Source organism: Rhea pennata, chromosome 15 (genome assembly GCF_028389875.1).
Source record: "Rhea pennata isolate bPtePen1 chromosome 15, bPtePen1.pri, whole genome shotgun sequence".
NCBI classification, from domain to species: Eukaryota; Metazoa; Chordata; class Aves; order Rheiformes; family Rheidae; genus Rhea; species Rhea pennata.
Genome location: NC_084677.1, coordinates 19,208,444 through 19,349,229, shown reverse-complemented (window position 1 = coordinate 19,349,229; position 140,786 = coordinate 19,208,444). Strand labels below are relative to the sequence as shown.

The 140,786-nt window shown below is 54.5% G+C and overlaps 3 protein-coding genes across 3 annotated transcripts; 2 read left to right on the top strand and 1 right to left on the bottom strand.

Moving 5' to 3' along the window:
• Positions 1 to 48,851: 48,851 nt before the first annotated feature.
• On the top strand, positions 48,852 to 59,551 carry HS3ST2 (heparan sulfate-glucosamine 3-sulfotransferase 2). Its single transcript, XM_062588313.1, has 2 exons — positions 48,852 to 49,321; positions 58,461 to 59,551. The coding sequence occupies exons 1-2, from the start codon at positions 48,852 to 48,854 to the stop codon at positions 59,077 to 59,079; spliced, it is 1,089 nt and encodes a 362-aa protein (XP_062444297.1). The 3' UTR covers positions 59,080 to 59,551.
• A 25,793-nt stretch (positions 59,552 to 85,344) lies between these two features.
• USP31 (ubiquitin specific peptidase 31) lies at positions 85,345 to 125,876 on the bottom strand. The gene is made up of 19 exons (XM_062588486.1): positions 125,274 to 125,876; positions 109,244 to 109,381; positions 108,677 to 108,765; positions 107,385 to 107,477; positions 105,975 to 106,110; positions 105,349 to 105,493; positions 104,289 to 104,472; positions 103,420 to 103,531; positions 102,690 to 102,784; positions 102,397 to 102,474; positions 101,691 to 101,820; positions 99,917 to 100,036; positions 98,884 to 99,109; positions 97,589 to 97,747; positions 96,717 to 96,869; positions 94,109 to 95,661; positions 86,544 to 87,374; positions 85,958 to 86,167; positions 85,345 to 85,639 (listed from the first exon to the last, which is right to left on the bottom strand). The coding sequence occupies exons 1-16, from the start codon at positions 125,874 to 125,876 to the stop codon at positions 94,124 to 94,126; spliced, it is 3,999 nt and encodes a 1,332-aa protein (XP_062444470.1). The 3' UTR covers positions 85,345 to 85,639; positions 85,958 to 86,167; positions 86,544 to 87,374; positions 94,109 to 94,123.
• A 3,248-nt stretch (positions 125,877 to 129,124) lies between these two features.
• SCNN1G (sodium channel epithelial 1 subunit gamma) lies at positions 129,125 to 140,388 on the top strand. The gene is made up of 12 exons (XM_062588182.1): positions 129,125 to 129,449; positions 130,512 to 130,806; positions 131,249 to 131,442; positions 132,405 to 132,508; positions 132,973 to 133,136; positions 136,090 to 136,188; positions 137,418 to 137,535; positions 138,059 to 138,137; positions 138,221 to 138,278; positions 138,797 to 138,858; positions 139,060 to 139,135; positions 139,573 to 140,388. Exons 1-12 carry the CDS (start codon positions 129,133 to 129,135, stop codon positions 139,960 to 139,962), a joined length of 1,956 nt encoding a protein of 651 aa, XP_062444166.1. The 5' UTR covers positions 129,125 to 129,132; the 3' UTR covers positions 139,963 to 140,388.
• The last annotated feature ends 398 nt before the right edge of the window (positions 140,389 to 140,786 follow it).

Genomic DNA, 140,786 nt, shown 5'->3' with positions numbered 1-140,786 from the left:
GCATGTGCGGATGCATGGCAGCATGCTGCAGCATGGGGCAGCACAGGGTGGCACGCTCCAACGCAAGGCGGCACACTCCAACACAGGCGGCATGCTCCGATGCAGGGTGGCACGCTCCAGTGCAAAGTGACACGCTCCAATGTGGGGCAGCATGCTCCGATGCAAGGCAACATGCTCTGATCCAGGGTAGCATGCTCTGATGCAGGGCAGCACGCTCCAGTGCAAGGCAGCATGCTCCAGGCTGCAAGTGGTGGGACACGGATCAGCTTTGCAGTTCCCGAGTCTGCACAGTTAATGCAGCTGAAAAAAATCTCTTTACTAGCAGACAATAAACACACCGCTCACCACCATTCAGCTCACCAGCCACAGCCTTTTCTTCCCCAGGAGAAGAGGATGAAAAGTTCATGGAGTGAATTTCTCAGCTGGAAGAGCAGCAAAAACAAACACAACTTGAACTCTCGCAGCAGGTGCACCGTTGCCTGCTGCTCAGGAATCGAACAGGCAAGGAGGCACGCGGCTGTCTTAAACACGGCAGCCCCTGCGCAGCAGCAAGCCGTGGCACCGGGAGAGCGGCACTGCCCGGGCCAAGGAGCAGCCACGGCCCCGCAGGCGGAGAGCTCGGCCAGCCCCGCAGGAGCAGGGGCTCCTGGAGCAGACCCAGAGCGTCTGCCCCAGCCACCGCAAAGCCCTTCCTGAGCATGCAGACATCCATCCAGCTGCAGCACCCCTTCCAGCGCCCAGGAGTGGCGATGGTGGGGACAGGGCACAGGAACGGGAATGGTGGGGACAGGGCACAGGAACAGTGATGATGGGGGCAGGGCTCTCCCTGCGGCTGGGGAGTCCTGCTGGGGCTGGGGAACAAGCTCCCTGAAGTGGGTGCACAGGGCCGCACTGGGGCTTTGCAGGGGGACAGGGGTTGCCTCCCCACATCTTGCAGGTACTGCCACCGTTTCATCTTGGGTGAGGGAACTGACCCTGATCACTGGGGTTTGAGAGCTTCTATCCATCTCTCGGGGGATTTTAAGGAGCATCTTTCACCACGGTAATAAAGTGCTGCACAAAATTAAAGAGTACCAAAGCCCAGAACAGAAAGTTGCTTTTCTTTCTGTTCCTTCAGGCAGAGGAGATAAAAGGAGATGTAATTGCTACCCAGCTTTGCTCTGTGTGAGTATATTGCACCCATATACCCAGGCAGTGTGACAGGAGCTTAGACTCCAGCACACTCAATCACTCCAGCGCAGCAGCGGCATGCAGCTGCACAGCGAATGATCCTGCTCCAGCCCCGGGAAGCGCAGCAGCAGCATTTCTGCCTACAGAGGACCCTGGCAGCACACGGCTCTTCTCTGGGACACAACAGCTCGTGGGTGCCCGGACGAGGGCCGTGCAATGCCGGTGCTGCGGCTGGACCACACGCCTCCTGCTGCTCCCAGCACCGCAGCTCTCTGCTGTCGCTCACCCTCCAGGCTTTGCAGCTTTCCACTGGTAGAAAAAGTTATTCAGAGGGAGTCGTGGGTTCAGACACCTTCCACATCCAATGTACTTAGCACACCCCTTACAGCCCGCGCTCTGCAGACTCCAGTAGCACCTCTGGCTCCCTGCAGCCCAAGACCACCCCCAGGCCCTGTGCTGGGCATCCTGCACGCTCCTCACCTGCACCTAGCACACCTCTGCACTGAGCTCGGGGCCACCTGGGCCAAGCTCTGACCAAGCTCTGCCTCTCCCGTGGTACCAGCTGGGATTGCCTGGGCAAGAGAAGACTGAGGGGGGATCTTATCAATGTGTACAAGTACCTGAAGGGAGGGTGTCAAGGGGACGGGGACAAACTCTTTTCAATTGTCCCATGTGACAGGACAAGAGGCCATGGGCAGAAATTGAACCACAGGAAGTTCTGCCTGACCATGAGGGGGAATTTCTTCACTGAGAGAGTGACAGAGCCCTGGCACAGGTTGCCCAGAGAGGTCGTGGAGTCTCCTTCTCTGGAGATCATCAAGGCCCGCCTGGATGCAACCCTGTCTAGCATGCTCTAGGTGACCCTGCTGAGCGGGGGTTTGGACTAGATGATCTCCAGAGGTCCCTTCCAACCTGACTGATTCTATGATTTCAGCTTTGTGCTGGCAGCAAGACTGCTCTCCTGCCTTGCTGGAGGCCATCACGTGGGTACAGCAAGGAGGGGTTCACGCAGAGCTGGCCAGGCACAGCTCCGCACCACAGACAGCAGCTCTCAGGAGACACGGGCCTCTCTGACACCCAGGTGGCCCCGAGGTTTCCGGAGCTGGAGCCAAGGCGGGTGCGTGGGCTGCAGCCTTGGGCAGTGCCTGCGCATGCAGCGCCTCAGCCACTCCTTGCAGCAGCTTTCTGGGGACCCCTAAAACCTGCATCTTCACTTCCCATGCATTTTCCAGACCCATGAGCTTGCTTTCTACAAAACAGCCACATGTTTCTCTGTGTAAGACAGAAACCCATCAAACTAACAGAACCAGTGATCTTGGCACTTCAGAGCAACCTGCCATTGCCCTAGGGTTTAGCAGAGGACAGTTTACTGCTGTATTTCTTTTCCCTTTCTCAAAGAAATCACTAACCAGACTGGATGGCAGTGCAGCTAAAGCCCAGCTTAATGCTGCTTTGCTCATTACTGCAGAAGGTGCAAGAAAAGGTCTGTTGCTTTGAAATCTCTTCAGAGACTCTCTGGGGGGCTGATGAGCAGAAGCTCAAGGTGCACAGTACTAGCTTAGAGAAAGGGTCTGATGATTAGGGAAACCTGCTGTTACCACCACATTAGCTCACATACGAGGACTTCCCCAGGTGAGCCACATGAAGAGCTTGGGCAGGAGGCTATAAAAGGGAACTGGAGTAAAGGCTCTTGTTTTGATAGGAAAGAATTTGTGAAAGGGAGAGATATGGCTTTGTCTTTTTTGGCTGGACTTTCTCCAGAGCAGCAGGGCTTTGATTCAAAGCATTTTATTAAGAGGATACAAGCTTTCCTTCTCTAAGTCTCTATCTTATTTTTTTCCAACTGTGGAGAGATGGGTTGCTGCTGTGCTCTATACTTGCATTGCTCAGGTAAGGGACTGTGCATTTAGGCCTGCTGGCTGCCTTCTCCTGTATCTGGGGTGGTGGTAAGGCTTTGCTGTGTCTCCCTCTGTGCATCCCCTTGGATGGTGCAGCTCTCCTGTGTGATGGGGCTCAGCAGTAGGGAACCTGAGTACAAGACCTCTGTGAGGTTGCAGATGTACTTTGGGGCTCTCTGTCTTCATGGTGCCTGCCCTCGTTCCCTCTCTTTGGTCTTCACCCGGGGGCTGCTATGAGCTGTGGCAGCCTCTCCTGCAGAGGGGCTGGGTGCTGGCTGCATGACTTGGCTCTGAAATGAGCCAGCAGAAAAGTCCAGAGAGCCACAGCTGAGCACAGTGAGAGGGTCCCTGCAGATCAAGGGCTGGGGGCAATCAAGCAGCATGGCAAAGCTGTTGCAGCAAGCAAAGCTGTTAGGTTTGCTCAAGCGCTCTTTAACCTGTGAAGACAGGTGGGTAGGATGTGTCCACGCTCTGATGCAAGCTGCCCACAAGTGAAGTGACTCGCTGCCGGCTGCCCAGAGGGTAGCAGAGCAACGAGCCTGTGTCCGGCCCTCGCCTCGCCCCACAGCTAAGGCCGCTCCTCGGCTGCGCCCCCGCCACGGCGCAGACCCCCGTCGCGGCCCGGGGCCGCCTGCCGGGCGGGCGGCTCGTTGCAGCGAGCAGCGGGTCTGCTCGCGGCGAGCCGTTGTGCGGGCAGAGAGCACACTCTGCTGCGCGACCGCCGCACGGCAGCCGCGGCCGGGCCGGGCGAGGGGCGGACCTGGCGGAGCCCCGAGGGGCGCCCGGCGGCGGGGCAGCGCTCGCCGCCCGGCCCCGGGAGCCGCTCCGGGCCCGGCGCGTCGCCGCGGGGTCTCCGCAGACCCCCGCTCAGAGCGGTCCCGAATGCGCCCGGCCGAGCGGGGTTATCCCGTAACGGGCTTCCCCGGAGCCCGCGACGGGGCGGCCCGCGGCTGGGAGGGCGGGCAGGCCGGCGTTGGGGGGGGGGGGGGCGCAGAGCCCTGAGCAGCCCCCCAGGCCTCCGCAGCGGCGGCCGCCGGCCGCGGGAGCCGCGGGAGAGGCCCCGCTGCGACGGGCGAAGCGCCGCAGCCCGGCCGGGGCTGGGCCTGGGCTTCCACCAGCCCGCGGCGAGGCGCGGCTGCCCCGGCGCTGCTGCCGCGCACCGCCCGCGGCCAGGGCGGGCTCGGCTGTCCAGCCTCTGTGTGTATATACGTGTATATCTATATGTGCATCTATACAGGCACGTAACGGCAGCGCCCCAGCCTTGCTCCGCCACTGGCAGCGGGGACGGCGGCGGAGGCTCGGGGCACCGCCGCTCGCCGCCTCGTCGGCCGTCCGAGCCCCTCGCCGGGGCGCCAGGCCTGCGCCGGGCCGCGGCGCCCTGCGCGGAGCTGCCACCGGGCGGCAGTGGCGGCCCGCGGCGCCGCGCGAGCCCGCGCTCCCTGCGCGGCCCGGGGGGAGCGCGCAGCGCGGGCGGGGCCGCTGCGGCCTCGCAGGACCCTGCTGGGGGGGGGAGATCGGGCGGGGACCTGGCCCCCCGGGTGCGCCCAGCCCCCTGCGGTGCCGGCTGGGGTCCCCCCGGGTGCAGACCTGGCCCCCCGGGTGCGCCCAGCCCCCTGCGGTGCCGGCTGGGGTCCCCCCGGGTGCAGACCTGGCCCCCGGGTGCGCCCAGCCCCCTGCGGTGCCGGCTGGGGTCCCCCCGGGTGCAGACCTGCCCCCCCCAGGTACATCCAGCCCCCTGCAGTGCCAGCTGCCCCCCCCCCCCCCGGGTGCAGACCTGGCCCCCGGGTGCGCCCAGCCCCCTGCGGTGCCAGCTGGGGTCTCCCCAGGTGCAGACCTGGCCCCCCAGGTCCATCTAGGCCCCTGGGTGCAGACCTGGCTCCCCTGGTGCAGGCCAGGCCTGTGTTTGCTGAGCAGTCAGTGGGGCGGAGGGGTTTGCAGCGAGAACAGCCGCCTTGCGGGGGGCCTGTCTGTTTGCCTGTTTACCTGCCGCAGGGACAGGGAGAAGGTCAGAAGGGGCCTGTGCGGAGCAGGGCGAGGGACATCCCTGGGCAGTGCAAGGCTCTGCACGGGCTGAGGCAGTGGGGTGGGAGGGTGAGGGGAGCGGTCCTGTGTCACCTGTTGGGGTGCTCTCTGCCCCACACGTGCACATGTCCTGCACCCTGACGTTTCCTCCTGGCTCGGAGCCCAAGGGTGTGTACACCAGCCTCCAGCTGCTTGTGGCCATCAGAGCAGCGCTATTCCCCGGGCGCAGGGACGGCCTGAGGTGTCGGAGCTCCCGGCACAGTCCCCGCCTGGCATCGCCCTCTGCGTTGGCTGAGTGTCCTCGGGGTGGCTTCCAGGCACAGGCAGCCCTGGCTGGTTACTGGGCAGCTGCAAGCTGCTTGGGCCAAGATTGATGGTGGTGCTGGCCCGAAGCTGCTGTGTGATGGGGGCTGCCAATAGGAGCGATCGCTGAGGTCTTCATGTGTATTAATGAATGATCCATCATGCGCTGTGGTGGCAGCAAGCAGTCAGGAGGGATCATTTATTTAAACTTCATTATTGCTGCCAATACTCAGAGTTTCTGCTTCGTATTGAACTGGAGAATAAAGTGCAAATGCCCTTCCTTTGTTTCAGGCTCTGACTGTAATGGCCCAGATGAGTTAAACTGACAGAAATCCTTTGGGGCTGCCTCTGCATGGTGCCTGGACCCAGGCAGCAGCACGAGGCCACCCCAGCACCCTGCGGTGCCGGGACTGTGCCCGTGCTTGTGCTGGGAAGGTCGCACCTTGGCTCGCTCTTGGTTTATCTGCTGCTACAGACGAATGCCCAGAAAAAGCTCCACTCTTGGCTTCCCTGTGCCTGCATGGCACTTCCAAGGATGCCGTGCTGCCATCTCCGTGCTAGGGGAGGATGCGTCCACAGGAGCATCACCCCGGGGAGCCAAGCGCTCCCTTGGGGTGTCTCCTGTCTGTGCTGTGCAGAGCAGGCAGCACCAGCTCGCAGCAGGTAGGATGTCTTGTGCTAGGGCACAACCGGCAGATCTGCTGGTTCCCAGCTCAATCCTTCAGAGCATTTCTGAGAGATTGCTAGAAGCCAATTCTTCCTGGTTGGCCTTGTGCTGTAGAGCTGAATGCGCGCACAAGGAAATGGAAATAATTTTCTCCAGATTAGGAAATCGAAATCTCCAGTTAATCAAATTTTATGCAGCATATTACTTTTCCTATGAAAAACCCATTTAAAAATCAATCTTGCTTGAACGGTAACAAAAAACATGGCTGCAGCTGCTATTATCTCTGACACTTTTAACATCTATTTGTCACTAATTGCATTAATGTCATATTGTTATTCCACTGGACTGGGAAAGGGTGTAGCAGCATGATTGCATCCATATATTTTTCATCCCACTGGAGGCCTTTTATGTTGATGCCCGTTGTGTTCCTGGTGATCATTGCATTGCCATTTTAATATTGGATCAGGACAGATGTAGTAATTGTTATCTCCAAATCACTCCATGGTGCAGTTGGAGCAGTTCGTTGTGCTCAGTTGTGTCAGCAGTGGGAAAGTTTGTGCAACAGCAGCTCTTCCTGCCCGGTGGCAATCTTGCAAATGTTGCCTGGCTGAGCCCTGGGTGTCACAGCTGGCTTTGGAGGACTCTGGGCCATGGTGTCTTTGGCAGGGAGGAGAGGCACAGCTCCAGGCAGCGTCCTCCCTCCTGGGCGGTGTGCAGTGCCAGAGCCCTGCTGTGCTGTGGAGGTGCCTTGGGGACCCTGCCAGGACTCCAGGAAGCACACCCAGGCTGTCCCGTTCCATCCAGAAAAGGGAAGGGGGTGTCTCTGCTCGCCCACCTTCAGAGCCAGGTCATCTCCAGGATGCGCAGAAGGGGCTGGGGTACAGTGCTCCCGTCCTGAAGCCTGGGAGGGGGATTCCTGCACTCTCAGTGCCTGCATCCCATGCAAAACTTCCAGTCTTGCAGCAGCAAAGTGTTACCCCTTGTCATTTATTCTGTATTTTGATCAGTTAATGCTTAAAATATAGCTTTCATTCTTCTCTCAAAGATTTCTGAAGGCCTCACTGAGGAAGAATTATTTTATAATCAATAACTGTTAGCATCATGTTAGGTCCATAATTCACACTAAAACATTTTGGTCCATCAATCATCAAGTTAAAACATTCATTGGTCAAACTGCTGAAATACTGCGTGCTGCCTTTGCGGCCAAAGCAGGCGAGAGACGTGCCAGCCTCCCCAGGCCCTGCTTCCCACCAGCAGCCTGCAGGAAAGGAATAAACCTTTGGCACCTGGCTGCTGCGTTACGGAAGCAGCTGCCCGCAGCAGAGGGTATGAATTCCCAAGGTGAAGGTGAGCTCTTGGTTTCTCTGATGGTGCTTTGGCTGCTCTCAGTGCCCATGGGACACCTCCCAGCAGATCCCAGTCCCCTCGGATACATTCCTTTTGCCTCATTAACTCAGATACCTTCTCAGACGTTTGACCTGTGTGACTGTGAACATGGTGTGGTTGAGTTTCAGTAGTACATCAGCAGCAGTGGGTTTTGTTTGTTTGTTTGTTTGTTTGTTTTTTAGTGTCTGATCAGAAAAGCCATGGGCAGCTCCAGCATGAACAAGTTGGCTCCCCATGACCATGCATGTTTGGAAATTGATGTAACCTGTGTTAATATTCTTGCTTGGAAACATTTGGTTGGCACGTGCTTTGCAAAGAGCCAGCACAAAAGACTTGCACAAAAAACACAAGCCTGAAGCTCACTAGCTCGCTGCCTCCTGCCTCTGAGAGCAATGAACCGTCCCTAGAAGCTCTGGGATCTTGGGGACGTCTGCCAAGGATCACAGCTTTCACAAGGTGGTATTTCACAGTGAAATTGGAACATTTGCAACATTACAGCTGAATGAGTTGAAAAAAATTTTTTTAAGAAAAACCTTCCCACTTAAGATCTGACAGATGCTCTGAAAATGTTTTGGCCTGCTGGAGCCCTGCAAGGCGCAGGATAGCATCTTCCATGACCCCTGTTCTTTCCTGGGGCCAGAGAGAGTGGCTGTCACTTCTGAAAGGCAGGCAAGGCTGGCTTGGTGACAGTAGGCAGTGTTGTTTTCTTTGTTAAATTTGGTCCTGTGCCCAGATACTTTAGCAGCAGAAGCAAAACTGCAGCAGCAAATATACCAAAAAATAAAATCAATTAGAAAAGTCTGTAATAAGGAGATTTTTGCACCAAAGCTAGGCAGTTGTCACTGCATTTCCAAACCTGAGAATAAGTGATGCATTTTTGCAGCCATTCAGCAAAACCACCTGGGTCAAGTTCTCTCCTTGAATGGTAGAGCTGAATTTGTCGCCCTAATTTTCACACTACTTAAAATCCTTTTGTTGGCCTCCTCTTGAAAATTTCTTGCTCACATCTATTTACCTCTTCCAGCTGCCCTAAAACTTTCCTTCAAACTTTACAACCTATAACTATCACAGTTTGTTCCGGTTTGGATGGAGAAGGATTTGTTTGCTGTGAAGCACTGTTTCCATCTGATGTTTCGTAGTTGCAAAACCACGCTCGGGCATCAGGCACCCGTTCCTTATCCGCTGGGCTCCTGCTGGTCCTGTGGCATTTTTCGGGCCTTCCGCTCTCATCCCCTTCATGCTATTGCAGTAGCACATGCAGGATGTGCTCTGGGTCCAGGGCAAAGGCTGCCAGGCCCAGTGTCCTGCGCTGGCAGGACCTCAAGCATTAATAAAACAGTGCTTGTGCCTCGTGTAGTTTGTGCCCAGAGGATGCTCTTCTGCACCGTCCTGTGGTCCCTTGTGGCTTGCAGGTGCAAGGCTCTGCTTTTCCCTCTTCGGCGCTACCCAGATCAGGGAGTTTTGCTTTTCCTTCCTTGTCCTTCCTTTCAGCCTCACTGGGGCAGCCCCCCAGGCCTATAAAGCTCTGGGAGGGCTCTGCAGCCGCGCGTTCCCGGGGCTGCCAGCCCCGCGGGCTCCACGTCTCAGCACCTTTATTCTGAACGCCACCCCTTTAAATCTCACCTCGTCCGAAAGCGCAAGGGACCAGCAAAGAACACAACTCACGTTGGTTCCTGGCCACCCGGGACCCTGGCCGAGATGTGCCGCTTTCTGAAGTCACCTGCGGGAGGCTTCGGATGAAATAATTCCGGGCTGCAGAATTCTGTATCCGTCCGTCAATCCCCTCGCTTGCGTTTCCTCCTCGCTTCCAAAGCCGCTGGAGCCTAACACCGCCAGCGGGGCTGCCCGCCGCCAGGCACCCGAACCCTCTCCCGCGCGGGCGGCGGGGGCCACGCGCTACTCGCCGGCGCCCAGAGCGCGCTGAGCGGCCCGCGGTGCAGCCGGTGTGCCCGGCCCCGCGCGGCGGCCGGGGGACGTCCCGGCGCGGGGAAGGCGGCTTCCCTCGAGAGCGGTGGGAGGGAAGAGGCGCGAGGGGCTGCGGCGGCTCCGCGGGCCCCTTAGGGAGGCTCGGCGCCGAGCTCGCGGTCACCGCTGTCGGACGCGCTCTGCCTGGGAGCTGCGGTGTCTTTGTTGCTGGTGAAGGTCAGAGCACGGCGAGAGCGGAGCCGTACCCGGGGCAGGACGCGACTCTCCCTCCGCGGCAAAACCAGACAGAACTGTCGCGAGGGGGGTTCTGAGCCTGCACGAGCGCATCAGCAAAAGGTGGTTTTTTTCTTTAATATTTGCCAGTTTGCATTTTATCATATGTTTGGGGCTTTCCTCTGAAAAATAACTCTTACGTTCAGCTCCAAGCTGCTTTTCACCAAAAACAAAAGTACGCAAAGCTCTGGGAGCTCTGGCAGGTACGACGTGCGCGTCGCCGGCCGGCCGCACAGACGTGTGACAGCCGCGGGCCTGCGGGCTGCTGATTGCAGAGGAGCCACGTTGGCGATCACCAGCTGGGCTTCTGGCTCTAAGTGCGACTCAGGAAAGAAACATTTTCTTCACTGTCGCCTTCAGAACAGCTGACAAGTTCTGTGCTTTGTAACATTGCTTGAGGAAATGCAAAAACCTAACGGAGCGAAAGAGACGCTGCAGTCGAGGTCAGGGTTGCGCCTCGGAAATAATCTCTGCTTCATCAGGGCAGCCGGGGGGCTCGGCCAGTGCCCGGCGCGCCGCCGGCCGGAGCGGGGCTGCGGCGGCTCTCGCGGAGCGGCCGGGGCTGCGGCGCGGCCGCCAGCTGCGCTGCTGGCCGCAGGCGCGGTGCACGCCGACCGCCGCTGCTCCGCGGAACGAGCGAGGCCGCGGAGAAGGCGGTGGTGCCGAGCGGTCGTGTCCCGGCTGACGGGCACGGGGAGCCCCCATCCGCGCCCCGTCCGACGGCACCGAGCCCCCGCGGAGCCGGGCAGGAGCTCTGCGCAGGAGCTCTGCGCAGCAGCGGCGGCAGCCCGGCTCCCGCGAGGAGACGCGGTCGGCGGGCCGAGCCTCCGCGAGGAGCCAGCGTGATCCTCCCGTAATCGCGTCCTCCAGGTGCGGTTTGGAAAAGGGCCCGAGGGTGAGACCCCAGGCAGGGCTGCAGCCCCGGGTAAGGGGCCGGCGGCAGCGAGCACGCCGCGGGACGTGGTGCTCCGCGGTGCTGTGCGGCGGCCGGGCCAGGCTGGGGTCCTGCTCTTCACGGACGTGTCGCGTTGGTCCTTAGGTGGCTGCAGCGACCCACAGCTAACGTCCCTGTCCCCGTGGGAGACGGTCTTTCTCTTGGGTATTCAGTAATACATGACGGAGTCGCTTGCTTTCGCGTGCCCCAAGTCCTCAGGGCACCTACAAGTGTAGCTAAAAGCCTCAACTTAGCATGACGGCCTCAGTCCCCAAAACATTCTCAGCTTTCTCTGATGACTCTCAATTTACTGCGTTAGAGACGGCAATGCTCAGAGGAGCAGATTTCTTTAAACAAGGAAATCGCTGTACACAGCTCTTGCACCGAGCTTCTCTTTCAACATATACCCAAAGGCTGTATGTTTATTTTCCTAGATAAGTCAGCTACTGAAAAACGAGCTTTCTAAGTTCACCTGAATTACTCTAGATTGATACTTAAAGAGAACATTAACCTCTGACACCTGGGGCAACAGGAGCCTGCTTTGTGCGTTCAGCAGCACAGGTGTTGGTGACAAGGGTGTAACTATACAAACATGGTCTATTTTTAACCAAATTAAAAGCTGGTACAATTTCAAATCCACATCCTAGTCCCTTGTCACCTTTGATTTTTCACTAGCTTTTTTTTTTTTTTTTTTTTTTTTTTTTTTTTTTTTTCCCTGCATGTTAAATGCAAAAAATCCCTCTCTTTTTGCCTGTTTCTCCCCCGGTGGATTTTCAATGAGACTCCACGTATAGGAGGAAGAGAAGAGACGAGAATGAGGAAATCGTTATTTAGCCCAAATCAGAAACCTGTGACTGACACTTTCATTAAGAGGAATTGATTAACTCTGAGTGATGGTGCTTGTTGCTCTTCCTGGCGGCTCGTGGGGCTGGGCGCTGCAGCAGCCCTCCTCCGCGGAGGGGCCTGTTTGCAAGGCTCGGATAATTGGGTCATGTTCTCCAGGCTGTTCAGCTGACATTTTCATGATTCACAGGTACCTTGGGAGAAAACAAAGCGCGGCTCCAAACAAAACACGGGCTGCTCCATCGTGCGGAGGTGGGAGGGTGGGGATGCGGATGTGGATGCGAAGCATTGCCTGCCAGAGCAGGCTGGGATGAACAGTATCTGCTGGGCACCCTCAGCAAGAGGGACGTTTTGCTGGAGTTTTAATTAAATGAAGTTGGCAGCTTGTTTCAAGTGCAGTAATCTTCATTTCATAGGGCGCTCTGCAATAGCGTCTGCTTTTAGAAAGTTAATGTTGTGTGAAACATCTGTAATTACAAGGAACAGGGCCAATGTGTCCATTCCTCATGACATTACAGGGTGCAGACAGAGATAGTCAAGGATGTGATTTCAATTAACGCAGTTCGTTAGGGAGGCGGCATGAGCGCGGCTGCCCCCGTGGACCTACTGGCCCCGGAGCTCGCTGGGCTCGTGGAACGGCCTCCGCCGCTCGGCAGCGCCGCCTCCTTCCCGCCTGGGCGGGCTGACGAGGGCGGCCGGGGCCGCGGCGCGGGGACGCGGGGCGGGCGCCGCGCCGGGGCCTGCATCACGCTGCCCGGTGCTGGAGCGCAATCGCAGCTACGTTTGTGCTCGAGCCCGGCGGCTGCGAGGGGCTGGGTCCCACCGCAGGGCTCGCACGTGGTCCCCCCGGGAAACCTCTGCTGAGCTACTTTTCCCTTGCACCCGAGTCCTTGGGTCCAGCCGCAACCGCGTGCGGCTGAGAGCAGCACCTTGGCGTCGCGCAGCCGCGTGCGGCTCCGTTGCGATGCGTCGGGATGGCTTAGGGCGGGCGTCCGCGCCCGGGAACGTTGCTTCCCGGGAGCCCCCCGGCCGGACGCGGCTTCCTGTGCCCCGCGGGCGGCAGCCGGGCGGGCGGCTGCAGCCGTCTCCGCCGCGAGCCGCCCGGGCGCTGCAGCCCTTCGCGGGTGCCGGGGCCGCGCGTGCCGGCGTCCGCCCCTCCGCACGAGCCCGTCGCCCCTCCTGCTTCGCTTCCCAACCGCAGCGGCTGCCGCGACCCACGAGTTTGGCAGCGAGCGGGCGGTGTGAGCCGCTGGGAAAAGCATTTTGTGAAGAGAGGTCTTCTGGCTTTCGAAGCTACCTCTGCAATTTAGCTGTTGAGTCTCTCCAAAGTTTGGCGCTGCCTGAACCCTGTGTGATAAATATAGCACCTGCGCCCCGCTGCTGGTGATAAAAGATTGCTGATGACCTTTCTGAATGAAATCTTAGAGTGTGTGGGATAAATGTGGAAAAGGTCACAAACGGAAACTTTTATTGTGTGGTAAAGTCCAATGTCATTCCTAATCAGCTCACAGACGCCTGGGCTGCTGCGCAAGCGCGCGCGCCGCCCCGTCCCGCTCCTCCCCGGGGGCGCGGGGAGGCGGCCGGAGGCGCGCGCACCCAAACGCGCCCGGCCGAGCTCGGGGGGCACTACCGTCGTCGCTTCGTACGGTTTGCGCCAACGTGAAGTGGTTGCAACGTCGGTGTCGGGGAAAGCGGGACGGGGACGAGGCGCGGCGCGCCGGCACGTTCGTTAGGTGCCGGCACGTTCGTTAGGTGCCACCGCACTTTGGAGACGCGTTCGTGCCGTGTCACAGGAGACGGGCCCAGCGCAGCCCCTGGTGAGGTCTGCGATCTCTCCTCTACAAAATGCAAGTGCTTGGTAGTGTTCTGGCAATAAAAGCATTACGTGGAAATTTATGCAAAAGAGGAGAAGATCAGGAACCCTCCCCGGGTGCCTTGTCCCCCGATGCAGCCAGTAAGCGTAAGCTGCAGGTGCAGCCGGGTGTTCTCGGCGCTCGCTGCAGGGACCCGTGAAGTGGGCTGACTCGCTAGCTTGTGTGCAAACATCTATTTGTGCCCCTGCAAACCCTTCTCTACCGCCTCAAGCCGGGGAGGGAAGGAGAAGGGCGTCTGTGTGTGAGCAAGCTGCAGAAAGGCTTGGTAGTATTCACGCTAATTCCTTGCTACACTGTGGATTGATACTATAACTGTGCTTAAAACTGCTTTAATGTTCACTTCAGTGTTGCAAACAACCGTTATAGTTGCAAGAAAAGCAAAAAGCATTTTGTTTTCAGAGACTCATTAATTGCAGCTGGGAGCCAACGTGCCTGTGAGAGGAATTCACACCATCTCTCCTGTCTCGCAGTTTTCTTCTGGCTGCATTTCACAACTGTTTCTAACAATTTGAGTTTACTTTGTATGAATGTTTTAAGAAAAAGTGTAATTGAAATTCTCTCCTCAATGCTAGGGGAAGATGACTCATACATCACTGTTATTTTCTGTATAATAAACAAGATGGAAAGGTAGGGTTGGAGGAGCCGGACTTAACAAATAGCTGAAGCTCTTTGCATTCAAAGAGAAATGACATTAACATTTAAATCCCAAACAGCCCTGCTAAGATTACAATTCCAGTCAGTGTAAAGGGCCCAGACAGCCGGGAGCAATGGTGCAAATACTTGTTTGCATTTATCTTTTGCAATAAATATTTCTGGTCGTGTGCATGAAAAATTATGTAATTTTCTGGGTTTCAAAATTTTTGGTTTTTCAACACATACCTCAGCAGTCTGCTGAGTCTGGGTCTTTCTGTAATGGGTGTAGGAAGCTAGAAGCAAGCTGTGGCCACGGCTCTTCCAGCAGAATTCCCGCTCGGCCTCCGGCAGGCCGAACCCCAGAGGGGAGCGGGACGTGGCGGGGCAGCAGCAGCCCCGCGAGGCGCCGGCGCTGGCCGTCCCGCCGGCCCTTTCCTCGCCCCCTCCCGCCGGGAATGCCAAGCAGTCACGTACTTCACCGAGCCGGGAAAAGAGAAAATATGTGGCGCCTTTCAGCAAAATTGACTTCCAAGTAAATAATGAGTGGAGTCACGATTATTTATTAAACAAAGCAATTTTTAATAGCCATATTTTAGGCTTCAAGTCTCTCGCTGCTAGTGCTGGGGAATCAGGGCGCTGTGCGACCGGTGATGGATGTTTCCTCCTGTCGGTAATCACATGTAAATAAGTGACTGGGTTCCCTCCTCCGGCTCCTCCGAAGCGGAGGTGTAATTCCCGGCAAGCAGTGCCGTGCCGTGCCGTGCCGGGCGGCAGGCAGGCGCGTGTGCCGGGCTCCGGCGCTCCCCGGCCCGGGGCGGGCGCTCGTGGTCCCGGGGCCGCCGGGACCCGCTCTCTTCCCGCGCGGGACCTCGCTTCTGAAAACCAAACTTCCCGCTGCCCAGCGCCGTAACGGGAGCGGGAAGGCTCCGGCGGCAGCTCCCGGCGCCCTCGGGACGGATGCGCGCGCGGGGCGCTGCCGGCGCTCGCTGCGCCGTCCCGGCTCCCGCCGTGCTCGCGGCCCCGTGCTCCGGCAGCCTCCCGGGGCTGCTCGCTCTCGCCCGCCGCCGCGGAGCTGCGCCTGGGAGAGGAGGAATCACGGAAAACAAATCGGTTTCCCTCCACACTTCCCTCTTTTGCTAAAAGCCCCAGAGTAATAATCTGAGTGGCATTGTTTAGCCAATTACTAATTTACTAGGAATTAACTTTAATGCATTAATAAATGTTGTCATTTTCCTGACAAATTATCATAATAATGCATTTTAATGGGCTGCAGGAGTCAGGAGAATAGTAGGAAATAAATATATTTTAGTATTACTTATTCAGTACATCTGTACCTAATTATATTTGCAGAATAATTACACTGCCACCGCTTCCCCGAACTGCATTCGTGCCAGCAGCAGGCCCGCGGTAAATCCCCGCCAGGCCGAGAAGGGCCCCTCCGCGGCCGTGGTCACGGCGTTCCATCGCCCGCCGCGGTCCGGCCGGGCGCCCGCCAGCGCCGCGGTTTAGTTACCTCCTCGCGGGAGAGACCAATTCGGGAGGCGGATGGCGGAGCAGGCCCCCCGCGCGCAGCAGCGGCGGCGGCCCTCGCCGGCCCCGGGGCTGTGCCGAGGGCAGACGGCGGGGCCGCGGGCACCGCGTTGGTGCCGGCAGCCCGGGTCAGGGCGCAGGGGCCTCCAGGCCGCCTCCAGGCTGCTTCCAGGCCGCCTCCAGGCGCGGAGCGCGGTCCGCCGCGCCGCCGCAAAGGTCAGCGCCGAGGCTCACCGTGGCACGGCTCCATCCTGCCGCCCTGCATGGGCTCTGAAGGGTCCTGGACGGCAGCAACAAACCACAATTATGCGAGACCTTTCGGTCATAACACATTTATTCAGAGCTCGTGCATAAATATTAATGTCCCTGAAGATTTTGAACAATTATTTGGCACAAGCAGAGCAAATATTTAAATAAAATCTGACTGCTGTGCCTTGCAAGCAGCCAGGGCGGTTCCGCACGCAGCAGCGCCTCTGGCGAAGCTGGTCCCCGCGCTGGCGTTTCTGACGGCCCGAAGTTCGCTGCGGCACGTGGGGCTCGCGGCTCGCCGAACGCTGCCCGCGCCTCTCCCCTTTCCAAGGTGACTTGTCTTAAGCGTGCGCGGCGCTGCACACGGGGGCAGCCCGGGACGGGCCTGGCGCTGGCCGAGGGGGCACAGGACCTGGATGGGGACAGGACAGGGATGGGACCGGGATGGGGACCTGCTCCTGCTCCCGGCAGAGCCCCGGCAGAGGCGACGCGGAGCCGCCCGAGGTGCAAGCAGATCCCCACGGAGGCAGGATTGCAGCCACCTCGGCCTCGTGTTAGTTCGACCCGATGCGGCGAACGCTGTTATTACCGCAGATGCCGGTGCTATTAGTAATAACTGGCCACTAATTTTAGCACCCTTTTCCCCTTGTTATCACCATCTCTCCAAAGGCGATACACCTGCCGCGGGAAGGCCAATTTATCTGCACTAACGCACAGTGACATATTTGCTGTCATCAGACAGCTTTAAAGGTTATAAAATTATAACCGGTTCCTCCTGGCATTGATAAAGTACGAGTGCTTCAGCCAAATCGCCGTTCCCCTGGTTAGCAATGCTCCGGTCGCCCTGCAGAGAACGCGCGGCCCGCGGGAGCTGCAGCCGTCCTCGCCGCTGGCCTGCGGGCTTGGGCGCCTTGGCTCGAAGGGGGGCACGGGGCAGGGGCAGGGGCAGGGGCCGCCCCTCGGCGCCGGGAACGCGCCGTGGCGGAGCCCCCGCGGCCGGTCCCCGAGGCAGCCCCGCGTGGCCGCTGCCCGCCGGGGGCTGGGCCGCCGCCGCTGCGGCAGGCGCTCGGGGCTCCGACCCCGCTCCCCGCCGGCCCGGGGCGGCAGCGTGCTTACACCCCCTCTCCAGTGTTTTTCTGCAAAGGTGGTTCAAAAATCTCCGTTTTGTTTCACAGAAGAATGAAAATGGATCCCCCAGGCGTGAGTGGCGAACCCCGGCCGGGCTGCACGCTCAGAGGAGGCGCCTCCTCCTCCTCCTCCTCCTCCTCCTCCCCCCTGGAGAGAGCAGCTCTCCGTCCTGATGCCCCAGCGAGGCCTGGAGCTGCTCCGAAATCCAGCTGCTTTGCTATTTCTGCACTGCTTGCAGTGGTGCTCTACAGACCTGAAAGAAAGGGCAATAATTCATCCGCTGGTGCAGCCGCTGTGTGATCTGTCCTCGTGGCAGGGAGATGAGCTCTTTGCTCTAGGAAATGCAGAGACATCGTGGATTCTGCCTCTTTTCTGATCAGGCTGCGCACTAATGACACGATCGATGCTCATTGATTGTTTAAAGCCATAATATCAGGATGCTATCAGCCAAAGTGGCAATTGCACAGAGACCCAGCGTCTCTGGCAATCACAGTGCCAAGCAGAGATAACAAGTGGCCCCGTTCAGCAGTGATGGAACAACTGCTAAGTGCGCGCTGCTCAGGCGGACGTGCCGCCGCCTTCCGCGTGGGCGGATGAGCGGTGCCGCTCTCTGGGCAAGGCTGGGGGACGATCAGGCTCCTGCTCCGCCAGCGTCCCAGCGCGAGCTGCCGTTGCACCGAAGCAGCGAGTGTCATTCAGAGGTCTGTCTGTGCCAGCTGAAAGAAAAGGAATGTTTTCTGCCTTGAGGCTTATGAGGATTCTCCAGGTGGACTTGAGAGTGCTCCGCAGTCTCCTCTTGACGGGGTGTTGGTAGTGTTTGGCTCTTACCCCCAGTTACAAAAGATGGGTGAGGTTTTAAAGCAGGTTTGTGGGACGTGCGTGGACAGTCTGCATCTCCACCGCGCCTGCTCCCCTCCCAGACTCGCAGGAGGTCGCTGCGCCCCTCTGCCATCGGTCCAACAGGCACCGGCCTTGCAGCTGGCCTTGCTCTCAAGGAGCAGGACCACACGCTTCCTTCTTTCAGCCTTCCCTTCAAGGCCCTGGTCTGCTCTTCTTGTGCGCTGATCTCAGCCAGCGTTCAGCAAACAAGGGTACCAGATGCACGCAGGAAAGGGCCTGTTTTGCAAATATTCTGGGCATACCTAAAGCTTAAGCAAAATTGGATCAAGAAGAACAAAATAGTCATAGATGTAACAGTACATAGATGTAAGAGGGGAAAAGTAGCAAATTTCAGTGATTCTCTGCTAAAATGTGATGATTCAGGGCTACACATGTTGGCACCAATATGTCTAAAATAAAAATAATTGCAGACCTTTAAAATAAAGCAATCTCTTCAGATGAGGAACAATTATATATTTCAAAGCAGGTGCACATGTCCTTACACCTAGTAATTATCAATTACAGAAGATGCCTACTTTGTTATCCTAACAGGATCTCCAGTTACCTTTTAAGGGCTAATTGCAGTGCATTTAATTCAGAAATCAAACACTAATGGTTTTGACCTTTATGCTTATTTCTGAGGGGTGATAACACTTCGAAAGCCACACAACACTGATCTGCCCGTTTTTTGCAGCGCACTTCCCACCGTTTAACGCCCCGCAGCCCCGCGGGGAGAAGCCAGCCGCTATCTCCGGTGCGCCGCCGCCGCATCCCGCTGCTCCGGGGCGGAGGCCGAGCCGGTCGGAGGGAGCGCGCGGAGGGAAGGGCGGCAAGCGCCGTCCCGGAGTAACTGCAGGTACATTCGCGGGGCGCACGCCCCGGGCCTTGGTCCGCCCCGGCGCCGTACGCGTGCATCGGGTGTCCAGCTCGGCTCTCCGGATGCACGAAGCATTTTCCACCCTGGCTTCAACCCTGGCTTCCAGTCTGATCTCACGGAAATACAGAGCAGCGAAGGTCGCTTCCAACTCCAGGTTATTTACAATGGAGTTTGTAAATGTCCCTGCAGACTTCTTCAGTCAAGCAGGGGTGGAGAGAGGCTGGAGGAAAGCTTTCCATTGCACTTTGTCATAACCCTGCAGTGGGCTTTGTTCGTAAGTACTTTTCTTGTCACCATGCGATTTTTAAAAATCACCTTTTAAATCACTCTGAAAAGCATCCATTGAAGTCTGGTCAAGTAACAGCTTTGGGGAACAGAACTGCGCACGGTGCCGTGAAAGCTGTAAACAGAGCTGAGTGAATCATTGATTTATTGTATTTCAGCACTTTGTCTATGCATTAAACTTTGGCAGGCATCTCATGACGGCCCTCCAAAGCGTTCGCTCCTGTGCAGTATATTCCAGTCTCTTCATCTCATTTAAATGTTGAGAGAGCGATTTCAGGGCGTTCAAGCCAGGGATGGGCAGAGGCCGCCAGTGAAAGACGAGCGTCTCCCAGCCCTCCTGCAGCCGGGGCAGAGCAGCCACGCCGGGACCCTCGCGGGCTGCGCCCCGCGGGAGCTGGCCCCGCTCCCCGCATCCCCCTGCCCCTCGGCCCCATGCCCCTCGGCCCCACATGTCCCCACGCCTCCCCGTGCCCCTCGGCTCCGTGCGTCCCGGCGAGCCACGGGCCGGGGGCGGCGGGGTCCCCGAGGAGCTCGCCCCGGCCGGCAGAGCCGAGCGGCAGCTCCTGGGATTAGTGCGGCCGCCGCAGGTCGCACGTTAGCAGTTGCCTCCCCAAACAGTTTCACGGGAGTCGCTGTTATTGCATCTCTGCGTGTCTCAGCGAGTGAAGCGTCCTCATCTGTTCCTTCTTCAAAGCAGATTTGATCTCCACATTCAATAAGCATATGTCCTAGCTAAATCCTTTTTTTAAAGACCCTGTTTTCCTCTCTGTCTTTGAGCAAGATGATTCTCTCTTGCCTAATTAAAAGCCTCATTTCCATTAGGAACCTTTGAATTATGCTGGATTTTCTGCTTGAGGTTTCCTGCAGCAGGCACCGAGGCGGGCGCCCGGGCGGCGGGCTGGGCTGCCCCATAGGCTCGCAGCTCTCCTGCCACCAGGAGCGACCCGGGCAGCGCCGAGCCCCGGGCAGCGCCGAGCCCCGGGCAGCACTGCATGTCCGGGCCGCGCCGAGCCCTGGGCAGCCCCGAGCCCCGGGCAGCACTGCATGTCCGGGCAGCACTGCATGTCCGGGCAGCGCCGAGCCCCAGGCAGCCCCGAGCCCCGGGCAGCACTGCATGTCCGGGCAGCGCCGAGCCCTGGGCAGCCCCGAGCCCCGGGCAGCACTGCATGTCCGGGCAGCACTGCATGTCCGGGCAGCGCCGAGCCCCAGGCAGCCCCGAGCCCCGGGCAGCACTGCATGTCCGGGCCGCGCCGAGCCCTGGGCAGCCCCGAGCCCCGGGCAGCACTGCATGTCCGGGCAGCACTGCATGTCCGGGCAGCGCCGAGCCCCAGGCAGCCCCGAGCCCCGGGCAGCACTGCATGTCCGGGCAGCGCCGAGCCCTGGGCAGCGCCATGTGTCCGGGCAGCGCCGAGCCCCGGGCAGCACCACATGTCCCAGCGGCACCGAGCCCTGGGCAGCGCCGCGTGTCCCAGTGGCGCCGAGCAGGCGCCGAGCCCCAGGCAGCGCCAAGCCCCGGGCAGTCCCTGCCGTGGGAAGAGGCGCAGCGCGTGCACAGAGCACTGCAAGGACGAGGATGGGAGGGGAAGGGAAGGGAGGAACTCCCGGCCCCTTGGCAGGGGAGAGCCAGATCCAGGCTCAGGGAAACCGAAAACCAGAGAAACGTTAAATGTAAGCGTGCCAGGAACGCCCAGGGTAACTGGGTTTCAGCACCACCTGTTCTCGTTGTAAATGAGCTGGACGCTCTCCTCTACTCCCAGTGCAAATCGTCCTCGGTGCCGGCCGACGGCGAAACCCTGTGCGTTCTGCCCAGCGCTCAGCCCTCCCTCTGGAGTCCGTGTTTGCTCCCTTCCCCTCTCCCGGTCTGCATTGCATTTGGGAGTGTTAATATTTAATTGGTGGGTTTTGCTATTTTTGTCTCCTGGTGTGTTGCCGCAGTTGCGGGCTGGAGGTCAGCAGCCTGTCGGAGCGGGAGAGCGGCTGATAGCGGTTCATCAGGCTTTTTGTAATTTATTTGTTATTGCTGTTTCACCAGCCGCTTCCCAGGCTCCTTGGCTGTCTGGCCCCTGTTATTTACAGGCATCCCTCCTCCTCCCATCGCGCCGCGATCGCGGCGGCAGGGTGGCCGCGGGCGACACCGACGGCTCGCCGGCACCGCGCCGGCGGCGGGGAGCGCTGCCGAGCCCCTTCCCTCGCACCTTGCGGGCACGCGCCGCCTGTTGTCCAGGCAAAGGTTTCCATGACACTAAATAAAGTGAAATATGATTTTGCACAGCTGGAGCCTTCGATGCCAGTTAGGGACGAGAAACGTACGCCGGGCAGGGACTGGCGCGCAGCAAATTGCAGGGGCTCGGATCTGCGACGCCAACAGCCGGAAAAGTACCGATTTTTAGCTGGCTCAACCAGATGTCTATGTTCAAAATCGTGTGTTGCTTGTGTGTCTTGCGTGAGGTGCCTCTGCCTGGAGCAAGGACGTTGCTCGAGCGAGGCTGTGCGGCACAGGAGCGCTGCAGGGGCCGTGGCCGGGGCGGCGCGGGGGCGGCCGGGGCGGCACAGCAGGCGCAGCTCGCCCCGCTTCCACGTGCCGCCTCCCCGCTCCCGGGCGCGCTGAGCCCCGGCTGCGCTCCCGGGTTAGCCGGCACGGCTTGCTAACAGCAGCGCCGTTAAGATCAGCTCCTTGCGTGTGCGCATCCCTGCAGTTGGCTGCGGGACTGCTGCTTGTATAGGGATTTTATTTAAATACCTTTAAGGTGCAACTTCCGATGGGATCGTCTCTGTGAAGCTTGCAGGGGAGCTTTACAGATTTTAACAGGTTTAATTAAATGTTATAGGATATCAAGTATACTATGTTAATTAGTGTTAATTTGGAAACTGTCTGAATTGTAGGGACTCGGTAAGAAATAATTAAAATCCATTCTCATTCTTTGTTGCCTACAGAACACGCGCTGCTCTTCCGGCCCTCGTTCCGTTAGAAGCAAAGGGCACGTCTGGGCCCAGCGTGCACCGCCCGCGTGGGGACGAGATCGGTGGGCAAAACCCCGCTCAGAGGAAACGTCGGAATAAAACCGGCACAGGTGCTGCCGTGTTTTGCGTTAAGATCTAGCTGCTTAATTAGGCAGCTGAAAAGCAGCTTTCTGCAGTTGTAGCTCAGCTGATCCCCCCGGCTCAGAAAGGCGCCCTGGCTGCCGCAGAAAAACGATGCGATGAATAGAAAAATGCCCAGGTAAGGGCGTGCGGCGGGGTGCGCGCAGGGCGCCTGGCCGGCGGGCGCTGCGTCCGCGCCGGCTGCCCGCCCAGCGCCTGCGACGGGCGATCGCGCAGGCGGCGGCGCAAATTAGCCGTGAAATTGGGAGCCGGAGAGGAGCTTTGAAATGAAGAATTTAGGGGGGAGTTTGTAAAATGTTTAAAAGGCAGAAATAGCACAAAGCCGCAGCTTTAATTATTGCAGTTTTAATCAGTGAAACAGGTTATTTTTTTTTTTCCCCCAGACCCTGATCCCAAAGGTAATTGGAATTGTGAGCGGAGCGTGATTAGCGTGCGAGCTGCGGAATTGGGAAGCGAGGCAACGCGGCCGGATCCGGCTGCGCGGCCGAGCGGGGGCCGCAGCGGGGACGGGCCGCGGCTGCGCCCGGGGGGGTCCCCGTGCCCCTTCCCCGCCGCCGCCGCCCCCGGAGCGGGGCCGAGTCGAGGCCGCGGAGCAGCGCTGCCGGCGGCCGCTCCTACCTCCCCGCGCAGCGTCCTGCGGGACGTCGGAGGAGCGGCTCCGTTCTCGGAAAAGCCGCGCGGGAGTCGTCCGGTGGCAACGCAGGAATGCGCCCGCGCCCGGTCGCGTCCAGGTAATCGGGAGTAAATAACCGCTCTGACCCTTAAAGCGGGTGGCGTCGTACTCCCAGTACACGACAGAAACAAAATCCAGATTTTCGTTCGTGTTCCACACGCATAGTGAAAATGAACCTTAGTCTCCAGCAATTCTGAGCCTAATGAAAAACAAATGAGGTTTTAAATCAACGCCCAAATGCAGAACTCCGCCGCCGCCGGCTGCTGCTGCAGGACAGACACGATTTCCAGGGCTTCTCACTGAATCTGAGCAAGTTTATTAGATTTTGAGTGAGGCAGTTGCCAAAACGCCCCCGCCGGGAACAAAACGGGGAGGGAGAGGCAGGGGTGCCGGGGGCGGGCTCCTGCGGGCTCCGCGCGCCCGGAGTCTCGGTGGCCGAGGTTTGTGCTGCGCTGCTGCATGTCGCTCGTCCGGTCCAGAGTCCCCGGCCTCGCCGGGTCCCTGCTCTTGCCGGGCTCCCTCTTGCGCCGCCCTTAAATCACGTCTGGGCACGACATAATTCTCCCACGTGCCCGGCGAGTCCCAGTTACTCGATCAGTTCAGATTCCATAAAAATGTAAATAATCAAAGCCCTTCTGCTGTTATTTATAACAGTTTGCTCCAGGCTGTAATTTATGTATTAATTTCAGCTGCGAGTTTCTGAAGGGAGGGGAAAAGAGAAGATTAACATCGGGGCGTGCGCCCACCTCCATGCCCGCGGCGCCCCGCGCTGCCGGGGCTCCGGGCAGCCCGGTGCGGGGCCGGGGCCGGCGGCGGTGGAGGGGCTGCGCGTGCCGCGTCCCTGCCACGTCCCTTGCGGCGGCGGTGGCAGGACCTGCAGCTCCTCAGCCCGAGCTATTAGCTATCTGTTAAGTGCCGTATCTGATCCAGACACGGCGTTGTATGCATCTCTCTGCGAGTAAGCCCCTGCTTGACACAGCTGGTGATTGCTTTTTTAAAACCATGCAGGGAGGATCAGTTCCTTCACCCACTGATAAGGTATCAGGTGACAGAGGGATCAGCATCCACCACATAAATCTGCAACTAATCCTTCGGAATCAATATTTTTCATTAAGAACCTGTGAGAGTTGGGCCATTATAGGGAAAAATCTGTTTAGGTTGACACCTTGATGAAGTTATTCAGTTCAGGGGCTTAAGTCATTGAGAGGTAATAAAGAGCAAAGAGCACAGAAGGATCGAGGTCCCAGTTATGAGAGCTTGCACCGGGAATAGGGGCTTTATTGCAGTGAGAAATTATCATGCTGAATTATTGTGGAATTATGAAAACTTTAAAGGGTTGGCAGCACTGCCCAGATGTTCCCGCAAGCTGAGGGTGCCCAGATGTTCCCGCAGGCTGAAGGTGCTCAGATGTTCCTCCAGGCTGAAGGCGCTGCCCAGATGTTTTGATGCTCTTGAGCACGAAGTGCCCTCTCTCGCCACGTGTTTCTCCCCCGAGCGCGCCCATGGGGCCGCTTGCAGGCCCGCTGTGCGCAGGCTCCCGTTGTCCACTCGGAGGACCCGGCTGCCAGCCCAGAAGCTGCCTGTGCTGCCGAAACGGCTCCTGCCAGCCCGGGCGCTGTGCCGGGACGCGTTTCGCTCTGGGCTGTGGGTGCAGGACTCCCTGGGCCCGCGGAGTCCCCCAGGCCGGGCTTCCCGTGCGTGTCTTTGGGAAGAAAAGAGCGATTTCCAAGGAAGCCGCGCGAGCGCAGCCGCCGGGGACGCGCCTTTCCAGGCGAACGCCCCTCCCGGCGCGGCACGAGGCGCCCCTCGGCCCTGGGTGAACTCGGAGGGAGCCGGTGCACGCGAGCACGACCGCAGCGCGAGGCGGGACCTGCCCTGACGCGCGGGGTGCCGCGGGCTTCGCGGCAGACGGTGCTCGCCGCGGTGCCGCCGGCCGCGTGCCGCCCTCCGAGCGCCGGCTTCTGTAACTGAGGAAGTCGAGCTTCTCCTGAAGTTTTCTTTATAGGTTAACCAAGGTTAATCGTATGAGCTGCAAATGAAAATGCCTGGCCCATAAATCCCCAAGCCTCATTAAAGAGGATTAAATGATACGACTACTTTGTAAATCCTAAAATTTCCATGCAAACCTCTCAAACAATAACATGAGAAACCTCTGACCCGCTCGGTCTCTGCCGACCCTCGCGCTGCCGCCGGGAAGGAGGAGGAAGCGCGGCGCCGGCCCCGCCGTGGGGGGAGGCCGGGCTGCCGGCGGGCCCCAGCGCCGGGTCCGACCGCGGCCGCAGGCTGCGGCGGCGCCGTTAACGGCGCTGCGTTTCGTGGCTTGGCGCTGTTGTCCCGGTGCACCGAGCCAGGCTCCCGGCCGCGCTCCGGGAGCGTCGCCACGCCATCCCGGGCCGCTGCCGGCGGCTGCGCGCCCGGCGCGGGAGGCTGCTGCCGCTGCCGCGGCGGTGCCGGCCCTGCCGCCTCCCCGAGCTGCCCTCCGTAGCTGAGGCAACAAATGGAAGCAAATAATAATCTCTAACATCTGGGTAATGCTGGAGAAATTTTGCAGTAACTGACTTGGCTCTGGGCCATGATTGAGGTGTTTTGTTCCAGAAATTGTTTTGCAGCTCATACAGAAATCATCTGTTTCCATCGTTGCCGAATATCCCTAACCAACGCTGAAACAAGCCGGGGGGGGGGGGAAGACACGGCGACAACCTTGGAGGCTGGAGCCGAGGGGGCGGGAGCTCCCGGGCCGTGGGACGGGCGGCCGGAGCGCTGCTCTCCCGGGAGGAGCGCGCTCGGTGGCTGGCCCTCGCGGGCCCGGGCGAGTGCTGCTCCGCTGCCGCGCAGGGGGGACGCAAAGCACCCAAATCTTAACGAGCAATTAAAAGCTAATCAAAGGGAAGTCTGTCAGATAAGGATGGTTGTGTGGTTTTATACTTGGCTTTGCATCTGTTTGTGGAGCAAAACATATTGTCAGAGAGATTTGTAGCCTTGAGATTTGCATTGTGGTTCCTGGATCTAATTCAATTCCAAATTGATGGTTTTGGAAGGATGGGATTTTTATGTTAACAGCAACCTTTATCTTAGCTTAAATCTAACTGCTATGTGCTCTGTAAGTACGTGCGTGTGCTGGACCCATTTCCTTAATTCATAATCGTGCCGAGAACTGCAGTCGGTTCCTCTTCTCTCTCCCAACGTTTCCTTTTACGCAGGCAGTGAGATAATGATTTGTCTTGAAGCAAAGCTCTCCTCTGGCTGCGGAGACTAAGCACGCTGTCCCCGCGCCTGCAAGCCGGGTCCCTGCTCCGCTCGGCAGCGCCCGGGCATCCCCCGTTTCGCTTCGTGGCGACGGGGCGCTGGCAAGGCGCAGCCTCGTGCAGCGAGGCCTCAGCCTCGGCCGGGCGTTGGATCAGCTGCCTGCGTTGTCCAGATTTCAGTATTTGTTCGATTTTCATTTTGGCTGGCTTCAAAAGAAGATCCCCCCCCCAAAAAAAACTTAAAATGAAAGCAAACTTTGCAGGCTTTTCCCACAGTCGTCCCTCCTGCTTTTTGCCAGTTGCTGAGTCGCTTTAAGTGTTTTGGTTAAATTTCACATTTGGAAAGGGGGGGGGCTGGGAAAGTACTCCGGGTGTTGAGTCCCTGCAGCGCCTTCCCCAGCCCTCTCCGGCCACGCGCTCGCTCCGGGTGGCCCGGCGCTGCGGCCCCCGGGAAGGCAGCACCCGGGGGGGACACGCGTGCACGGAGCCGGCGGCGGCGGCCGAACCCAGGGACGCGGCGCACGGCGGCTCCCCGCGGCGCTTGGGCTTTGTCCAGCTCGCGTTGGAAGGTCTGCAAACCGCGCAGTCGCGCTGGTAATGACTTCCCAGGCCGGGAGCTGAACCCACATGCATTATGCACAGCTACATGCCCGGTGATTACACCCAAAGCCTCTCCGCTCCACTGCAGGCCACGAACCTTCCGGTCGCCTGCAATTAACGGATTATGTCGTTCCCGGTTCAGAAGATGCTCGTATCTCAAGAGTTTTGCTGAGTAAATGCTGCTCTCAGAGATCTGAACAGAAACTAACCGTGCAGTGTCTTTCACGTTCCTGATCTATTGATCCACCACCGGGAGCTGGAATCCCTCTAGAAACACTCTCCCGACTCACCCGCTCCGCATCACTTTGGCTTCTTAGCTAAATCCCCTCCGAATCCTTGCAGCAGTCTAGCTGAGAGCTGATTCTGCTGGATAAGGTGCAGCAGCTCCCCGGAGTTGACTAAACCGGCAAATGGCTTGTGAATCAGAGTTGCCTCGTGTTGCCTAACGTGGTCCCATCAATAATAGATACCAGCAAACCTCCAAGGGAGCTAAAAATTTCCCTTTTAGTTATGAATTATGGATGCAGTTTAGTGTAATGTAGACGTATCTCAAAGGTTTTTCTCAGTTTATATGCTAGTAAAAGCTAGCAATTTACTTGTGTTACCTCTACAGGCCTTTTAGAATAAAGAAATTCTCTCTTTGGCCATAAATTCCAGCATTAATGAAAGCGAAGACAAATTTTGAACATGCAGTTTCAAGTGCAGCATTAGCATGTTGAGGTGGGCAGAAGCACAGCGCTTCCCTGGGCCTTCAGTGCTGCGCGTCGCAGCCAGGATGGCGGGCAAGGCCGTGCTGGCAGCGCCACGCGGTGCCTGTCCCCTGCGGTCGGAGCTGACCCCGGCATGTGCGGACCCTGGAGCTATCCAGAGTGGTCAGTGCCAGGTCTCCAGTGGACTGGAGCTGTGGGAGCTCTTTTCTGCAGAGTCCTCCTCCTTGGAGCCTTCCTCCATAGAGCCTTCTCTGAGGACCCTCCTCCATGGACCCTCCTCCATGCAACCTCTCATGTGGAGCCCACCACAAAGAACGCTACTCCACGGAGCCTCCTCTTTGGATCTTCCTCTGTGGATTCTAGTCCATGGACCTGCTCCATGGAGCCCCCTCTGCGGACCCTCCTCCATAGAGCCCTCCTCCACGGACCCTTCTGCATGGACCCTCCTCTGCAGATCCTCCTCCATGGAGGACCTCCTCCTCCTCCACAGACCCTGCTTCGCAGAGCCCTCCTCTACCTCTTGTGTCCCACTCCCGTATTTGTCGATACCGGAGGTGTTTTCTCCCAGAATGATGCTCCACGCGTCATCTGCTGTGCAGCAGCCAGAGGTTCAGCATCAGGCAAGGAGCTGCCAGCTGAAATGAGACCTCTGCCTCAGTGGCTCAGCTCTATAAATGAGCGGTGTCATCTGCCCATTACCCGCGGCACCCATGCATGCCTTGATGTACGGCCCAGGGTCCTTATAGATCTGCAGGAGATGCTTGAAAAGCCCATGTGAATCTCCCAGGGTCAGAGGGCTAATGGTTTTTTTAATGCCTTCTGATAATTAATACTCTACATCTACAGTGAAAGATCATTATGAAAAGATTTGCCATAACTACAGTCGCTCCTTCTCTAACATGTAATGAACAGCAGTCCCGAGGGGTCGGCTTCTGTCAGAAAAAGAAATCCATAGCTGCAGATTCGTGTCAGCACTGCCGCAGCCCCGGCGAGCTGCGCGCCCGGCGCTCCCGAGCCGCGGGAGCCCCGGCGTGCCTGCAGCTCCGCAGCACCAGGGCCCCGGCTGCCGAGGGACCGGCCGCTCTCTCGGGGGGCGAAACCCCGCAGCGGCGATGCCTATGCGGTTTCTACACCAAACCCTTTCCTTTTAATGCTGACAAACGTGCTCTTTAAGCACATCTTTTGCAGACATTACTTTTCAATTTGCAAGTTTAATTTTCTTCTGTTTTTTTCAGAGGGGAGCTGACGTATCTGTATTTATTTTTTAAAGAAAGAACAAACTTTTATAGACCTTCTGCAAAACCTAGTAAAAATATAATCTTTTCTTGTGCCAGACAACTGGTGCCTGCTGACTCAATTGCTTTTATATATGACAAGGCTTGAAAAAAATGATTGTCATTGCCTAACTCTGAACAGATTGGAGTGAAGTGCAGGATCATCAATCAGAGATGCCATGTCGCGCGTGCAGAATCCAACATGCTGGTGCCAGGATAATCTTGATTTTTTTTCCTAAATTTTTGCTACAGCCTTTGCTTCTGAGCTTTCCCGACTTTTGCCGTGAGCAGCTTACGCAGCAGCCTTGCGATGTAATACCGAATACACACGTGCTGCAGGTCAGACACTGCTTCCAGCTGATGCTTGTCAGGCAGAATAATAATTGATACACTTCTGCAGGAAGAAACTGTCTTCAATTTAATAAATATGTAAAACAGTGTTTAACAGCCTTGAAATAAACTGTTGAACTATGTGGTCCAAAGAGCTAATCTCATCGGCTTTTACTGACTGCACAGTCGTTTGCATCTATGTTTAAGAGTGTCAGACACACTTTGCAACTGCAGGCATCCCATACTCCCATTCCTGCTTCTTTCAACTTTCCAAGATTTTATATCTATAACCAGTATACTCCATTTTTCCCTGAATTTAGGGCAAGACCAGGAAAGAAGTAGCTGTGAGACGGTGTGTTGCTGAGATACATCTTCTGTCCTTTCATCCACCAGCGACTGGGAGAGGGGACGTGGGACAGGGCACCTGCAGGACCACGCCAGCGGCGAGAGCTGGGCTGAAGGTGCCGAGGGACCACGCCAGGCTCGGCCCACGAGCAGCAGATAACCCGGCTCTGAACTGTGACCTTGACATCTTCCCAGCGGTAATTACCAGGAGACCTGCTGCAGGATGTCCCTTCTTCATAAACGTCTCCGTGATTTGCTACCTCAATATCACGGAAACACAGCTGAGGAGTTCGAGCGCAGGAAAGCACAGTCTCCACCACGGGATGATCCACTTTGGGATGATGCTGGAAAACGGGGTCCCCTTCCAGCCCACAAGCCCTCGGTGTTGGAGGGACACAGTGGCTCATCCCCTCACGCTTCAGTGGCGCCTGGGCTGCTGCAGGACCCCATGAGTCATCGTCCCGTTAAGCCTTTATCCATAGGTAAAGATCCCCTTCTGCAGATGTTCCAAGATGGCAAGTGTTGTCAGTTCATAAATCCATCAAGTGACAACCCAGTGTTTCGCTGAAGTGCACAGAGGTGGTATTTCTTGGAAGTTTTGTGGTATATGTACTTAAACAGGATTATTGATTCATGTACGTATGTGGACCAGCGTTGGAGACGATCAATACGTGCATTATTAATGTGCTGTGCTTATACCTTGCGATTACTCATGAAAAAGTGGCCTTTACTGGTGGCCAGAGTTCAGACTGTTCAGTTGTGATATATGCTTTTTAAAATTGCTGGATTTGAGTCATTGGGGTTTTCAGTCCTTAGGTCAAGTGAGTTACTGTCTCCTTTGCTTTTCACTTTTTCTCTTACATGGCTTTATGAATATCATGAAGAGGAAGTATATTACTGACACGTCACGCCTTCCCTCTTTTTTTTTCCAAGTAGATTTGTGGTACGGGAATTTCCCAGTTTTTTGCCTCCACTATTCGTTCAGACCCCACAGAGATGCTGCTTTCCGATGCCATGGGAAGAAGGGGGTCGGAGAGTAGCTCTGCCCTGCCCAGGGTCCTCTTCGGGGACACGGCTGTGGCAGCGCCCTGGCACAGGGAGGTTTGCACCCAAACAGAAGCTCTGGTTTGGTGTTAAAATGCTTATCCCTATGGTTTTAACTCCTCTGAATCCTAGGAATACCGGTCACTTCCGAGCATCGTGCCTGCGGGGTTGTTCCTCCTTCCCCTGCAGGAGTTGCAGAGCTGGGTGCAGGTGGAAGGGAAGGGGACAGGGAGGACGTGCATCACTCATTACACCTCCGGCATCAGCTGAGGCTGGGCAAAATCGCCAGCTAGACAGGCTGATCTCTGCTTGTGACTTATGCACGGCTGAAATGTGGTGTAAGAAAGGCCGCGGGAGGGGGCAAGGGACTGCAATGTGGACGTTGCTCTTCTTCCTTGTGGAACACTGTCCTTGGTACCAGGAGTCAATCTCGCCAGTGAATTCACTGACCTTTGAAATCAACCGTCTCTGAAAGCACAATGCAGTTTTCACTACTTGGGGGATATGTGCAGAAAAGCTAAAACATAAGAGGACTTGAGTTACAACAAGCCAGTTTGAACTCTGGAGTATTTAATTCACTAATTAAGCACAGCTCTTGCAAACTGGGATTTACTGAAAAGGAAGATGCTGGGGGGATATTTCTGAATGCTGCTCTACAGCTCAAAATTAATTCTTTGAGATTTTGCTTGGATTAAAAGGCAGAGCCAGACTGGAGCCAGTAATTAGTAGAGTAGGGATCCTGCAGCGGCAGCCAAGGGAGCAGTTACTCTTGGGGAAAAGGTCTGTCTGGAAAGGCAGCTCTTCCCTGGCCAGCAAGGCAGTGGGGCAATGCAGAGGACACCAGTGTCTTGTGCCTGCCCCTGGGTGCAGCGCGCTTGAGCAAGTGCACAAGGCACGAGATGGGCAAAAAGATCGACAAAATGCTGCCGCTGGGCTCGGACGTCCCGGGTGCGAGAGCGCGATGGCACAGGCGGCTCCGGCACCGGGAGCCTCCCGAGCCGTGCTGGCGCCGGGCCGTTCCCTGCCGCCGTGCTCCCGCCCGGCCACGCTGCGTGCACACTGCCGCCTGGCTGCCGGGTGACCGACGGCTCTGGAGGGGGGACGGGATGGGATGGGATGGGATGGGATGGGACAATGGGGCAGGCTGGAATGGGGCAGGAAGGGATGGGACAGGGCAGGATGGGGCAGGAGGGGATGGGACAAGACGGAGCAGGATGGGGACAGGATGGGATGGGACAGTATGGAATAGGGAAGGACGGGACAGGATGGGGAAGGATGAGATGGGACGAGACACCCGCCCTGTGGGGCGAAGCATGCCAGGCAAGGTTGTCTGCAGCCACAATTTGAGTTGGTCTAGGCCCTCCAGACAGAATACATCCGGCTGGAAAGTCCTGTCTCACTGACACTGAGATGTTTGGAAGGGAAGTGTCAGCCCTGATGAAACTCTCAATGGAAAAACTTGAAATGATTTGAAGTACAAATGCCATATTTCGTTACAGTGTGCTCTCTTTGTTTTGTTCCAGCTTTCCTACAGCAAATTCCTACAGGTCTTCTGTGAGATCCCATCACTTTGATAATATCAAACTGAAGTATTTCAGTGGGATCCTTCCACAGTTTCTAAACTCACTTTCTCCATGACTTTCCAGCCCACAAGACATTTGAAAATTTTACTTTGTCTTGATTTTCAAGGATGATTTTCATCGAGGAAGGGAAACTCATTTTCCATGTGGGTTGCAAAGCAGGAGTGGCACGAAGCAGTGCGGGTGCCCAGCGCGAGGCGATGTGGGCTCGGAGGCGTTCGATGTCTGGGGGAAGGCAAGGGGTGGTGGGTGCCTGGCGGGGAAAGGAGGCTGGGAGAGCTGCGGACCTGGGACAGGGCACGCTGGAACACGTGCCGGCCACGGCTGTCCCCAGCCCCTACCCACTGCCACAGCCCCAGGCTCGCCACGGGGCGACAAGCAAGGTCTGGTGTGAAATACTCCTCTCTGCATTTGACTTGTGATTTGCTGCTTGCAAGGCTTTGAAAAGGCAAATAGTTACTCGATTGATCTCCTCTTGTTAGTTTGGAAAGGCACCGTCAGCCAGTGACCCAGATCCTACTTCTTTGCAGTGCATTCTCATTAGGAACGGCAGGACAAGCTCAGGCACCAAAAATCAAAGGCACAAGATCTGTGCAGCACTTCTGAGGGATGCGGCAGCATCACAGGGCGCTCGCATGCTGAACGAGAGCGTGCGAGGGGTGCCAGTGCTGCCCGAGCAGGGCTGGTGCCCACGAGCTCTGCGCTGGAGATGTCGGTGATGCCTGAGCGGGGCTGGTGCCCGCGGGCTCTGCGCTGGGGATGTTGGTGCTGCCCGAGTGGGGCTGGTGCCCGCGGGCTCTGCGCTGGGGATGCCAGTGCTGCCCGAGTGGGGCTGGTGCCCGCAGGCTCTGCGCTGGGGATGTTGGTGCTGCCCGAGTGGGGCTGGTGCCCGCGGGCTCTGCACTGGGGATGCCAGTGCTGCCCGAGTGGGGCTGGTGCCCGCGGGCTCTGCGCTGGGGATGTTGGTGCTGCCCGAGTGGGGCTGGTGCCCGCAGGCTCTGTGCTGGGGATGTCGGTGATGCCCGAGTGGGGCTGGTGCCCGCGGGCTCTGCGCTGGGGATGTTGGTGCTGCCCGAGCGGGGCTGGTGCCCGCGGGCTCTGCTCTGGGGATGTTGGTGCTGCCCGAGCGGGGCTGGTGCCCGCGGGCTCTGTGCTGGGGATGTTGGTGCTGCCCGAGTGGGGCTGGTGCCCGCGGGCTCTGCGCTGGGGATGTTGGTGCTGCCCGAGCGGGGCTGGTGCCCGCGGGCTCTGCTCTGGGGATGTTGGTGCTGCCCGAGCGGGGCTGGTGCCCGCGGGCTCTGTGCTGGGGATGTTGGTGCTGCCCGAGTGGGGCTGGTGCCCGCGGGCTCTGTGCTGGGGATGCCGGTGCTGCCCGAGCGGGGCTGGTGCCCGCGGGCTCTGTGCTGGGGATGTTGGTGCTGCCCGAGCGGGGCTGGTGCCCGCGGGCTCTGCTCTGGGGATGTTGGTGCTGCCCGAGCGGGGCTGGTGCCCGCGGGCTCTGTGCTGGGGATGTTGGTGCTGCCCGAGTGGGGCTGGTGCCCGCGGGCTCTGCTCTGGGGATGCCGGTGCTGCCCGAGCGGGGCTGGTGCCCGCGGGCTCTGTGCTGGGGATGTTGGTGCTGCCCGAGCGGGGCTGGTGCCCGCGGGCTCTGCTCTGGGGATGCCGGTGCTGCCCGAGTGGGGCTGGTGCCCGCGGGCTCTGCGCTGGGGATGTCGGTGCTGCCCGAGTGGGGCTGGTGCCCGCGGGCTCTGCGCTGGGGATGTCGGTGCTGCCCGAGCCTGCAGTGAAGCCGAGGGCTGCCTGAGCTTCACCCTAAGCCCTCTGAGGGGCCCTGGTCACCTGCGGTCCTGTGGGTCCCCAGAGGCATCAGCCACTTGTCTGAGCACACCAGGCAAAAGCCTTCCCAAGGATTTCCATGCCAAGCAACCCGTTGCTGCCGTAAATCTGCTCCGTCTCGCTCGCTCTCTGCCTCTCATTTACATAGCTTTTCTTTCATCTTGCAGCCCAGGCACCGACTCTGACAGCCCCTTCCCCAGAGGATGCCCTGATTAAAGCGCGAATATTCAGAGGTGGCTCTGGATCACAGGCCCCCGTCAGCTCGAATCACGCGCGGTGGAAGAGCCCCGCGGCCCCAGCCCGGGTGAGCACCGTGTGCGCAAACCGCTTTGACTCGCGCTGTGCGGAAGCCGTAAACCTGCAGAGCCAAAGGCGGGAGAAGGAAAGGAGGAAGGGTGTTTTAGTTCGGAGTGGGGGAATCTGCAACCCCCACAGCAAGGACAGAGGTTTGTGAGCTGCTCGTGAGAAACGAGAAACCCAGAGATTACAATAATTTTGCTAAGGAGTTCTCAGCTCTGGCAGGAGCTCCTCTGCAAGGAAGCGTCACCGACGTGTTCAGCAGCTGGTGACAGCCTCCAGCTCCGCCAGGGCACGGCCGCTTCCGGACGCCCGTGGGTGAGCCCCGCCAGCAGCTGCAAGGGGCCGCGCGCCCGCGCACGGCACAGAGCACTTTCCCCAGGGATAAGCAAAGGTTTCGCACAGGGAACCCACCTAGCGCGGCAGAACAAGGCGTCGCAGGCAGAATCTGCCCTTGGCGCAATCGTTGCCCTTCTTGGGAAGAACCGTTAAAAAACGACCCGCCCGCGAATGGTGCGAACTGGCGACTGTGCGAGCTGTGCGCTGGTAGCGCTGGGCCGGAGCATCCCCCAGCGAGCGCCACCGGCCCCGTCCTCCCCTCCCGCTCCCGGGACGTGTCCCTCCACCCACGCTCCTCTCGTGGGGTTCATCCCAGGGCTTCCTCCTTGGTCGCTCCCAAGGGAGGAGACCCTGGATCTCCCGTTCCCCAGACCGACTCCTTCAGTCCCCTATCAAGGTGTGCTGCAGCTTTAACTGTTTTCCCAGTAATGAAACTTTTTTACTCTTACATTATAATCTGCTTAGTGTAAATGGCTTGTCCACCCAGCCCTGCAAATCACTTGCTATCATTGCAGTCAATGGTCTGTGTCAACCCAATTTCACAGACAAACGCTCCTCTCCCTGACCACAGCCACTGACATGGATAACTCTGATTTACAAAGCCAATAAAAATAGATTCACTGAATTACTAAGAACCACTGACTTAATATAGGAGATTAAAATCTCCAAATTTAGGGTGACTAGAAGGCATTTAATATGTGAATAGCGGCAAATGGGTTATAGAAATGTCAGCCTAGCCAGGGTCAGATGCCACAGTACGGTGATTTATTGGCGAGAAAAGGGCTAATTGATAAGTTACCTTTACCGCTTTTTTCCAATCGCTTGGGTATTTATATCACAGTTTGTTTGTCATCTTTTGCTTTTGGGGTCAACCAAAATTTTTATGGTAAGAAAAATCTCAGAGTCCTGTTTGCAAAGTCACGGCAAAAGGTGGGATTTAGCTGAAAATAATCTGGTCTCTGACAGGCATCTTGAAAAAGTCCAAATAAATAAACTCAACAAAGAACGTGAGTGATAACGAGATGCAGGATGCATCCCCAGGGGAAGGCTCGCGCCTCCTCGTGTCCACGTGGGAGTAGCAGGTCCGGGCTAGCGCCTCGTCCTGCAGCCGGGCCCCCAGGCTTGGCGACGGCCGGATCTTCGGGTCGCGGCCCTCTTTCCACAGGGAGGAGTTTGGCTCTTGAGGATCTCTGCATTTTTCATCTCAGCCCACTTGCCAGTGCTGCCAGCAGCGGTCTCCAAGGCCAAAGCCTTGCGCCGGCGCAGCACGGTCCTGCCAGCCCCGCCTGCCTGGGCGCCTACGCTGCGCGCAGGGTCGGGGCTTTGCACCACCCACAGAGGCACGTGGCGCAAACGGGATGAAGGAGCCAGGTGAAAATGCAGCTTCCTGTAACAAATTAGGAAAGATGTTAGATTGCAAACAAAGAGCTTGGACAGACTTTAAACTTCACTCTACCTTTGCAAAGGTGTCAGCTGGAATTATTTTGGGCATTTACTTACATGGTCTAGTGCATCACCAGCCTAAACAGTTTTTTTAAATAATGGAGTTTGCTGCTTGGCTCATGCATAAAAAACAGCAAGAACACGACCTAGTTGCATAATGTTTTTAGTAATAAGTAGAGTCAAAAGTGTTCAGCTCAGCTGTCGGCACAGTGAGAACATCCTGCACTGAGACAGCCATGGCCACATCTTGCAAGGAAGGGCTGGGGAAGAGCTGGAGCAGCTGGGGAGGGCAGGGAGGAGGCATCTCTGGGGACCAAGAAGTGCTGCTGGCAGCACTGAGGGAAACATGCTCCTCACCAGCACCTGCCTCGCTGGTGGAGGAGGCCATAAGCAGGGGCAGGGCCCTGCCAGGCCACGGGAACTGGCACCATCCTCCCTCTACAAGCCGCCATCTCAATCCCCCAAACTGCTATTTTCTTCTCCAAGGCTCCAGCACCCGATGGCTCCTTCCTCAAATCTCCTCCCTCCCCAGCGCTGCTCCTGACACCGGTACAGAGCAGTCAGCTCAGCATGCGTCCAGCTGCCTGTCCGTGTGTCCGGCTGCCTATCCCCAGCTCCCCGTCTGGAGGCTCCTTCCTCCGACCAGGATGGTCCCAGGAGAGGCTTTGTCCCTGCCACTCCCATGCTGCATCACCGCGTCCGTGCGTCCACGAGGGCCCAGACCCTGCCTCCCTTGGCACAGGAGGGCAGCGCTAGCTTTCCTACCCAAACAGCTCCATCTCCAGGTAAATCTCTGTTCCCAGAGAAATTGAGACCATGAACCATTTTACTTTTTCACTGTTAAATAACTGGTGCGTGAAATATGTTTCTATAGGAACCCTTACAGATACCGGCTGAGTGTAACCCCAGCCACAGGCAGGAGGTGGTCACTGGCGTCTATCTGCAGGAGAGAGCTGCAGCAGACGCGGTTTGTCCGAGCCTCTCCCCGCGCCGCTCACCGTCGCCTCCTTCCCACTCGCTCTACGGAGTGGAGTCGCTGGGCTCCTGCGGCCAGAGGCGGCTCCACCAGGACCTGCAGCTCTGCTGAGATGGGACAGCACAGCACAACTTGGCACGGGATGGGATGGGACAGGACAGCATGGCATGGGATGGGATGGGACAGGACAGGATGGACCTGCCATGCACAGGGCCAGCGCCACACAGGCTGCTGCACTTCCCGTGGAGGCTCCCCGGGACCTCTGCAGGTGCAGTTACGGCAAAGGAAACTTGCCCCGGAGCGGGGCCTGGGTAGAGATAGGACCAAAGAGCCCAGCTGCCACCTGTGGGCTCACTGGACACCTCCTGCGCCAGTGAGATGGGGAGACCTTCTCCGGTTGGATGTCCAGGTGCAAGACACAGGTGATGAGCGAGGGCTCCTGCGTCTTGCACCCGGGAGGAACCTGCCCCCGGGCGTCGGTGTGTCAGACCACCCTCGCAGCAGCTCCAGCCCGGCCAGTGCCGCAGCGAACAGCACGGCGAGAGGAGGGGCGAAGGCAGGCAGGAGGCTCCCGCTCGGCGCGCGTGCGCGGGGCGAGCCGGGCCGGCACCGCGGGACTGCGGGCACTGGCGGCCTGGGCAGGACGCGGCGGCAGCGGCGGCAGGGGCTGCGGCGGGGACGGCGCGCAGGGCAGCACTGGCGCTGCGGGGCCTCCGTGCGCTCGGGGCCCTCGCGTACCAAGTGGCATTTTGATTGATGCCACTTGACGTACAGAGAACTCCCCGCAGCCGGGCTGCCGCGGACTCTGACTTGCTTCGCTAATTAACAGCCTCCCTCCCGTTTTAATTCCTTTGCCCCTGAACTCCCTGTTCTGGATCATCTCCTAATGCGACACTAACTGCCTGCGACAGGCAGCGAGGACAGACCGGGCGGCCCAGCGCAGTGGGGACACCGCAGCCCAGCCCCCGCGCTGAGCCATGCCGAGCCGCACCGAACCGTGCCGCGCCGCGGGGGGACACCCCTGCCCGCGCCTGCCGTGCCCCTGCTCCGGCCAGATGTGCCCTGCTCCGGCCAGATGTGCCATGTGCTCTAGACAGATCTGCTCTACTCTAACCAGATGTGACCTGCTTCAGTCAGATGCGCCCTTGCTCTAGCCAGATGTGCCCCACTTCAGCCAAACAGGCCCTGCTCCAGCCACGTGTGTCCCAGCTCCAGCCAGCTGTGGCCCTTCAGCACCAGCTTCAAGGGGCTTGTGCAAAGTAGGGCTGGAATTTCCCTCCCCTCCCAAATTCCACGCTTTGTGGGAGCCCTTCTGAATTAAAGTCCTTTTCCAATGTCGAGCCTCCCCAAAAGCACACGTCTTTCTGCAGCGCCCATTCGGGCCGCCGCCTGCTCGTGGGCTGCCTCGGCCCCGTAGCGCTCCTGCACCCGCCGCTGTTTGCCGGCTGAGATTAGCTCTGCATAAAAACACAGCACATGACCACGCACACACACACACACACACACACACCCTTTGGCAAAGTAATTCCTAAAATAAAGGACACGGAGAATATACAGCTCCCAGCAGGGGCAGGGCAGAGAGCCAGGCTTTGCGCACAGCTGCAAACTGTGCTCCGGCTTGTTTCTAGTTAAAGCTGATCAAAGTGGGACTTGTAAAATGGGATTTCTGAAGAAAGGAAAGAGCCTGCACAGGGGACCGATGAACCGTAAAGGTCCCCCAGGGCTTTCTTGGAGCTTTGGGAGTCATTCTCAATATAACCGAAAGGAAGCTGTGTTTAAAGACAGGGTTTAACTCTCTGACCTGTGCTTTATCCTGGCTGTAAGCAAAACCCTGGCGAGCAGCGCCGCGGAGAGGGCAGGTCTCCCGGTGCACCCGGGGCTGGGCAGCGGCTCCGAGAGCAGAGCCCTTCCCAGGAGAGAGGGAAAGCGCTTCTCCCTGCCCAATTCCTCGCTCCGGAAGAGAGGTTGTGCTCCGCTGCGGAAACGCTCGCTCCTCCGCTGCGAGGACCCCGGGAAGCAGTGCCGGAGCACCAGGAGCAGGAGCTGCACCAGGCGGCTGGTGGCTCCTGCCACGCTGGGTCGGCCGATCCCCACTTGGCTTTGGAGTTTATTTATGGACCCAAAGTTAAAGGTGAATGGAAAATGCCGTAGGGATGTGGAGAGCTGGACGGGAGCAGGGGGAGATGCCAAGGCCCCGCGTCCCCCCTCGCCGTGGGTGTCCTCGCAGGGGGACCGAGCTCCAGGCAGAGCCGGGGCGACACTCCCACCGCCGGGCCGGGGCTGCGCCGGAGGCAGCCCGGCCACGCCGGCCCCTCGCACACACATCGCCCCGCTGGGGGAACTGTGTTTATTTTCCTGGCTTGCATTTGTATTCAGCCCCAACATCCTGTCAGATTGGAAGCTGTTTGCCACAAAAACATGTGCAGTAATTTTACATAAACAAGTTACCAAGCTGGAGTTTTACTGCAGTGGGTAATACTGGGTCAGGCCCTCTCTCAGCAATGTCTCTCTCACTGTAATTAATATTGATTTTGTGCAGCTGAAATATAGCTACAAAATTTAATTTTGCTGCTAAGATTTTTGACATCACTGTTCTTAGAGATTAATGTGGGATTTAATGAAGGATTTGGCCTCTCGTCTGTGATGTTCCCTCATTCCATCATGTGCCACAGCTCCGCCGCCAACCGCTCCGTCGCGTGCCTGGCATCCCCGCAGGCTGCGAGCATCCCGCCCCGCATGGCCCCGTGCTGTGGCTGTGTCCACCCTACACACAGCACGGCACAGCACAGCATGGCACGGCACTGCACAACACTGCACAACATGGCATGGCACTGCACAGCATGGCACGGCACTGCACAGCACAGCACAACATGGCATGGCACTGCACAGCATGGCATGGCATTGCACAGCACAGCACTGCACAGCATGGCACAGCAGAGCATGGCACAGCAGAGCATGGCATGGCATAGCATAGCAGGGCACAGCACAGCAAGGCACTGCACAGCACAGCACTGCACAGCATGGCACACACGACATGGCACAGGATAGCATAGCACAGCATAGCATGGCATGGCACAGCACCACACCACACAGCACAGTACAGCACTGCACCACAGGGCACAGCACAACACAGCATGGCATGGTATGGCACAGCACAGACAGCACGGCATGATACAGCATGGCACAGGATGGCATGGCATGACGTGGCACAGCATGGCATGGCACGGCATGGCATGACACAGCACACCTGAGCAGGACCGCAGCATTGCCTGACCTTGGGGAAAGCAGTACAGCCGGCCAGCCCTGGCCATGGGAACGCAGCGGAAAGGGCACAGGGACAGCACTCACCCCTGCTAGTGCCTCCAACTGGAAACATCAGCTGGAGCGAGGACCATGTGGCCGGAGCAGATTTTTCGCTTATCAAATCAAGGAGCAGTTGGATTAGAGGATTAGAAAACCACATTAATTACTAATGACTTCCCCAGGCCCTGTGCAATTTCGACATGCACATTTGGTGCAGCGGGCAGGAGCGCGCTGCGCCCGCGGCTCGGAGCAGGGGAGGGCAGAGGGGCGCGGGAGCCGCTCGGGAAGGACGGCGCGCGGCAGCGGGGCTCAGCGGCCGCCGGGCACCGTGCCGGGGCACGACTGGCTGCTCCCCGGCCGGGGTGGGCGGCAGGGACGGGGCCAGCGGCGCCTCTGCCCCCGCGGGTAATTAACTGAGCAAACAGGCGCTCGTAAACCACGGCTACACTCCCCATTACCCAGGGCAGCCGGGCTGATTTCCATCTGCTTCCTGACCTGGATACTGGATTGCAGCAGAGGATGCGAACGCGCCAGCGGGAAGGAAGCTCCCCTGTGCCTGCGGGCGCCTTCGGCCTGGGCTGTGCCACTCGCGCGGAGGAGGCGGAGGAACGGACGGAGCGGGGCCGGGCCGGGCCGGGCCGGGCCGGGCCGCACCACTCCCGCTCCCGGCGGCGGCGGGGCTGCGCCTGGCCCCTCCGCGGGCCCGTGGAAGAGAGACCATCCCGGTGGTGGGGGGCGGCCAAGGGGGCTCCTGCTCCTGCTCCTGCTCCTGCCTCCTTCCCTCTCCCCCTCCCCCTCCTCCTCTCTCTCCCCTCCCTCCCCCCACCCCCGCCTCCGGCAGCCGCCTCTGGGTCTGCTCCTTACGCCGGGCTAATTGGCTTAAAAGAGATTGCCAAGGCCCTAATTACGGAGCGGCACGTCTCAGCTTGGGGATACAATTAAAAGTTCACCCTAATTAATCAGGGGTAATTAACAGACTTTGCATTTCTCTGAGATAATTAATCAAGGAATCCAGAGCAAATCGATGCAGGCCATGGGCCGGCGCCGGGTATGGGTGTCCCGGGGCCGGGGTGCAGGTGCACCCTGCGGACCCAGCCGGACGCGGCCCGCGCGCCCGCGCTGCCGAACCGCTTCAGCTCCACTGCCCAGGGAGCCGTGCTGAGGCAGCCCCGGCAAATGATGGATGTACGCCGGCGCCTTGTGTATGGATCTGGCTCGGTGTTCGCAATATTTTGCTGCTAAGGAAGTCCTCGGCTGCGGTGTGATAGAAGACCCCACGCCAAGGCACGGGAATTGATGTGCTCATCATGGGAAACTTAATCACCAGAGGGTAAATGCCCACCTCGTTTTTCTCGTGAAAGAGAAACACGGTGCTTTGATTTTTGGCTCCGGTATAAACAAGGTGTGATTAAATATTGTTTCCCCTCTCTTGCTTGTCATTAATCAGGATATAGCTGTGAGCGCTGGGTGTGACACGGGGACACTTGCTTTGATTCCTCTGGTTTTTAAGTGATTTTGTTCTCCTTTCGATCCCATTAAAACCGGAAGGCAGGGTGTTCGGAGGGCTGCGCGCCTGCTCCGGTGGAGACGTGCCTCACGAGCACAGGCGCCGGCGGCAGCCCGCAGCCGCTTTGGAGGTGACGTGTGCACCTCGGCGTCCGGCCCCGCGGCACCTCCGCACGCCCGGCGCGCACGGCTGCTGCGAGCGCCACGGCAGGGCTGCCGGTGCCACGCGAGAGCGGCTGGCTCCTCTCCTCCGCTCGCACCACTGCGGCTGCGGTGGGCATTGGCACCCACCGCCGGGCCGGGCCGGCAGGTGCCCGGCCGTGCTGAGCACCGCAGCGCTGCCGCAAGCTCTGCCTTGCCAGGGACCGGGAAACGCTGCGTGCTGCTGCTTCCCCCTCTCCAAAGAGGGAGATGTCACCTGGCCGCTTGTGCCTGTTTGCCCTTGCTCCCTCGCCGCTCCGACTCCCATAGAGATGCACCCAAAAAATGATTTCAGATGAGTTAATTTTAGTGCAAAGCTGCCACAGAAGCTTCTGCTGTTCTGCCTGTCACAACCTCTTGCATCTCGTCCTCAGGGCAGAGGATTCCTCCTCGCTTCAGCATGAGTCATGTGGAAAAAGCAGCTTCCCGGGCGCCTCTGGCAGAGCCCTTCAGGGCCGGAGGGGGTGACGCGGGGGTGCCGGTGCCCGTGGCTCCAGGCTTGCGCCCCGGTCACCTTCTGCCAGGCAGCAGCCTCGTCCCCCATCTCGCACAGCCTCTGCGGGACCCAGGGCACCGCTGTGGTCGGGCCCCCGCCCCGCAGGCTCCCGCGAGGTGCAGGCGAGGAGATACACTGGAAGCAAAGCACCCGCGGGGGGATCTCGCCGCTCCTGCGTGCAGCCCCCGCGGCAGCCCGCGCCGGAGAGCCCCTTCCTGCACCACGCAGCCTTGAGCCACGGCTCCCGCTGCAGCGAGCCGGGAGAGGGGCGCACGGCCGGGCGGCCGGGCTCCAGCGAGCGAGCGTACGTTACCCGGGCTGAGCTGAGCTGCAAGCAACGGGGCCGCTTTCTGTTCTGAAGTTTACACAGGGAGAAGATAAGGTTACCAAGTTATAGATGAGCTAGGCTGAACATGAGGTGACACCAAAAACATGCTTTAAAAAAATTTACCAGCCTGCATTTGGGTATAAATTCTTCATTTGCAGTTAAATATAATTGTGAAGGCCTGGGAGCCAAAGAGATATTTCTAGTTATTGGAGAACTAGCTCCTGCCCCTGTGATCCCCAAGGAACGATAATGAGATTTAACCCAAGCAGCCGCTGCGGAGAGCCTGGCAGAGCTTCGTGCGTAATGGTGTAATGAGGAGGGAGCAGTGATGCTTACAGATTCCCTGTCTGCGGCAGGGTGCACATGAACTCTCTCAGCTGTATTATTTGCCATACTGGGCTGCTCATGCGATGTCTCTGAGGCGCCAGACGCACACCCCATGCAGCCGCCCAGAGCCCTCTGCAGCCCCGGAGAGGTCCTGGCTCCCGTGGAAGGCCTTGGAGCACGCCTGTGGAGAGCAGCAGGAACAAGGTGCCTTTGGGGAGGGTTTCCCATGGCAGGGCAGGACGCAAGTAGCCTGTGGGCCATCCTCACCCTGCCTGCACCGCCTGCTCCAGGACACTTCCTGCAGGGACAGGGCCCACCCAGGCAGGCAGCATGGCAGGGATGGTGCAGCACAGCACAGTGCAGCATAGCACAGCACGGTACAGCACTGTGCAGCACAGCACGGTGCAGCACGGCACAGTGCAGCACAGCACGGTGCAGCATAGCACAGCATGGCGCAGCACAGTGCAGCACAGCATGGTGCAGTATGGCACAGTGCAGCACAGTGCAGCACGGCATGGTGCAGCACAGCACGGTCAGCACAGCACGGTGCAGCACAGCGCAGCACAGCACGGTGCAGCACGGCACGGTCAGCACAGCACGGTGCAGCATAGCACAGCACGGTGCAGCATAGCACAGCATGGTGCAGCACAGTGCAGCACAACACGATGCAGCACAGTGCAGCACAGCACGGTGCAGCATAGCACAGCATGGCGCAGCACAGCACAGTGCAGCACAGCATGGTGCAGCACGGCACAGCATGGCACAGCACAGCACGGTGCAGCACGGCACAGTGCAGCACAGCACGGTACAGTGCAGCACGGTGCAGCATAGCACAGCATGGTATGGATGTCATGGCACACTGCAGCTGGCACAGCTGGCAGCAGCAGCTGGCTCCGCTTGGCCGCGGCCACGGCTGAGGACCGGTCCCACTCCCCGCGCTGGCAGGCTGCAGCACTGGATTAGCACCGCCGGGACATTGCTGTGACCTGCCCGTGGGCCTGGCTGTGCCCCGCGCTGCGCTGGTGCGTGCTGGAGGTGTTAGCCTCAACCTCTGATGCAGACAGCAGCCCCCGCAACGAGGGGCTCGGGAGCACCCAGGGCCTGGCGCACCCCTGGCAGGCGCAGTTATGTTCTTTGCAGCGTCAGTGACAGATATGTGAGGATTAAATCGGAGTAATCACTGTAATCTACTCAGTGAGATTAAAACCTCTCCCCACCCCCACGCCCACTTTATCCCTTTCGTTCCAGGACTCCGCTAGCAGTGATTACAGCTGGGGAAGCCATTTAGCTTTTAAGCACTGTTCCATCCTGCTTAAAAATACATTTCAGAATCAAATGAGTTTGTGTGGCGCGGCCAGGTCTGGCTACTCTGGCTGGGAAGAAGTCGGGGAATTATGGCCAAAGTAGCTTGAGCCAGAGTCAAAATTAAATTTATTGTTTCTGACCTTATTTGGAATACTGCACATTTAAAACTGATTAATGAGGCTTACAGGAGTTTTAGGCTCAATTTAAGACAACTCTGAAGGTCTCCACTTCCAAACTGCCGTCCCCGGAGAGACCCCATGTTTTCGGGTTTGGAAAGCCGCCGGGGCACGTGGAGCGCTGGCACCTGCTTCCCAGGCACAAAACACGGGAACGGCCTCTTCTCCCACTCCAACCGCCGCTGAACCGGGAGAGCCTTCGGAGGGCTGCATGTGTCGGTGGCACCAAGGGCCCCGGCCCGGGAGCATGTCCGCATCCCCACCCCTGCGCGGTGCACGGCAGAGAGCACAGCTCGTCGGCCCCGCGTCAGGAGCTAGTTCGTGACATACACGTTAAGCACAGGGAGCAGGATTAACAGCGACATTTGGGCCCTGAGGGCTTTTTTAGGCTCTAGAAATAAATTATAACCTCGATCTCCTCTACCTGCAACATGATTTACTATTTTCAGTATACAATTTATTGCTCCTCTTTTTTCCTATAGGGTTTGTGTGCACCCAGCACAGATTTTTCTTTCTCTGTTTCTGCAATAGTGTTATATGAGCCCCGTATTTCTGAGAGCTTTCCTTTTTGCTTCCCATGAGCTACATGTGCTCGGGACGAGCCCTCGGACTGGGTCCGCGCGTGCAGGTGAGCAGGCAGCTCCAAGTCCCTCCCGCCGTGCGGCCCACATGGCACCAGCACTGTCTCCCACGGCCCCGCGAGCTGTGCCGCGCAAGGCGGGCGGCTCTGCAAGGTGGAAACTGCCCTGCAGGCCAGCTGGCCGCCAGCCAGGGGCCGGCAGGGACTGGGGGTGCAGGACTGGCCCCGGGGCTCGGGCGGCGAGCAGGCTCTCATGCTGCCGTGGTAAAGCCCACCCTTGCAGGGAGATCAGAGGCCCTGGAAGAGGCAATGGAGCAAAGACAGCGAACATCAACATGGGAACAAATGAGTGTGTGGAGGGGAAGGGGCACCAGGGAAGAGGCTAGCAGAAGGAGAGAAAGCAAGACAAGCTATAAAGAGGTGCAAGGCAGCAGAACACAAGCGCCATCTCCATCCAGAAACAGGTAAAGGTGGGGTGGGGAAAAGAGGGGAGGAAGGGACTGACGGAGAGCACACAGTGGGCACAGCCCCAGCCCTGGGCAGCTGCGTTCCCTTTGGAAGAGCGGCTGGGAGTCTCCTGCAGTGGGTCAGAAGGCTTGTTCTCTCCTTCGGGGCAGCTCCAGCTACTGCACTGTCTGATGCCCGATCTCCTCCTACCAGCGAGAGCAGAATCCAGGCAGACTCGCGGGGGCTTCCGCTAGCACGGGTGGCAGGGCCACGCATGTGCCAAAAATGCCAGAAAGCTGTTGTTTATGTGGAGCTGGGTGTAAACAGCAAACATGTCATGGGGAAACATGCCCTCCAAAGATACAAAGACTGAAAGCAAAATTGTCAGCTTTACAAAACATTCCTCCCTTGCAAGCGAAGAAACCTGGAGGTGTCTAGGCATCCACACCAGCTTTATTTATCCAGACGCCTTTAATGTTCATGCTTAAGCAATGTGTTTGCTGCCGAGGATGGATTACATCACATGGAGGCAATAAAATTGCTAAAAATGGAAAAGGCAACTTTTCCATAGATTTACTTTGGCAGATTGTCATGGAAGGAAACAGAGTGATTGACACCTCTTCTGCCACAAAAAGGGAGCACCCCAGGTGCACAGCCCCCAGCTGCCGCTGCAGCACCCATTGCGTGCACCCAGTGCAGCGTGCATGGTGCCCACTGCCGTGCCCCCACACCAGGGCCTGCAGATCCCCAGCCGAGGGGCTGCAAGCCACAGCCCACATGCCACCAGTGCTTGCTACCTGTCTCCAGGCTCAGGGGTGGGCGTAACACCTCACTGGAGAGGAGCAATTACACCAGGCGAGGCTGGTCCAGCACTCGGCAGCTCCTTCCCCTCCTTGGGCGTCATGAAGGTGCTGGATGCAGTCAGTCGGCAAGGCTCTGTTTCCCTCCCTTGACCTGCATGGAAGGGATGGTGTCCCGTCCTTCACCCAGGTCCCAGCTCTCGGACAAGCCACTGCCACCAGAGCAGCCAGCGCGGTGCCAGTGCCCCAAACTCAAAGCCCCTTGTGCTGCCCATCTTAGCATGATCAGGCTGGCCTCAGAAGGACTCAGCCTCTAGCCTACAGCACCAGCACTCTCCTGAGCTGTCAGACTCTTGTTTCCGTAAAGAACTATTTTTAAACTCTCCGTAAGGTCCAATTTCACTGCTCCTACACAGCACAGGCAAGAGGCTGTGCTCTGCTTTTCAGTATTCTTTTCCATCTTTATTTACATCTGTACTGAGTTCCTGGCTGTTGCATAAGGGGAAACCTCATCCCCACCCTGGACTGGCTGCCAGGGAGTTTGCAGCATCCTTCTTTGTGTTGGGCTGGCACTTTTTGCCTGTCTCACCCGATTATTGTCCTTCTTCTCAAGTAACAAGGCAAGTAGTTTTCTGCAGCTGAACAAGCTTTCTGTGTTGAGAGAGCGGAGACAATAACTGTTAATGTTTAAGTGGTGCTACACACAGTCCTTCGGCTTCAGCAGGAGCAAACCAAACAGAAGCCTGGAATGGGAAACTGTGAGGAGAGAAGCAGTGTCAAGTGGAGGGTGCCAGAAGAACGGGGGTGAAGCAATACAGCATGCACCATATCCTGCAATAGCCTTGTGGTTCTTCTGGGTCAACCTGCTTTTCAGGCATCATAAAACATATAAGAGAGGCTGAGCATTCCTGAACTGGCAGATATACTTAATTATTTTTTGCAATTTTCAAGCCTTTTCTTGTTATTTACAATGCATTACAGCAGTGTCCCTCCATGCTGTGGCTTCTCTTTCTGCACCTGCTGAGGACAAAAATTGCTGTGGCTGTGCAGTGCAGCCCCTCCTCGCTCCGTGCTGTGGCTGTGCAGTGCAGCCCCTCCTCGCTCCGGGTCCCCTCCCTCAGCAGCTGCCAGGAGGCAGTGCGGGACAGGGACAGGGCAGCTCCACCACCCACGACGAAGGATCCTTGCAAACTGGGTGAGCATGCTGCCGTGCTGCTAGCACTGCATCTAGTGTGCTGCCGGCTTTGCCTGTGCCTTGCTCTCGCAGGCTCTGAATCCTGTCTTTCTGATTACCCAAACTGTGACTCCTCACATCCAGGTCCACTGAGGGCAGACAGCCCAGTGCCCCAGCCGGGGGAGGGGGGCGGGGGGAGGAGGGACCGTGTGCGGCAGGAGGCAACTCTCCGAGCCGACCTGGAGCCTGCACAGCTGGTCAGCCCTTGCCGTGATGCAGGCTGTCGTGGGCCAACCCAGCGAGCTCCCCAGGGACCCCCTGCAGCTGCTGTGGGCAGTTTGGGACTCAATGTGGATTCAGAGCTACCTGCAGGGCCAGGTATGGGGCAGCAGATGGTCGCTACCCCTGCACGGCTCTGCTAGCAGATGCATTTGAGTCGTGATAACCAGCAGGCAGGACAGGGCTCGTCCTGGAGCTGGGCAGCTACCAGACTCCCCTCTGCCAGGTACAGGGCCACGACAGTGCCCGGAGCCCCCGGCCTGCCACCACCCTGCCCCTCGCCTGCTCCGGCCCCGGGGACAGCTCCGGCCCAGGGGCAGCTCCAGCCCCGGGGACCGCTGGGGCCCGGGGGGACCGCTCCGGCCCCGAGGACAGCTCCGGCTCTGTGCAAGATCCGCTCCGGCCACAGGGATCGCTCCAAGTCCCGGGCAGAGACAGCTCCGGCTCCGGGGACCACTCCGGCTCCGGGGACCGCTCCGCCCCGTGCAAGACCCACTCCGACCCGGGGCTAGCTCCAAGTCCCGGGCAGGGACCGCTCCGGCTCCGGGGACCGCTCCGGCCCGTGCAAGACCCGCTCCGGCCCCGGGGCTAGCTCCAAGTCCCGGGCAGGGACAGCTCCGGCGCCGGGGACCGCTCCGGCCCGTGCAAGACCCGCTCCGGCCCCGGGGCTAGCTCCAAGTCCCGGGCAGGGACAGCTCCGGCGCCGGGGACCGCTCCGGCCCGTGCAAGACCCGCTCCGACCCAGGGCTCGCTCCAAGCGCCGGGCAGGGACAGCTCCGGCCCCGGGGACCGCTCCGGCCCGGGATCCGCTCGGGCGCCCCGGGCACGGCCGGGGCGCGGGCAGGGCAGCCGCCGGCGGGGCGGGCGGCCGGGAGCGGCCCGGCGCGGGGAGGCTGCGGCTGCGGCGCGGACCGCGGGGCTCCGGGCGGCGCTGACGTCAGGCGGCCCCTTAAATAGCGGCGCCGCCGCCTCTGCCCCGGCACTTGCCGCGGAGCCGCCGCCGGCCGGAGCGCAGCGCCCGCCGCCCATGGCAGCCGCGGCGCCGGGGCCGCGGGCGCGCAGGGGCCGCGGCCCCCCGGGGCGGCCCGGCCGCGCCGCCGCGTAGCCGCGGGCCATGCCGCAGCAGCGCGACCGGGAGCGGCCGCGGCCCCGGCCCCGGGGGCAGCCGCCGCGCTGAGCCGCGCCGCGCTGAGCCGCGCCGCGCCGAGCCGCGCCGCGCCGGGCCGGGCCATGCCCGCCGGCGCGGCCCCATGGAGCCATGGCGCATAGGGCGCCGAGCGGCCGCGGCCTGGCTCCGTCCCGGCGGCTGGCGCGGCGGTTCCTCTTCCTCTTCACGCTGTCGCTGTCCTGCTCCTACCTCTGCTACAGCCTGCTCTGCTGCTGCGGCGGCCCCGCCGCCCCCCGCGCCCGCTGCGCGCCCGCCCGCAGCGCGGCCGCCGCCAAGAAACTTCTGCAGAAGTCGCGGTCGTGCGGGCGGGCGCCCGCCGAGCCGCCGGGCAGCGCCGCGCCGGGCCGCCGCCCGCGGGAGCCGCCGCCGCCCGCCGCCGCCCCGCCGGGGCCGCCGCGGCCCGGCGCCAAGCGGCTGCCGCAGGCCATCGTGGTGGGCGTCAAGAAGGGCGGCACCCGCGCCGTGCTGGAGTTCATCCGCGTGCACCCCGACGTGCGCGCCCTGGGCACCGAGCCCCACTTCTTCGACAGGAACTACGACCGCGGCCTCGAGTGGTACAGGTGAGCCCGGCGCCCCGGCCCCGCACCGCATCCCGCTCCCTCGGCTCGCCCCGCTCCGTCCGCCCCATCCCCGCCTCTCGCTCCCTGGGCGGCTCCGGGGAGCGGCTGGCAGCTCTGGGGATCGCGGTTGCAGACAGGGGACGCGGTGTCTCACGCACCTCCTACAGAAGGATATTGCCTGCCTAAGGCTAGCGCATCCGTGGGGGCAGCGGAGCAGGAGCTGCCGCGGGCGTTTCGCACAGGCGGATTTGTTCTGATTTGTTCTGTGCTTGCGGTGGAGGCTGTTGCTTGATTGCATTTGGGGAGTTCTTCCTCCTCCTCGAGGAAGTGCCAGGCAGGTCTAGGAGTAAACGTCTAGTGCTGGCTCAGGGAGAAGGGGCAGCCCCGTGTCCCAGATGCTGTGACTGCCCTTCCTTCCAGCCGTGGGAATATAGCTGGAGCCCAAATGAGTCCATTACTGCATGTGCAAATGAGCCAGTCCCTGCTGGGAAGCCGGGGTTGGAGCCAGGACAAGAACAGCTTTCCCTTCCCATTTGGAGAAATGCTTGCCAGTGTGAGGGAACCCCCCAAACCCTTGTGCATTATTAGCCCACAGAACTGCACTATTAGGCTCCTTGCTATAGAAGCCCCCCTCTGTTTGCTTCATAACCCCTTTGCCATCAAGTTTTATCTGGTTTTGTGAAAGAGGCAATTCCTATTCTCCTCTATCTCATCTGTCTGAACTCAGGTAAGTGCAAGTGTATCTGAGATCTCTAATTTGTGGAAAGCAGCGAGTGCAACACCAGCAGGAGATGGTGAGATTTTAATTTCAGTGAAGACTTTCTTGTTCAGTTCAGCAGTGCTCATGGGAGGCAGCAAGTGCCGCCTGCGTGTGCGGGCAGATCACAGCAGCCAGAGCGCCCGCACCCTGTGCCTGGGGCCCCATGGCCCCGGCGTGTCCCTGCGGTCCGTGCAGTTGGGCAGTCACCCAGCTGCTCCCAGGGCTGTCTCAGCTCGGCCTGGCCAAGGTGTCATATGCCACATGTGAAAAGCACGGGCACTCGGTGCTCATCGATGTGCCTGGAGCACCCAGTGCAGTGGGCAGCCGCGGGGCCCTGCGTACCCAGCTCTGCTCCCTCTTTGCCCCGCCGTCTCAGCAGCACTTTCCTGACGGGTACAGACCCACTTTGAGAGCAGGGCAATCCTGGTGAGATGCCAAATGGGTCAGGAGGCAGCAAGATGTGGTGCCTGTCGCTCTGCCGGGGTCCTTGTGTTTGCCTCCTGGTCGGGGAGACACGAGTGATGCTTGTGGCACGAAGATGCTGGTTTCTGACCGGGAGAGGGTCAAACTGCGCAGCCGGGACCAGGCAGCGCTCAGGAGCACGGATGGTGCTGGTGCCCGTGTCCCAGGGCGGCAAGCTGCAGCGGCGGCGCGGTGGTGGCTGCCTGCAGGCTGAGCAGGTGCTGCTGTCGTGTGTTGCGCTTGGGTCACGTTTACAGAGCCTCCAGCCGGAGACGTTCTGCCGCTTTTACAGCAGAGCTGAGATTGTGGAGCACAGGCTGAGAGAAAGTACAGTTGGGATGCACCTCCTGGAAGTCTGAGACCATCGGATGAGCTCGCATCGCCGGATACTGCAGGAACTTAGTGCGCCACGGCACAAAGAGCAGGCGGGCAGGAGCCTGGCAGCCTGCGTAGTGCCCAGGCACGGCTCCCCTCGGCCGCGGCCGCCGAGCGAGGCGGTGCCAGCCCCGGCGGGTGGGCACAGCGAGCGCGGTCAGGCTGGGAGCACGCTGCCCGGGGCCTGGCGCTGGGTCCGGATCGATGGAGAGATCACACCTGATCAGCGAAGTCTCCAAATTAGCTTGACTAAAACAATTAAATGACACTTCCCTGGTTTTATTACTTTTTTTTTTATCTCAGAAATGTGCCAAAACTTAAGCACAGAGGCCACTAATGTATAAAATGTGGAATTGATTTTACTGCTTGCAAGCGGAGCAATTAAATATGCAGCAGGTCTGACCCACAGCGTGATTAGCTCCTGCCCCTCTGCCGAGAGCCCAGGGAAGCTGGCGAGCAGCGTCCTATCGGTGGCTGCGTCCCGGAGACGGGCAGAGCAGATGCAGTTCGCAAGCTCAGCCTGACTGCCCTGGCCGGCAAGGCTCCACACTCTGCTCCCAAGTTGGTCAGAAGGGAGAGGTGGGAAGCCGAGCAGGGGGTATCTCCCAATCCTCCCGTCCTTGCTGCCTCCAAACCTCTTGCTTATTGACATCAGCCGTTTCCCCAGTGCCTCCAGTCCTGCCTCCTGCCATCCCCCCATTGCTCCTTGTGTTGGGACACCGTGCACCTGGAAACGGAGGGTGTGCCAGGGCCCACCGCTCTTCCCACGCCCCCTGCAAGAGTACGCCGCCCGGGAGCTGCCTCCATAATGATTTGAGACCAAAGAGACCCTGGCCTTTTCCAATTCCCATCAGCCTCTCTAATCCACCTCATTAGCTAGAGATACACTACAGGAAAGGTATTTTTAGCAAGATCTGTTTTAAGACAACTGAAACCAAACAGCCAGCTACTGAGGAGTATCGATTCATTACCAATCCTGGACTAAATGTTCAATACAGAGCTTTTCCTGCTGCAGGTGGAGTGTGCCAATAACCTTCAGTGTTTTCCAGAACACAGGGAAGACCGAGTCTCTTAACTTGCGGTGATTCTCATCACAGCATCTCAGGGTGCAGTTTCCCCCTCCAGGATTTCCTCCGTGTAATCCTGTGAGATGCGGTGTATTCAGAGAGGAGCTTTTCCCAGCAGGTCAGGCTGCAGACCCAGCAGGACAGAGCCAGGCTGCATGTCTGGGACCGGGAAAACTCTTCTGGAGGGGACGAAGGAATCGGAAGGGAAACCAGCCTGGTCACCATTGCCTGCGTGCAGCTAGGGCTGAATCGGTGCAGCAGACAGGGCACTGGGGATGTATTCTGGTTCCCATTTTGGCGTCCCTTACCAAACGATGACCTGCTGTAAATCGAGCACGGCCGGAGCATCCCAACGGCTGCGGTACGCCCGTGCTGAGGCCCAGGCGGGCTCCGCTGGAAGGGAAGGCGGGCGCCGCCGCAGGGACCAGCCCTGCCTGGCTCCCGCTCGCACCCCCCCGCGTGAATCCCGCCGCGGTGCCCCGCTAATCGCCCTCGGCTGATGGCCAGCCTGGCTCGCACGCGAGCCGGAGCCCGAGAGGTTCTGCCTGGTGACATGCTCCATTTGTGGGCTCGACTGACAGTGCATTTTGCTACTGCTAATTAGTAAGAAGAGAGGGAGGCAGCAAGCTGCAAGGATGCTTTGAAGTTTCCTTGACTTCAGAGCATCCTGTCTCGGAGGAACGGGTGAGAAACCACTGGCAGAGGCTGCTTCTGTCTGAGGAGCTGCCCCAAAGGCCGGCGTCCTCCCTGCTCCCTGCCTTGCGGGACGGGATGGCGGGTCCTGGCGCTGCCGGCGCCCAGCTGCCCCGGCGTTGCTGGGAGCCCAGGATGCTTGGGCTGGCATCGCCACCGGCCGGGGCTGATCCTTCCCGATGGGGCACGGCACACCATCCCTCTGCACACGCCTGAGCCTGTGCAGCCTCCCTGCGGAAGGAGTTTTTAATTAGGGACTAATTGCAGGAGCTGTGTTTTTTAATGACTGCTAGTTTTTAAGTTTCACCTAAGAAAACTGTTGCCTTGGGGATCGGAGCGGGGGAGACCCTGGCCCCTCTCGCCAAGCTGGGGGCGAGGGGCGCCCGGGTTGCCCGCGCCGGGTCCCTGCGCCGGTGCTGGCCGCCGCCGCCTCCTCTTCCACCCCGCTCCGGCCGTGCTGCGCTTGGCGCTGCCCCGTCCTTCTGTTGGGCGCTCGGTGGGGCCCAGATGTTGAGGAAGACGGGAATTACGCATAGGCTGGTGCTGCTGGAGGACATCAGCAGTCTGCCCTTTGGAAAAGATTTTGTTGACTTAAAGGACACTGCAATTCTCTGGAGCATTTAAATGATTAAAAATGAATCAGCAACAAAGTTAATTACTGTGCTCGTGCTGCTGGTACACATCGAAATGTCCCTCATTATCTGTCTGTGAGCACTGGTGTAAATTCTTTGAACGCCACTGTGTAGTAACGGGAGTCAGTCCATCATTAAAGCTCCGGCCGGGGCGCAGGGCCCTGGCGCTCACAGGCAGCACCGGGGGCTGTGGAGCGGATCCACGTCGGGCTTCGTGGCTCTGCGAGGCTGCGCCTGACCCCAGCGCGCTGCGCTAATACTGCGCCGGCACCAGCGCCAGCTCCTCCCCTGCTCCCTGGCCCTTGGTCCTTGGTTGGCACAGCAGGCATGGCACGCATGGTGGGCACAGTGGGCATGGCATGCATGGTGGGCACAGTGGGCACAGCGGGCATGGCGAGCATGGCATGCACAGCGGGCACAGCAGGCGCAGTGGGCATGGCACGCACGGGCACAGTGGGCACAGCGGGCATGGCATGCACGGTGGGCACAGCAGGCATGGCACACAGTATGCGCGGTGGGCACGGCACGCACAGCACGCTTGGCAGGCACAGTGGGCATGGCATGCATGGTGGGCACGGTGGGCACAGCGGGCATGGCATGCACGGTGGGCACAGCAGGCATGGCACGCACAGTATGCACAGTGGGCACGGCACGCACAGCACGCTTGGCAGGCACAGCCTGCTCCACACCAGGCCCGTGGCAGCTCCGCACGCGCAGTGGTTGGTGCCGCGTGGGGCCCCGCTCCCACCGTGGCTGCTGGCTCAGGCGCTGCAGCTGTGTTGGCTCCTGCTCCAACTTTGCCCCTGCATCTCGCCCTGCCCTGCGCGCATGGTGCCAGCAAGGGGCCGGTGCTCCCGCCCGCCCCCCGGGCACGGACAGGGGCTCTGGCTGCGGGGGATCCCCGCGGCGAGCTGGCCCCGCGCAGCGGCTCTGCCAGGTGGGCAGCACTCCGGGGAGCCTGCGCTCATCTCCGGCCCCTCCAGCTGCCCCAGTTTTCCCCACTGCCCAGCCCCGCGCGCTGGCACCGAGGCGGTGGCGGCAGCCGCACAAGGGGGAAGCCCAGCCCTCACCATGGGAGCCAGCACCTCGGATATTTTGCCAAATTAAACAGTTTGTTTTTATGCCGACAAGTGGATGAAGCCCAGGATTACATGCACGGCGGTGCGCAGCCTCGGAGGAGTGCTGTGGATGAGCCGCCAAATCCTCCGCACACAGTGAGCTACAACAAGCAAATATTTACCCGGGAGCGGTGCCCGCTCGCCTGCGGCTGGGCAAGCGCAGCGCTGCGGCGGATCAGCGAACGTGCGCCAGCCCCCGGCTCGGCTGCAACGTCTCAATCGTCTGATGAGCTTTTGTACGAACGTATCCCTGGGAGAGCGTTTCACTCGCATCGGCAGCAGAGCCACGCAGCCAGCCAGGCAGCCTGCGCCGCTTCAGTGCGCTGCGGGGTGCCCACAGGCAGGTTAGGAGAAAATTAGTAATTCCAGGTCCCGGTGAACTGCAGCCCGCACCAAGGCAGCCAGCGCCGCTGCGGCAGGGGCTTTGCCGGTGCGGGGAGCCTGGGTGCTGCTCCGGGCAATCCCGGGGCTCCTCGCGTGGCTCGCGGGCCAGCCCCATGCCGGGGCCTGCCGGGCTCCGCGGGGCCGCTGGCAGCCGCCCGGCCCGGCCCGCGGCGGCTCCTGCTGCTTGCACCGCAGCGGCAGCGCCGCGCTGGCCCCGCTCGCTGCGTTTGCTCCCTCGCCGGCCGGGCAGCATGAGCCTGGAGGAGCCCACGCTGCCGCCCACGCGGCGCTGCAAAGCCGAGCGGCGTTTGCTCCGCTGCGTCCCTGATGATTTCCGTGCAGCGCTGCGCTGGCATTTACTCAGCATCAGCTTTTTCAACCTCCTCCATTTCTGCTGCATGGCCGAGTCCCCGCGCCGGGACAAAGTGCGGACGGCTTGCACGCACGCTGCCACGCAGGAGTACCTCCAGCGCGCATCCCGGTGCCTCGCCGGCCCGTGGTGTGACAGCTGGAGCGGGGCCTCTTCCAGAGGCGGCTGCAGACCACCGGCTCCACCGGCACCGCGGCTCCTTGCTCGCCGGGGCCGCGTCCCGTGACACCACTGCTTCCTTCGGAGGGGTGCAAAGCCCCCTAACAGCGCCGGGACTGCCCGGGGCTCAGGAGTGTAACAGGGTAACACGCAGCCTCCCGGCATTAGCTCTGACGCCGCCCGTGACCGGCTCGGTTAGCCTGAGCCAGGGAACCTGCACTGAAACCCACTGGGATTTTTAGCAAAGCAGCGCACGACCAGAGAAGAGCCCCCGAACCACCCTACGTCATTTTCCTGGAGCCCCTGGCTCGCTGCACAGCGAGCAGGGTGCTGAGAGCTTTCAGCCCTACACACGCAAGTCCTAGACTTAAAACTATGTGACATGCTATTTGTATGCAAATAACTTTGTGAATGCAGAAGTCCAAAAATATCATTTTGAAGTCAACTGTAATTAAGTTTGCAATGCATTTCCCAGCTCTTGCAGCTCTGGGGATCCCGCCGTTAACATAAAGATGAATGTCTGGATGACATTTCTCCCCCTTGCATGGTTTCACTGGTGATTTATTTATCTATTCGGGTTGTGTTTTGTTGTCTCAGCAGTCTCTCTTGTTCAGCAGCAGCAAACACTGGGAGTCCATTTGAAAAAAAAAAACCTCTTGTCTCATTTCGGTAATTTATTATGCAGTGATTTTGTGTTTTTCATAATTGATTAGAACCTGTAATTTCATTTTTTAAATACATGGACCTAATAGCTCACGTAATGAAACGCTAACAAGCCTGAAGATGAGCCATTAATGAAACAGCAGTTTTACGATTCTCCACCAATATATTGTAATAGTGGATCGCTTATAAAGCTGTCCTGCGCTGATTTATGATGAAACTTGTTTGTGATACGGAGCTGGCAGCAGTGGTGCCTGGCACTAAATTAGCATTTCCTGACAGTCATTAAACAACAGGAATCATAGTCGGGATTTATGGGGTTTGAAGCAGAGCAGTGGGAAAGGCCAATTAAGCCACGCTGGCATTCGGGTACCTCTGTAAAACAGCCCTATTAATTTATGCTAATTAGTTTATTTTCTTTCCAATGAGATAACAGTGCGAGTGCGCGCCAGGACCGCGCAGGGCAGCGGGCGACGCGCCATGGGCGGGCAGGGGACCTCCGTGGATCTCTTCCAGCTCTTTACGCAGTCGCCTCCCAAACACGCCGTCTCCTTGGACCCACCTCACCGGCTGCAGCCCTTTCGGGGGGAGCCACCTCCGCTGCCGGCTGTGGACCGGGGCTGTGCCGCCTTCCTGGGGTGCCCCTTTCCCTCCGGCCGGGGACTGTGAGCCAACTTGCTGCACGTCCACCGCTGTGTCGCCTCTCGATGGTCCCTTCGTCAGGTTCCCCCCTGCAGACCAAGCCCCAAAGCCAGCGGCTGTAGCTCTTGTTTTAGGGACCCTGGACTAACTGCTGCTATTTCCGTGGGCTGATGGACTCCTCCTTGAAGATTTCTAGTTTTAGTTACCAGACTTTGATGCCACATTTAGAAACCCCCTTGTTCCAGCACACCAGCAAGGCAGCGTGACCGTGAAGTTTTTGCAGTTTATCCCATGAATAAATCAGTGCGTCGCTCTCTCCAGCTGAATTGCTGCAGACAGGGTTGCTGATATTTGCTTTCGCTGACTGCTTCTATCCGAGGCTTCATTGGGTTAGACCAGACGTCGACAGAGCTAGTCTATTAAAATGACTTTTATACCGGCTCTTCTTCAGCCCCCTTCCCTCGCAGAGAGGGCTCAGCCCTGCCAGGACAGGCTGCAAGCCTTCGCCCGCAGGCCCCCAGCACAGGCAGGATTTGCAGGAAGGCCGTGGTGGAGATGGAGGGTGCACCTCCACCTCCTGCCCGCCGGCCCCTCGCTCCCGGGGCGGGCTCAGGCCGCTGCGGCGCTTGGCCAGGCGCCCGTGCGGGGCACGGCATCGCCGATGCCGGGCACGTGCAGGCGCGCTGCAATAAACATATGGGTTCTCTTTTAAACAAAACGGTCCTGGAGGCACATTTCAACGCTCCCCATAAAACTCTCCCAGGCAGCTCCCGATTGTGCTTTATAGCTTGTGTTCCACCGCACGATTAAGTTCAAATCGGTGAGTTCATGAATACGAGCCACCAACTTTCACTGCAAAGCGGAAAAAGCAACAGATGCTTTTGAGCAATGAACCTAATGGAAATACCGGGTGCGGGCTGAGGCAGGGCTGGGCCGGCGGGCTGCGTGCCGCCCAGCGCGGCCCGGCCCCGAGGCGCCGCGGCGCGGGAGGGCCGGTGCCGCCGGCTCGTCCCCGCTCCCGCCGCGGCCGGGTCTCCTCGACGGGGCACAGCGGAGCCGCCCGCCATGGGTTTCCTGGTTACTCCAGTTATACAAGGCCAATTTATAAATCTTTCCGTCCCATTAGTTTTTATTTGATTTGGATGCTCACACGTGGAAGCCAATGATTTAATTAATTAGCCCTCGGCCGGGCTGCAGGGTTTCCGCCCGGCCGCGCTGCCCTCCCTTGCTGGTGGTGCAGCCCGGTGCGCGTGCTCCGGCTCCAGCGCCAGCTCGGGCTCACAGAGGCGGCGGGGTCCGTGCGGGACCCCGTCCCAGAGCGCTGCCCTCCCTCTCCCCACCCTGCTTCCCGAGCCCTTGGGCCAGAGGGGCCAGCCCCTGCAAGCCCCGGAGGGCCGGGCAGTCCGGCCTTTCTCCAGGGGCAGGGCCGCTCCGGGGCGTGCGCACGTCCCGGGACAGCCCCTCCGCTCCCGGGCCGCGCCGGACGCCTGGGCCGTGTCCATCGCGCGGCGTCCTTCCCGCAGTGCCGCCACCTCCCCCGGGCACGGGCAGGACGCGGCCGGCGCTCCTGGCCGCCAGCCTCTGCTTTCACCCGGGAAAACGGAGCAGGAGCAGTTTCCTGCTCGGCAGGGACTCGCGTGCTTTTCCTTAAACCGATGGTGGATTTGCACGGATGGAGCCGGAGCAGCCCTGCCGCCCCTCGGCCCCGGCCCCGGCCCTGCTCCCACGCACCCGCTGGCTCCGCGCCCACATACCGTGCGGCCGGGCGCTCTGCGGGGCTCCCGCGCCTTCCTCACCCTCCTCTTCCTTGCTCGCAGGAGCCTGATGCCACGGACCCTCGACAGCCAGATCACCGTGGAGAAGACCCCCAGCTACTTCGTCACCAAGGAGGCCCCGCGGCGGATCTTCAACATGTCCCGGGACACCAAGCTGATCGTGGTGGTGAGGAACCCGGTCACCCGGGCCATCTCGGACTACACGCAGACGCTCTCCAAGAAGCCGGACATCCCCACCTTCGAGGGGCTGTCCTTCCGCAACCGCAGCCTGGGGCTGGTGGACACCTCCTGGAACGCCATCCGCATCGGCATGTACGCCGTGCACCTGCAGAGCTGGCTCCAGTACTTCCCCCTCTCCCAGATCCACTTCGTCAGTGGGGAAAAGCTGATCACGGACCCTGCCGGGGAGATGGGCAAAGTCCAGGACTTCCTGGGCATCAAACGGGTTATCACGGACAAGCACTTCTACTTCAACAAGACGAAGGGGTTTCCTTGCCTGAAGAAAACGGAGAGCAGCGGCTTGCCCCGCTGCCTGGGCAAGTCCAAAGGGAGGACTCATGTGCAGATAGACCCGGAGGTGATAGAGCAGCTTCGGGACTTTTATAGACCTTATAATATTAAATTCTATGAAACAGTTGGGCAGGACTTCAGGTGGGAATAAGCACCGGGGAGCAGAGCGGCGGTGACGTGAGCGCTCTGCTGTCCTCCACGTGCCGGCCGGGCCCTCCTGAAAACCGCCAGCCAGAGCTGGGAGCGATGGGACCCCGCGGGGTGAGCCGAGCCAGGAAGACGCGGTTGCCAGCCCCGGTCCCCGAGGGACGGCTGCCGGCCCCGGGGCTCGCTCCAGGGGGGTCTGGCGGGTGCTGCTGGCACAGTGGCGGGGAGTGGGCACCGGGCGCCGGGTGCGGGCTGCAGCGAGGTGCGTGCCGCCCCCGCGCGCCTGCGGCAAGGCTGGAGCGTGGCCGGAGCACGGCCAGGCGCGCCGGGAGCTGGCAGCACTGCGGTGCCGCTTGGCTCCGGCCAGGCATGCGCCAGGTGCTGCCCCGAGCACGGTGAGATGTATCTGCTTGGGGAAAAAATGTCTTTGGAAAATGTTGTAACGATATTTTGTCCTGTGAATAAAGCACAGAATCCTGCTGTTACGGGTACTTCCGTGGCACTAGCTTCCTTGTGCAGCACGGGAGCCCTCGGCGCGATAAAAGCCACTACAGCCTGTCCGTGCGGGTGGACTCTGCTGAGGGCGAGCCCGGCGGAGCGGGCCGGGCTCCCTGCGCCGAGCCGCCCGCCCGGCGCTGCGGCCCGCGAGCCGTGCAAGCCGCCGCCGTGCCGGGAGACCGGCCGCCGAGCCGGCACGCCGCCGGAGCCGCAGAGGGACGGAGGAGCGGCCGGCGGCGCGGCGAGGAGGGGGCCTGCGCCAGCGCGGCCCCGGTGCCAGCCCGGCCCCGGTGCCCGTGAAGCAGCCGGGCCGCGGCGAGGGTGACAGCGTCGTGCAGGAGGGCGTGCGCACCGCAGGAGACCCTGCCCGCTCGTGACACCGAGCGCTGCGGCAGGGCCTGGGCTGTGCACGGACGCAACGCCGGTGAACTGCCCCCACCCCGCTGCCCCTGCTGTCCGCAGAAGCATCCTTGCTCCAAGAGCTCCCTCCCCTCCGGGCTGCCGGGCCGGGCGCTGGCGCCGCCGGGCCGGGGCTGAGCCCACACTCCGACTGCAGCCGCCCAGCACCGTCCCCCCCGCAGCAACGCGCTGGCTGGCAGGCGCCGCTCACCAGCGCCAGCAACGGCTCCTGCTGCAGGGCTGCCGCTTACCGTCCCTGAGCTGCACCGCTTGCATCAGCCACTGATTTTCGTCGTAAATCTCAGGCATTTCTGCAAAGGTTGCAATTTACCACCAGCATCTAAATCTCCGCGAGAGGCCGTGCCGCCAGACTCTCCTGCGCAGCCGCGCAACGGGGTCCAAGTGCCGTTTTGCAGCCCGGTTCTCCCGGTGGAGCGCAGCCCCGGAGCGGCCGGGAGGCTCCCGGCCATGTGCGCCGGCAGCGCCTGCCTCCGATTGCCAGTCTGAGACTGCAGCTTTCCGGCTGCAGCAGGCGCGCTGGCGGCAGCGCAGGGCCCCGGCCCGAGCCCAGCCGGGAGCCGCCGGCCGGGGCTGCGGACGCCGTGCGGCAGGGCCGGAGCGGGCGCCCCGGAGCCCTGGCGCAGCCGCGCTGGCACGGCAGCGGCAGCGGAGCAACTGGATGAGGTGGACGTGCAGATGCGCACAACCTGCAGACCAGCCTGGGAGACCTCGCTGGCGCTGATCACTGCCCAGAGCAATTGGGGTAATGAATGGGCACCTAGAAGAGCCCGGCCTGCACTCGTTGCAGTATCGCCCGTGTGCCAGCAGCTTCCCACGGCTGCGGGAGACCCGGAGCCAGGAGAGACACAGCTGCGGGCAGGTGGAGGGGGAGCAAGGGATTAAGAGGTCTGCAGGAAGATGGGACATTTTCTTGTATGACTTTTCCTTTAAAGGAGAAAAGCATTTACAGGGAGACTCACAAATCCTGGACTCACAGCAGAAAAGCCATTTCCAATCCACGCCAAGGAGCAGAAGGTGCTGGGCTGGACTGATCCCCCCGACAACACCGTATTAGCAGGAAATCAGAGCTGGAGGCTGAGGAAATGCAGCAATATCAAACAATTACTTTACATTTGTCCTTAAAAATGGAGGGAGCAGAAATGTGCTTAAATCAAGTATTAGATTTCCAAAGGGCAGGCAAATGAGGGCTCAGGAAGAGCTGCAAAGCTGGAAATGCTCTTCGCATCAGGGGCTCCTAAAACGCAGCTTAGGAAGCGTTAGCGCAGCCGGTTCGCCTTCAGGAAAGCCAGGGTGGGAAGGCTTGTGGAGATGCGGAGTGGGGCTAGGCAGGGGATGCCGAGACGGGAGCGGGCTGCACGGCCCGGCGCAGTGCAGCGAAGCATCTGGCGGGGACAAGCCGTGCTGTGCGCTCCCGGAGTGTGGGAGGCGACGGCAGCCCTGGAGCACGAGCCCCACTGCAACGAGCTCGGGGATGGCAAGCTGGCACGTGTCGGAGGCAAGGTGACCTGCGAGCCCGCCGGGACCAGGCGCGCTGCAGCACCGGGCTGCGCCGGCCGGCTGCTGTCAGCCTGCAGCGCCTGGCTGCATGTTCCCAGCCAGTGCCTTTGACAAACCGGGGCTGAACGTTCCTGCCTGGCGCCACGGAAAATCAGGGCTGCGCATTCCCGTCCAGTGCTGCTGACAAACCTCAGCTGCACGTTCTGTTGCCACCTGCAAACCAGAGTTGCACATTCCCACCCAGCATCACCAGCACACTGAGGTTGTACGTGATACCGTATGGTGGCACCAACAAACTGGGATTGCACGTTCCCCTCCCAGAAAACTGGAATTTCACGTTCCCATTTGGTACCGCCGACAAACGAAGGCGGCATGTTCCTGCCTGGTGCTGCAGCAAACAAGCAAAATGCCTGCTGTGCGGCGGAGCGGGTCTCCTGCCCGTCCATGCCCTGCAGCCCCAATGCTCTCCCAAGCCGGCACCACGATCTGCTCCTGATCCTGCCCCACATCCCCACGTCACCCCACTGGGGCATGTTGTTGGGTCTCCTGTGCAAAGACGGGATTCAAGCAGGCTGGATTAGACAGACTAAAGCCCTCCCGGGCCACACACTGCCCAGAGCGCAGCTCAGCGTGCTGCGCGCGAGCTGGAAGTGCCTCCAGGGTCATGGTCAGGACGGGGGAATCGTTTAAGTTAAAGAGCAGCATTGGCCCAAGCTCCAGCAACGATGTGTTTGGGAATGAATACATCGGAGGAGGGTTTGTGAGCGAGGTGCTGGCGCAGCCTCCCCAGCACAGCCGGGATCCGCACTGACAGCGCCGGGGTTGCCGGCCGGCGCGGGGGCTTCAGGGCTGGGACACGCCGCCCCCGCCGGCGATCTGCTCCTGCGCAGCGACGCTCAGGGCAGGACCGGGTGGGAGCAAGACGCCCTGTGCAATCACAGGTAATTGGCTTTGTAAAGGGTATTTCCCACGTTACACAGCTGCGGTCCTGAGCCATTAAATGGCTGCAACAGTTTGGAGAAAATGCCTTCTTCAAGTGTGAACTTTATAAGCTAGCATGTAAATTGTAATGACCACTGTATAATTTTACTGGTCCAGGAAGGTTTGCAATTTCAGGCAGCCGTTCCTTTGTTAAGGGTGACAGCAAGCTTTGCTACAGCATGCTTTAAAGACTTGATGAAAACGTCCAGACAAGATGACAAGTTAGACCTTTCGTTGGCTTGATTAATGTGCACGCCAAGTTCAAAGTGCTGAATCCAGCTTGCACGCGGAGGAGGGATGAGATTGCTGTAACAGGGTGTCAGAAGGAAAGTTCAGCGTGCAGTGAAATAGTGCTGCCCTTGCAACTGCAATACAGCCGAGCTGGATGCTCCCTCCGGAGCTGGGGCCCTGGCCCGAGGTGCATCCGTGCACGCTCTGCCGGCATGTCGACGAAGCGGCCTGCACCGGCCGCGCGCTACGCGACACCTCAGCAAGCCGTGCGCAGAACGGGCCGCAGCTCCGGCCGGGAAGCGGTGCCGAGGCAGACCGAGAGCTTTCTCCCTAAACCCGTCGCTCGCTGTGGCTGCGCCTCCAGCTCTCCCCGGGCCCGAGGCTGGAGCGGCCGGCGCGGAGGCTGCGCCGGAGCCCGCGGGGCTGGGGCGCCCGGCAGCGGTGCAAGCCGGCGTGCCCCCGCGGCGCACCCCCCCGCGGCACCGCGCTGGCTGCAGCACGGCTGGAGCACCTCCGCGCCGGCCAGAGAGGCTGCCCGGGCACCGGCACGTCGCTTGGTCGTCCTCTCGCGGGAGCCCGCAGCCCGGGACCGGCGGTGCGCGGCGCTTTCCGCCCTGCGGCACGCACGGCCCCGCGCTCCGCTCCGAGCGCCCCGGCGGCGAGCTCTCCGCCGCCGACAGCCACCGGCAGCTCTGGACCTGCGCGCTGAATTCAGCCCGAGCGTTTTCCTTCACCTCTGGAACCGAGGCAGGATCACAGCACCGTGAGCGCTGGGAAAATTTGATTAACCTTTCATTAATTAATACGATGCAGTTTTGCTGCTGGCTCCGTGTTTGTGGCCGCAGCTGGGACTGGAAACGCAAGTGAGGGGCCCTGGGAGCAGCCGGCCGTGAGGAGCACAGGGGGTCTGCGGCGGCCCCGTGGCGGCAGCCCCACGGCGGCAGCCCCACGGCGGCCCCACTCCGCCCCCCGCCGCCCGGCCCCTCCGCTGCCAGCCCGCGGCCCCGCTCCCGGGAGGCAGCCGCGGCCGCCCATCGCCACCCCATCCCTGCCGGGGATCCGCGCGCTCTGGAGCTCAGGCTCCTGTTACGAAAATAAACCTATTTCTTCCTTAATGTGAGCTGCTGTGGTACAGCATATAAATTAATCAAGCTCTTGCAACGCTTAGATCATCCGAATGGTTTCATTCCCTTTGGAAAGAAATCCCCAGGCTCTCCTCCCCGGCCCTCCGCGATGCCGCCGGGCCCGCGGGCTCCGCGGCGGGGCTGGCTGCCGGCACGGCCCCGGGGTTCGCGCCGCGGCCGCGCGTCCCGCCGCGCGCCCCTCTGCCCGCGAGCACCCGCGGCCCTCGGCAGGCAGCCGCCGTGTGCCGGGGGCCGTGCCGGGGGCCGTGCCGGCGCTGGGCAGCTCCCCGCCGCCGCCGCCGCTCCTCCGTGCAAAGCCACCGGCGCAGGTGGTGGCGGGTGTCGCGCGCAAAGCGGCGCCTCCGAAAGCGCCCGTCGAAAACGCTTCAGCGCCGGCCGGGAAGCGGCGCCTCTCGCACCGCGGCGGGCCCCGAGCGCTGCAGCCGGCGCAGCCCGGCCCGGCGCGGCCGCGGGGCTCGGGGCGGCCCGGGGGCCGTGCTCCCCGCTCCCGGCTGGGCTCCCGGCGGCAGGGCTGCGCGGGACGCGAGCGCCTGCGCGCTCCGCCGGTGAGCGGGGAGGACGCCTCGGTATAAATATTTACCCAGCGACTGAGTGGAGTCGAGTTCGCTCCCATTAGAGGATCTGTTAGCAATTACCGGGGTACGCGCTGCTACCGTATGCCCCCGCAACGAGCCCGAGCGGCTCGCGCGTGCAGCAGCACAGTGCTCGAGGTCGGCGCTGCCGCAGAGCGGCGGCTCCGGGACGCGGCAGCCCCCGCCACCCCGGAGCCGCGGGACAGTCGGGGCAGCGGGACGCGCCGGCGGAAAGGGAAAGGGCGGCTGGCGCCGAGCGCTCGGCCCCGGCGGCACCCGGAGCATCGCACGCAGCATCGGCAGTGCGGAGAGCAGCCGAGGCCGGGCCCCGGTCGGTGCCATCGCCGCCCTCCTGTCTGCCATGGGGACCGGTTCAACTCGATCCAACGCAGCTAAAATAGAAATGAAGGAAGAGCAGGGCGTGAGGCAGAGAGCTTATCCTCCTGCAGCGGGTATTGATCTACCCCCGAACGCTGCACGGGAGGACGGACCCGCCTGGGCGCGTGCCCGGCGTCTGGGCGCCCTTGCAAAGCGCGCGGTCTGTGCAGCGGCTGCGATTCGAAAGCGTCCAGCAACCCTCCCTGCGGGGCCCGCGAGCCGAGCTCTGCGGCGGGAGGAAACCTGGGAGCAGGCGGGCGCCCGGGATGGCAGCAGGAGAGGAAGCGCCCCGGAGCGACGGAGCCCGCGAGGGGCCTGGGGTCCGCGCCGGCGGCAGCGGCACAAGCCCCTGCGCTGGCGGCTCAGCACAGGCGCTCTCCTCGCCGGCACCGTGCACCGCCCGGCCCCGGGCGGGAGACGCTCCCGCGAGCTCCGGGGGTGGCCAGACGCCAGCCCGCGGCAAAGGCCCCTCTCCCCTTCGGAAGCAGGGATCAGGCACCTGCCTCCTCTTCGTTTCCTGCAGGTCCTGCTGCATTTGGATTTTTTTGAGTATGTTCCTGTATTCAAGGGACAATGATCTGCCCCCGCGGATAATCTCCACCCCGTCTCTGCCCGCTGCAGCGCTGCCGTGCGATATTGCTGTGTTTAGTCACGGCGCTGCTGTGAGAGCAATGCAGTCATTAAGCTCTAATTTCTAAAACAAAGATAAAATTACGTGATTAAGATCTAATTAAAGTCTAACTACCAGCACTATGAATCACTTCAGCACACAGTTTAATGGACGTCTTCTGAAGCCATCGTGCATTTTTGTTTCCTTCTGTGGCCAACGATTTCCCTGAAGGGGCTGAGTCGGCTCAGCCTGATGTTTGCTTTCGCTGTTCCTGCTTTGGCTGGGGACCACTAAAAATGTTTATACACGAGCAAGAAGCTAGAAAATCCATTTCTAACCAGACAGAAATTTTCACTTGACAAGCTCATGCAGATGTGCACCTCTGCAGCAGTCACGGGTGTGCAGAGGGCCCCGGCGCCCGCCAGCCGCAGCCCCGGGCGGGTAACGCGGTTTCGGGAGCGACGCGGTTTCGGGAGCGACGCGCTTTGGGGCCGCTCGCACGAGCCGCCTGCGCGTCGGCACCTCTGCGCTCGCTGCCTCCCGGCCGGGACGGCAGTAAGCGGCATTAAAACTCCCCTCGTCGGGGAAAAAACGCCCAAGCTCCCTTGCAGCTCTCAGGCTGCTGCCTCTAACGGACGGTGCCGCAATAATTTTGATGGAGAGCACTGTCATTTTCCTTTTTCCCAGCAAATTACCCTCTGCTGACGTCCCAGCGCTGCCTGCACCAGATCAACAGAAGCATTTCAGTGCCGCTGCGGCTGCCAAGGCCGAGACGCTGCCAAGAGCCGCTTTCCCCGGCAGGGCCACCGGGCCAGCGCCAGCACCAGCGCCAGCGCCCCGGAGCGCGCCGAGCGCAAGCAGGCAGCCGCGGGCAGGGTCACCGCGGGCAGGGCTCGCCGCGGGCAGGGTACCGCGGGCAGGGCTCGCCGCGGGCAGGGTACCGCGGGCAGGGTACCGCGGGCAGGGTCACCGCGGGCAGGGTCACCGCGGGCAGGGCTCGCCGCGGGCAGGGTACCGCGGGCAGGGTACCGCGGGCAGGGTCACCGCGGGCAGGGCTCGCCGCGGGCAGGGTACCGCGGGCAGGGTACCGCGGGCAGGGTCACCGCGGGCAGGGTCACCGCGGGCAGGGCTCGCCGCGGGCAGGGTACCGCGGGCAGGGTCACCGCGGGCAGGGTCACCGCGGGCAGGGTCACCACGGGCAGGGTCACCGCGGGCAGGGTACCGCGGGCAGGGTACCGCGGGCAGGGTCACCGCGGGCAGGGTCACCGCGGGCAGGGTACCGCGGGCAGGGTCACCGCGGGCAGGGTCACCGTGGGCAGGGCTCGCCGCGGGCAGGGTCACCGCGGGCAGGGTCACCGCGGGCAGGGTACCGCGGGCAGGGTACCGCGGGCAGGGTCACCGCGGGCAGGGCTCGCCACGGGCAGGGTACCGCGGGCAGGGTACCGCGGGCAGGGTCACCGTGGGCAGGGCTCGCCGCGGGCAGGGTCACCACGGGCAGGGTCACCGCGGGCAGGGTCACCGCGGGCAGGGTACCGCGGGCAGGGTACCGCGGGCAGGGTCACCGCGGGCAGGGCTCGCCACGGGCAGGGTACCGCGGGCAGGGTCACCGCGGGCAGGGTCACCGCGGGCAGGGTACCGCGGGCAGGGTCACCGCGGGCAGGGTCACCACAGGCAGGGTCACCGCGGGCAGGGTCACCGCGGGCAGGGTACCGCGGGCAGGGTCACCGCGGGCAGGGCTCGCCACGGGCAGGGTCACCACGGGCAGGGTCACCGCAGGCAGGGTACCGCGGGCAGGGTCACCACGGGCAGGGTCACCACGGGCAGGGTCACCGCGGGCAGGGTACCGCGGGCAGGGTCACCACGGGCAGGGTCACCGCAGGCAGGGTCACCGCGGGCAGGGTCACCGCGGGCAGGGTACCGCGGGCAGGGTACCGCGGGCAGGGTCACCGCGGGCAGGGTCACCACGGGCAGGGTCACCGCGGGCAGGGTCACCGCGGGCAGGGCTCGCCGCGGGCAGGGTCACCGCGGGCAGGGTCACCGTGGGCAGGGTACCGCGGGCAGGGTCACCACGGGCAGGGTCACCACGGGCAGGGTCACCGCGGGCAGGGCTCGCCGCGGGCAGGGTCACCGCGGGCAGGGTCACCACGGGCAGGGTCACCGCGGGCAGGGTACCGCGGGCAGGGTCACCGCGGGCAGGGTCACCACGGGCAGGGTCACCGCGGGCAGGGTCACCGCGGGCAGGGCTCGCCGCGGGCAGGGTCACCGCGGGCAGGGTCACCGTGGGCAGGGTACCGCGGGCAGGGTCACCGCGGGCAGGGTCACCACGGGCAGGGTCACCGCGGGCAGGGTCACCGCGGGCAGGGCTCGCCGTGGGCAGGGTCACCGCGGGCAGGGTACCGCAGGCAGGGTCACCGCGGGCAGGGTCACCGCGGGCAGGGTACCGCGGGCAGGGTACCGCGGGCAGGGTCACCGCGGGCAGGGCTCGCCACGGGCAGGGTCACCGTGGGCAGGGTCACCGCGGGCAGGGCTCGCCACGGGCAGGGTACCGCGGGCAGGGTACCGCGGGCAGGGTCACCGCGGGCAGGGCTCGCCGCGGGCAGGGTCACCGCGGGCAGGGTCACCGCGGGCAGGGCTCGCCACGGGCAGGGTACCGCGGGCAGGGTACCGCGGGCAGGGCTCGCCGCGGGCAGGGTCACCGCGGGCAGGGTCACCGCGGGCAGGGCTCGCCGCGGGCAGGGTCACCGCGGGCAGGGTCACCGCGGGCAGGGTACCGCGGGCAGGGTCACCGCGGGCAGGGTCACCACGGGCAGGGTCACCGCGGGCAGGGTACCGCGGGCAGGGTACCGCGGGCAGGGTCACCACGGGCAGGGTCACCGCGGGCAGGGTCACCGCGGGCAGGGCTCGCCGCGGGCAGGGTACCGCGGGCAGGGTCACCGCGGGCAGGGCTCGCCACGGGCAGGGTACCGCGGGCAGGGTACCGCGGGCAGGGTCACCGCGGGCAGGGTCACCACGGGCAGGGTCACCACGGGCAGGGTCACCGCGGGCAGGGTACCGCGGGCAGGGTCACCGCGGGCAGGGTCACCGCGGGCAGGGCTCGCCGCGGGCAGGGTCACCGCGGGCAGGGTCACCGCGGGCAGGGCTCGCCGCGGGCAGGGTCACCGCGGGCAGGGTACCGCGGGCAGGGTCACCGCGGGCAGGGTCACCACGGGCAGGGTCACCACGGGCAGGGTCACCGCGGGCAGGGTACCGCGGGCAGGGTCACCGCGGGCAGGGTCACCGTGGGCAGGGTACCGCGGGCAGGGTACCGCGGGCAGGGTCACCGCGGGCAGGGCTCGCCGCGGGCAGGGTCACCGCGGGCAGGGTCACCGCGGGCAGGGTACCGCGGGCAGGGTACCGCGGGCAGGGTCACCACGGGCAGGGTCACCGCGGGCAGGGCTCGCCGCGGGCAGGGTCACCGCGGGCAGGGTCACCGCGGGCAGGGCTCGCCGCGGGCAGGGTACCGCGGGCAGGGTCACCGCGGGCAGGGCTCGCCGCGGGCAGGGTACCGCGGGCAGGGTACCGCGGGCAGGGTCACCGCGGGCAGGGTCACCGCGGGCAGGGTACCGCGGGCAGGGTCACCGCGGGCAGGGCTCGCCACGGGCAGGGTACCGCGGGCAGGGTACCGCGGGCAGGGTCACCGCGGGCAGGGCTCGCCGCGGGCAGGGTCACCGCGGGCAGGGTCACCGCGGGCAGGGTACCGCGGGCAGGGTCACCGCGGGCAGGGTCACCACGGGCAGGGTCACCGCGGGCAGGGTACCGCGGGCAGGGTCACCGCGGGCAGGGTCACCACGGGCAGGGTCACCGCGGGCAGGGTACCGCGGGCAGGGTCACCGCGGGCAGGGTCACCGCGGGCAGGGTACCGCGGGCAGGGTCACCGCGGGCAGGGTCACCGCGGGCAGGGCTCGCCGCGGGCAGGGCTCGCCGCGGGCAGGGTCACCGCGGGCAGGGTCACCACGGGCAGGGTCACCGCGGGCAGGGTACCGCGGGCAGGGTCACCACGGGCAGGGTCACCACGGGCAGGGTCACCGCGGGCAGGGTACCGCGGGCAGGGTCACCGCGGGCAGGGTCACCACGGGCAGGGTCACCGCGGGCAGGGCTCGCCAAGCTGCTTGCGGCCGCGAGGGGGGCTGGCCCGCGCCAGCTGCCACCCCAGCCCCCGGGCTGCCGCCGGGAAGGCTTCGCTCCTCGTTTCCTCTGCGCTCTCGAAGTAAATAACGCAGATAAACTGAATTTCGTGTTATCTCCACCTCTTACTGCTGCCTGGATGGAGTTAGTAAAAGGTGCGCTCTGTGCCGCTCCACCGCATTTCATTTAAGTCAGCCCAGGGAAACGCCAACTAGGCCAGTATTCACCGTACGCCCGAGCAGCGCTTCGCGTTCACGGACTTTTTAGTCGGAGCAGCCCAGCCCCGAGCCCAGCGCTCTCCAAAGCCCGCTGCTTCTGCGCTGCTGCCTTCACAAGCCAAACCTGCAATCTCCTCGGAGAACGCAATCGCGTTTGTTTGACAAGACCGACTTCTTTTCAACCACATTGACAGGCATGAACTTATACTCCCAGGCTTTAATTCTCCCATTAATTGAGTCTTGCAGTAGCTTTTCCACCCATTTGCCCAGGACTGATGTCAAGCTAATTGGACGTAGTCACCCAAGCCACTCGCTGCGCCTGGTGCAACGTGCTCCCCCCCTCCACCGAAGGCATTTCCGTGCTTCTCTGGATTAACAGGGAAGCTCCACGGGGAGCAGCTTCCCACCCCGATTCAAGTCCACTTATCCCCACAGCCCCTTTTGCAGCTCTTCTCCTGCAGGTCTAAGGGTCCAAGGCGCCGCGGGACACGGCGGCACGGCGGCACCGCGCGCCGCAGCAGCCTCCCGCCGGCGGGCCGTCCCAGCTTGCAGGCACCGCGCAGGAGCTCGGCGCCGCGCGCCGCCTTCAAACCGCCTCCATCACCACCGCCGGCCCGGCGCGCTCGGAGCCGCGCTCGGCGCTCCCTCTCTCTGCAGCGACGAGAGGCTGTGGGCGCCCCGCGGCAGTGGAGAGCCCCTAATTCGTTCAAGTTTAACAGGAGGGAGGTTACACCACTAGGTGACAAAGCCAATCCTGCGTCCCCGTTCCCGAGACCGCAGAGCACCACGCAGAGGGAACCGAGCACGGCCAGCACCCCACAACCAGAGACGTAAGGGGCAGGCAGCGCGCCCGGCCCCTCGGCACGGGAAATCCAGCCCAGCCCAGCCCAAACCCGGCCCCGCGGCACGGGAAATCCAGCCCAGCCCTGCCCAAACCCGGCCCCACGGCACGGGAAATCCAGCCCAGCCCAGCCCAAACCCGGCCCCACGGCACGGGAAATCCAGCCCAGCCCAGCCCAAACCCGGCCCCACGGCACGGGAAATTCAGCCCAGCCCAGCCCGCACCCGGCCCCGCGGCACGGGAAATCCAGCCCAGCCCAGCCCGCACCCGGCCCCACGGCACGGGAAATCCAGCCCAGCCCAGCCCGCACCCGGCCCCGCGGCACGGGAAATCCAGCCCAGCCCAGCCCGCACCCGGCCCCGCGGCACGGGAAATCCAGCCCAGCCCTGCCCAAACCCGGCCCCGCGGCACGGGAAACCCAGCCCAGCCCAGCCCAAACCCGGCCCCGCGGCACGGGAAATCCAGCCCAGCCCAGCCCAAACCCGGCCCCACGGCACGGGAAACCCAGCCCAGCCCAGCCCAAACCCGGCCCCACGGCACGGGAAATTCAGCCCAGCCCAGCCCAAACCCGGCCCCACGGCACGGGAAATCCAGCCCAGCCCAGCCCAAACCCGGCCCCGCGGCACGGGAAATCCAGCCCAGCCCAGCCCAAACCCGGCCCCACGGCACGGGAAATCCAGCCCAGCCCAGCCCGCACCCGGCCCCACGGCACGGGAAATCCAGCCCAGCCCAGCCCAAACCCGGCCCCGCGGCACGGGAAACCCAGCCCAGCCCTGCCCAAACCCGGCCCCGCGGCACGGGAAACCCAGCCCAGCCCAGCCCAAACCCGGCCCCGCGGCACGGGAAATCCAGCCCAGCCCAGCCCAAACCCGGCCCCGCGGCACGGGAAATTCAGCCCAGTCCAGCCCAAACCCGGCCCCACGGCACGGGAAATCCAGCCCAGCCCAGCCCAAACCCGGCCCCACGGCACGGGAAATCCAGCCCAGCCCTGCCCAAACCCGGCCCCACGGCACAGGAAACCCAGCCCAGCCCAGCCCAAACCCGGCCCCACGGCACGGGAAATCCAGCCCAGCCCAGCGCTCCGCTGCTGCCTTTTCTCCCCCAGAATCCTTCTCTGAAGCATTTAATGGGCCATTTGCATACTGCAGATTCATTTTAAGAAGCAGCCCTAATGAAGACGCTCCCTGCGTGTGTGTCTGCATCATCTGTCCAGGCTCACACCACGTAAATCACCACTAGTCGCAGAGAAGCTAATTAACAGTAATCATGAAAACCTCATTAGTGCTCATTTACATACGATACACAGAGAAATTTCCTAACCTTTAATCCTGGCAGTCACAATCCATTTAGATTTCCCCTGTACATGTAATTCAAAGGAACCACCATACCCCATCCCCTTGGTGCACGCCATGCCGTGACCGCGAGCACCTGCACACCACGGGGCGAGCGCGTGCCACGCCGTGACCGCAAGCACCCCCATGCCACGGGCGAGCGTGTGCCACGCCGTGACCACCAGCACCTCCACGCCACGGGGCGAGCGTGTGCCACGCCGTGACCGCCAGCACCTCCGTGCCACGGAGCGAGCGTGTGCCACGCCATGACCACGAGCACCTCCACGCCACGGGGCGAGCGTGTGCCACGCCGTGACCACGAGCACCCCCATGCCACGGGCGAGCGTGTGCCACGCCGTGACCACCAGCACCTCCGCGCCACGGGGCGAGCGTGTGCCACGCCGTGACCGCCAGCACCCCCATGGCACGGGCGAGCGTGTGCCACGCCGTGACCGCCAGCACCTCCGCACCACGGGGCGAGCGTGTGCCACACCGTGACCGCAAGCACCCCCATGCCACGGGGCGAGCGTGTGCCACGCCGTGACCACGAGCACCCCCATGCCACGGGCGAGCGTGTGCCACGCCGTGACCGCCAGCACCCCCGCACCACGGGGCGAGCACACGCACACCATGAGCAGCCTCAGCGCCGCTGCCGGGACCGCTGCACCGCGGTGGCGATGCCCGGACCGCCCCGCGCAGCGCCTGCCCCTCCGCGGGCAGCGCCGCCGGCAGCCGCCCTGGCACGGAGCCGCAGCTTCGCTACTGCCCCGCCAGCCACAAACGTGCAGCAGCGCTGGATGTGTTAGATAAAAGCAGTTCTGCTATTAAAGCCGATCACGTCCTGGAACCTAAGCAATTTTACCCCGTGATACAACTGGATTAAGTCGTTCCCACAAAAGCCTCTTATTGTAGGAAAAAGACCATTAGCAACCTATGAAATCAATAGAAAACACAGTCCTGTTGCTGTAAAACAGCAGAATTAGCCGCAGAGCCAGCAATAGCACCAATTAGGCAGGGGCCCTGCTTCATAGACCCACCCAGGAAAGAGCTTCGCGGCACTAAGAGGAGCTGCTGCAACCCGCCGCCGCCCCCCGGAGCAGCCGAATAACCGGGCAGCCCGGCGGGCTGCACCGAGGCAGAGCTCACCCGCGCCGCGGCGGCGGCTCCGAGGGGCGCGGGGCTCGCGAGCGGGGCCGGCAGCGGGCGCTCGAGGCGCCTGGATGCCGGCCACGGGGAAAGGGGAGCCCCGCGGCGCCCGGCGCTTCCGAGAGCGCCTCGAGGAAACCGGAGCCGCCCGCAGCCGCCCGGGCGGGCGAAGGCAGCGAGCGGGAGCAAGGCAGGCACGTCTGTCTGCAAAGCAGCAGCAGCAGGCTCCTGGTCCCTCTCCCGCTGGCCCGGGGAGCCCTCTGCCCTCTTCTGCCACAAATTACGCCGGGAGCTCCCCCTCCATCCCCGGCACGCGCATCGGGTCGTGGCACTGCGTTTCCGAAGGCCTTTGCACGCTGCGAGGCCGGTCGGTTTGTCCCCAGGAGCGCCGGGCCGAGCGCGGGCGCGAGCCACAGTCGGGTCTGCGCTGGCGCTGCTGGCTCGTTGCAGCGCTCCGGCCGCCCGGGGATCCGGCGCGAGCGCAGGGGGCCACGTCCTGGGCGCTTTCTGTCATCTTCCCAAGGCAGCGGTTTTATATTTCAATGGATCGGTGTCAGGCAGAGTTGGGCAAAATGCATCAAAGCAAAACAGTGTTGCAAACCCCACCAAAACAATTTTTTTTAAAAAAAAAGCTTGCAAAAGCAGATTTTGCTCAACTTCTGCAAAATAGCCTCATCTTCTATAATTTCCTAAATCAGCAAGTGCAGGAAACAGCATAGTGGAGAGAGACATCGTTTCTGGCGACCAGCTCCCACCTCCCCTCCTGTCCCTGCATCTTCGCGGATCCAGCGGAGCTCCCGGGTCGGCGGCCGTGAGCGGGGAGCAGCTCCTCGCCCCACCGAACGGGCGCAGCTGGCGCCTTTTTCCGAGTGCAGAAGTGCTCCTGGATGGAGGCCGAGCTCCCACATGGCTGCGGCAGAGCCTCCCCAGCCACATGGCACCACCAGGACCGGCCGCTCGCAGATCCGGGCCGAGTCCGTCCTGCTCCGGCCACGCTCGCCGCCTGCGAGGACGCGGCAGCCGCGGCGGCTGCGTGCCGAAAACCCCCATCCGGGGCCGCTGCCGCCGCTCCCAACACCAAACAGGGCACGAGCTCCGAGCGGCCGCGGAGCCGCCTGCGCTGTCGCGTTGCGTTAACCTCCGTGCTCCTGCAGTTGACATCTGAGATCGTTTGCAATCAGGATTAAAATAAGAAACGGAATTGAAAACGGGCTCCGTGCAGCGGGAGCGCTGCGCTCGCTCGCGTCTCGGAGCCGGCAGCTCCGGGAGACCCCGCCGACCGCCCGCGAAGCCGCCAAGCCCAGTGACAACCGCTTAACTATCGAGTGAGACCCTAAAGCGCCCGAGAGGCTCGAAGCTGGATCATCACAGAAAATAATACTCTGCGAGGGAGGAAATACAAGGGCAGAGAGCTCTTTGCGGGGAGACGCTGGAGGCGGCCGGCGCGGAGACGTCCGCTCCCGGGAAACACCGGCCGACCGGGCTCCGCCGGCGAGTTTGCACAGCAGCAGTTTAGTCGAAACCAACCATGCAAAACAGACGCAGCGTGAGTTTGGGGTTTCATTTCCACAGATTACACCATTCCTTATTGCATTACCGGCCTCAGCCTGAAAGCCAGAGGAACAGCCGGGTGGAAAGGGTGCGTGCCGGGAGCCGTGGGTGCCGCCGGCGCCCACCCGCCGGGGCCTCGCTCGCACCCTCCCGCCGCGCGAAGCCCTTGCTGCCGCCGCGCTGCAGACAGGGCTGCGCTTGCCAGCGCCAGGAACAGTCCGGGCTGCTCAGCGGGGTGTTTATCCGGCCCCCGCCGCGGGACGAGGCCGGGGCCCGGGCGGCCGCTCCGGTGGGAGCACCGCGGGAGACGCAGCACGGCGCCCGCGCTGCGGAGAAACTCAAAAAATGTCGCGTCAGGGAAAAGGGAAACAGATCTGCAAGAAACTTCATGGGACGAGTTTGTAACAGGTTTAACGTTTACCCGGCCTCGTACTTTCCTCCGCCCTGCTGGGAGAGCGAAACTTCCTGGGAAATTCAGGTTGCAAAGGAGCGCGGGAGCGGCTGACGCCAGGCGCGTGATTTCGCTCCAGCCGATCGGGAACCCCGACCGCCGGGAACATCGCGCGGGGACGCGAGCGCTGGAGCCTGGCCAGCTTGGTAAGCCCTTGGGTTAGTTTTGATTACAATATTTAAACCTTGCAGAGTACTGGCAAATCCGTCTGAAAGCGGCACAGGAAGAGCAGCATTTCAGTGGCCGCCCGCGACGAGGTTCGGAGGGGGCGGACGCCGCTGGAGCCCCCGCGCAAACGCTGCCCGCGGCCGGCGCCGGCACGAGCGAGAAGGAAAAGCCCCTCGGATTTTCAAAGCACGCAGTAACAGCAAGCGAGGGCAATGTATTCTTTAAAGGCTCTTCAAAGGGAAAGAAAGCTTAGCTAGCTTTTTAGGCCAGAGCGGGGAGGGCAGAGGGGCGAGCGCGGTGCGGAGCCGCCTGCCCCGCGCGCCCGGCTGCGGGGAAGCACCGCCGCCGCCGCGGCACCGCCGAGCACGGGCGCGCTGATGAATTAGGTGCCACTGGGTTTAATCCAGAGTCATTAGCCAAGCGGAGCACTCGCGTATCATTCGTTACGCTAATGGATTGCTGGAGGTCATTCAGTAATAAGAAAGGGAGAGAAGGGTTATTAGTTTTTATCAGACATTAATTGGCGAAAATCGATTACTTATCCGGCATCTGCAGTGTATTAGGGTGCTCCAGCCGGCGCCTCGGTTGGGAGAGGAGAGGGGGCCGCAGCGGGGCCGGCTCCGTGCCCCTGAGCAGCTCTTACCCCCTCCTCCCGCCACGTCCACGCGATGCTCCGCGCTGCCCGGAACGGCAGAAAGTATTTGGGAACGGTTCAGGTGATACCGCATTTATCTAACAAGCTTGCAAATGAAAACTAGCATTTGGACTTATTGCATTCTGGCTCAAAATTTGATTACATTTTTCTACAGCTGTAAATCTGCCTCCCTTTCTGCAACATTATTATTAAAGCTGGTATTGAATCAGTGGTGTGATACGTAAAATTTCAATCCTGGCTTTGACATTCCAGGAACTTAAAAACCAATTACAGTGTGTGCTTTGCCTCAGGACAGAATGAATCATTGAACACAGCCACTTCACCAAAAGAAATTAAAGGCTGAAGCAGCAACATGGGGAAGGTATTAAGTTAAAAATCAAAGGTCAATTAAAGTAAAACTGAGTCTATTTTATTTTTAAAATTTTGCTTGCATTTCCATTCCGTTCTGATGAACAAGGAAGCAAAATAAACCTGCACTTTTATTTATTTGCTGGGTAATAAATCTGCACTGAAGTTGCTTTCCGAAGCTAAGAGGAAACACTCAGGCGATGAAACTCCCAGCCCCCTAACTGGCATTAATCTCGCTGCAACGAAGCCCGCGCAACCAGGGAGGCGGCGCGTCCGGCCGCGCAGACCGACCGCGGCGCCGCCGGGCTCCGGCCGCACAGCGCGAGCACGTTCGCTCCGCGGGCCGGGGCGGGCGACGTGCAGCCGCCCCGCGGCGCCGCCGGGCTCTCCCTGCGACCGAGGCCTGCACGAACAGCAGGTAAAAATGCTGGGGAACATCGAGCCTGCTGCTGATTTACCGTTTCCTACCGTTCGCCCGAGGCAACCCCACGCCCGCTCCCGGCTCCGCGCCGCCCAGCGCGCCCGGCGCGGGTGGGAGCTGCCCGGGCCCTGCCCCGGCCGCCGAGCCCCCGGGGCCCGGGGGGACGAGAGAAGCCGGGCGACCTGCTGCTCGCGACCGAGCTGCTGGCGGCGCCCTGCTCCCGCAGCGTAAATTCCCGCTCCGGCCGCGCCGGTGCCCTCCTGGAGCAAGCCCGGAGAGGGGGACGCAGGCGCGGCGTCACCAAGAGCAGGACTGGATGGACCGCGCTGGAAGGAGCTCGCGGAGCCGGGCCGGCGCGCGGGGACAGGCAGAAATCTGCGCAGCCAAACGCCCGGCGCTGCCCTCCCCGGCGAACGCGACGGACTGAACCAGCTGCAACCACCCAGCAAAAGACCTCGGAGCGCGCGCGGTCGGCTGAAAGCAAGCGCCCGTCGCTCCGCCACGCCGCCCCGAGGGCGACAGAGATGACATCCCGATGCTGAGAAAAAGGACAAAAAGAGGGCAGGGTCCCGCAGGACGCGGGAAAAGGGCAGCACGCGAAAGGCGTGGGATACCCGGAGCTGGGAGCTGCCATCAGCTGGCTCCCCGCGCCAGACCGAGCCGGGAGAGGGGGCGAGAGGCGCCAGAGCAGCTAGCGGGGAGAAGAGCGCCCGGGCAGGGAGCGAAGCTGCGAGGCCGCCGCGGGGAGGGCGCACGGCCCCGGGGCCGGACGGGGCAGCAACGAGCTGCTTTATAAACCGGCAGGCGGGCTTCTCCCCAGCTACTCGGCCCGAGCAGCCCCGGAGAGGCGAAATCCCGGGCAGCAAAGCGAGGCGGCAGCAGCGGGGGCGCGAGCGGCTCCCTCGGCTCTCCCTGCGCGCCGAGGCCTCGGGAAGCGCGCGGGCGCGGGGCCGGCGCGGCGCAGCGCGGCGCGGCACACCACCCGCGCGCGGGAGGGAGTTACCGCCGTCGCTGCAGGGGGGAACGAAAGGGCAGGTTATCTCCTGAACTGCGGCAGGAGCTGCTGACCCCTCCTGTTGAACAAAAGACAAGTTGTACTCTCCATTTTCTGCTAGCAGTAGGTCATTTGCAGCTGCCTTTTACACGTGGGCTTTAATAGACAATCCATACCCTTGAAGTGGAGTATATCAGCTGCTCACTACCAATGATAAATCATCCGCAAAATATTAAAATGCTTGAAGACTGTCATACGGTCTTCACGAATCGCTTTGCAGCGCGCAGGTCTGCCGGCTAGAGGAGAAATCGCGCTCATCGCGGATCCAGGCAGAGCTATCGCGTCCCGCTTTATTTACAGTTTGGAGTGCAAAGCTGTCGGAGACTCGCGGCAGCGCGAGAGCCGCCTTCCCGCGCGCCGCTACCAGCCCTTGGCGGGAAGCTGACCCCAGCCAGGGGAGCTCACCAAGGCGGGGGGAACCGCGCGGCCCCGGGCGCTCGCTCCCGCCGGGTTACAGAAGCGAGCGCGAGCGCTGCTAACCCCGCGGTTTGTTCACATCTGCACCAGCGCGCTAACCTCAGGGAAAGCGTAATCTAATATTTGCTCAGGCAATTTAAACTCATTTCAATAAAAAAAAGAATTAGACGGAAGCAAATGGCACGCAGAGCAGATGCCCGAGTGTTTGTGCGCCCAGAAGAACGAGCCGGCAGCGATGCAGGTGGGGAAGGCGCGGGAGCGGGGCGGCTCCGGGGCCGCGGTCCGGCTGCCGGCGCTGGCCCCGGGCGACTGCTCCAGGGGACCCTGCTTGAGCAGGGGTTGGACTCGGTGGTCTCCAGAGGTCCCTGCCGACCGCAGCCGTGCTGCCAGTCTGTGGCACTGGGGGCCAGGACTGGCTCTCCGGACTGGGCGCCCACAGGGCCGTTAGCCACCCCGGGGAGACGCATGCGGAGCAGCGAGCCTGGGGTTCCTGCAAGCACACGGGCTTGCTTGCTAAATAACTTCATTATAAATATTCTATAAGCCCAAGAACTGCAGAGCATTAAAAAATGATGAGGTCTGTGCTTCGCAGGGAGCCGCTCCTCTACGCCAGGGCCCTGGAAGAGGTATTTAAAGCAGGATGGCAGCCGGGGCTGACAGAGGTATTTGTCGTGGGGCTCGTGGAGGGTGAGAAGTATTCCATCTCTTTAGGAAGGATCAGTCTGTCACAGTTTGGTCGGACTGAGTGGAAACACACAGCCATCCATACAGCGTTCCTGTATTAAGGAATTCACGCCATCATGTTAGACATGGGATTTCTTACTATCTTTTCAGAGGATTAAACTAATGTGGAGAAAGGACCGCACACGGGCCTTGGCAAGCTGCTCCAGCCGCGGGTGGCTCCAGAAGAGGGGCAGGATGAGGCTTCTTCAATGTAAAAGCGGAGGAGATGGAGCCACCTCTAAAGCCCGTGAGGCAGAGCAAGAGCCAGAGGACCCGCAGTGGACACATGGCCCAAGGAGCGCAGCGCAGGTCAATGGCAGCACATCAGAGCTCCCAAATATTTTCAATCTCTTCTCTGCATATGAAAACCCTGCATGTAAACCTCTCCTCGCCAGACAAAGAATGATTTTCATCAGGAACTTGATCTTACAAGCCCTGCAGATGCCCCAGTTAACTGTCTAAAAAAAGCTGTGAGCATCCCCGGGCCAGACAAGGTTTCAATAGCTCTCTTGATACTTCCTGTCGGCCTCATAGCTTTCAATTAGGTACATATGTATTTATGAAATATTATGACAATTGAAAGCCCTTTAAGTGTTACAGTAAAAATACCCATGTGCAAAAAGACCAGGGTATCAGCACAGCCTTAACTGCTAAATCCATTTGGTAATCAGGTTAGGCTGCCAGCAAGAGGCTGGTGTCAGCGGTTTTTATTAAAAGCTGTGTTTTTGCTGTAAGAGGTACTAGTTTTATGTTACCATAAATTGTCAACAGTTGGTCAGATCCCCACAGAGAAAGGATCGATACCCAGCAGAGGGGGAAAAGTGCTGAGAAAGGAAAAGCGATACTCTAATTAGAACAAAATTTAAGAGTCCAAGGGTACTGATGACAGTTCCTAATATGTTATAATTTATTGACAGCCTCCAAAGATTAGGTTTTGTTCTGGCTCCTAGAGAGGCACTGGGTGTTAATAAAATACCATAAAACATAGCACCTAATTCCAGGGAACAGGCAACTACTTGCACATGTATTTACCGTGCCCCTGCCTTCTGCAATCAGCATAACTAACAACCCTTCCCGGCGAGGCAGGGAGGCCACGGCACGGCCACGGCACGGCCACGGCACGGCGGGCGTCGCAAACAGCCCCTTCGCTGCAGGGATCTCCGAGCCGAGACGCCCTTCCCAACCCAAGCGCCGAGCGCAGTCACGGCGGGGCCGGGCACCGTCCGCCAAGGCTGGAGCCGAGCTGCCAGGCAGGACGGGCCCGGGCCAGCTCCACGCTGGCGCCGGGGCCACCCGTCCCAGCCAGGAGCCACGCCGGTGGCCCACGGGCAGCAGAGCTGTACTCGCCCGGGCCTGGGCTTCTCGTGGGCAAGCAGAAAACGCTGCTTTCTCTGTCAGGTGCTATTTCCCTGGTGGTTTCAGCCACGCCAGCTTTGTGACCCGCCCGCAAATCTGCTGTCAGACACGGGAGCATCCTTCCTCCCCCAGCTTCAAAAGCTCCAGGAGCATGTCCTGGGGAACAAGGCAGCTCCCAGCCCAGCGCCGCTGGCACCACGCGGGAGCCTGTGCCCACCCACCCCAGCACTCTCCCCTTTCCTACACATTTGGCTCCCGAGTGCAGAGCTTCTGGTGGTGGAAACATCCCGGCTTGCCCCGACACGCACGGCGCTCGCCAGCGCACTCGCTCGCGCTCCAGGCTGCGGCTGGTGCTCGGGCAGCGGGGCCACCAGCCCACCCCTACCACCGCCCCGTGCTCCCAGCGTGCCCTTCCGCACGGGCCGGGAGGCGAGGGCCTTGCAAAGGTCGCCTGCACACGCTCTGCGGACGAATCATCCGCATCTCTGCACGCCGCTGCAGAGCGTCACAGGGCGGCGCAGAGCGACGGCTGAACAGGGCAGCGGCAACAAGCGACAGCGCGAAGCGGCACGGGAGCTGCCCAGGCGCGGCCGGGACCGCAGGGTCTGCCAGCGCCTCCGCAAACGCGCGCAGGCCCCAAGGGCAAGCTCCTGGGGCAGGCACCCTCTCCGGCCCCAAGACCAGACGCCTGGGGGTACAGGGACAAAGCAGGAAACCCCGAGGGCCAGCTCAGCTACTGCATCCCCGAGCACGGCGAGACACGGCCGGAGGGAAGCATCGCTCCTGAGCTCCCCCGGGCTGTCAGAAATCTTCGCCTCGTTCCACAGCAATCTAATCCTGGCTTAGCGCAGCAGTAATCCTGGCCGAGGAGCCGAACATCTGCAGGCCCATGCTCCGCACCGAGGTCTGGCCTCCCCTGCTGACCTAGATTTAATAACCACTCAAGTCCTAACTCACCCTTGCTTCGTCTCAAAGAGCGCAAAGAACCTACACTGGACTCCTCATAAACAAAGCAGCAATAAAATTTAATCATTTGAAGATCAAAGTTATCAAGTGTTTTCCAATTGTCCTCTCGCTATCCTCAGAGCTAGATTAAGGGAACTGCAGTGGGGCCTATATTTAATAAATGGCCATAAAAAAATGGCTAGATTGGAGAAATATTGGCAAACATAATAAACAAAAATATATTAACTCTAATTCTGCAAAGCCTTTGGCTATATTAATATCTTTAATGTTATCACCTATAAATAAGTGATGACCCCATTATTTAATGTGACATCTGTCATGCCCATTTCCATACAAGACGTGAAGTAATTATGCTCTCCAATATGTAATAGAAATACAGTATTCATCGTTCCCTGCGACTGCCCAGCGCACACATGAGGTGATCTCCTTCCACTCAACGGCCGCGAGAGTTCAGCTCCAGCTCTCCCTTTCCAGGGGGAAGCTTCGACCAAACTTGAGGGGGGCCGAGACCCTCTGCGCCTGCGATTCCAGTGCCTGAGCTGGTGGTGCCGCGCACCCGCCGCCCAGGTCCGAGGGATGCCCACGGGCAAGCGGCAGCGCAGCGTGGCTCCTGGTGAACAGGCTGACCTCGACGCTCCCACAGCCTACAGGGGCTCCTTAGAGCTGGCTCGTGGTACATCAGCAAGAGCTGGCAGTACAACCTGTGATTTGGGGAGCAAGGGGAGATTTATGGGTGACCGGGGGCACAGTCCACTCATTTATTACACCCTCTTAATTAAGTCACTTAACGCTGCCGTATCAAGTGCCCCTAATGCTGGCAGGACCCTGCTCACGTCATCCTGGGTTCAGCCGTTCTGCTGCAGGACTGGCAAAGCGAAGCCAGAGCCCCCAGCCACATGCACCATGCCCACAGCTCTGGGGACCTGGCAAACGGGTTCCTTAATGCCAAGACTGGTCCTGCCCCAGGAACAGCCACGCTTACCTTGAGGAGCTGACGTGCTCTACCGGAGGCCACCCCAAGCAGCTGCTCTCCAAAACGGGACTCCGACTTGGCAGTAATGCTACCCGCCCGCTGCCCACCGCAAGCAGGCACCACGCGCAGCAGGTCAGGAGAAACCACCAGCCAGGCAGGAAAGGCGTGCGGGAGGCCAGGCTGCGGGGGAGCCCAGGCGTTGGTAACAGGATCCCAAGGAGGAAGAGTCGGTGCCCACAGACTCGGACGGGCACAGCAGCCACCGAACGCCCTCTCCCGCGGCCGCAGCTCGCTGTGCGGGAGCGCTGCGGCAGATCCAGCGTCCGCTCCCCTCTCGCACCCGCTTTGGGGGCGGTCAGCGGTGCCCCACAGCCCAGCTCCCGGCTGCAGCCCTGCAGGGCAGCAGCACTGCGGTGGCAGGGACTCCAGCCAGCCGGGGAACTTCAGCACTGGCTGCTGGAAGCGATCGCAGGCGCCAGCTCAGAAACTGAAGAAAGCTCAGTGCAATCAGAGAAAAGGCAGAACAGTCTCTTACGTGAGTATTTTTGATTTTTAACTGGAGCTCCAGAGTCACGGGTGATGCTGGGCTCCCTCCCAGGCTCTTGCCAGCTTTGCTAGGCAGGGACAAGCCATGTGGATCAATTCTGCAGACTGCACCTGAGAGGACTATTGCCTGGGCTGGAGCACAGCACCCTGCAGCCAGCACTCCTGATCAAAGCTGCCCTTCCCCAGTTCTGGCCAGAGAGATGAAGATTAATACAGCCATGCAACTTGGTATCTTAATGCTGTCCCCAGGGCTAGAGAAATGACAGCAGTCTGAAGCCCTGAGACAGGAAGGCAACAAGATTTATAGGGAAAAGCAGCTATTGCAGGTAAAAAGGGGCTGGGCTGAGGCTCTTCTTCACAGAAAGTATATTGCAAAACTGCTTCATCCCAGAACTGACCAGAATAAAGAGTCACTCCATCTTATTCCCTCACCCCAATTCTGACTCCTTGAGTAGATCGCATGTAGTTGCCTGTAAACAAGTCTGCTGAAGAGGAAATGCCTGACCATCCCGCTCCACTCCCCGCAGAGTGACACATTTTTGCTGTATTGCTACAGCAAGCGAATAGCAGCAGCCAGCCATGACTCCAAAGTCAGCCCACCATGAGAGTCACTTCTCCACAGTGTGCAGTGGCTGCCCTTAAAATAACTCTGTGCAGGTCCTTCCACTAACTGCACCCCCGGGGTAGCTCCACAGCTCATGATGGAAACCCAGACAGCGCTGTGTGTGCAGAGGTCCTTCCCCAGCCGCGTTCGCAGTCACGCTGAGCTGACAGCACTTGCCCAGCCACAAAAAAGCAGCTCAAACAGCAACTCTAACCCCAGCGCGTGCTCCTCTGGCTGAAGTGCTGGTTTGATATTCTTGGGCACTTGTGTGAATTCGCATCTTTAGGAAGCGTGGGAAGACAAAAATATGCATGTAAGAGTAGAGGGTGGGGGGAATATTGCATTTCAGTGCAGCTTCGCGGAAGCACGAGCACCAGCCACCACCGAATATTGAACCTTGGCCTGGGCTCGGGTCTGTCCTAAAACGATGCAGGGGAATGAGCCCAAAGCTGCAGGGGCTGTAGCTGAATGGGACACCAAGCCTCCAGAGGGTGAGTTTGAGGGATTTCCAGCAGCTTACAGACAAAAAGAGGCAGGCATTTGGGGGCAAATTAGTTACCTCCCCCCACACACACACGCCCAGGCTGTGCTGCACAGAGCAGCCAATACAAACACAGCAGACAAGGCAGTGTCTGCCCAGAGCATGCAAACTCCAGCACAGAGAGGCAGAAGACTATTAGGTTTGTACCTGAGGCAGTATAAGGACTCTCCCCTGACCCCAGCAAGTGAGTGGCTGGACTCCAATACCAGCACCAACCACCCTGACCCAGCTACAGTTTGCGCAGGGGACTTTGCCAACCTCCAGCAGACACCGCAGCAGCACCTCAAAGCCCATCAGTCACAGGCTCTGCTGCTGGCTCCCTCCTACCTGCCCCTACTGATGATCCCAGGCTACAGGGAAAAGGCTCTCCCTTCCCTCCCAGGCAACAGCTCTGCCAGCGCAGCAGCGCCAGCTTGCACCAGCAGCCCCAGTTCTCAAAGAACCAGGTGGAAATCCCAGATCATGCCGCTTTTTAAGCCTCTTTCAGCCTTTTTGCTATAAACTGGTGATATGAGCACCCCCCAAGGTCCTGCACTGAATGTGTCAGCAGTAGCAGATTTGTATGGGAAATCCCAGCCATTTCCAGCAAGGGGACTTGGCCTGCACTTCAATTTTCCTGTATAAGGCCCAGGAGAAGACAAGACTCAACATAGCAAATGAGCTAACACAGTTTCTAGCACATCATAGCCCTACAGAGCCCAGAAGGAAAATTCACAGCCCAGAACTCCCACTTTGTGGGACATACTGCCTCCTCCACAGCAAGTGATCTGTGTGCCTAGGGACAAGATGTTATTTTAAGCGAGCAGTGAAGTAAACTCTTGCTGTAGTCCTACCTCTCCTACAGTGCACAGGGAAGCACTGCAGCAGAAACAAGGCCCTGCATGCAGGCACCTACAGCTTTCCCCTCACTCAAGCCCACAGAGCAGGCCAGGTGAACGCAGAGCCTCCTGAAACTGCACTGTCAATGCGATTTGACAGTGCTGTACTGAAGAGCCTTGAAAACCAAGCAGAGATTTGAAGATAGGCTAGGGGATATTTCAGGTTAGAGTAGATGGGACAACACAGGCAACTGCAGAGAAAGGCAGCAAGATGCATAAAAGCACCCTGAGGACTTTTTCTCCTTGCCGGGCAGTACTGCAGTCACTGTTCACCCTCCAGACCCGAGTCCAGGGACGCCAGCAACTACAGAGGGCTGATTTCACAGCCTGGCCTACCTGCCACACTCACAGCTTGAGCAGCTCACCAAGCCGAAGGCGTCACCCACAGACAGCCGCAGGCAGCCTCCAACAGAGATGTTCCCTTTGGCAGTCTCCAGCAGCAGCGCCTCTACCCTCCTGCCTCACCCAGGTCCTCCTTGCACAGGCAAAGCGGAACGGCTGCAAGAGGCAGCTCATCTACATTCCCGCAGAGCGGCCCACATTCTCCTCTAAGACAGGAAAACCATCACTGCATAACGCACTAAATGAAAAACAATATTTAATTAGGGCAGAGTTAGACAAGCACGCAATTAAATCTTCTACCCATCTTACACAGTTTAAGCCTCAGTTCGACAAAGAACCATTAAAAAAAGGCTAACAGAATATCAGAACGTAAAGAGAGAGTTGTGCGTGGCATTCCAACGGCAGCCTGGGCGCAGGGCGGGTCGGAGCACGGATGATCCTGGCACTAAGCAGGCACACAGATGCAGCAACAGAGCAGGAACCCATGGGACCCACACGAGACGACGTCAGCACGGTCCAGCCGGAGTCCTGCAGTTACCTGTGAAGAGAGCAAAGTGCTGGTACCGCAGGTCTCTAATAGAGGCTGAAAACTCACAATCAAAGAACTGCCGACAGGAAGGAGCCAGGATGGCTGAAGCAGCAGCTGCAAAGGCCTAAGCTTTCCATGCAGCTCTAGAGAACCCAGACACTTTAAATGACATGCAGATGCCTGGCAACAACACTGAAAATAGAGTCCAGAAGTTAGGCACAGCAGGGCAGACTGAGAAGATTCCCACTTTCTCCCATCCAGGAATGAGTCCCCAAATCCCTAAGAGGAGGGAGATTGCATCACCCTGCACCTGGAGGCAAAACTCACCAGCATAAGCAAGGCTCCATCCAGGTACTGCATCCCATTCTCCAGACATGTCACAAGGAGAGCTTCCTGGACAGACATCAGCAGGACACCTTGGTCTGCAGAGACAGGTCAGGGAAAATTAGGAGGAGGAAAGATGGTAGGAGAGTGTTTCTCCTCCCTTCCCCAGCACTCAGGAGTTAGGGCTGGCCCTCCTGGGTTTTCTTTCTTTTCCTAGAAAAGTGGAGAGGAACCCTTTTCGTCACACACAAGAAAGTTCACTAACACACTTATACACCCATCCCAGGCCTGCATGGAGTTGGGATTAAATAGAGGTAGAGTTATTATGGCCAAGTGGTTAAAACAACAGACTAAAAGCCCACAGGGGATTACCCTATGCACCTGCAAAACCTGGCTGATTCCAGCACTCCTTATTGGCAAACATCAGCCAGGACCATATGTATACACACACAGGCAAGAAGTAAGCATGCTGCTAAACTTCAAAATTTCTGAACAGTTCCCTGAGAGCTAGATAGACCATATAAGAAAATCAAAAAATCCCTTCTCTGACTATGGGCTGCAGTGCCAATCTCGTAGATGACAGGATAACCTGGGCAAGTTCCTCTTTGGCATCCAAGTCCTGCATGGCTCCGAGCAGGGGACTGCTTGCAGCTCCTCGCTCAGCCGCAGGGGCTTCACAAGGAAAGGTCCTGTTGGGGCAGGAGTGGGGAGGGCACAGGCAGAAGCCCCTGAGGATAAGGATGATTATCACAAGCACCCAAAAGATTTAAGTACAGAGTTCCTAAGGTCCCTCCTTTGGTCTGCACTGCATGCCAGAGAACAAATTCCAGGAAATTCCAGTGTAATTTGAACAGAAATCCACTGAGTCCACAGCGTCAAAATCTTTAAGTCCATTTGTCAGTAGTCCCAGAAGCCACCAGGCTGGCATTTCTGCGGGAGAACAAACTGCTTGTGCCACACTGTGGCTACAGCAGGGATATTCCTCACCTCGGAGCAGGACAGCAGGCAGCTCCAAGGCCCCAGCAGTCTGGTGGAGCAGTCCTGCCACAGGGCTCCTGGGCAGCGGCACCGCGATGCCCTGCTTCTGCCGGGAAAATCAGCGCCAGCCAAAAGCAGCTCCCCCACACCGGAGCAGTGGACAAGACTGCAGAGGACCAGCTGGAAGCCAGACTTGCACCGCGGAAATGCCGCTCAACCAAAAGGTGGATCCAAAGCAAGAAAATACGGTGGTCCCAGACCAAGCTCAAAAGGGGTCCCAGGAACAGGGGAAGCAACTAGATCCACTGGCAAACAGCAGCAAGAGACATCACGCAGGAAGTACGTCTTGTGAGCAACAGGAGGGAACGGAGCAGAACAGGAGAGCAAGGGAGGGTGTAGAGCAGTCGCCACCTTTTCACAGGAAGAGGACAACGATGCAGACCTGAAAAAAAGCTCACTCAGCCAGGATGCCTAGTAATAAATTTATTATATTTTATTACATATTCCCCTTTTTCACTTAATTCCAATTCCTCATATTCAAACTCTTCTTTCTGAAAGAAAATGATTTTTAACATAAAAATAAATTCTATAAATTCTGCATATTAAAAGTGCATACACCTTGAATAATAAAACATACAAATAAATAATAAAAGGCATTGACACAGTCTCATGCACTTGTCCTCAAATAATTTAAAATTTATGGTACAATGTTCAATCCCAAGTAAAGACAGCCTGCTTTCCAGATTACTGTACAGTTCAAAAACATTAAAATACAGAAGAGAATATCAAAGGTGTGGGAAAGCCCCACATCCCAGTATACGTATACAGTGATGTGACATGCAGTTTTTAGAACTGTAGATATTCCAGTGTAAAATCTGACATTGTGTCCAGAAGAAAAAATTGTATTTGTAATAGGACTTAAAATTCAATTTTAACCAATGGTGAGGCACAGTTGGTGAGCAAATCTGTACAAATTAATACTTGGAAGGCCACAAGAAAATAATCTAGCCACTTGTAGCCTGTATTCCCTTGTGTCACCCTACCCAAGGCAATGTAGCACCTAAAAATGTTTTCTTATTGCACTGCACAAATGCCATATAATTCTAACACTAACTTTCTTGCAACATGTTTGTGCTGCAGGGCCTAAAGTGAAATAGAATTTGTGTTTACACTTAGTTTTAATCTGTGTCTTTTAAAAAACACTATCTGCAAATAAATTGAGTGCTATCGCCTTTTAAAAAAACAGAAGACTTCTTAAATCTTTAAACCTAATATAGATATTGTACAAGTCTTCATTTTACCTTTATTTTACAAAGTAAAGCTCCCAATAGTAAATGCTTTATGGTGCTTTTATTAAGAAAACCATATAGTACTTTCATCTCACCACAGATTAAAACTAAATTTCAGTTGCCTCCACAGAAAACATTAGATATTGCCTAATTATTTTGGATTAGTAGGAAAACGACAGAGATACAAAAAGAATTACAGTAAAATCATTTGGAATGTAATTTCAAAACACTCTTCATGACTGTTGATCAACAGAGGATGGGGACAAGGTTCTGGCAGACGCCACAACAGGAACGAGGCCTAAGAAATCTCCCGGACACAAGCAGCAATTGCTCAGTACTGGCTACTTTAATTGCTGCTATGAAAACATCTACTAAGAGGCAGTATCTCGTATGGGGTCACAGCCAGGCAGCCCAGAAAGAATGCTGGGCTTTTTAGTTTTTCTTAACAAAATGCACTGCTCGTTAAGAAAACTTTTCATAAAGCTCTCTCTCCAGTAAGACACTCCAAACTGGTAGCTTTCCATTCTTCCCAACAAAACCATGGCCCTGGCTGGCCCCATGTTGCCTCCAGCAATGTTGTACATGCAACAACCCAAGATGGTATTTGCAGCCAAACAGCAGCATGGCTCAGAAAAGCAAATGCCACCATGTTTTTGGAGCATGAACAGGAAATAAAACCACCAACATACACAGCAGGCTTTTGAACAACAACTCTTCACCCAGGAAGGCGGGCAGGAGCCCACACTACCAGTACCGGCAATACGCCAACAACTGGGAACTACTCCATCAGCACTGAAATTCAATAGAAACTCTTTGAGTGTTCATACTGCTACAGATGACTGCCTCTTCTCACAACACAGTGTGTCATTAAGTTACATAGAAAATGGCAGGCTACATACAGAACACTGATCAGGTTATCCCTGTTCAAAAAAAAAACAAACAAAAAAACCCCCAATACAATACAGAAACACAGTTTGTTCTCACTTCAACATTTCAAATTCCTTTGACGTTATGCTACACTCCAGTCTTGTCAGTAATCCAGATTTCTGCAAAGGAAAGAATTAAAGATGTGCAAAGAAAGCAGGAAACCAGGTACACGCTCCTATGTGCTGACACACAGCTGCACTGAGAAAAAGAACTAGAGTCAAAACAGCGCTCCAGAGTCTACCTGGTAGCTTTTGATACTGAAAGCACAGTCTATGGTTTTTATTGGATGCTTGCATAGTTAATAAGTGCATGCATTTGGGATACAGCAAGAGAACTGCCATGCAAAACTGGCTTACTTAGAAAAAATGGTTGATCATGCTTAAGTTTCAGTTTTGGAAAGCAAACCACTCTGCATCTAAGGAAGATGAGGGCACTTACAGTGGGATAAGCATACTGTAATTAAGCTGCTAATGTTCTACCTAAAACATCTTTTTTTTTTAGTCGTATTTAGTAAGTTTGAAAGGGTTAACAGTTTGTACATCCGAAGTGAGACACGAGTTACCAAGAACTGCAGGCACCAATTTGTCTATCAAATGTGATTAATACAAATAAAAGGTGCCTCTTCAATATATGCCTTTGGAAAATGTGCTTATAATTTGTATACTACTAAACACTATCCAAAAAACACAGCCCAAAAAGGGTAAAAATAATTGCTTTAGATGACTCCAGCAGTAATCTAGCTCTGGAATGAAGGTGCTGCTTTTCTGCACCAAGAAGGCTTATTCCAGGAAAAGAAGCAAGTGTCAAACTAGAGATGTGGTAATCTATATGAGTTAAGAATGGCCTGATGCACATGAATTCAGTTCAAAGTTGATTAGAAATACATCATAAAAGCTCTTAGAAGACCTGCTTCCCCTTGAAGCTTGCATGGTTGTTTGAGAATAGGGTTAGCACTGAACACCCCCCCCCCCCCGCCCTTTAGAAACATTTCTAAATGTAAGATTGCGCTGTAAAACTTTGCTTCCAGATTACCTGTCTTAGGGTCTCAGACTCCATTACTCCCAATCCAAGATAGCTTTCTCCAAAGGAAACCACACCAAAGGCCATTCAGTACATGCCATAGCTGTACTTGACTAGTAAAGCAGACCCAGCCATTCTTGCCTAATTCAAAAGTGCAGCCACCAAGACTTACAGGTCCCACGTAACACCACCCAGGGGAGGATGGAGATTGCTGGCCAGTGACCTTCAGAGGTGAAAGAACACACCTCCTCCACATATGTGAGTGCTTCTGAAGCCAAACCTGAATTTTGAGAAAACAAACAATCACTTACAAATAGCCGCTTCAGAATAGTCGCGGGCCTTTGCTGTTTTAAGCATCAATACACAACACCACAGTGGTGTTGGCATCTAGGACCTGCAAGATCTGATTTGAAGAAGAATCCCCTTAGGAACACTCCCTACTATAATGTCCCATCCTTACATTTAGACGATATAACATAAACACACAGACAGGAATTCCTACGCATGAAAGGGCTAAGAAATAAGACTGTTGTAAAGGAAGGAGAAAAGGCTGATGTTCCTCTTTCCCAAAAGGCTTTAAAGAGGGCCTGCAATAACCTACATTCGATTTTAGAAAGATTTATCCTTCACCGATGATGCAGCCAAGGTTTTACAAATACACAGCCAAGCCTGCTTGCTGTAAGGAACATTGTTGCTTCCTGGACCCATATCACTTAGCTCTCTCTTATACAAGGAAGTTCATATACTACTGGAAACCTGTGATACCAAGCAGCAGAGGATACAGAGTGACAGCAAAGAGTCACTTTCCATACTGCTTTGTTATGGAATCCAGACAGCCAAGAGAATAGACACCACATTTTCCAAGTACTGTACAGTCATCCTTTGCTCATTTTACCTGGTCTGTGCCTTATATTCAAAAAGAACTAAAATACACCCTTACTACTAAACTGTGTTGATCTTCTATGAGGCTCAGCCCTATCAGAAGATTTTGCTTGAGGAGCCTGGCCTAAAATCCAGACCTCTCCTGCGCCAGAAAGCATTCTACATGCAAGCAGCCTACCACAGGAGAACAGCAGCTCATTCTTCTAAGTGAGACAAAGATTAATGGAAAGACAATGATGACACTGCCCATGTGCTCTCTTCAGTCCATTCCATGCTCACCTGTGAAGCAAGGAGCCTGTGCATCAGAGCTTCTGTTTGCAAAGGGACAAGGCACCATATCCAAACTAGTAGAGTACACAGAGATGGTTCTGGAGCTAATTTCAGCAGGGAATTATGACCAACACACAGAAAAAGACCTAGATTACACACCACAGAAATGCAGAGGTCTGACTGGCTTTAACATCAGCACTTGGCACCAAGACCTCTCATTCCAATTTTGTCTAGACACAAGCTTTATTGCCACTCATGTCCAGATACAGACCGGACTGGTATTCAGCTAAAACGCAAACTCAGACATGGCTTTAATTTCCTTCAGTAAGAGCATGCACCACAGGAACAAAAACCACCTCAAAAACCATAAACCAGCTTCCAGTTTATACTATGTAAGACTTTTTCGGTGAATGATAGCATGAGAGGGAAACATCATTCCATAAAAGTAACCTTTCAGAAGCATCCCATGGTAAAAAGCATAGAAAACTACATTCTGTCTATTAAAAGATACCAAACCAAGTCAGCACTGGCTACCAGGATTACATTCTTTCTAGAAGAGTTGTTGCAAGGGAAGAGCCAACACTGTGCAAAATTGTAATACAGATAAAACATTAAACAAATACTTCAATATCAACATTTCAGAGAGTAATTTAAGTAGTACAATGTGAAATAAATTCTATCTGCTCTACTGGATATAACAAAAAATAATCCAAGAATAATCCAAGTTATACATTTAAGAAGCTAGTTGCACAATATCTTCTTCTTTTTGCTGCATTAAATGATAAGGAAACAATACACAGGAGAAGAAATACACTGAGGAGATGGTCATGTTCAGGATTTAAAATATAGTCCAGGGCAGAGTCCAGCATATTGTAAAAACATGCAAGCTACTGGCATTGCTTCTGGGTTGCATGGAAGTACTGCAAAACAATCAGGACAGAATAGGAGTTGTACTACACATGCGCTCATAGTTGCATTAAATAGAGCTCTGTGGCACCCAGCATTCAGCTCAACATACACATGCCTTTGCTCCAAGGTGACAGCTACATCCAAAATACACTTCTCTTAAAAGCCTGTTGCAAATGTGCGGTGAGCTGAGGATGATGTGATCAAGGAGCAGCAATATGCCCCAACAAACCTCTGAGCAATGTTTCCTGAAGGGTCCTCGAAGTGTCAGCTCAAGAAAGGAGATGGAACAGACCAGCCGATAACTACTTGTTTGAGGGCCATTTGTTATAGTGACAGAAAAGATTAAGAAATAGGGCTGTCTACAAGCTATGCCTTAAGAAGCTTAGCCAAATGAGACTGTATGACAGGCAAAGATCTCATTCAAAAGACACGTGTGCACAGATCACTGCCTAGCTGCTGTATGCCATGAGCTACAAGATAGGTTGGTGCTAATCATGAATGATATGGTTATTAATAATGCAGTGTATTAATAAAAACCTCAGAAATTAGAAAAGATTATACCTTTTAAATCTACCTTTTGAAAAGGTCATGTAAACATAACCAGATGTAGTATTTTAACCCTGATAGAGCACATCATCCAAACAAGAACCAAGATCAGTTTTGGTGAAGCACTGTGGTAGCTAGACCTCTCAGAAAACATGAGAAATACATATCAAAGAAAAGAATGTTGCACTGTACTAGAAAATTTGAAAAACTGCTCCACAGTATTTTGGCATAGCCCCTCCAACCTGCATGAAGAGGCTTGTTCAAAGCATGCTCAGAGAAGGCAGAGAAGACAAGACAACACTTGACTTATCTAAACATTACTCCTATAGATAATGGATGCTATATCCACAGCATTACAAATCTGAGCATATTAGAAAACACTTCTTCTCAGGAGTTCAGTGACAGAGGTCCTATCACCACCACTCTGGTGCATGAAGATAGTCGTCTCCTATAGTACTGTAACAGTCTTCCACCTTGTACTTTCACAGATACTAGCTGGCAACCAGCTGTTGCTTAGTGATTTTTTTCTGATGCTTAGTGTAATACTTCAGAAGGGAGAATGCAACTAGAGAGGACAGAGTAGAGATCATCTTAGGTATGGATAGAGTAAAACTCTTCATAGACCCACCACCACAAAAAAAAAAAAAAAAAAAAAAAAACTTCATAAACAAACTTTCTTCTATTAGAATTAAAAAAATTATATCTCTTACACAGACACACATATGCATGGACACACAAGTACCTTTCTGGATCTGTCCATCCACTAATGCTAGTCCCTCCTATACTGGCTGAGTATATACCTGAGAAACAACATTAGTGTTGAGATATTGCCCTTTAGAAAGCTTGAAAATAAAATTAGGGAAGCAGGGAAAGAGGGTTGAGAGAGAGCACAAAGAAGCAGCAGTCTCTCCTCTTCCATTTCCTTAGCATCCTTCACAGCTCAGAACAAGGCCATACATGAGTGTGGACACAGCCTGCTCAGAACAAGACCAAAGGAATATCAGTTCACAGCTCTACAAAGCACACTAGTGTCAGTGTAACTGGGTTTCAGATTTCAGACCTTGAATCTGAAAAAAATTGTTGCATTTTCTATAAAGAGACTTCTGTACAAGTGCTATGGGACAGCTGCATTCATGTTGAACGACTCCAGCTAGACTACTTGCATCAGTGCTGGCTGCCTGTGGCTATTTGGTTTGATGGCAGAATCAAAAGGCGCTTTAACAACTTGCAGTTAACTTCTCCTCAAAACATACATTAGGCACATGAAAAAAAAGAAAAAGAAAAAAAAACAAGAGCTCAGAATATATTAGCTTCTCAGCAGAAGAAAAGACACCTGGATTGCAGCATCTCACTGAGGTTCCAGAGAAGGCCGTACAGACACCTGCATGCTGGAAGGTAATTTTTTCAGTGACTTCTCAACAGCCTGCTTGCCACTGGAAGGAGACTGGAGTCCAGGATCTAGCTGGGAAGACTTGGACTTGCGGCTAGATAGCAGAGAATGTTTGGTGGGTGTGGTATCTTTTGAGGCAAGCTTTTCTTTTGCAGTAACATTGGCATTGGTTTGAGAAGCTGGTGGGATGACACCTTTCTCTGATTTGTCCTCCAGTACACCTTTACTGGCAGACTTGGAAGAGCTACCTGCTGTCTTTTTTGAGAGCATTGTTGTCTTCCCCAAGTCTGCTGACCTCCGAGTCTCCTTCTGCCTTAAGGCTGATTTAAAGAAAGACAGTCCTTTCTCTTCTGACTTGCTGTCTCTCTTCAAACCAGAACGCATACCAACATTTGGAGACCGCAGGTTGGCCATAGAGGAACTCCGCACATGCTTGCTGTCTACTGCCCTACCGTCACTCCTGGAGTGGCTTATCCGAGGAGAGCTTGTTCTTGAACTGCTGGTAACACTCGTTTTATCTGACCCCAGACTTATCTTAGAGCCCTCCCTGCTGAGGCTTCGGTCTGAAGTCCGGCTCTTTGCAGCAGAAGAGCCCTTAGTCATGGACCCTGATGGGGTTTTCTTGGCAGCTGTGGAGGATGGAGAACCACCTGACTTTTGTTTCTGTTGAGGAGATGGGACAACCACCTCCTGGGGCTTGGTGCTATGCTCCTTCCTAGCCTGACTTGGAGCAGGAGATCCATGTCGCACATTCGCCCTGGAAGAGTCCATCTTGCTCCTGGAACGGGAAGCCTTCTGGGAACTCTTTAATGGAGGAGAGGAGTGAGAGGCTTTGGCCTCTTGGGTAGATAAGATTGTCCTTCCCTTCCTCAAATTTCTGTCTGGCTCAGAAACTCCCTTAGAGCTCTGAGCCTTCTTAGGGGTGCCATCTGCCTTTTCTGGAGTTAGCCCTGTGCCACTGGGGGCTTTCACTTCTTTGACTGGAGAGCTATCCACAGAATCACTCTGATCAACAAAGGCAATTTGATTGTTGTTATCAAAGGGGTCCAAAGCAGGGTGATTCCTGTCTCCCTGCACAGAGCTTTTACTAAATCTGTCTAAAAGATCTGAGCTGGATGTCCTTACAACAGACTCCTCCCTGAACGCTCCTTCCATGACAGCCAAGGGAGCTCTGCGAACTGTCCTGTGTTCTCGCCGACTGCCATCACAGGGTTCCAAGTAGCTGCTAGACAGATTCCTCAAGCTGCCAAAGCAAGAGGTGGAAACTTTATCATCAGCAGCCTCTCCAATCTTCTCCAGGGTAGAAGCAGAGGTATGTACAGGGGAATCTCCAGAGAAGCGCGAAGGAGAGTTGGAGCGCATCTGCAGTTTTGCGGAAAGTGACCATGAGGGCCTGACACCATTTTCACTCGCAGCCAGCGGGCTGGTGACAGATGATCTAGATGACAAGCTCTGACGCTGGACACTTCTTACAAATGGTCGAGTGGAAAATCCACCTGCACAGAAAGGAACCAATATTCTTAATATGAAAGCCAAGCCTGCAGTCTGTTTATCCCACCCATTCACAAACCTGTTTCCTAAAAGGGGCAGACATAGTTCATCTACATCATATTGTACGCCTGATTTCTTCATGCCTGCTGCAGGCAGAATTCTTGCATAAGAGAAGCTGCATAAGGAAATTGTTCCTTGCACTGTGGTCACCCAAAAGTAATTCTGTCTGAAGGCTGTAACTGAAAATCCAGCTTATCCTCTCATCCCTGAGCAGCAGGACATCAAACATAGCTTTTGCACTTCATAAGTCCTTAAAACTAGCAATGAGTTTATCAACTACGATTATGCTCCTAGAAAAAAATTTATCTGAATGAAACAATATTTACTTTTCTGTAAAAGGCAAACTAGAGTTTTTACTTTTTGAAATAAAGCAATATATCTGTATTTACCAAGAAGGAACAACAGTAAGCACTCTGGAAAGTTGACTACAATTGTTCGATTTGACAGTTAACACTACTGAAGGGCCAACACTACATCCAATTCAAGCCCAGCCTGCCTCCTTGAAGATCAACATTTTCAAGAGTTAAGGCATTACATGGAGGAGCAGGGCAAAGCCAAAAAATGAAATTATTTTCACATATGAGTATTAGCATGTATTCTCTCCTCCCTGACAGCAAATGTCGTCAGCATGACAACTCTATACTAGACAGCAACGATCTGGAGCTCCTTTGCAGGGAGGCTGACATAAGTCAGAAAAACACACCACTAAAAAGCTCTTGATTGATAGGTTTACCTGATGATATTTTCTTCCCTTAAAGATCTCCTTAACATTTCTGTCCTGCTTTTCCCCACCCTTTCAAACCAGAAAATAGCTCACCAGTGCCATAATCCATCTGTTCCTATCAACAGTGCCCGCTGGCTCCATTTGCTACAACTGTCCCATATATGAATTACGCAGCTATCCTAGCTATCCTTTTATCTTGTAAATGGAAGAGATTAGTGGCTTGAGAAATTAGTTTTTGATCCATCTCCCCTCATACACTGCAGTGTTAATACACACCATCATCTTCACTCCTTTCACCAGTCAGCTCTACGGATTCCGAGAGTGAAGCCAGAGATGTGCGCCGTGATGAAGCTGCTGAAGCAATGCTGGGTTGCTTGCTACCAGGAAGACGGCTGACCCAGTGTTCACACAGTGAAGAGCTTGTGGAGCCTGCAAGGAATCAGGCACAGACATCAGGCCAGTTAAATGAAGCTGTAAAACACATGAATCCTTGCAAGGGCACCGAGAATAAGGAATGTATCACACCACACAAGGTTCAGATACCTAGACTCTAGAGCTGTTCCACACAGTCACAGCACCCAGCTAGTAAAGAGAAAATAAATTTTTTACTCTTATGATACAGTTATGATCATGAACACAGCACAGAATAGCACTCATTCCAATATGCTCTGCATCAAAAGAATCAGTGCAATAACACAGGCAGAGAAAAGCTTGCCACAGAAATGCAGTGCACATTCTTTCCAAATGCAAGTCACCAAGCCTGTATCTGCCTCCCAGATTATTCCAGCTTATTCCAGATTCACAACCAACACATTCAGCTGCTGGCTGCTTACCTGAGACTAATGATAATGCTAGAGGAAACAGAATAGTCACGTTTTTATGTCACTGGATTGACAGGTAGCTCTGAGCAGAATTACACATGCGGGCTTCCCACTTTTCCACAGCCTCTTTGCCACAACTAGCCTTGAGAAGGCAAACATGGACAGAATACGTGGGAAGTTTCCCAGAGTCTCCAGTGCAGGGAATGACAACTCTGGGACAAGATTCACTGCGAATTCTGGGACTGGGAGGGCAGGATCTAAGTAGAGCTGGGCAGAAACTCTGCAGATCTATGGAGAGACTACAAACAAAGCCAATAGGGCTTTTACCTGCCACAGAGCTGTTAGCAGACCATGATGGGATTGCTGTGCGTCTCTGGTAGAAAAGAATATATGCTGTCTGTTTGCAGACTTCATTTTCAGAAAGTTGCTGAACATCACTGTCATCAAAGCAGTACCACTGGCCATCAACCGAGTTTTTGCAATATGCTGAGAGAAAACACATTACTATTAGACTTTCCTCATTCCTGCTTGCTCCCATGTTTGCTGCATGGTAACTTAAACATAACCTGCTATGATGGTCTCAAAGTGTGTGTGTGTGTGTGTGTGTGTGTGTGTGTGTGTTGGGGGGAGGGGAAAGAACAGATTTAACTATGCCGCATAGCCTGTTCTAGTCTGACCAGAAGGAAGGAAACTTGAGACCGCTAGACTACAATTAAAGAGCTCACACTTCAAGATTTGCTCTGCCCAGTGTTACCGCTCAGAACAGAACACCATTTGGGGTGGCTCCATTCACTTCATGTTTTATTATTTGTGGCAGTCCATCACTGAATCTCCTCCTGACTGAGCCTACCCAGGATAATGTCACTCAAAGGAGCATGTTGCAGGGGCATGGAGGGCAAAACTGGACAAGCATTTTTTGGGCTGAGTGAAGACATACAGATCTTAAAAGCCAAACTCTGTTTATCTCTGGCTGCTCTAGGAGCTGCTGGAACAAGCAAAGAGGTTAATAAACTGCCTGTGCACATAGGTAATGTGCAAATACTTCTTACGTATAACTATCTCTTGCAACTAAATAAGTTTTCTGTTTTCAGTAGGAAGGAGCATCTTGAAATACACAAGGTGCATCATTTGAGTAATGTAATAAACCACAGTGATCTCAAGAAAAGCAGAAAGGAATAGAAGTGGGACATATCTGTGATCCACCCCCCTGCATGTTATGATTTAATATACAACTAAGATCCAGCTGAGCAACTTGTACACAAACAGACACTGAGGATCACCAGTTTGAGTGACGACACACAACAGATTCTCCAACCACTCATGCAAGGCTGTCACCACAGCACTCTTGCAGAGAGAGAAGACAGGTCTTATCAATGCGTCTGGAATTTACATCTTTAATAGAGGAAAAAGTGTCTGGTAAGACATTCCGGGTAAACAAGTATTGTTCCATTTCTCAACGAGTAGCTGTCAGTCATAAAAATCACTCCTCCAAATTATGTGAGCCAGGCCTTGTTAGCCAGGTTAGGTCCTTTTGTCAAGAAAAGTGGAAAAAACTATAGACATTCAACAACAAATAGAACTGTTTTCTTTCCAAAACATACACAAACCTGCAGAATACTTGCCTGTATAGTGCCCTCCTTGCATGGTGCCATGGTGATTGCAAACAGCATATAGGTCATAAATATAGTCCTCAGGATCCCTTCCAAGACCATAAGGTCGCCTCCATGGTGACCAATGAGACGGCAAACTCCAGCTGCTCTGACTGCGTTTAACAACATGAGGAGTCATGTCCAGCCCAGTCAGGGGAAATTTAACCATATTTTGAAGTTTCATCCTTCGGTCTCCTTCCTGTGTAAGCAGAGGAGAACATGAGCTGCAGTGGCAAATAGGCTACCATGCTTGAAAAACAGAGGAATGCACAGAGCAGAAAAGCTTCTTCTGACAGAATGCTATAGTCAGGTCATTCTTCGACCGACAAGTGGTCCTTCATCATCACAGACATAGGAAAAAGCAAAATTCTTAGCCAAAAATGATCTCACAGTAGACATGAAAGGAAGATACAAGGGCAGCTATCTAAACCAACTAGAGAAGGTAGCACATGCAATTTCAGCCAGGAAGGGAAGCACAAAGCTTCCCACATATGTGGCAGAGCCATCACTTCAGGGCCCAGCTCCAGGTTTAAAGCACAGGCACTGGCCTTCAGAGGTGCTCATCTCTCTCCAGTGATGGGAGAGAGAGGCAACAGCAAATAAGTTTAAAACAAAAGGGCTGAAGTTAAGTACTTAAGTTGTGCAGCTTTCATCTAGGCTGTAGCATCAACACAAACTCATAAAAAATATCTGGTTATGGGTTACAAACAACTGACATCTGAAACTGTACTTGGGAGAACTGTCATAGGCGCTTGCCCTGCTTTCATACTCCCCCCCTAGGCATGTGCTTTTGACTAAGGCTAGAGACACAATACAGGTCATCTACAGATGTACCTGATCCAATGCAGTTCAATGCAAGGTTTGCTGAACATGACTGTCCATTTAGGCACTCTTCCAGTGTTGTTCACTTGCAATTAAAATAACAACTGTCTATTCAAAAGGTTTGTTTGAAAAGCAATTTTCAATGCTTCGTAGCCTACCTCACTGTCCGCCTTTTTTTTCTTACCTGTCTAAACCTTTTGAGATGTACGATGAGAACATCAGGTAAGGTCCAGAGGCTCAGTGTGATGCTACCCTGCTGCAGCTGCTTGCAATGCGGGCAGCGCCACGCATCATCTGGGGCAAGCTACAAGGAAGAAGTTTTAGTGTACATTAGTTTCCAAATTCCAACACAGCTGTTTACTCTCATTGCTCCTCTGCTGCCCCAGGCTCAGTGCAGACACTGTACAGACTCACATGTCCCATCTACCTCCAGTACTCAATAAGCTCACTGGAAATCCTGGATTACAAATGATGCTTTTCGAAACAACAATAAGCAGTAAGACGTATGTGCCTCATGCAGGAGACACTTCCCACTGCATAATAGAATTTAGTCAGTATTGCTATACAGAGAAGCTATTTCCACCTTACAAAACTCCAGTCCCTTAGAAATGGGGGGCAAGAAAGTCAAAGGCAATAAGCTGACAGGGTTGGCAGCCCAAGTAAAAGTACACTCACAAAAAAACTCCCAGCAGCAAAGAAGGAATCATAACAGAAGAAACATAGGTCTACTTGGAATTTCCTATTAGACATCTTGCTGCCCTCTGGGAACTAGGCTCTTCTGCCCTGTACCCCGCTACCCTAGAGTTACAAACTGCTAAGGTTTCCACTGTCCACCAAGTAGAACGTATCTTTTCAAAGATATGAACGTGACTTGAACTTCTATCAATAGTCCAGTGCTCAGAAACTCAGAAGCCAGAGAGCTATAAGCTGTGAAACAACTTTTTTCTCACATCTGAAAGAAGTGGGCAGAGAGATTCCAAAAATTAAAGCTCAATCATAGGTCCTCAGTCCACATCTGGGACTATTCCTCTTTACAGCAGATTAGAGATCTCTGGCAAAGAAATGCAGATTGCTTACATTTTCTAGGCAAGGTCAAAATATACACATCTCTGGTCTGCCTGCTGGCACATTACCATCCCTGCCACTTCAACTTCGTAAGGCATTGAGCACCCTCTTCCAAGAAGTGTGAAAAGGCTGCTCTGAGGCCACATAATGTAAAGTTTGCTTTACTTTGATCTGAAGATGTGTTAACAAAGTTCTTCTCTAACACTATGTACAATGCGAGCTGAAAAGTCTGGAACCTTCCCACTAATAACTGAGCAAGAGGAGGAAAGTGGCCATGCTTCTGGAGAAGCTTCTGAGTTCAGAGGACACTGCACTGCATGCAGTTCAGTGGGTCCATCCATTCAATACAAGCTGCCTTCAGCCCACTCCCACTCTACCTCAGGCTTAGTTGAAACAGTTACGTGTTTCTAAGATAAAACAGCAAATTCTCATAAGAATTCACACTGTTTTAGTCCTTTGTAATGTATGTCTGAAAAAGGACATTGGTATTTCACAGACAGGAAACTGCAAAACAAAAAGAGTTAAGTTCTCATATAAATATTTTGTGTGTGTGTGTGTGTGTGTGTGTGTGTGTGTGTGTGTGTGTGTATACACACACACACCTGTATGTCTATGCACACATTATATAATCTCATATATCTCATATTATATTTTTGTGTATACATATACATACGGACACACATGTATATGTATCTATATAAAAAGCAGAGACCATAGCTTTCGCCTCACTGCAGAGAAACTCTGTTAGCAGGACACTTACAGATTTAGTCTCCTGTCCCAATGATTGAATATTTGCAGAAGACAATAGCTACTCTGCCAAGTACATGAATTTAGGCAACACATGGACTAGCTAAACCTTCAGACTCTTGGCTACTCTACAGTCTTCTCCTTACCTGTTCCTCTTTGGTGTAAAGTTGGAAACACTGAGATAAAGTGCAGGTCTGAGGTTGATGATGAAGCTCTCTCTGCTGGCGGACACTTTCGGAGTCTGGAATATACTCATCCTCCGTATTCACGAACAAACTGTATCAGAGAGACAACACATTTACCAGCACAGCCACCTGCTCCCCATGTTGTAGATGAGTAACATGATAAAAGCAATATTAAAGGTAAAAAGTAATATTAGCAGTTATTTCCTCAATTTGTCCCATCACATGGGAACCAGAATTGACTGGCAAGAGATCACACTTGAGCAACATAACTAAATACATGAGTGGAAAACTGTTTCAGTGGGCACCCTCCTCCAACTTTCCATCTGGATCGGACAGAGGAAAAAAAAAATCCACTGCCCCCAAGTTCTCACATGAATATGATTTATAGGGGAAAAGACAGGCAGTGTGGGAAGATAAGAAACCATGGCTGAGACACCTGCTCCATAATAAAAAAAATCCAGGCTAAAGAGAAAAGGACTCCAATTTAAAGGAACTTTAGTTCACACAACCCCAGTCTGTCTTTGCAGAAAGTGGCACAACCAAAGCTGGAGATCTTGAAGGGTCTTACATTTGTTGCCCAGGTCAACAATGCATATCGTGCCAAGCTATTCACAGGCATTGCTCCCCTGAAGTGAATACAGTATAAGGCTTTCTACTCCACACTTACTAATCTTTAGTTTCTTTGTCCCATTCCACCACCAACTTCACATGAGCAGTTCCCCCCTGTCCACATGACTTCAATGCCCTGAAGAGAGGAGCAGACAGTAAGTTAGAACACCTTTGAATCTGAAGCCTTTGTTACCTCTTATACGCACATATAACTTCTATTTCAGCCCTTCTTTCTTCCTCCACTGCTACCCAGACCAAGTTTGAAAAGAACTAAAGGAGTTCCTAGTGCAAAAACATGGCAAAGAACTGTGTTTATTTCTCTCTGCTCCTGGGAACGAGGGACAAACTTACCTTTCCACTGTTGGATGGCAGAGGGGTCGCTCCTCCTGAGGTAGCAAGTATGTTATGCCCACAACACTGACCACTCGCAAGCTGAATGGGCAAACCTGCAATGAAGGCAGTACAAGACTCAAACCCAAACTCAACCCCACTCAAACCCAAATTACATGTATGTGTAGATCTGTTCTCAGCAGAGGCTGATAAGAAGTTTATCTGGAATTTTTGCTTTACATGAGAAAAAAATGCAAAGTTATCACTGTGCCTGGTAACAATATGCATATGCCAAGCAGCTCATAAACAGATGTAGATAGCAGTTGAGGTTTTGTATCCCAACACTCCTCTACAGTGACTAGAAGACATCCCCTCTTCACTCCTCCACTTCCAGCTAGAGTTCTCATCAGAAACATGTGATTGCTGAGCAAACATTCCAAGTTTTCTTGGGGCAAGAAGCCCTTACTGGATAATTTCAGGTACAGAGAACATCACTGATTTCTCAAATACTCCCTTGGGAGCAGAAAAGAAGTCTGTAGCTTCTTCACCTGATCAGTCTGGTCTTACCTGCACCATTCAGCAGACAGCAGACAAAAGCAAAGAGGCTGACCTGGGCATTGCTGCTCAAAGAAATACTGGGAAACCACCAGTTCAGCATGTGCAACATATTTATCGCCTCAAGTAACAGGTTTCCATTTTATTTCAAGTTGCACAGTTGGAAGTCTCAAAGCAGACAAATCATTTGCCTCACCTGCAGGCAGGCTGTAGGCCGCAGGAAATACTGCATCTTCTCCAAAATTTCCTTCTGCAGAATATCCCAAGCAATTGTTTTTTCCAAATGCAACACAAATGGCAAGCCAAATCTACAAAAAGGAACAACATTTGAAAAAGCAATAGAAAGGTTATTTTGTTCAGTAATCAGACCCTCAAAATAAGATAGTGCCATTCTCTTCCTTGCTCCATGCTCACAAAACTCAGCATGCTTTCAATGAAATTCCTCAGAAATAAGGCACTTAAGCACCTCTTCTCTAGAGAGAAATGTTTAACTTTGAGGAAATATTAAAACTTCCCCAAGTATTCTCATTCAAAGCGTCCTTTTCAACAGACTGACATTCCCCTCTCATGCTCAGATTGCTTTGTTCAGACTGGAGAACTTTACAGGTCTGTTACCACACGGATAGGTTTCTGTGCATCAAATTTCTGTGGTCAAGATAGTTCTCGGTCTGAGGTTGGCACAAATGCCTTTGCCATTGCAAAGGTCGTTCCTTACCCCGCTCCTCACTACTCACACTCCAGCCAAAAATTCCACACACCATATGATTTGATCAGGTGATGTTACTGCTCTCTGAAACAGGACAGCTCTTTAAAGGAGGTGAATACTGGCCAATCTGAAAGACATCCAACACCTTCCAAAAACACTGGACTTTCTGAAGTCTAGCAAAACTAGAAATATTTTGCTGCACTTATTTTTTTGATCAACACATTGTTTAGCATCTAATGCAAGCTAGGAACAGATACTGTGGTCCCTTCATGTTGTCTTTCACTACATGGCAAATAAATTCCAGGTCAATTAATGAAGCAAACCAGAACAATAAACCTAATCATGAAGCTGCCAGTCACCTTTTGCTCTGTTGTCCAGTGCATGCTCTGTTACACACTAGCAATACAATCTTATCATTTGCTGCTTGTCTAGTAGAGGACTGTTCCAGTTTTCCAGATTTTGCTGCTCCTTGCAAGCAAGACATTGTACGGGATTGCTCAGTGCCATATTTCAAGTTATTCAGGTTATTGTTTACATGTATTCCTGAAAAATTAGAAGAAAAGAAATATTTCATTATTTGCCACTAGTTCCCTGATGTCTTCATTAGCAGAGGTCCCCCTCAAGAAACATTCCTTCAATTTCAGAGGAGCAGTTTAGTATCAAATCAAGACTGACAGTTTTTTTTTTCTTAAAGACTCAAAGTCTTTAAAAAGTAGTTATTTTCACAATGACTGTTTTTTATAGAAAGAAATTAGATATAAGTGCTCATCTCACTGATACTTCAGTTATTCGTACAAGTACTTGCAGCTTGTCTGCATGCAAGAAAGACTTGCTTCTGCAAGTCCCAGTCAGCCGAGCAGCCTGTCTTCTTCCTCCTGCTGCTAGGCCCTGAGAGCTCAGAGGGAACAATACAGCATCACCATCAGTCACTGCAGAAAAGCTAAAAGAAACTTCAAGACTTCAAGAGCTTTCAGGGTCTTCAACCTGCAGATTGTAGCTACCCGCTGTCACAGAGGGAGACAGGGGAGAATCTGAGTTTTTTAAGCTTAAAGGAAAGAGTGTGTGTTCATTCCCAAGACTAACTATTCATCACTGGCAATCTGCTTATAAATAACAGTTCCAGTGGCTTGATCTAGTCCTTAGCAGGCCTTCAAATTAGGCCTGGCAAGAGTTTTCAAATTAAGCCAGTCTGATAATCAGGGCCAGGAAGAGGAAGAAAGCTGTACATATTAATTCTTATAGGCTCCCAGCCAACAATACCATTAAGGCTGCTGGAATGAGTCTGGACAAATTCAGAGTTTAAGTCAATACATCAGGACACCATCTACTTGTGGAACTTCCTTATCAAGTATTCTCTTCAAAACAAGTCCCCCTCATCCCACTACCTGATGTGGGCATTAAGCAGAACTATCTACTTACCCCTCTGACTAAGGATCCCTTCAGGCCTAAATATCTCTGGGGTCTCAAAGGCAAAAATGCAGTCACTTTCATGGATTGTGTCCAAGTCATCAGTATCACAGAAGGAACGATGGAAGCCATCGTAGTACATCTCCGTCAGCACAATCTGGAGTTGGCACAAATAAACAAGAGCCCATTAAGCCATCAATGTCTGCTCCAGTTGAGCTGCCCCACCTCTTGACAGTTTTCCTGCTAAAGGATGGCATTCCTCAAAACTTTCTAGTACAAGCCAGTAGTGAGGAAAAGGGAAGAGGACTACCATAAAGGAAAAGCAGTAAAGGCAGTATGTGAAGAGGCTTTGGTGGGATCCTACAGCTTAAAAGTCTTTCCAGAGAAGCATTCCCGTGCCTCAAGCATGGCTGCACAGAAAGTTTATATGCTCCAAAGATAGTGATCCTAATGTCACCAGGTTTCAAGAAGTCAATGGACAGCAGAAAAAACAACCTGAACTCTTAACACCTCTTTGCCTCCATTCCACTGTGGATAACATATTATTTTCTATATATCCAATACTGCTTGCATATTAGATGAAGGCTTTAGAACTCCTCCTGAAGGAAGGGCATTCAGGGATAAAATCTGCCTGTTACCTGCTCAGTGGGTATCTTGGTTTCCGAAGAGACTGCTTCACGTAGCCTATTCACCGTTCCCGAGATAGGCACTGCCACCCCAATCCGCATGCAGTGAGAGCACTTTCCCTGGTACACCACAGTGACGTAGAGAGGCCTGCAAAGAGCACAAGAAAGCACTGCTTGGGTTGAGCCTTTCTTTGAAGTACCTTGAACAGAATTAACTTGACCTAAGACAATTGACAGGCCAGTTCTGATTTGGTTGCCTCATTTTTAGCTCTATTCTAGTCAGGCTATTAATTCACTTTAAGCTATGATAACTTCCATAGCAATGAGATCCTGGTTGTAGCCAGGCTGGTTTGTAACTTAAAGGGCCCTAATAGGCAATCTAGAATCAGACACTGAAATTACTCCAGCCTCAGTCAGATGACTACCTTCGATTTTGAAAGATACTTTTCTTACTATATGGACTGGTGAAAGCATTATTTATTCCTACAGACAGTCTTCTCAAAAAACCCACAAAGTTAAAAATAAATCTATTACAAGGCAATCAATTTTCCAACATGGATCATATAATGCAGCTTAGGACAATCCAAAGTAGCACCTCAAAGCATTCTCAGAGCTGCTGGAAACACAAGCACACCAGTTCCAGGTTATGTCTCAAAACTAAATTCTGGCTCTAATAGCAACCAAAGTAAAGCCTTGACAAGAGTAAAATGGGGGTAGCTGGCCTAAAAGGAACACTTTTCCCAGCACATCCCCTCAGCCTCCACTTGTTAGTAGAACAGGGACTTCTGACCAAATGTGACATCTTCATATTTAGTATCTGCTTTCATTACTTTGTCCCATGGCTTCTTGAACCCATGCAAGTTTTCACCATTCACAGCGTCAGGTTAAGCTGTGAAAACCCTTTTCACCATGCATTGCACAAATAAGCACTTCCTTACATTTGTTTTGAACTTATTATGTACAATTTTTTCTAGAGCTTCTTTCTTTATTGCAAACAGCTATCTGTCACTAGCAAAACATTTCATAAATAAAGCTTTTACTTAGATTTTAAAAATGAAGTAAAGCTGTTCCCAAAGGAAAAAAATACTCCATTCCTTTACTCCTTTTCAATTTTAAAATTGCTATAAATTAACTCAAAAGCAAAATATGTTGATTACCTGGAAAAAAGACCTTTTATCTCCCATAAATTAACTCTATAGGAAGTTTTGAAAGCTTGGAAGCAGGGGGATATTCTGAAACAAGTAAAGGACTCAATTTTCTAATTTACCTACAAAGTAAAAATGTTAAGTCCCAAACAGCACTATCATTTTTAAAGAATTACCAGAGAGCTTTTGCTGACATCTCTTCCTTCTGTACTAAACTGCACATCATCATCTATTTCAGAAAGGATCAACATGTTAACTTCAAGACGTAGTTACATACCGCGTATGAGGCAAAGGAATCGGCAGAGAGATGCAGAGGAAAGGGTCAAAGGTGTTGCTCTGCTTCTGGCAATGAGGGCACGTCAGAGAGGATCTGTTACAAATAAAACAGAAGTTAATCATCATTTTGCTTGGAATAGATAAGTGATCAAAACACAAACAACAGCCTTTGCATGTTAGCTCAGCTGCTTCTTTCTACTTGCACTTTTTTTCCTACATGAAGTAGCTCTGCACAGAGGCTGTAGAGACAGATAGCTGCTCTAAATGAGGGGCTCCTAATTTCTAGATCCCTTTCAAAGTAATCAGTCTCAGAGTTCATTACAGAGCATCTCAGAAAAAAGCTGCACTCCATACATTGCATTTGGCTTTCAATAAGCATCACTGCAAAATTAATAATTTGCCAATATCAGTTCCAATATGAAAGACCTGACAGTGCTCTTCTCCCTCGGAGGGCTGGGGGGGGGGGGGAGTGATGGGAAAGAGATGACTGACAGTACCACAAGCACACAGACCTCTCGCTCAGGAAAACACACACACACACACACACACACACACACAACTTGCATTCAAAATTGACCTGCACCTTACACTGGCTTAGTGTTTTATACCAGACTTAAGGTTTCTCTTTTGGCAAAGGAAACCTTGGCAAACACCGGGGAGAATGCCTAGTGACTAAACTTCCTATAGCAGCAAGACAAATACAGCCCATCAAGGAATACTGAAATTAGGCCATTTTCTCCAATTAGTTCTAAAATTAGAAAGCTCACTTCCCAAGTACGGGAAACTCACAGAAAAACTCTCAGGAAGCAGTGAAGGATTCAACTCAATTCTCATTGTGCTAGACAACAATAACTACTGCAACATGCTTGCAATTCAACTCCCCAGTAGCCATCGGGCATCGCTAGCTTTTGCTACAGTCCTGCCTCTGAACAGCCAAGGTAAGCGTCAGAGCATTGAGCTGTCCTAAGTCTGTTTCATTAAGCACTGATTCGCCCCAGGAGCTTTCAGAATGTGCCAAGGCAGACGAAGAAGTGGCACATACTGCAGATTTTTCCTGAAGATACCAATTTGAATAGTAAAACTCACTCCCCTCTGGCACAAGATTTTACTTCAGATTTCCTTCAGCAGAAATTTAAAAATAGTTGACAACACAATGACACTGGTCTCAACTCTACTGAGAGCTAATGGGGAATTAGAAGATACAGCCACTGTGCTACTAAGACTCACCAACCACTGTGAGGGTAGAATTATACTGAGGTCACCAATACATACAACACCCTCAGAGTCTCATACCTGTACTGGGCTTGAAAGAGTTCTTGCACAAAAGTGCTACTGATTGGAAAGGCTGGTCCCTCAAGCAGCACATCATCCTCCAGTGGTGGCTAAAAGAAAAGAATAAATCCCAGAAGCATACCCAAATATGCAGATGGCTCCACAACTACTAGTTGAGTTTGTATTCTCTTTGACCAGAACCACCTGAAGAATGTCCAAATGATTTTAAATAAGTGCTCTCTTCTCTCATAGGTTGTTATGCAGGAATGTGATGTAGCCAGGGCAACCCAAAGAAAAACAGATATCTCATACTAGAAGACATATCTGGCAGTCACTCCCGAGATGCTTCCCAGCTCTCTCAAAGCAGCATATGACCATTCACAAGCAGTTGTGCTGGGGAGCACTTGCCAGGGATTAGTGAAATGGCTAGTTACATTCACAGGGCTAGAAAAAGTATTTTAACCCAAGGTTTTGTTCCACTTGAATTATCACAGTTGAGAAGCCAACAGGGAGATTTAATTTAAAAATAATCACTGTCTGCAAAAATAGAACTATTCTCTCCTGTTGGCCTGGAGTAAAATTCCTTACCTTTAGAGGAGGCATGCCACTGTATTTCACTACATTGTTTAGATCTTCATGAACTCTGTCTAAAAGCCAAAGCAGAAACTCCTGTGCATCATGCTGGGCATTCCCACGGTACTGCATAGCATTCTTTGACACAATGTTCTGTAGAGAAGCAACAGAGAGAGCGCATACAGCAAAAGCACAAAAATTCATCTCTTCACTTTAGCAAAACCTTTACAGTCAGATATGCACAACTAAAGGACATTCAAATATCAGAGACTTCAGATAACTCTGAATCAGGTGCATCATCGACCTACTGTCTGTAGAAAGACCTGAAGACAGCATTGCATGCTGGACTCTACATACAACCTGAGTTAAAAATAAATGAGCTGCTACCTGCCAGACAAACGCTGCCACCTGCCCTCAGAACAGATCAGCGGGTTATGGTAGCTGTTAGAGACCTGCGTCATAACTTAAATAGAAATTATTAAAAACTTGAGACTTAATTCAGATGAGATGAACACCAAAACGATCAATCTACAATACTTCAGCACAAGTCGAGAGTGAGGCAAGCTCATTTTAGCCTACTAACAACAAGCACTAGCATTTCTCTTACAGCTAACAAAGAATCTAGGATATTTTTAAACAGCTTATCTATACATGTATCATATGTTCAACTCCTAAAAATCTTCCATTTAGGTCAAAGCAAATTCTCACTCCCAAAACAAGCATCTATTCTCCTGGTGTCTATTCAACTTGTCTAGCTCATTCCTGCTTTGGTAAAGCAAGAGATTTTCCATTATCCAGCTGTATGTGCTCAAGTCTAATGAAGTTACACCAGTCTAGAAATTGGTCATAATCAGTGCATCAAATCTACAGGTGCTTCTACCTGTATATGCAATATATTATTATACCCAATAATATGCAAGTAAAACAAACTTATCTAGCACCAGATACTCACTTAACCACTTGAGCAATACAGCTACCATGTGATTTTCTTTCCTAGTATCAAGTATTCAATAAGCAAAAATTGCTCATTCTAAATAGCATCTCCTATTGCCACTGTTTGAAACAGAAAACTTGCTTAGGATGGACCACTGGGCAGCAGAAAACACCCTTTGCACTGGTGTTACACTCATTGTTATGAGCAGCTCACCACATCCAGCTAGATGCAGCATTTTACTTTCAGTTGAAGCAGGAACAGAAAGTGAAGCATGTCACAGAACAGCGCCAAGGCAGCACAGCTGGCAAAAGGGGCCCAGATACCACTCTGCACCCCAACCTGCTGCAAGGCAGCTGCTGGCCTCAGCCCTCCAGCACCCTCCACAAGACCAGGCTGCCTCCTGGGATGCTTGGCTTTGCAGGGATTCCTGATCATTTTCCATTACATGCAAGTATCAGTTTTAACCCTAGCTTAAGCCACACATGCCAGGGCCAAGCTCCAAACCAAGTCCAAATTTTAATATGCTAAACTTCAAAACAAACACTCCCAAAGCTGCCTTTTGTATTGAACACGCTATCTTTATGCAACCTGGCACATGGCTCACCGTGCACACCAGTGAGCCTCAGCCCAGGCACGAGCATGTCTGCCTGCACTCCAAGTACTCCCACACTCTGTGCTTCAAAGCCATTTCCTCGCTTTGCGCACTCCAAGGAAATTCTGGCTAGGCCAGGGACTAGGAAGGAAAGGAAATAACATGCAAGCACAGAGAGGAACAACAAGAGCTACCCTGGCCTGTACTACCAGGCCACTGAACTCTAAACAAGGGAGGACTGGCATTCACAGATACAACGTACACAACCAGTACTACTTTGGATACACTCCAAGAGCCCAGGGAATGCATCTAATTTACACCTGAATTTCCAGAAAAGCAATCTCAGATGTACATCAGCACACCCATGGGATCTGCTCATTCTTGTTTTTCTTCTGGACACAAACAAGAAGCTCTTGAAGTTCACTAGCCTTGAAAACCTGCAGTTCAGCAGATTTACCCTTGCCTGCAGCCCAAGGGACTGCTTTTTATGCTGTTACAGCTTGCATTCAGTCCTTCAGCTAAACCACAGGTACCCAGAGCACCTTCGCCCCTACTCCCTAAAGAGCCAACAGGAGACTATTACAGGGTTTAGCCAAGGCACTTTCTTAACAAACAATCAACCTCAGCAAATATTTTCTCCACTCCAGCTCTGACCTGTTACCTCTGTAACAGCACTGAAATGGCCAGGCAGGGCATACTGCCATCCAGAGGCAGGTATTGCAGGCTCCTAAGGACAGGAACCCATCACAAGTGTTTGCATCCAGAACCTCCAGCACAAATACTCTCGAGAATAACATGACTGCCTGCAACACTGGCAAGAGATCCTTCAAGGTTGTAGAATCCACAGGTTTTTGCATTATCCATGCACTCAAAACCAAACTGATCAGAAACAATTAAATCCAAAGGACTAGATATTACTCTCTGCTATACCCTTGCCAATTCACCTCTATAATTAGAGAAATTAGAGATGTGATACTGGGGACGGGGGCGTTGCAGAGAAAATGGACTGTTTATGGAAGAGGTGGACTTCCTGAACAGTAGACACCACCACCGCATCGGAAAAGTCATCATCTTCTGCCTCTTTAAGGAGGCACCAAGCTGCAGCCAAGGGAGGCCAGCCTCCACCTTGTGCAGCCCATGAAGGCAGCAGAACATTCATCTAACACACACGGTCACAGGTCAGCCATCCCTACATTGCCAATTTTAGCCACAAAGTACATACAAAGCCTTTCTTTTTTACAAACAGGCTCAGTTGCCACCACTACACAGCTCTGGTTAGGTGTCACAGCAATTCCCTGTCTTCTTGTGTTGCATGCCATCAGAAACAGCAGTCTTGTCTGGAATGCAACTTGTTAGCAGTGCTACACTTAGAAGACTTTTCTGCGTCTCTCTCTGCAGCTGTACCAAAAAACATATGTGACTTGAGCTTGTTTGAACAAAGCCTTTGACAGGACAGAGTCCCAAAAGAGGGCAGCGGCACCAGCCTAGACACAGCCTATTGCAAGACAAGAACTGAAAAGGAAGGCTGAGCTAAACCCAGTTGCCCTTGAGGAATACTGAGGGAGGCCAGACATTCAGCACATGCTCGTGTTATCAAACCTCCTCCATTTCTCTAATCAGACTTTACAACAGATTTGAGAAATGAGGTTGGGCTGCTCACTTTATCCCTCTAGAAAATGGGGTCACCAGAAGGGAGGAGTGATGACAAAGACAGGAAAGGACTGATAAACATATATTCTCTATCCTCTGTAATCTGCCCACCTGCCTCAAGGCAGCAAAATAAGGGAAAACATAAATAATCTGCTCTCATTACAGCTATGCAAACCCTACTGACAACAGATTTACTGCCCTTGCCTGCACAAGGTCCAGCATGTGCTGGTGGTTGAAACACAAAGAACATCAGATTCACTGAAAATCCACCTAAAACCCTCACTCTGGTGTTAAGAAAGGATTCAGCTTAGAAGCTCTTGAGTAGAAGATTCTCACCTCTCCTCGTCTTGCATTTTTTTTTCCATTGCTTTATATTCATTCTGCTGGCCTGTTCTCCTTTCACTGATCACTTCTCCACAGTCACCTTCTACCACACCAAGTTTTCAGAATAGGAATACGCCATTCACCCAAATCCAGCTCAGATCCTTTTGAAGCTAGTTAACCCTTGTGCTCCACTGCTTCCTCTGTCCTCACAACATACTTGGTTAACTCGCTTTTATATTTGAAAGACTCAGTGTCTGTCTCTCTGCTGATCCACAGGAGGAATCAGAGCTTTTTTTCTACTGCTGACATCTTGAGGAATTTGGAGAGGAGAGTTTTAGCCCTGAACAGACACAAGCTTACACAAAGTGCATCTGTCCTCCTGCGACACGACAAGCAGAGACATTTAGTCACATCGGCGGGACGCACACATACTGCTGCTATACCAACTCACTTAATTCCAAATGCACTAAAACCACAGGGTGGAGAATTCTCTCTTTTCTTGTCCATTGGATGAGGAGGCCATGAGCAGAAGCTGAAGAGATGCACAGATCAGTGTACAACATAATGTCCTCAGCGTTACCTCTCAGGATTAAAAAAGGAAAAAAAAGAAAGAGAGAGAGAGAGAGAGAGAGGAGAGAGGGGAGGGGGGGGGGGGAGAGAGAGAGAGAAAGGCAAGCACCCTGGCAAAAAGCTAGCATGGTAATGCTGCCAAACTCACTGGCAGCTCAGGTTACAGGCAAGTGCTTACAGATCCAGCTGATGTTGCAGAGAAAGGTTGTTTGGGGCTGGATTCATCTCCTTGGTGCTTTAGGTATGATATTTGACTGCAAGAAACAAATTATGAAGGCAAATCCTTCTCCCTTCTCAGGGTTCTCCCAATTACATGTTAAGGACTAAATCTTCATAACATGGCAAAAGTGGATAGTCATGGCTGTCAATCAAAGTAAATAATAACCAGTTCTTATATTTTCCACAAAATATCAGCAACACTATGAAACAAGCAATAGAACTGCAGCAAACATTAAGACCTCAGTTTAACCAAACTTCCAACAGACAAACCCACTATTGGAAGTCTGTTGATATCAAGTCCAGATAAAATTACAACTGTTGTAGTCAAGACTCATAAGCTGATTTTTCTCAGTAATGAGCTAGCAAAAGGAGGGACAAGAGAGATGCTTAATTTTTTTTTTTTTAAGAAGAAAAAGTAGTTTATGGTGTTCTCTACATAGAGAGATAAAAAGCTATGATATCATCATGCTAGCATATAACACTTTTTGGCTGCCATGTTAAGAGTAGGTTGCCTTAACTGGTCTAGTTTGTTTTAGCAAAGTTAGCTAACAGGTGCTACCATCACACTTTAAGTCTTAGTCTAGATAGAGTTTAAGATAAAAGAGGTCCTTAGAGTTTACTAGAAGGAAGTGAATCTGGTATTTCAAGTGAGAAGCATAAAAAAAACGAAAACATAAAAAGAAGAGATGGGGTTATGGGGAGCTTTCTGTATGAAATGACACAACTAAGGACTTCAGGAATCCAGGCTGACATTTCTTACCACCTTTCCCCTAGTGTAATCCACACATCACTCCAGCCTAAAGCCTCACTAGCTTTACTGACACGTTTTCCTGATCAGTGGCCCCTCTGGGTAATGGCAAAACCCCATGACTCTGTGCCATAACAGAGAAAACCCCAGGGACCAGCAACAGCCACATGCCCGGGCTCTATCATTTCCATTCCCCACCTCTGAAAGTGCTGCTCTGGTTTCCTCTACGTTCCTGCAGTCCGAGTGGACCAAGGATGAAGAGCTGCCTGTGGAGACAATCACAAGACATTGGAAGTGATTCAGGAAGTACTACAGAATATCAGATGCAATTCCCTCGTAAGAGGCTTTGCTACAAAAACACTCCAGCAATAGCAGTGTGTTCCCAACATTACTCATGCTTCCTGCCATCACAGCTACAAGTGGGTTTGTTATTACTTAAACCTTTGCATCTGCCACTCTGAAACATTACATGCCTTCCTCCCAACACTGAAATGCAGTAGTAGCAAAGCAGTCACCGAGCGACAAGCACGGTAGAGAGGAGAAGCACGAGATACGCAATAAAGAACACTCAGTACTAAGGAGCACAATTAAATCTAAACAGAGATAAAGGCGCTGCCTCATGTAACAAACAAATTAGCAATCTGAGAAAAATACTAGAAACTCTTGAAATGCAGTCTGCCAAGAACTAGATGGCTCAGTAATGGCATACAGCCCCACTCATTTCCAAGTCCCCAGATGTGGCCCTCTCTTTGACAGGCTTAGGGCAGCAGGCTCTACAGATGAACAGTAGAGACAACGGTTAGCCAGCCAAACTGGAAATTCCTGAACAGCTCCACTAAGATTTGACGGGAAACAAAACTAAGTGAGAAAGTGTCTGTCTCCCTACTAAGCAATATCCACCCCTGAACCTCTACATATTTTCTGAGGCTACACTTCTGGCTCAGCAGCTGCAAAGATCCCATCTGTGTGTTCCAGGTCTCCTCTCCTTGTCAAAAAGCATGTTTCTGGCCTTGTTCAGTGCAGGTCTAAATTAGTTCAACTTAAACTATATTAATGCAATTTAGATGACATCCTTGCACTCCACAGATGCTCAGGCAGCAATCTCAATCTGACAAGGCCACAAAGGCAACATCCCCTCACTGAGGCCCAGGAACATTGACAGGCAGGTGAAGGATGTCTGCTCAGCCAGCCAGTCTAAATCCAGGCTTGAGAATTATTACTTTACATGAAGCTATGTATCAGACAAAATATAACCTCCAACTTTCTCTCCTCCTTTCTTGATCAAGTGACAAGAGAGACAGTACTCATCTCCTCACTTTGCTGGCCTTGGTTATGCTGAACCCACTGCAGTAACACAACAGCAGTTTGCAACCTGCTGAAAAGAGTTAGAAACCATCAGTTTAAAAGCACAAACAGAAAAACAAACCCCCACACACATTTACCAACCCCCCCACATCCTTTAATCCCCTGCCCTTAATCTGGCTCCCCTGTAAGTACAAGGAGGCACATCTGAACAGGCTCCATCACCAGAGGTTAGCAGGAACAAGCCAGGAATGGTTTTGGTACAGCCATCTCAGCTCTTAGCACTAGGAGCAGGTGAGGCCCCTGAAGCTCCTTCTTGATATGTTTCCACAACTGCATCAAAGGGCATTTCTAGCCCCTTTCCTCAACACAGTCCCTTAAGAGGGTTGGACAGGAGAAGGAACAAGATCTGCCCTTCTCTCAGATATGCACACACATCCACGCGAATACATGCATACAGACGAGCTCATGTACAGCCACCTGAATTAAAGTAGCATCACTACAAGAGAGGAAAAGAGTAATTTCGCATCTATTGCGTACACAGATTTAAACCCCTAATGCAAACACCTTATAAACAATCAAGTCCCCTTTTATCCATAAAGCACAGTTACCACAAAGATGCATGATCATGTACCTATCAGCCCACTGAAAGTTTAATAATAATTCATCTATTGCTCTAAACACAAGCAATAAACCCAAATATAGTTGAATTAGTGGCCTCTCCTTTGCTGTTGTTATTCTTCTAGATAAAAAGACAACTAAAGGAAAAATGTCAGTCTGCTATTTTCCAGTATACCTCTGGCAGGAAACAGCTGTGGAAAGGTTTTTGTGTAGGAACGGATGAAGTCAGCTCATTAGAGAGCCCTGACACAGTGCCACACGTGTAAGCAGGAAAGAACAGCTATTCTTCATCTTTCATTGAAGATCATAAAATTATTCTAGGGCAGAGGTTGGGGGGGTTGTTTGTTTTTTTTTTGTTGTTGTTGTTGTTTGATTTTTTTTTTTAATGCCACAGACACAATCCTGCATTTGGAAGACTTCTCTAGCAGACATCTCATAAAGGGCATTTATCTAAATGACTCCTTCCACTCGTACACAAAAACACAGTATTTTTCCTTTATGAAGTGATATATTTCTCTTTTGGGGGAACAAACTGACTGGGAAATTGTGCAGTTTAGATCTTCCCCAAACTTGGGGACAAAGACAAGGCTAACAGTGACCCTTGGTCCAGGTGAAAATGAGAACAGCTACACTGCCAACACCAACCATTAAGCTCTTTCCTGGTTAGAGACTGCTGCTGACTGCCTCTAAAATGTCCACATGGTTTCCAGCATTCAAGACAAGTTGGTGCAGCTGCTGCAGGATACACATAGTGGAAAAAAAATAGGAAGACGAAATGTGACGACACTATGCACAGGCAGGAAACAAGGAAGAAGGCAGCAGAAAGACTAAGGCAATCCCAACAACAGAACAGGGTACAGTCACAGCGGAAGGTGGTGGTGCTAGTGCAGAGGTTGGGAAACTTGGTAACAGTAAGTAAAGAAAGTAGAAGACAAAGGTTAGAGCATCATAGCACGCTCAGTCTAGTAAGCTACTAACTAATACAGCATCAAACTCTTGTGCTTTATACAGTTTTCCAGCAGAGGTCCATTAAGTCTGAGGATAAGGGTAAGTTAAATAACTGGAAATAGTGCAATTTGCCAAAACGGACTCAGCATTCATGAGCTGATGCCAACCAAGAAGCCTCACATCAAGCCTGGAGAAACATACCTTGAACGAACTTTCAGATGTTGGCAAACACAAGACAAGTTCTACCCTTCCTGAAGCAGAAGACAGAAGACATATTGAGAAAGGCTCTCATCTCGCCTCTAAAGTATATCAGCTGAATTGGGATGGTGTTTGGAGAAGACGTCAAATCACAGTAGCCTCATTAGCTCTTCTCAAAATGCTTGTCCTGGACTTTTAAAGGAGTATGCAACAAGGATGTATTGCTAAGTCTCACATCTCTTACCATCCCTGTTATAGTGTTTTCTGGGCCAACAATACTAGACTATTTTTTCTAAGGAAATCAAAGACTAAATTTATTTTACTAAGTTTGTAGCTCTCCCTGAACGAAAGTAAAAGCACATATCTTTATTAAAGGAAGCTTGTTTATTTTCTTTAAAAGTATTCCTATAGCAATTCTAACATATCCAGAACTATCTCCCTGTTCAAAGCGCAGGGACCTCTTTCAATGGTTAGGCAGCTTTTGGGTGCTGCACAGCAATACATTTTCTGCTTTAAGTGACTGCCTGTAGCGCACACTTCAGAGTTCCCTTACCGGGGCCAGAGCTCACACAGTAGTTGTGTTATGTCCCACACCAACTCCAGAATTAGCACAGAGGCAAATATTCAACAACCCACCACGACTGCAAGGACTTGGGGGTTCACTGAAAGAAAACCTACATGGTATCAGGCCGAGTGTGCAAGCCTCTGTTTTCTCTGATACGGGCTGGCTTGCAGCGTGCTCAGCTTGTCACTTGCTGCTTGGGGTTGGGGGTCGCAGACCCTTCCTCCTACCCAGCCCCAAAACGAGGTGCCTGTTAATCCTGGACTAGTGCAACTCTACATTTGACCCAAGTTTTGCTATAAGAATCTCAGCAGCAGAGAAGGAGAACTTTAAAGAAAGCAGGTCTGTCAAAGCAGCCAGGACTGAGAGCAAACTGCCTGTCCTTTCCCCTCCCTCATCACAAGTACACTGGTAGGTACTGGGACTCCTTCATAGCTGCTCAGCAAGGCTTCTGGCCAGACAGTGTCAGGCACATCTCCCCAGAGGAGAAAGCAAAAGCTTTCCTGGCACAAAGCCATCTCTAGAGACTTGTGCAGAACAGAACCAAGCACAACAGAGCATTCGCCTGCCATTGGGGGAGCACAGCCATTTATTATTCCACTTTAAAACAAAAAACAAAAACAAGAAAATGGCAGTAGAATTCAGTGCACCAAGAATACAGGGGGTTCTCAGCTCACGTTTAACAAACTTGTACAAGAAGCATTATCCTACTGGCTTTGTGCCCAAAATCGGTCTAGCATTAACAGCTACCTTCACCTCTCCAGTCTGAAGTTTTAACAATCCTAGTTACTATTTTTTTAATATAAAAGAAGAGAGTGAACTTTGTCAAGTCTATACTATATGCAGTGACTCTGCCAAGTTAATTTTCTAGTCAGTTATAGCAAAAGCCAGTGTTGTGCACATAATTCTCTGCATTAAATACACAAGTATTCAGCACAGGCAGAGCACTTTGCTCTCCCTGGGAATTCTCACAGCACTCTTTTTCCCAAAGACAAGACTGAAGCACAGTAAAAACACACAGAGGGTACATAGCCTGGCCCAGTACTAATCAGAAGTCTCTTTGACATGGGAAACAGACCCAGGACACAAAAGGTGGGTTGTAACGTGTTGTTTTCCTAAACAGAAATGCTTCGCAGGAATGCGGTCATGCCTGCCAGAAGGCGCAGTCGGAAATCGGCTGCTGACTGCTGTCAGCACCCAATTAAAGTATTCATCGTTATAACAGTAAAAATACAATTTTGTTTCACAATAAGTCCTTGTTTTCCTAGTACGCTAATTGTTTAGTAGTTGAAGTGAGATAACCAAGCAATCACTGGGATACAAGAGAGCCAGGCATTGTGGAGCAGGGGGAATTCAGAAAATGTGAAGTGGTGCAGTGAAGGGTATCGTGGACAGACTTCAAGGCTGGGGAGCCCCAGATCTGCCGCCTCTGAGATTCTGCCCCAACTGTAAATCAATTCTTCTGTTTCTCTCCTCAGTTTTTGCCTCATGCCTCAAGTTAGAGCATAGGCCTCCTGAAGCAAGAATCTTATCTTTGGTGCTTAGAGAAGCTTCCCAGTGCATTTTAAGGATGATGCAAACAATTTTACTAACACAATCACATGCAGAAGAGTTAAAGTAGTGCTTTGCCAGAGGTCATGTGTTCAAGCAGAAATTTGAAATGGGTTTACTTGCAAGTAAGCACAGCAATTTCTAAATGCTGACTTACAAAGCAGGGCATGGAGCACCACAGATCAAATTAAGCTTCCTAAGAACACACATTTTCTCATCCCTTCCATAAGTTGCCAGACATGGCATAGTTTTATACTTTCAGTGCTCAAATGTTTGTGGAGATGGTGTGAAATCAAGATTTCAGAGTTCGGAACACAGAGTATATGCTTTGGCAATGTCATGATCAGCCTTCTAGCCCTATGCAGGGTCAAATCTAATGGCCAGCCTTTGAGGGCTACCTCACAGAACAACATGCAGCTGCAAAGTTTCTTTACATGAACTTCTCTTCTATTTCCTTCCCCCTCCCCTTTGTCATTCCCTCCACTTGTTTCCTTGACTTCTATGAATGAACAGCTACACTGCATTTGCTTTCCTCTGCTGCAGGATTCCCTTTACAAACCTGTGCAGCCAGCCTCCTTACTTTCCAAGCTGTCTTTCTAATCCTGCTGGATTTCTTCTCTCCTACAGAGACACAGAAGAATAGGACATAAAGGGCAGACAGTTCTGCTTGCAGCAGAAATATCTGAGGAACAAGCAGTTGGCACTGTCCAGAGTAAAAGCAGCTGGCCACTGGGCTAGACACAGAGACCAACATAATTAAAGACTACCTGTGCAATCCCGTTTCACATAAAATTGGATCCATCAGCCAAGCATAAGGGCTCTAGTGAGTAAAAGGGCTTCCAGCGAACAGCTGTGCATGCAGGACTAAAGACTTCCAAAGCCCAAATCCGACCAGGCAACCCCATGCTAAGAACTGCTGTCATTTAATCTACAAGACAGTAGTAGATAAATAGTGATTATGTCAATACTTTGCAGGATTCACTCCATAATTCAGATTTATTTATTAATTCACAAAGAAACGACCAACAGTTTGCAGACTGCTTGCCCCAACAGCAATATTTACACTAAAAGTGTTTCCAAAACATGCATACCTTGAAACCTTAAGTTTTATGCATAACTATTGTTAAATATTACTCATAACACACGTGAAAAAAAATGGAAGCAGCACTGTTACCCCAGCACCATAACCCCTGTTCTACTAGCAGGGATTCATTATGGGTTCAGAGCTAACTCTGATAACCCAAATAAATCAAGCTCATATGATTTTGTTGTGTTTGCTGCACATATAAAAATATTGTAGTCTTCATCTTATAGAAGAAAAGAATCATCAACACAGTAGTTCTAGCATATATATGGTCCTGACAAATACTATCACACTTTGGTATGCAACTAACTTTAGCTATAAAGAAAATCTCAAAATAGAAGGTAGCTTCATCATTCACAGAGGATCAAAACTCCAAGGAGGATGAGTTAGAGGAGTTTAGATAAGGCTGTATAAATGATTTTTCAAACTCAGTTTAAATAAAACCCTTCTCACTTAAGACCCTACGAGCAGCTTTGAATGTATTAAACTGATTCCCTATTGCAAAGAATCTCCTCTCCACATTATATGACACTCTCAGCAACTTTGCAGGGAAAAACGGACAGTTCCCTGGGAGAAAGAGGAAAAAAAAAAAAAAAAAAAAAAAAAAAAGCCCGAAGCACAGCTACTGCTTGTACAATAGTTGTTTGTTGCTGTTGTCACATCACCACAAAGGGGAAAGAGGAAGCATGAGCTGCAATATTGGCCTTAGTTAGGAAAGCAGCAGCTCTGTTTAGGCAGGAAAACAAAAACCACTGAGCAATCAGGAGAAAACAATTGTTGAAACAAACTGCACAAAAGCATAGGAACAATAGGAAAGAGTCACCCCAAGCAGGGGGTGGAGGGCGAAGGGAGAGAGAAGCGTCATCTCTGCCACCACATCTCCTTCAGCTCTCCCTAGGAAGCCCTGAATAGCGCTCCTTTACACCTCTGCGGCCAGGGTTTCTACCTGAATCAGTCTGCATCTCGATCAAGTCCTTTCCTGCCCTTTTCCTAATACACTACAGCCTTCTAGACCCCTACTTCCCAGCCCTTTCCCAGCTCTGAACTGCTTGTGGCCACCTTTCCTTCCTCCTACTTCAGTTTCTCTTTTACTCCATAGTAAACAAAACACACGTGTATGAAGTAAACACTTCAGTTGGAGGACAGGAAAAAGAAAAAAAAAAAGAGGGGGGATATATAGAACTTATACAGCACTTATTTCAATCACAGGGAGCAAACATTTCCAGAGTATTCCTTGTTTCCTCACCTCAGGGACAGGCTGTCGGAAATAATCTAAGGAGCGCTCTGCACCCATTTGATTTACCTGGCAGGGATTAAAACCAAGGCAGCTGCAGAGACACCTCAAAGGTGCAGAGCAAAAATCACAGATTTCAAAAAATGCTCAGAATCATTTGGCTCTCAAGAGGGAAATCTCAGGTTTGAAAAGCAGAAACTGGCAGAGAGAGACCCTTGTGTTTCAAGTAGATCTGACCAAAGATGACATACTACTTTCCAGCTGTGTGGACATTTCACCTCTCCTCACTAAAAATTAGCTCTTGCAAGGCTACCTCTTGGCCCTCCAATTGCAAGAGGAACCATTTTACACAAACCACTTGTTTTAATTGGACTTTTTTTCATTCACAGAAGCAGGACTACATGATTCATGAACCATGGGCTGGATAATTTCTTGAAGACCAGCCAGAAAAGGAGAAGTGATTCAAATACTATCAAGACAAAACAATTAAGAGCAAAGAGTATCTAAAATCTTGTCCACTCAAAGGTCTCTGTCCACAAGGACTCAGGAAGACCATCTCTTACAAAGTAATTTCCTCTACCCCAGAAGAAGAGTCTACAGATGTAAAAACCAGCAAGAGTACAGGGGTCATCTTTTACCTTAAAAATCCATCTGACACCTGCACATAAGCATTTTCCAAAGAGATGGAGCTATCTTTACCCAACTATATTTAGTGCCAAAAAAGAAAACTAACCAACCCATGGATTTCTCAGCGTGGTGGCTAACAAGCTTTTCAAATATCAAATAAATATTACTAGTAAGTTGGATTGAAAGGACAAAATTACTTTCCTGAAAACACTTTTCACTCTTAATAAAATTAAAAAAGAGAAAGAAATAGAATTAAATGTTCCCTAGCTATCTGGAAGAAGCTCTGAGGGGTGTTTTTCCCTTGTTTCGGGGGGAAAGAGGAGTTTCCAGACTGAAAATGCCAATCCTCAGCTTTCTCAAATACAAGCCTGTTGCTTAGACTTTTAAATTGACTGTGCAAATCTGCTGGTGAAGATTATTTTAATTAAGAATAATGGGTTTAATAGCAGGTTCAGGCTACCTAATTGTCTTCAAAGGCATTAATTTACCATTAAAAGTAATTGACCCCTGTAAGGAAACAACTGAGTACTTGACATAATGATAAAGTCATTCAGAATAAGATATAGGCCTGTTGATATTATGCAGCTATGAATAGGAGCTACTTGGACAAGTTCCCCTACAGCAAGATGCTTTTTTAAAAACCTCCAGGGGACTTGACAGGTAAAAGACTGATGTGCTCCAGCTATATCAACAAAGAGTAGAAAAGCATTCACTTACCGTTAGTGAGATTTTGAGAGTAAGTAAAGACAGTTTCACTATTAAAAAAAAAGAACTTGAAACACAGCCTTAATTTAATATATCTCCATTTCTCCTCCTCTTTCTGCCACTCTTATCTGAACACCTTAGCAGGCCTTCATAAACAGCATTTCTTGGCACCAAAACTGGTCTGCTTTCCCCTTTGATGTTATCAATTGCAGTAGTAAAAGGTAATCCCACTCTCTTAACCTTTTATTCTTTTTTTCTGTAAACTGTCATAAGACTATTACTACAAGTTCAGGACATAAATAGCCAGTAAAACTTGCATTTTGAAATCTATCAATATTAAGCAGTCAAAAGGAAAACTGGGAACAGTTTACATAGATGCCATTCAATAGGTATTTAAGTTGTAGGTAACTCAGAAGAAACTTTCTTCTCTGTCAGAAAGCATCTAACACAGTGAAACAACAAGGAAAGAGGGAAGCACCCACCACTACCTCCAGAACTGGAGGCACAAAACTGCTGATCAGTGGATCAGTTTTTCCAGGGCTACCCCACCACTGAACAGTTCTGAAAGCAGCAGAGTCACGCACAGTCCCTAACCAGCACCTATGCCCAGAAGCTGCTGACTCTGCGGTCACCAGTGCTAAGCACCCTCCAGAGGGCACAACGGCCTTGTCAAAGCAAACAGCCAGACTCCCCAAAACCCAACACGCATAGAGCAGCAGAACTACAATTAAAAGGCAAGTCTGGACACAACAGCCTGGAAACAGGCAAGAGAAGCAAAGGGACAAGGTGCTGACATGGATCAGTCCAAGTGACTGAGGATCTCAAAGACTGCTGACACCTCAGAGGAGACTCCAGAGATACCCTACTCACAAGAGGGCAGAACAGGTTGTTGACACCTCTCCTACAGAGTGGAAGTTCAGGAGAAACAGCCATCCCATCATCCGACTGACACCAGGAGAGAGCACAGCACATGGGTGCCTGCAGTCTTTCCCTGGCGCAGCACATTTTGACTGAAGGCAAGAACAACTTTAGAACTTATGAACTATGCTACTGGCCAGATTTTTGAGATCTCTGTGCATCCCCTCTTCAACTCATTCTGCAAGAAAATCAAATGGTTTTATATACTAGGGAATCACTGTTTTGTTTTGGTTTATAATCAAATTTAACAATATTCTTGCTCCTTTCAGAGGCAAGGCAGTCCTGGAAAGTTTTTTAAAAAATTTCTCTGATCATCCAATCCAAAATCATTCTAGTATGCTTTTAAACTACAGTTCCAAAGTTCATGTCCTCTACTATATGACTTCCCCCAGGAAATTCTTAGGGTGAATGTAATGACTAGAGGCACAGCATTGTCCAGCCATTCAGGGAAGGAGCTGGAGGGGGAAAAACCTGTCCAAACAAAACAGTGTTATGAATGTTTAGGATTGTATCAGATTCCCAAAAAAAAAAGTTACTACCTACACCTTGTTCAGAAGTTGTGTGCACAGAATTGCTAATATTAGGTCTCACAAGCCCTGTATGTTGAGCCTATACTGTAAAAGTTATTACCGCAACTGTGCACTTGCACCAGCAGTAAGTGCCCAGAGCTGGGACAAACCCCCTGCCCCGTTCCGAGGTGGGAAACGTGGAGCTCCGGGCGATATGGGCGAGAACACGTCCTCGTGCAGTCACGACTACCGGTGGGAGATGCCTCTCTAGCAACAACACACGAGGACCTAACTCTGCAAACACACCAACTAAGGGAGAAAGCATGAGCCTTACCGCCCTGAGGTCAAACAGGAAGGCGAAGGAGGGAAAACGCACAGCATTACAGGCCACCCGGCTAAGAAGAGTGCTACGCGACAACTCTTCAGCACCTGTTTGCCTCGCCTGCCCGACGTCGGAACGCTTCCTCCGGCAGAGCTGCAACCCCAGGCATCGCCCGCCCGAGGCGGGAGTGCTTCCTTGGGCAGAGCTGCAGCCCCGGGCATCGCTGCAGCCCCGGGCATCGCCCGCCCGAGGCGGGAGCGCTTCCCCGGGCATCGCTGCAGCCCCGGGCATCGCCCGCCCGAGGCGGGAGCGCTTCCCCGGGCATCGCTGCAGCCCCGGGCATCGCCCGCCCGAGGCGGGAGCGCCTTCCGGACAGAGCTGCGGGCCGCGGAACCCCAGCCAGGCGGGCTGCCCGCGCGCCCCTCACCTTGAAGTCGCGGCTGTGCTGCGGGGTGTACTCCAGCGTCCAGAGCGCCCGCACCAGCTGCGCCAGCTGCTCCGTGACCTCGCCGGCGGCCGGCGGCGCCCCGGCGGCGGCGGGCGGGCTGCGCGGCGGCCCTGGCTGCCCGCGGAACTGCTCCAGCGCCAGGTACTCGGCGAAGAGCTCGGTGTTGCTGAGGCACTGCAGGATGGCGTTCATGAAGCACGTGTTGCCGTGGTTCCGCAGCCCCGCCACGCCGGGCACCGCCTCGGCGCCGCTCTCGGCCCGCGGCGGCGGCGGCGGCGGCGGCTCGGGCTCGGGGCTGCGCGCCGGGCCCGGCGGGAAGCAGCTGCCCAGGCCGCCGGCGGCCTGCGGCGGCGGCAGGCGGGGGGCGTGCGGGCCGCGGCCGCCCTCGGGCTCGCTGCTGTAGTGCGACAGCGTGGAGAGCGTCTTCAGCACGCGGCTCATGAAGCCGCCGAGCGAGCGGCCCGCGGCCGAGCCCGAGCCGCCGGCGCCCGCCCGCCCGCGGAACAGCCGCTTGCTGAGGGAGCGCTTCTCCTTGGCGCTGCCGGGGGCGCCGGCCACCCCGGCGCCGCTCACCCGCGACATGGCTCCGCGGCCCAGCGCGCATGCTCAGCCCGCCGGCCGCCGCCGCCGCATGCCCCGCCGCGCCGGGGCCCGGCTCGCCCCCGCGGCTGCCGCGGGCCGCAGGCGGCAGCGGCTCCCCGCCTCACGGCGCCGCCGCGGCCGGGCTGGGCCGGGCGGGGCGGGGCGGGGCGCCGCGCTCACGTGCGCGCCGCGAGGCCGCGCCCGCCATGCCGGCGCCTGGCGAGCGCCGCCGAGCGCCGCCGCCATTGGCCGCCCGCGCCGCCCGCCATGTTTAGTGCTGGCGGCGGGGAGGGAGGCGCGGCGGCCCCGGGCGGCCCGGCCCCCCCGCCGGGAGCCGCGGCGGAGGCGGGGGCGGCGCGCGCGGCGGGCACCGGCCGTGGCTCCTCACGTCCCCCTCAGTCACCACCGGCCAGGGCCGCTCACGTCCCCCTCAGTCACCACCAGCTCTGGCCCCTCATGTCCCCCTCGGTCACCACTGGCCGTGGCCCCTCACGTCGCCCTCAGTCACCACCAGCCGTGGTCCCTCACGTCCCCCTCAGTCACCACTGGCCATGGCCCCTCACGTCCCCCTCGGTCACCACCAGCCGTGGTCTCTCATGTCCCCCTCAGTCACCACCAGTCATGGTCCCTCATGTTCCCCCTCAGTCACCACCAGCTGTGGTCCCTCATGTCCCCCTCGGTCACCACTGGTCATGGCCCCTCACGTCCCCCTCGGTCACCACCAGCCGTGGTCCCTCATGTCCCCCTCGGTCACCACCGGTCATGGTCCCTCATGTTCCCCCTCAGTCACCACCAGCTGTGGTCCCTCTTGTCCCCCTCAGTCACCACTAGCTCTGGTCCCCCATGTCCCCCTCAGTCACCACCAGCCGTGGTCCCTCATGTCCCCCTCAGTCACCACCAGCTCTGGTCCCCCATGTCCCCCTCAGTCACCACTGGCCCTGGTCCCTCACGTCCCCCTCAGTCACCAGCGGCCATGGTCCACCGTGGCTCCGCTCAGTCACTTACAGCCGTGGTCCCCCCGCAGCCCCTCAGGGACAGTATTCCCATCAGCTGGGACAGGTCGCTTTCACAGGCTGTCACCCACGTCCGTGCTCATTCCCAGGAAATGCCCTGGTGCCCTCAGGCTCGGAGCTCCACCGCCTGTCACGGCTGCCCCACGGCTGTCACCAGTGGCTGTACTACATCACTGACCAGTGTCACACCAATCTGGCAATCCCAGCAGATGACAAAAATCATGGATAAGAAGTGACTTTACCGTCATGAGATATAATTAATAATAAAAACAGTAGAAATAGTGCTAATAGCCCACATTTACCTTGAATGTGGGAACTCTTCCATGTGGGAACCCCCCAATCCCAGCCAGTGCCACAAGCTTCTGTATTGTGAATCTGATGTCAAATATCCATGAAATAAACTCATGGATGAACCTGCTTCTTGTCTGAACTTGAGCTGTGTTGTATTTTCTGCTAATCCTGACTGCAGGCACCTGCCATTCTGCTGCCTGTAACCCTCCCCACCCTCCGCTCCCTGTTCCTATTCTACTGTATCCTCTCCTCAGTCTTCCTTTCTCTATTTCCCGGTCCCACCCAGGCTCTCCTCCTGCCTCGCAGCTTCATGGCCTCATCTCACCATTTTGTGCAGAGTCAAGTGACACGCGCAGCTAAGTTTCAGACCAGGGATGGGAAGACAACAGCGGCTTCAACCTGCAGATGCCTCCTAGTCCGGGGAGGTGACAGGCCCGCTGCCACACACACAGCCAAGAAAGTCTCCGCTCCCAGGCTCCTGTGACCCAAGCAGAAGAGCTGGAGCTGAAACACCTGTCTGCATGGTGACCCCCAACACCGCACACAGACTTCCCACAGCTGCACAGAGACCTCCAGCAGCTGTACAGAGACCCCCAACGTCGCACATAAGACTCCCCACAGCTGCACGGAAATCCTCCGCAACCTCACAGAGACCCCAGCACCACACAGAGCCTCCTGGACAGCCACACGGAGACCCCCGGCCGTGCACAGAGATCCCCGACAGCCGCACGGAGACCCCCGACAGTGCATGGAGACCTCCAACAGCTGCGCGAAGACCCCCAGCACCGCACTGAGCCCCCTGGACAGTCGCCCGGAGACCTCCAACAACCACGCGGAGACCCCCGACGGCCGCCCGGAGACCCCCGCCCGCCGCCCGGGGCCCGCCGGGGCCCGCCGGCTGGCGGCGCTGCGCGCCCGCGGAGCGGAGCGGGACGGAGCGGAGCGGAGCGGAGCGGAGCGGAGCGGGGCGGGCGGAGCGGGGCGGGCGGCGGGGCCGGGCCGGGGCGGGCCGGCCGGAGGCGGGCGGCGGGGTAGGTGCCGGGCGGGCGCCCGCCGCGCCATCGGCAGCGGCGCCGGGGCCGGGAGCGCAGCATGGCCCCGTCGGGGCCGGCAGGCGGCCGAGGTGAGGCGGCGGGGCCGGGAACGGGCACGGCGCGGGGGGCCGGGGCCGCGCACGGCTCGGGGCGCCGTGGGCCCGTCAGCTCCTCGCGGGGCCGCGTCCGCCGCAGCCACGGGCTCACCTACAAGATGCGATTCCACCTGGAAAATGCTATTTTCCGGCTTTTACAATCGCTGGAAATGGGCGCATCTTGCTGGACGTGCTGGATTTTGGCTTCTCTGCGGCTTTCCTCCGGGCTGCAGCTCGAGGGAGAGCAACAGCGCAGAGCCCATCCCGTCAGTGCAGGAGCTGTGCAGTTTGACTCATAAACGGGCCAGCGACAGTTTCTGCCTGTAAAGTGCTCAGAAACACGGCAGAGCAGTTTCAGGGAGCTGGTGGCAGGAGTGGAGGCGATGCTGTCCTGCGGTGTCTGGGCGTCTCGGGTCCCCCACGTTTTCCCACGCTGCAGCCTGCCCACCACCCCAGGTCTCGCACCTGCAGCTCCGCACCCCCAGCCCCAGCCCAGAAACGTCACCTGGGAGGTGTTCGGCTGGACATTGTGCTGTGTGTCACCATAGGAGTAATCACAAGTCTGGAAGTTCCACTTAATATCCCTCACATTCACCACAGACTTGATTACCAAACTGAGCTCCTCTTTGCAGGATTGCACCCACAGGTGTTGACCTGAGCAGGCTGTCTGCCACTTTGCCAAAACAGAGGTGCTTGGGAGATAGGCAGGCAGCAATCGCCTGTGCCGTGCATGCATGTCTCCGCTCTGCCTCCTCTAGGGACGTGGCCAGCAGTTGCCAGCAGTTCTCAGGTGCGTTGTCTCTCTCCAGCAGCAGCTTGTGCCATGGCTCCTGGGAAGAAGATCACTGCCAAGATTAAGAAGACTTTGCCAGTGACAGGCCCCCAAGCGCCAACGCTCAGTGAGCTGATGAAGTGGTACTGTTTGAATACCAACACGCACGGCTGTCGGCGCATTGTGGTGTCCAGGGGACGCTTGCGCAGGTTCATCTGGATTTTGCTAACTCTGAGTGCTGTTGGACTGATCCTGTGGCAGTGTGCTGAGCTCCTCATGAACTATTACAGTGCTTCAGTGTCTGTCACGGTCCAGTTCCAGAAGTTGCCCTTCCCTGCTGTCACCATTTGCAACATCAACCCCTACAAGTAAGACATACGGATCCCGGGAGGTTTGCCCGTTCTGGCAGGCCTGATTCATCCATGAGAGGGGAGAGAATCGGTCTCTTACGTCCAGAAACGGGCATGCTTTCAGAGACCCAGGCAGGCAGTTCTCATCTGAATCTCCTCTTAATTTTCTTAACAGCAAAGCTCTTCAATGGGCTTTTCTTGCTGCTCTGCAGTGCTGCTCTTTAGCAGTCTTTCCTTACTGTTAGTTTCCCCTCTACAGCACTTTGAATAACGCACCTACCTCTGCGCTAATGCTCTTCAGACACTTGTGGATTATAATCACATCCTTCTCTTAGTGCCTGCTAGGTCTGTTTAGCTTTCAGCTCAAGGCAGACCCTGATCATTTCTATGGTTCTCTTTAAATTCTCCTTTTTTTCCCAGGACAAGAGTTTCAAGGATTATAAACAATGCCTGTCCCCTGAAGAATGGAAAGTGGACATCTATCATGTCTTTTTTATTTTCTTATAGAATGCTTTGGCATTGACAATCAACAATTAAGCTGTTTTTTCCTGCCTAATTACACCTTACACTGATGTCTATTCTGCTGTCAGCGGTCCATCTCAGTCCCTCCAGGCATTTCAACTCTCTGGGTCCCTCTTGTCTCCAGGAATCTGCATCTTAAATTGTATTGCCACAGATGTAGTAGTCCTATTTGCCCAGTTGAATCCTCTTACATTTCCTGTCCACCTCTTCGATCTGTCTTGTGCTTTACAACTCCTCTCTTTGTGGTAATACCCTGGAACCCTTGAGCTTACTAACAAAATCTTCAAGGAGTTTGAGGAGTTTCTTTGTAGCTCAGTCTATTTTGCTTTCTCTGAGAAAGAGTCCTTTCTCTGAGACCTCTCAGTGGGCATAGCTGTGCCTGCCCACATTGATTTAAGTTCATATAATACTAAGAAAGAAAGCACTGATGGTCAGTCTGCGACAAAATTTCTGTCTTAGGTGATTAGTTTCACAGTGCAGTGGACAAAATAGTGCAATTAAATGGTTAGATGAGATTGAGATGGATGACAGTTTTATATCACATTTTCTCTAATGCAGGTACAGTGCAATGAAAGACTATTTATCTGAATTGGACAAAGAGACAAAAAATGCGTTGGAGACTTTCTATGGATTTTCAGAGGGCAAATCCAAGGTGCGTCGTTCAGCTGGTGACAGGAACACCACAGGGAGTGAATTCTTCAAACAGATCCCACTGCTGAAATTTGAAGATTTCTCTAAGACAGTTACTGACCTTCACAGTGGCCAGAAGAGGAAAATTGAGGGCAGTGTCTTTCACAAAGATTCATCCATAGTAAATTCTGGAGATTCAAATGATATCATCGGCTTTCAGTTGGTAAGTATCACTCTTCCTTGGCCAGCAAGTTCCTTGGGGGGGCAAGGGATGGATATTTTGAGCTGGTGTCACACACACCAACTTTCTTGCTTTCATAGATGGCATTACAGTGAATAAAACTCCATATGCTCTTTGTCCGTTCTGCCATGTCTCCATGGCTGCCTGCAATTCATCTGCAACTCTCCAGAAGAAAAATGCCTTCCTGAAGTCCAGCTAAAATAGACTTAGTGCCATCCATGACCTTTTCCTTTGAGCCTGAAACATTTGACCCTGACATTTAGCTCTGAATGAAAGGTTTCTGGTGCCCCTTTGTCCCTTTGCTGCTACTATAACTTCATATTTGATTATTACTGTGGAAAAGAAACTATATCACACATACTTTATAGAATACATAATTTCTTTTCATCTGAAAAGAATGCTTTTTCCTTTTTGTAATTACTAGTGTGATGCAAACAACAGCAGTGAGTGTGCCCTTTATACATTCAGTTCCGGTGTTAATGCTATCCAAGAATGGTACAAGCTGCATTACATGAACATCATGGCACAAATTCCCTTGGAGACTAAAGAAAAATTGAGTTATTCTGCCGATGACCTTCTACTGACATGTTTCTTTGACGGCCTATCTTGTGACAAAAGGTCAGTGCACAGAAAATACCTGCTAGTTTAACAGTTGTTCCTAAATATACAGTATAGGAACCGAACATTTGCTATTTGCTGAATTCCAGCAAAGACCACTTCCATTTTTAAATGAAAATAAATATTCAAAGCTTCATGCAGTTTAATTATGTTCTTTAATCTCATTTGACTTAGTGTTGCACTGTCCACATTTCAGATAAATCCATATTTTCTTGACAGAGTGAAATCTACTTGCTTGTGATTTTGGCGATGCAATTCCATGTGTCCTGGTAGCAGGAGACTCATTCCATAACATTGGGGTTGACAGTAGAGTTCCCCCATGCAGCTGTAGGCATAATATTGCATTTTTACATGGTTTTAGCAACTTCCCAGCTGTTGTGTGCAAAGCGAACTGCAGTGTAATTCACAGCTTAGCAGGTATAGCTGAATCTTTACTGAAAGCATTTTGCTTGTGTCTGTAATAGTGCAAATGCATCACAAATTTTCTGGACATAGACTTTTGCTTGGATGGGAGGGGTGGTTCACAGATAAGACATAAATGTGCTTAAATCATCAGGGTGTTTTCTCAGCCTCCCCGAAATGACAGTGGCTAAGACAGTTTTCCTGAAAAGTGAGGATTTGTGTTCCTTTAGACACTTGGGAGCTGAATAAAAGAGGACTCTGTCCCCATCACCGCTTCCCTGTTAGTTTTTAAATCTGCTTCCCCCACCCTCCAAGTCTCCATTCCCACATGAAATACTTCTAAACTTTTCATTTCCTGATACTATTAAAACAAGTCGTGTTTCCATCTAGTTTCAAGATATTAAGAAAAAAAACTCACAGCAAATAAGGTGTCTGCCAAAAAGAAAAAATCCAATCCTGCTAAGTCTCTGCCAAAAAAAAAGATATCCAATTCCACTGAGTCTCTACCACAGATGGTTAAAACTGCAGAGGGCAATGAAACAATATTTGATTTCTTTTAGGCACTTCACTCGTTTCCATCATCCACTGCATGGCAATTGCTACACCTTCAACAGTGGAGAAAATGGGACAATCCTGAGCACCTCCACAGGAGGCAGTGAGTATGGTAAGGAAACTTAGTTTGTAGAGGAACTGTTAGATAACAAGCCGTTCAGCAAACTGGATCCTACTGGAGAGTGATTGATGTGTTGGCTCTAGATGTACGATCTGATTGGGGAAATGCTTGTTTAAACTAGTGCAAATTATTGCCAGAGAATACAAAGATAATACCATTGCATCACTAATGTTTTCCATCTGAAATCACTGCTTCCCTGTTATATAACATTTTAAAGTAAGTTTCAGCTACATTATGAAGAGACATTTATTATTTGTTGTACTAGGGTCTGCAGAGGGACATTCATTACTTGCTGCAAATGTCTCAGTTTAGCATCTCAAAGGCATCACTTAGATCTACTTCAGGATAGATAATATTAATTAAGCTGTGCTGCCCTCTCTGACCAGAAAAAATGGCTCTGGCCAGAAAAAATTGCCCTGGTGTAACTCTGCTCCTGCCATGTCTCTGTTCTTCAGGACTGCAGGTTGTTCTGTATATAGATGAAGCGGACTACAACCCTTTCCTGGTGACATCAACAGGGGCCAAGATCATTGTCCATGACCAGAACGAATATCCCTTCATTGAAGACATTGGCACAGAAATTGAGACAGCAGCAGCAACCTCCATAGGGATGCACTTTGTGAGTAACGGCAATCTTGTTTCAGGGTGTACAGCACCGTTTGCATGAAACATATAAATATGGTCTTCTTGATGTATGAACATTAGCCAGGAGCTGGAAAAGCATCTAATGCCTCACACTTGTACATCTAAAGTTGCCCTGAGGAAATTCCTGTGGTAGCCCCCCCCTTTTCTGAACTGTTTTCCCTTGGTGTGGGGCTGTGGAAAACCAGGTCTTTAAAAATCAAAGAGCTGCTGAAGATTTTGTTTCTTCTCTCTTTTCTCCTACCCCTTGGCTTTCCTGAGCTTTTTTGTTTTTCACAGCAGAATCTGCAAGCACAGAGGTGCTGTGAAATGCCATGTTTTGCTTTTGCAGTGTGCGAATGTGTTTGCATCCCACACACATTCTCAGATCAGAAGAGAAGAGATCAAACTGTAGGTAACTCATATTAGAGTCAGGTCTGTAGAAATGACTAAAGCACAACCCACGTAACTGTTGTGTGGGTGTAAGAGTCGCGTTCTGTTTGATTTCTCACTCTCCTGGCTGTAAGGAAAACCATGTGGGCAGTAACTCTCTGCCTTCACCAGGTCAGTGAAGTGACCTGCCACTGCTGTCAGCAAGGGTGGGGAGGGCTGGAGTGCGGTGCTCCAAATATCCCCAATTAGGGTAGTGCAGACAAGACATTTGACCCAAGGGGCTTCTTTCCTCGTAGAGAAGTGAAAGCAGTGCCATCAGGCAAGGCAAACTTTCCCCTTTCATCTGGATGGGCTGTTAAGTGAGCTGTTTCTTTACTGATGGTTGGATGCATCAGCTAACTTGCTTATCTGTTCTGGCTGGGTGTGCCAGGTCTAGATAGTCCATGCATTAGAAAAGACATTAAAAACAAGGCTGACAGTTTTGAATGTGCAAACAGCTAAATATCTTCCAGCTGTCTGGAAAAATGTGGCCCCAACTGCTGGGTTCAACAGCAGGGATAAATGCTACCTGACAGACAAAAAGTGAATAGAAGGTATCTCAGAACAAAAAGGGTGGAGAGGAGGCAAAGTCTCACAGAATTGTATTTCTCTTATAACTGTTATACTATACAGTAGAAAGTCACTGCAGATAGAGTCTCAATATTTAATTTAATACTTTCTTGGCAGGGTAGATTTGAACTGTTGCATACAATATAAAAAACGAGATTGAACATATCCTGGTAGCTATGTTTAAGAGATTTGGCACGACTGCATCTTAACGTATCTGCTGAATAGAAGCCGGACTCAATTTCTGGACCCAAAGCAAAAGCCTGTGTGTTGGTGATCACTGCATTGACACTAAAGGAAGAGTCCTAGGGAGATTAGCAGGGAGAGCGGTGATTGTCAAGACAGGGCTACACAACCAAGAGCCCTGATCTGTCCCTGAACCTGCATCCAGATATCAGAAGGAGACACAGTGGACATGTGTCATGCACAACACTGCACACAGTAGGCTTGAATATGGCAATTCCTGTTTTTCAAATGCAAGCATCAGTGTTTGGGTTATCGTTCATGTATTTCGGCTGTGTACTAGGACTCCCTCCCCACTCCAAAAATATTCCAAGATGTCTGGAATGCAAATAAGGCATTACTTGGAAGGAGTTTCAGTGCTTTAGTTAAATATTTAGTTTGGAAATTATTTCAGTACCTGAATGAACAAGTATGCTTTTGCAGGAGCATACACCATTGCAAAAAATTCTATAAAAGGATCTATCAGCTGCCAGAAGATATAGCAGCAGGCTGTCTGAGGCAGGTACTCCCAGCATTAGATTCTCCACAGAAGTTAAAAGAATAACAAAAGCTGGTTTCATTCAGTTTTCAGAAGTTCCTTCAGCTCTAATGTTGATATCACATATTTCTGTGTTCCTTCCAAAGAATGATTTGAGCATCTTTCTAAAAGAACTGACTTGTACCATACATGCAATAGCCTTCTATCTCAGAAGCCACGATTATAAAGCCTTAGCATTTCTATTGTGCCGTAGGTGTTTAATGTTTTGCAGATAAAAATGGTAATGATTGCTATCAGGTTTGACCCCAATAGCCTGTAGGTCTATAGTCATTGTCCTAAATGTATGCAAGCATTTATCAGGTTCCTGCTAAATATATCCTTTGCAGGATCAGCCACTAATTTAAACTCTGTATAGAAAAAAAGTATAGGTGAATGGATTTTCAAATGTATGACATTTGTTGTAGTTTCAGGCCAATCGTTTTGTTTTAAAGGGGATAAATTCTGCAGAAAGATAGCAAGAGTTTGGCTGAGTGGGACACAGCAACTCGTAGGAAGCAGCCAGTGTAAACTGAATCAGGTCTTGTGCATTGCGGAGCTCTAATTTGAGAACTTTTTTTTCTCCAAGCAGAGATTGCAGAACAGGAAAAGCTGTTACTATTCGAAGGAGAGGAAGGGTCAAAGCAGTTCATGGAAAAAGTCCTGAAGGAGATACAAACATTTTATTTAGAGTGATTTTAGAGAGGTGCTGTTGAGCACTAGTGAAGCCTGAAGTGCTGTTTTATCCACAGAACAAGAACAGCCAGTACAACAACCGCTCAGAACAAGTGCAGGTCTTTGCTGCAAAAAACCCACCAAATTGTTTCTCCCCAGGGTAAATGATGCATGGTCCCTAGGGCTTTGCAATGAGAGAAACCATGCAAATGAATTACTCTGCTTTAAAAAAATCCTCACTATTATGATTATGCAGTCTCAGCACCCCTGCAGATGTTTTCAGCAAAGACACCAGATAACCCAGCTACAGCAGTGTTTGGGGAAATGGGCGCTAAACCAAATAAGACCTCTTGTTTTGACAAGTGGTCGACAAATCATTTAAGATGGCAAAAGGTAAAGATACAGTTCAAACCTGGTCCATCACTTACAGTTTTGGAATTGTAATGAACTGCCATACTATTAAATCCTTTGGTTCCTCTGTGATATCCCAAACCAAGATTTGTTCTCTTCTGATTCTCAGACTCGGTCTCGCAAGCTCAGCAAACCCTACAGTGATTGCACAGAGACTGGTGCTGACATACCAGTGGAAAATCTCTATAACAAGAGCTACTCACTCCAGGTAAATCTCTGTTGCCTTTTTTTTTTTTTTTTTCAGTCACTTGAGAACTACCTTCCTAAAAAGCATTACAATAGTCTGTAGTTCAGGATCTGAGACTGTTAAAAGTCCTGGCATAGTGTCACTGTTTTTAATCATTGATGTAAAATACCACAGCACTTTTAAAAATCCAAGTTTTTATTCCTGAGTGGTTGATGTTTGAAGTTCCCTTAGGCACTTTGTCAGATAAAGAGAGAACATTAGCTCATTAGGCAATTTTCAAGCAATGTGAGACTGGAAAATATTGGCCAACTCAATGTTGCAGCTTAGTAACCCTTGAAGCCAGAAATTGTGACCTTTAGGACTCCAAAATAACAGATACCATCTAATCAGTATCCAGATAGCAGGATGTTTACAGAGTAAGTTTCCACTAATTTTGCATGGTTTTTGTAATTGAGTCCTCTTGGAGAGTGTCAGTTGTTCTGGCACCCTCCATTTGAAGAACCATAATTATACCAGCTGCTGCCTTCTCTAAATCCTGTGCCTTGGTGGATTTTTATTTTATGGGGTATTACGCATGAAATCTGCTTTGATGTAATGCCAAGTAAGATCACACAGACATTATCTCAGGTTTTTATTAAAAGTATTTCACTGAAACTCAGGGTTCAGGAGGGCTAGGACTGGGAACAAGACTTGACTACTGGAAATTATAGAATAAGAGCTTAGTTCCTGCTTGTTCCAACTGATTAATCATTTTAGCACAAAACATCAAGTCCACTGTCTTGTTAATCCTAACAATTCCCAGTCTCCAAACATGCACCAACAGAAATTAGTTGAACCTGTGAACATTTTCACTAGTGAGTCATTTCCCCACACCTAGTTGTTGATTCATGGATTAGAAGTACCTTTTCCTTGGCCATAGGAAGAACAGCTACAATATTGAAGCTTTTGAGGACTATGAAGGAAATGGCGAGCGCTCACAGAAGCCACTGCTCGGAAGCTGTTGCATTTTTATTTCTTGCATTACAGTCTTTGCCTCCCATGGCACTTTCTGCCTGTATTTGTTTATATTTCAGGCAAAAGAGCCTGAAGTCCTGAGGGAAAGAGATTTTCATCTCCTTACTGCTAGTAATAAACAGAACTTTCTTAGATGAATGGGAGTCTGGAGCTTGGAGCTCCAGAAATGACTGGGGAGGCAGAATGCAGCAATATATGTTTCTTGGATGCCCAGGTCTTGGTTTATTTCCCTCCAGATTTGCTTGCACTCCTGTTTTCAGAAGGCCATGGTAGACTCCTGCGGCTGTGCCCAGTACGCCCAGCCCTTACCTGCTGGGGCAGAGTACTGCAACTACAAGAAAAACCCCAACTGGAGTAAGTTCCCAGTCATTCCAATACCTCCCACATTGCACCTCCTTCAGTGAGCAAACGCCCTGCTGCAGCCATGTCCCTTCACAGCACTGTCCCCAGGCGCCGCAAACTGCGCTGCCGTCAGATTGTCACCTCAGGTCACAACTGACCAGAAACCAAGAGGGATCCACCTTAGCTCACCTAATGCCTCCTATCATAGAGCCTGGAAACTGCCTTTCTCTTTTAAATCAGCTTGTCCCTGGTAGTTTTTCTATGTGCTTATTATGTGTGCACATCACAGAAGTGCTGAGTTGAGGACTTGACTGTGTGAGGCAATCTTGCATGCGTAAAGCGAGTGACAACCACTACCCAGGGATTTTGCAATATTCATAGGGGAAATCTTGTTATCCCCATCAGGCAGGTGAAAGCTAAGGCCTGAGGCACACAGGCCATTTACATCCCAGCAGCCCCACTCCAGCATAGACAGCAAAAGATCATTGCTTCTCCTTCTAGCTTCTCAAACACACACTTTGTTCTCTTATTGCAGTGTACTGCTACTACAGATTGCATGAAAAATTTGTGAAGGAGCAGCTGGGCTGTCAGCAGATTTGCAAAGATGCCTGCAGGTAAGTCCTGCCTGACACTAGAAAGAAAATGCTGCACATGCAGGAGTTCTTGCTTACAGCTAACAAGCTGCCTTTCTCTCCAGCTTCAAGGAATGGGCCCTCACCACCAGCATTGCCCAGTGGCCATCTACAGTCTCTGAGGTCAGTTCCCAGTTTTGCTCAGATTGACATCTCCTTGGTCCATCTCAGCCTAGGAGATTTTTGTCAGACCTTTTCTCACTTTGCTGAAGCATGGTGGCAGACCTGCTGCTCTCATCTTGCAGGGATCCTCAGCAGCCTGGCAGAAGCAGCTCTCGTTCAGGTGCGAGCTGCTGAGCCAGAGCAGCATGGCAATATGGAGGCACTAAATAAATCCAGAGATTCAAAGCAGAAGCAAGAGGTCCTTGATATATTTGTTAGCACCTCTCTGATGCTCCTCTCACAGAATCAGTCTGTAGTGAGGGAAGCCTGCATCTCCAGGGTTCCCCTGAACAAGTTCATCATCTAAACTAAAGTTTGGCTTGTGGGCTGGGAGATCCTCTTGGGGACAGCTGCTCGTCACAAGCATTTTATTCTGGAGCCAAACCTGCTCTAAATAGATACGAAGTGTGACCTCCCTTTCCAGGGAATTTCTACACCAGCGCCCAAAAGTATAACATTATTTTCTTTAACTTTTTCAGGACTGGATGCTTCGAGTTCTCTCTTGGGACAAAGGGCAGAAAATCAACAAGAAGTTAAACAAGTAAGTTTCCATTTATGTATTTCCAGCCTGCACCTCAAGCTCAGATATAATCTCAGCAGCCCTAATGATGGCAATTGGGGAAAAAGCTCCCTTAGAGTGGCCCAGCCCTACTGGTCCAACTGGTTATTTGCATAGTTTTTCAGTATGTTTCATGTTATTGTTTTACTAAACCCTCAACCTGCCTTCTGCTTCCCTTCTCAGAACGGACCTAGCAAATCTCATGGTGTTTTACAAAGACCTGAATGAGAGATTCATTTCTGAGAATCCTACCAACACAGTAAGTAAATGCAGTGATTCCTGTGTGCTCAGGACCAGGAAAATGTGCCTCTTCCTCTTTGATAGACAGGAAATTTTTGTTTAGCCACAGAAGTGGTCCCATCGAGGCAGCGGCAGGAAACCATCCACAGACAATGCACCCCGGGGCTTACAGTCTTGCCCTTTGCAGTCTTTTATCCAGAGCAGCTTTTCAAACTATTTAGCCCCAAGTCATGTGGTTAGCCTGCAGGCTACCTGGAATAAACATAGAATTAGCCTCCTATTTAAGCAGAGCAAGAGAGGATAATGGAAACAGCAGAGGAAGGGCCCACGGTGTTCTGCAGCACTTTCCTTGCAGCCCCAGCTTAGTGAAGCCTACCAGCTCACTGTAACAGCAACACATGGATGTTTGCCGGGCTCCCAAAGGAGCCAATAACCTTGTGCTCCCTCCTCTTCCAGCTTGTCATTCTTCTTTCCAACTTTGGAGGCCAGCTGGGCCTTTGGATGAGCTGTTCAGTTGTTTGTGTCATTGAGATCGTGGAAGTTTTCTTCATTGATTCGCTTTCCATCGTAATGCGGCGGCGATGGCAAAAAACAAAGAAATGGTGGAATGACCGGAAAAGAGAACAGGCGGGGAAGCCATCTGAGGCCAGCGATCCTGACAGACACGGCCATGATAACCCTATATGCATTGATGAGGATCTGCCCACTTTCAACACTGCCCTCCGCTTACCGCTGCCCCAGGAGAACCACCTGCCCAGGACTCCCCCACCCAACTACAGCACTTTGCGGCTAGAAACTGCGTTCTCGGAACAGCTGCCTGATACAGTAGATGTTGGGCAACACTGATGCATTCTTTAGCCTCTCATTTAGATGCCAAAATAGGAAGTGGATGCTGGACTCGTGTGTCCAGGGGTGAAGGGCACACATCCAAGCAAGCACTGAATGGTTGCTGGGTCAGACCCTTATTCAGGGATTGAACTTGCAGTCAAAGTTTCTCTAAGCTAAGCTCAGACACAAAAGCCAAGAGCTCAGAGACATTAGGAACTTCAAACAACATCAATTCTCAAGTTAATTATTGCAGGAGATGGCTGGAGCAGGATGTGGAACTGAGCTGGGATGTCTTGCCAGACAGAGGCATACATTAGCAACAAACTGCACACACCCCTTTGTATGTGGGCAGGAATTACTCCACAGCAGAAGATTGATGCCACATTGACTATTAATGCTAATTGCTCTCTGCTCTGTGGCTTGACTTGTGGGAAAAACCCGGGGCTTTCAGGAATGCAGCAAGACATTTGTAGGAAGGGGAAAGACAGAGCTTTGGGAAGAGCACTAAATGGATGAAAGAGAAGCTCTTGGTTTGAATTTTCATTAGTGCTCTGATTCCAAAGTGGTTTGAGGAGCTCTTTAGTCTGTGATGAAAAATTAGGATAGTAACAGATTTGCTTGTAGAGTAAGTTATTACACAGCTTGAGTAAAAGAACCTAAGTCAAAATGGTAATTTTAAAGTGCACAAAATCTAATTTGAAGCACAAAAATGAACTGCATACTCTGCAGGCTTGTTTCATTTAACATCGCTCAAGCCAGCCACTAAATATATCTTCAGAGTAGCTCCCTGAGCAGTGCATGGCCTTGGATGCCTGACTTCCCAGAAGCCTCAAAGGGAGATA

What these genes read in the sequence shown, in the direction of transcription:
- HS3ST2 (XM_062588313.1), top strand. Translation starts at nt 48,852, where the DNA reads ATGGCGCATAGGGCGCCGAGCGGCCGCGGCCTGGCTCCGTCCCGGCGG. An exon ending in CGCGGCCTCGAGTGGTACAG is followed by an intron (nt 49,322 to 58,460) that starts GTGAGCCCGGCG and finishes CCTTGCTCGCAG; the next exon opens with GAGCCTGATGCCACGGACCC.
- USP31 (XM_062588486.1), bottom strand. Translation starts at nt 125,876, where the DNA reads ATGTCGCGGGTGAGCGGCGCCGGGGTGGCCGGCGCCCCCGGCAGCGCC. An exon ending in CTCTTTCAAGCCCAGTACAG is followed by an intron (nt 107,478 to 108,676) that starts GTATGAGACTCT and finishes TATTTGTAACAG; the next exon opens with ATCCTCTCTGACGTGCCCTC. An exon ending in TGCCATCCAACAGTGGAAAG is followed by an intron (nt 102,475 to 102,689) that starts GTAAGTTTGTCC and finishes TCCTCTCTTCAG; the next exon opens with GGCATTGAAGTCATGTGGAC.
- SCNN1G (XM_062588182.1), top strand. Translation starts at nt 129,133, where the DNA reads ATGGCTCCTGGGAAGAAGATCACTGCCAAGATTAAGAAGACTTTGCCA. An exon ending in TGCAACATCAACCCCTACAA is followed by an intron (nt 129,450 to 130,511) that starts GTAAGACATACG and finishes TCTCTAATGCAG; the next exon opens with GTACAGTGCAATGAAAGACT. An exon ending in CCTCCATAGGGATGCACTTT is followed by an intron (nt 133,137 to 136,089) that starts GTGAGTAACGGC and finishes TCTGATTCTCAG; the next exon opens with ACTCGGTCTCGCAAGCTCAG.